General features: G+C 42.9%; 1 protein-coding gene and 2 long non-coding RNA genes across 5 annotated transcripts; 2 read left to right on the top strand and 1 right to left on the bottom strand.

The window, feature by feature from the left end:
- Nucleotides 1-24,066: 24,066 nt before the first annotated feature.
- TGFBI (transforming growth factor beta induced) lies at nt 24,067-61,019 on the top strand. The gene is made up of 17 exons (XM_037907039.2): nt 24,067-24,413; nt 29,939-30,037; nt 42,409-42,473; nt 44,107-44,264; nt 45,361-45,525; nt 46,616-46,762; nt 47,576-47,717; nt 49,442-49,654; nt 50,392-50,529; nt 50,866-51,011; nt 51,439-51,575; nt 52,383-52,513; nt 55,930-56,054; nt 56,386-56,488; nt 57,367-57,446; nt 58,596-58,620; nt 59,943-61,019. The coding sequence occupies exons 1-17, from the start codon at nt 24,292-24,294 to the stop codon at nt 59,981-59,983; spliced, it is 2,037 nt and encodes a 678-aa protein (XP_037762967.1). The 5' UTR covers nt 24,067-24,291; the 3' UTR covers nt 59,984-61,019.
- Nucleotides 60,783-92,927, bottom strand: LOC122466819. Of its 3 annotated transcripts, none has more exons than XR_006292672.1 (3): nt 92,689-92,927; nt 63,116-63,239; nt 60,783-62,503 (listed from the first exon to the last, which is right to left on the bottom strand). It is a non-coding gene; the product is annotated as an uncharacterized LOC122466819 (long non-coding RNA). The 3 variants fall into 3 exon arrangements; XR_006292671.1 differs by having other exon boundaries at nt 60,783-62,250; XR_006292673.1 differs by lacking the exon at nt 92,689-92,927 and adding an exon at nt 85,776-86,017 and having other exon boundaries at nt 60,783-62,250.
- On the top strand, nt 65,564-84,887 carry LOC122466820. The gene is made up of 4 exons (XR_006292674.1): nt 65,564-65,733; nt 77,063-77,158; nt 78,217-78,485; nt 81,720-84,887. It is a non-coding gene; the product is annotated as an uncharacterized LOC122466820 (long non-coding RNA).
- Nucleotides 92,928-132,885: the final 39,958 nt, after the last annotated feature.

Below are 132,885 nucleotides of genomic sequence, written 5' to 3'. Positions count from 1 at the left end.
AGAGTTATTTCTGAGGCTGTGGATGGCATTTGTGTTCTGCATGGCTGAGGTTATGGGGCAAGTGATCCACAATTTCAGCCTGTGCACGTCAGTGGAAGCACTCTATGTAGAAGTCCAGTCTCTTGTTTCGACCTTCAGGAGCAGTCCACCTAGAATCCTTCTTTTTGTAGTCTTGGTAGAAAGGTCTCTGTGGGTTAGTATGTTGTTCAGAGGTGTGTTGGAAATATTCCTTGAGTTGGAGATGTTGAAAATAGGATTCTAGGTCACCACAGAACTGTATCTGTTATAGACCTAAAAGTGGCAATTCTTCAACAAAAAAACTTCAGAAACAGACTCCAACGAGAGACTGCTGAATTGGAATTAATTTGCAAACTGGATACAATTAACTTAGGCTTGAATAAAGACTGGGAGTGGATGGGTCATTACACAAAGTAAAACTATTTCCCCATGTTTATTCCCCCCACCCCCACTGTTCCTTAGATGTTCTTTTCTACAGCTGGAAATGGCCCACCTTGATTATCACTACAAAAGGTTTCCCCCCTCCCCCCGTTTTCCTGCTGATAATAGCTCACCTTACCTGATCACTCTCGTTACAGTGTGTGTGGTAACATCCATTGTTTCATGTTCTCTGTGTATATAAATCTCCCCACTGTATTTTCCACTGAATGCATCCGATGAAGTGAGTTGTAGCTCACGAAAGCTTATGCTCAAATAAATGTGTTAGTCTCCAAGGTGCCACAAGTACTTCTCATCTTATATGGAAGTACTCATCCAGGCTTAAGGTGGTGCCAGGAATGCCCACTTCTCTGAGCCGCAGAATATGTAGTTTCCTCCCTTTTGGGGGCATCGGAGGTGCTGAGGCTGGGCGTGCTCTGGGATTTAAGCATCCATGTAGAAAATGAGCCTTCTGGGGCTGCAAAGCAGCAAGTTACTGCAAGAGCTGTGTAAGGTTGTGAGAAGAGAGAGGTGCAAAAGTGCATGGATGGGAAGAGAGTAGAGAAGGACAGTTATGCAATGACGATGCACTCAGTTGGAAGATTTCATTTCTTGTGTAACAGCACATGTACCCTCAAGGGATTAATGCAGTTGGATGCAAATTACATTTTCTTATAAATTCATTAGGATTTGCAGTAAATTTCTTATTCTTTTTGTTTTAAAAAAAAGGACACAGAAGAAAAGCTAATACATGGCCGTATCCTGATCCTTGTTGAGAGCCATTTGCACTTCTCCGGTGGCACAAAAGGGTCTTTAAAAAGTCTGCCCTAAATAGTCAGTTGAAGATTCATGGGGAAATGCTCTGATGGGGTAGCGGGCTCTGTGCCACCCCTTTCTGCTTCTCCCAGTGGACTGGGAGAGGATGGTGTATGTTGGAGGTGTGGACTGGCATGGCTGGAGTATACCATGCTCTGATGAGAGAGCTTTAAGACGATGTCATCATTTAGACTGCTCGAAATTACGCTGAGGGCAGAACTGGCACCTGTCTGGCCCCAGCCACCTTCAACCCCTTCATGCACTCGTCCCTTCATGGGTATTGAGCCCACAGTTCCCATATGCAGATATCTTAGTGCTTCTCAGGAATTTTACATCAGAATATTTGTTCGTCTGAAAATGGTGATTTGTCGAAACTGAAACTGGTTGTGGGAAAAAGTTGGCTTCAGTGAATTTTCTGATTCAAATTTTTTGACTGAAGTAATTGAAATTTTCAAAATGTCTCCTTTTGATTTTCAAAATGCAAAGGTTGGGGCTTTATTTTTGCTTCTAAGCACATTTTTGTTTCAAAATATTAGTTACCGTAATTTATAGTAAAAGAAGGTTAAACATTTTTAAAGGTCTAAATTGAGACAAAATGTTTTGGTTAACCCATCAAATTTTTTTTTCTGCTTAGCAATGTGTAACCATTGTCAAGACTTGACTTTTCATCCCAATTTGGGACAGGAGAATTTTTTGAAACCTCACAAACTCTCACAGGATGGAAACTCTCACATTTCCCTCCTAGCTCTAATTTTACTCCTAAATATCTCTATTGTTACATAATGAATTGAGCGATTTACCCCTTTACAATTATACTATTGTGGAGGTGGGCACTCTTGCGTATGCTAAAAACAAAACAGAAACCCCAAATCAAAACAAACCCTAAGAAATACAGGAAACATTAGATTTGTGTGTCTTCCAGAAATTACTCTGCAGTGAATTTCCTCTTTGTCACTTTTTCAATATGAGTCTGCTTCCAAGTTCTGTGCATAGTACTGACAGAGTTAGGATTGGAGGATATTACGAGGCTTCTTAATTATTGTAATTTATATTGTAGAGGAATATAATTCCCTGCTTTTAACACCAATCTACAGTCAAGCTTTGGATTAGTCAGCAACTGCAATATCATCCAGGAATATGGAAAAACAAACCAATTACAATTTAAGCTATTTGTGCAGAGTTATGGTCCTAATCAACCTCCTTCTTGCTGCTTTTGCAGGATCTGGATATACATGTCTCTGTGAAGTAGCATGTGTTGTAACAAATAGGAAATGTGAGAAGATATAAAGGTAGGGGGACCAGATGTCCCGATTTTATAGGGACATTCCCGATATTTGGGGCTTTTTCTTATATAGGTGCCTATTACCCCTCACCCCCGTCCCGATTTTTCACACTTTCCATCTGGTCACCCTATATAAAGAACTCATCCAGTATTTCATCCCAGAGACATTGGTATTAACCCCCTATTATATTCTGCCTCTATATTTCTGACTCTGATCTTAAATCAGTCCTTTTTCACTTGCTTTACCAAAACCTTGGATCCAATCATGCAAACCCTTTGTATGTGGAAATCCCCGTTGGCACCAACAAGAGTACTGCGCATAGTGGCTTTCTTGTCAAAGATCTGAACTTGGGCTATCATTCAGAAGTCTTCAGTACGTGCTGCAAAATGTTTCACTGGAAACGATCCGAGATTCTAAACAAGCTGTGATTGATTACTTCCCCATGAAAGGGAACTTCCAGGGATGTGCACTGGAAGAGTACAGTAATTCTGTGTAAACTGGTTGGGAGTCTGTGAACCATGAAGAAGGCTGAGAAAACTTAAGATCCCGGTTTTGCAGACCAATTACCGGTAATCAGTAACTGGAAAATATTCCTCCAACCAAACTGTCTGCGTATTGAGTCTGACTCATCTAAAACCAGACTACTAAGACAAGTCACCTCTCATATTAAAAAACCTGGCTAGCCCAACACATAAATAGTCTTTTCAAGTAGCCACATTACTATATCCATAAAGCATGTTCTTCTAAGCTTGCTGTGGGTCATTTTCCATGAAAGCACAACCAAGGCATGATAATCCCAGCTACTATATAGCGTCTGCTCTACATTTTCACATGGTTTATGTTAACTTATTGCAAACTATATATATATGGATGCTAGCCATAGTTAAAATGCCAGCCTCACATAAAACAACACAGAAAAAATAAAAATTTTGCTTATTACTATAATGCAATCAAATTTGATGTATTAATTTAAAAAGAAAAGGAGTACTTGTGGCACCTTAGAGACTAACCAATTTATTTGAGCATGAGCTTTCGTGAGCTACAGCTCACTTCATCCGAAGTGAGCTGTAGCTCACGAAAGCTCATGCTCAAATAAATTGGTTAGTCTCTAAGGTGCCACAAGTACTCCTTTTCTTTTTGCGAATACAGACTAACACGGCTGTTACTCTGAAACCTGTAATTTAAAAAGCTATTTTGTGTCCCAAATTCATGCCAGGTATGTCTAACATTAAAAAAAAATCCACATCAAATTTTTTGCCATAAAAGCCTGGGGGGCCAGATGAGTAGTATTTTATTCCCTCAGTTAGCCATAGATTTCAGTGGGACTGAAGTACTACTCAGTGTGAGTAAAGATATCCGAGTATTTGACTACTCCATTAAGTTACCTTATTTGTGTGAACACTCTGGAACCTCTCCAGTTATTTTGTGGCTTGTAGGGGTTACGGCATCAGTTCGAATTTATCACGTCTCCACTCACTCCCCTCTTTTTAATTTTATTCTTTCAAGGGCAAATCCTTTTTTATTTTTCCCCTTAAGAGAAAGTGTTTTTCTGGCCGAAGGGAAGCCTGAGTTCTATATTAGGGGGAAGTTAAACTCCCACTGAATGCCAGGCTACCACAAAGGGGGCATTATGGACTGGATTTGTGTTTTCATTAGAATTTTTCTCTCTCCCTGTCTAGTCCTGTCACTCAGGTGGTCTCCTTTTTTGCTGTACTTTGTCGTGCTCTACTTTTCACCCTGACTTTTCCAGCTTGAAGTTTTTTCTCTGGTGCTTTATTTCAGTCTCTCTCTGAAGCAGAATGCCAACCAAATAGCATTGGAGTTAGAGTCCAGTTTTGAATGGTACCCAACCAGCGTGTAAAAGGCAAACTGGGCACTCTTCTAACATTACAAAATTAAAAATCATCATTAAAAAAACCATACAGAGGAATTAAGTCAGACCTTGGGCCAGATCCTCAGCTGGTGTAAATCAATATAGCTCCATTAACTTCAACAGAGCAAGGTCATTTCACGCCTGCTCAGAATTATGATGATGATGATGATGGTGATGATTTTATTTGTGTTTTGGTAGTACCTAGATATCACCACTGAGATTGGGGCCCCATTGTGCTAGGTGATGCACAAACAGAGTTGGGAGAGTGGTCCTTCAAGCCCGTATGTAACCATTTGATATAATATACTGATCCAATATCTTGCACAGATGCTGTAACAAACTGTCATGGCAATGCTCCTTGATGACTGGTTTGTGGAGAGCCACAATCCATTTGGTGACCAGCTGCCAGTCTGGGCTTCCAACACTGAATGCAACTGATTGATAACGGCCTGATCCTGCACACTTTAAGTTGTGTGAGGGAGTACGGTTCATGCGAGGGTTCAGTTCTGCTTCCATTGGATGAAAGTCACCCCAGAGCACAGGTTGAGCACAAGGCCTGTGCACCCAGTAAGTCCCACTCAAGCATTCAAAACTGGTGGCTAGGCCTTGTGTTGGCCAGCACAGGGGTGAATTTTACACAAGTGAGCTATCTGATTGCCTTCTAGGGGACTAATCACATGAATACAATTACTCATATGACTAAAGGTTAGAAGGGCTGGACCTCAGAAGATCGAGGCTGAAAGCCTGGCCCCACTGAATTCAGTAGGAGTTTTGCCATTGACTTCAGTGGAACTGGGATTTTACCTTGGTTTCTACTTCAAGTTCTGCTGAAGATTTACCTTGTAACTGTAGACAAGTTGCTTAACTTGTCTGTGTGCATCCCCTGCATAAAATTGGGATATTACTTATTTTCCTCAAGAGGACATTGTAATGACATTCCTTAATATTTGTTAGACCTTTGAGGTCCTGGAATGGGAGGTGCTGTATAACTGCAAAGCATGATTAAGTTTATATAGTAATTAAACTGCTGTGATATTTTTCTCCTCCTTTCTCCTGCTCTGTTTTCCATACTGTTAATGTTAACTAGTCTTTTTCTGGTACGATAACATGCTCTTAAGCATAATGCAGAAAGCAGCACAGTGGGAGCTTGCATCACAGTCTCGTGTTCCCTTCTAAATGACTCTACTTTGGGATGAAAATTAAAAGCAGCCCTTGCCAAACAGACTTCAATAGCAGCAAGAAGTCAGCTGTAGGTGCTCAAATGGATTTGACTCACAGCCTGCAATTATGATATGTGCTACAATATGTTTCTCATTTTCTTAAGCAAGGCATTTATTCGACACTAGCATAGTGTGCTTTATGCTGAAAGACAAGAAAATCGAAGGGAAGCTTAGAAGGTGGAATAACGAGAGGAAAGAGTGTCCTTGTTTAGTAAGGGACCTTTTTTACAATTCAGTCTCCTTACTGTTTTTCCTGGTAGGATCAATTTTATGTAACTGGTTTTTGTTTTTCCTCCCTTTAAGCTGACGGGGGCCTTCCATTGTAAAAATGTTCTGTTATTTAACTATTTTTTTCCTTTAAAAATCTTCAGCTATGAATGGCAATTATGTAATTGGATTTTAATTATTATACGCAGGTACTTGCCTGCTAAGGATGAGGGATCACAAATGTTTATTTGGAACATGTTAGCAGCTCTTGCTATGAGCTAATCTCCTAGCAAATGCTCACCATTGATGCAAATCTTTGTGCCATGCTTTGGATCCTATAATGCTGCTGGGAGACAGGTATACCTCCACGTTAAAGCAGAGCCAACATTTTGCAGTTGAACAATGTATTCAACATATCATTCTTTACTTGTATTACAATAGTGTCTGGATGCTGCAACCAAGACCAGGCCCTCATTATACTAGTCATTTAATTGCCTATAATACACGGCATTCCTTACCCTGAAGAGTTTACAATATAAATTGGGAAGCCAGACAAAATCTGGGGAAAAGGAAGTGTTGTTATATCTATTTTACAGGTGGGGGAAGCTGAGGCACAAAGATTCAGTGACTTGTCCAAGGTCACTTAACAAGCCTGTGACGCCGCCAGAAATTGGCTCCGGATCTCCTGATTCCCAGTTCAGTGCCTTAAGCACAAGACTAACCTTCCGATTGATGAATCATAGAATCGTAGGATTGGAGGGGACCTCGAGAGGTCATCTAGTCCAGACCCCTGCACTTGTGACGGGACTAAGTATTATGCCTGACAGGTGTTTGTCTAACTTGCTCTTAAAAATCTCCAGTGTGCCCCATTTTTTGTTTGCAAATTATCCATGACTAGACAGACTTTTACAAATCTGTATGTTGTTCTAAGTTACTCAAATAGTGGCTTATCAGAACATATTCTGCCTCCGGGTTATATATCAACTATTATTCACCATGACTATTACGGTGAATATTTTCTATTTCTAATTTGTGCTGTCATGTGGAATTGTTTCTGCTCCCTGGATAACTCACATAACCCAGATTGCTTTGTAAATGGCTGTGCAAAAACTTCCATCATGAATGCAAATACATGATAATTCATAACACTGTCACTTTTTCTGGACCTTCTGGCTAACGACAGCATAAGATTCATGGAAAGTGAATCACGGGGTTACGAATGCTGTCAAAGCAAAGGTTCACAAAGAATTACCTCCACTCTACTCCATTCTTTAATTGCTCAGATGTTATTCATTGATGGTTTATATCTTTTGTCCAAACTTGCTCCTAAAAATGGGATTTATACCCAGAGTTAGAGTGAAATTATGTCTTAGATCTTCTGGGTCAGAAGTCAAATTATCTGGGTAAGTCAGAAAGGAGAAAAGTATGATGTCTTTCCATAACTATTGCAGCGGCACAAGAGGCTGCTAGTGGGATCTTGCTCTCTGGCCTCACTTCCCTGCATGACCATGTAGAATGGAGTCACAATCAAGCTCTGATTTATTTTCTCTCAATCATTTGTCCAAGAGCTTTATTCAGATTTCCAACCCCACTCCAAATCCTGTATTATTCCCTTCAGTCCTGCGGATTGGGGTTACTCATAACTCACATAATTAGTGGTAAACTGAGCAGTTACCTTCTTTGTATTCTTGTGGTGTTATTTTTTACCTGATTATTTCTCCAGCTTCCAATCCAAAGCACCAGTCACCTCAGAATCTCTGCATCCCCAAGAGATACAGACTACTCTGAAGCATGAAAGTTGAGCTGAAATGCCACACATACCATATAATGTAAGTGTGAAACAGTTGACAGCACTATTCAGCGTTGGTCCCAATTCACCAGACCATCCCTATTTAGTCAAGTATCTAAGAATGTGCTTGAAGTTAAGCACATGTTTAAGTGCTTTGCTGAATAGGGATGGACTTAGGCACAGCTCTGCATAATTGGCCTTTCTGATGAAAAGGTGATAGAAAAATTGTGTAGTAGACATTAACATTGTCCTAAGATTATACACATAAATCCTGATTTATGTACTTATAAAAAAGAAAAAATAATTCACATTGATAGTAGACATGTTTGCTGACGAGTGACTCTAATCTTCTGATCTTCACATTTGTGCAGAAGATCTGGGAACAATGTTAATGAACTAAAGCTAGTTGACTGCTACAAAACAGTTTGCGCAAACACTGATTTGAATTTTGAACCATTCTGCAACTTGATAAAAGCTTGCAAACGGGTCTTTGTTCCCACTGATGTTCACCCCACTCTGTTAATCGTACACAAGCCTGAATTAACATATGGACAATGGTACTTGGGCATGAACAAGAGTGCTCATTATTTGCTATTCTCCTGTTTAAATGTTCAATTAGTCAGGAAGAAGAAACACAGCCACGTGGCTAAGGGTTTATCTACAATGGATACGTTTGCTCACCAATATATCAGCACCAGTCCAATCAGTCAGCTGGGTAGGGGTGCTGCAAATGTTTTCTTCCCGGAGTGGCAAAATACCTAGGGGCTGGCCCTGAGTCCAACCCCCTACTGAAGATGTGTTGTACCGCCATAAAAAGTGACTTCCATTAGAACAGCTTCTCCTGGTTTCAGAGAGGTGTGAGCTGAACCAGTCATTTGTATAAAGGCTTTGGATTGGGCTAGTATGGGGTAATATGGCATACTGACTCCTCTCTCAAACTATATTCTTGGCCTGTAGAATCCCAGCTGTGCTATAAAAAGCCCCATTAAATCACTAGTTGTTATAGTTGTGAAGAAAACCTCTCAAATGTGAACACAGTGTAACGAGTGCAGTAATATATTTGTAAAGAGCTTGGAAAAATAGCTCTGAGTGATGTGATCTGCCCTATTCATTTCAGCAAGGTGCCCAGTAATGACAATTTAAATGTAAATATTATTCACTCTTTCATTCCTCATGTAAGAAAGGAGAGAGAGGATCACAGATCCGCAAAATTTACTGTAAATGATGTGGCATTTGCGTGAGTTGATACCACTTACTTTTTTCTCATCAGGAAAGAGCCAAGCCCAAGATGCCCAACAGAGCCCATGTGCTTATTCAAGTCCCACCAAGGGGGAACCAAGGCCAAAGAACCCAGTGGAGCTTAGGGAACATGCACAATCATTTTGGGCACAATTTGTGGGGAGAGGTGTCTCACTTTTTATCAAAATGTCTTTAGCCTTTCAGATCTTGCAGAGTTTTCTGACTGCAGTAGTGGCTAGTCTGACTCTTCTATTTATCTCGTCTTCACAATTCCCATTCTTCAGTACTAGTCCTCCAAGGTACACAAATGTTTCCACTTGTTCTAGTTTTTTTATCTCTACCTCTTGTCTTCTGGTTGCTACACTTTTTATCTTCTCTGTGCTGATGAGCTTCAATCTGAATTTTTTGCTTTCCTGCTCTACCGCATCAGTTATTCTCTTTAAATCCTCCTTGGTCAATGCTATGAAGTCAATATTAGTCTGTAAATCTAAGTTTAGTCACTGTCCTACCACCGGAGATGTCCCCTTCCATTTCGTGTCTCAGTGCTATAGACATTACTGCTTCCATTACCGAGTTGAACAAATCTGGTAATAACATGCATCCATGTTTTACTCCTACAGTTGTCCTGAGCCGTTCCATCAGCTTCTTGTCTAGTCTCACTGCACTCACCAACTTGCAGTAGATTTTTTCTGCCAGCTTGATCAATTTTTTGCGGATGCCATACAGTCTCATAACTTGCCATAGGTGATCTTTTCTGTCAAATGTTACCAAAAACCTATTTGAACTCTATAAAGTTGTTGTAACAGGTTCAGTTGTATTCTGTGTACTTCACAAATACACTGATCTGTTGGACTTCATCCTAGTCCAGATTTTACCTGTTCCTCTGCAAGTGCCAGTTCCACATACATCTTCATTCTCCTTTGCCACATCTTGACTTATGCTTTTCCTGGCACACTCAGTTAGGTGATTTTTCTGTAGTTCAGTAGGCTGACTGGAGAAATAAAACAGAAAGCAAAGGAGACAAATGACTAGATGAGTGAACAATGTGAAGAAGCAGACGACTATGTGAAGAGAAATGTGACACGGGTTGTCTCTCAGGATAAAAGAACTGAGTGGGACATACGAGTTGAAGATGTTGGCGGTGAAAGACAAACGCAGGCAAATAACTGAGGGCTAACAAGCAGAGAATAAGCCATGCAAAGGATATTTTGAAGACCTGTACAATGTGCAGAACACAGGAGATGAAACAATCCTGAAGATTGCAGGCAGGTTGAGAAATGCCTGATAAATGTGATGCACAAGCTAGTCCACAAGATTTACAAACAAGAGCAAGTGCTGAGTAAACGGGGGGGAGCAATCTGTGAAAAAGGAGATAAGAGTATGTGCAAGAACTACAAAGGAGGATTCATGAAAGCCACAATTTCCAGAAGTGTTCACTAAGGTTTTGGAGTAGCAGCAGTGCTAGTCTGTATTCGCAAAAAGAAAAGGAGTACTTGCGGCACCTTAGAGACTAACTAAGTTTTTGTGCCTCAGTTTTTGCATACCTATGTGAGACACCTTGTGCCTGACTGCTGAGAAACCATAGCTCCCATTGACTAGAAGTCAGTGTGGCACAACTTCAGCTGGTGTTAACTGTCATAGCTCTATAATGGAATTATGACAGTTTACACCAGCTGGCCCCTATGTTTGCAAGTGTCCAACCCAGAAATTTAGGAATAAGGCTAAACAAATTAGCGATAAGACAGCCTATTGCCCCACCAACTCAGATGATTTACATTAATGCTAGTGGAACTTGTGTGTTGAAGCCACGTGACTAAATCAAGGAGATTGAGGCTATGTCTACACTACCACTGCAAATCACCCTACGCTATGCAACTCCAGCTATGTGAATAACATATCTGGAGTTGACGTGCCTTAGGTCGAGTTACTGCGGGGTCTACACCGAGGGGCGGGGGGGTCGACCGGAGAAAATCTCCCATCGATTTACCTTACTCTTCTCGTCGGGGGTAGAGTACAGGGGTCAACTGGAGAGTGGTCTGCAGTCAATTTGGCGGGTCTTTACTAGACCCACTAAATCCACCGCCAGTGGATCGATCTCAGAGTGTTGATCCCTGCTGTAGTGTAGACAGGCCCTAAGTCAAAAGAGCAGATTTTACATTCTTAAGCCCATCAAGCATAGAATCTGAAGGTGGTTATAGTAAAAGCATACTGCAAGCAATCCACTGCTATTTTCTACTCCTATAAAGCTGCCACAATGCCCATACATGATGGGGACAAAGTTTGAAATGGCTTTCATAAGTCAAAGGACAAGGGAAAAAAAATCTTTCCAACCAGAACACTAGCTTCATGTTAACAAGCAAACACGACCATTAAAAGAACATTTCTGAAAGACTTGAGCACAAGCCTTGGCTTGGCAGGTCAGGCCAAAATCTGTGCCAACATCTGATGAGCTACTGAATATCATTTTTTTTCATCTAATGTGGTGGTGGCAGTCATGGTTGGGGAGTGAGCCAAATGGATTTTACATCAGTCCCTCGTGCCACCTGGCCAAGGAACAAGATTGGAACTCTCTGTGGAAGAAACCATTTATCCTTACTGGCAAGACAAATGGTTCTTAATTATACCTGTTAACTAAGATTGAAGGAAAAAATATAAATGTAAGCCATTTTCATATTGGCTGGCATTTATTTTGATCCAGAAGTGCTAGAAGGTGCCTCACACTGTCTCTTGTGATATTGGGAAGAGTTGAATGGATAATGCAAAACCTAAATGGTGACATGCTGTGGGTAAGCAGTGCAGCTCAGATTTCAAATAACACTAGATTGATCAAAATTCACTAAACATTTTGTCTGATAATTTTTTGAATAATGAAACCATTTGAGAAAATGGTGATGCATTTGCAGGCCTTCCGCAAACAGCAAAAGAGGGGAAATTTAATCACATCAATTATGTCTCATGAATAACTCATTCACCTCTAATATAGTCAATTCCATGACAGTGAGTATGCCTTACAATTCAATCAAAAGAGTATCATACCAATGGTATGCCGGGTTCACTAAATATAGGAAATAAATGAACCTCTGGAGACATGGTTCACATAAACAACCTATTGCCTGGATGCTTATTGAAATCAGTCCCACACCATACCCCATCTGTTGTAATCCAGGTTTTCCTGGGAGTAAAACCGTTTTGGCAACAATGCTGACTCTCCCTGTATAACAGATTGTCTAATGCCACTGAATGTTGTACACATGGAGCTAAATCCCATAGTCCATACAGTGGGCCATAACTCCCTCAAATTAGTGTTTACAACACCAATAGGAATTTATGAAAGTTGTACCTGGCAGAATATTTTTTGGGGAAAATCCTGTTGTCTTTATTCAGGCAAAATTCCCACTGAAACTTCTGGCAGCCTTACCTGGGTAAGGATAGTAGAATTTGTCTCATACAAAAGAATATTCTGCACTCTGTTAATGTGTGTGGTAGCTAACTAATCTGCATGGAGTTAAAAAATCTGTTGTTTTAAAAATGATGTTAAAATCTTAAAATTCTCCACAACAAAATAATTTATTTATCCAGCACATCTAGGTCTTTTGGGTCAGCACCCTTCCTCCTGGAGCTGAGATCTTTGAACTTAACGGTAGAGACTAAATTTTTCACTCACTGTAGCATTATCCTGCTGTCCTTTTGGTGAAGTTTGATTGATAAGGAAGAAATGCTTCCTGCAATATTACTTTAGTGACCTTACTGGGGTGGGAAAAAAAACACAAACACTGTTCTGCCAGGAAACAGCAGCTGTCATTAAGGAACAGGGAGCAACTTGTCAGTAGTTATGGCAACATGTGATGTGTTTGCTGCTGCAAACACCTGGAAATGGTTTAGCAGAAAGGAGTCATTAAGGTCTGCTCCTCATGATAGTGCTTCTCTTTTATTTATTTTTTCTTTTGGAATAAGAAGATAAGAATGGCCATACTGGGTCAGACCAAAGGTCCATGTAGCCCAGTATCCTGTCTTCTGACAGTGGCCAATGCCAGGTGCCCCAGAGGGAATGAACAGAACAGGTAGTCATCACATGATCCATCCCCTGTCACCCATTCCCAGGTTCTGGCAAACAGAGGCTAGGGACACCATCCCTGCCCATCCGGGCTAATAGCCATTGATGGACCTATCCTCCATGAACTTATCTAGTTCTTTTTTTAACCCTGTTATAGTTTTGGCCTTCACAACATCCTCTAGCAAGGAGTTCCACAGGTTGACTGTGCACTGCATGAAAAAATACTTCCTTTTGTTTGCTTTAAACCTGATGCCTATTAACTTCATTTGGTGGCCCCTGTTTCTTGTGTTATGAGAAGTAAATAACACTTCCTTATTTACTTTCTCCACACCAGTCATGATTTTATAGACCTTGATCATATCCCCCCTTGGTCGTCTCTTTTCCAAGCCGAAAAGTCCCAGTTTTATTAATCTCTCCTCATATGGCAGCAGTTCCATACACCTAATAATTTTTGTTGCCCTTTTCTGAACCTTTTCCAAATCCAATATATCTTTTTTGAGATGGGATGACCACATCTGCACACAGTATTCAAGATGTGGGTGTACCATGGATTTATATAGAGGCAATATGATATTTTCTGTTTTATTATCCATCCCTTTCTTAATGATTCCCAACATTCTATTTGCTTTATTGACTGCTGCTGCACACTGAGTGGATATTTTCAGAGAACTATCCACAGTGACTCCAAGATCTCTTCCTTGAATGATAACCGCTACTTTAGACCCCATCATTTTATATGTATAGTTGGGATTTCGTTTTCCAATGTGCATTACTTTGCATTTACCACCGTTGAATTTCATCTGCCATTTTGTTGCCCAGTCACACAGTTTTAAGAGAGCCTTTTGTAGCTCTTCGCAGTCAGCCTGGGACTTAACTATCTTGAGTAGTTTTGTATCATCTGCAAATTTTGCCACCTCACTGTTTACCCCTTTTCCCAGATCATTTATGAATATGTTGAAAAGTACTGGTCCCGTTACAGACCCCTGGGGACACCACTATTTACCTCTCTCCATTCTGAAAACTGATAATTTATTCATACCCTTTGTTTCCTATCTTTTAACCAGTTACCAATCCATGAGAAAACCTTCTGTCTTATCCCATGACTGCTTATTTGCTTAAGAGCCTTTGATGAGGGACCTTATCAAAGGCTTTATGAAAATCTAAGTACACTGTATCCACTGGATCCCACTTGTCCACATGCTTCTTGATCCCCTCAAAAAATTCTAGATTGTAGATTGTCCAGTAGACTGTTGGGGCATGATTTCCCTTTACAAAAACCATGTTGACTATTCCCCAACAAATTATGTTCATCTATGTGTCTGACAATTTTGTTCTTTACTATAGTTTCAACCAATTTGCCCGGTACTGAAGTCAGGCTTACCGGCCTGTAATTGCCGGGGTCACCTCTGGAGCCCTTTTTAAAAATTGGTGTCACATTAGCTATCCTCCAGTCATTTGGTACAGAAACTGATTTAAGTGATAGGTTACAAACTACAGTTAATAGCCCTGCAATTTCACATTTGAACACTCTGGTGAATACCATCTGGTCCTGGTAACTTACTGTTTAGTTTATTAATTTGTTCCAAAATCTCCTCTAATGACACCTCAATCTGGGACAGTTCCTCAGATCTGTCACCCAAAAAGAATGGCTCAGGTTTGGGAATCTCCCTCACATCCTCAACTGTGAAGACTGATGCAAAGAATTAATTTAGTTTCTCCGCAATAGCCTCATCGTCCTTGAGTGTTCCTTTAGCATCTTGATTGTCCAGTGGCCCCACTGGTTGTTTAGAAGGCTTTCTGCTTCTGACGTACATAAAAAAAAAATTTTTTTGCTATTACTTTTTGAGTCTTTGGCTAGCTGTTTTTCAAATTCTTTTTTGGCCTTCCTAATTATATTTTTACACTTCATTTGCCCGAGCTTATGCTCCTTTCTATTTTCTTCACTAGGATTTAACTTTCACTTTTTAAAGCATGTCTTTTTGCCTGTTACTGCTTCTTTTACTTTGTTGTTTAGCCATGATGGCTCTTTTTTGGTTCTCTTACTATGTTTATTAATTTGGGGATACATTTAAGTTGAGCGTCTATTATGGAGTCTTTAAAAAGTTTTCATGCAGCTTGCAGGGATTTTATTTTTGGTGCTGAACCTTTTAATTTCTGTTTAACTAACTTCCTCATTTTTGTGTCGTTCCCCTTTCTGAAATTAAATGCTACAGTGTTGGGCTGCTGTGGTGTTTTCCACCCCACAGGGATGTTAAATTTAATTATATTATGGTCACTATTACCAAGCTGTCCAGCTATATTCACCTCTTGGACCTGATCCTGTGACCACTTAGGACTAAATCAAGAACTGCCTCTCCTCTTGTGGGTTCCAGGACTAGCTGCTCCAAGAAGCAGTCATTTAAGGTGTGAAGAAACTTTATCTCTGCATCCCGTCCTGAGGTGACATATACCCAGTCAATATGGGGATAGTTGAAATCCCCTATTATTATTGAGTTTTTTATTTTAATAGTCTCTCTAATCTCTCTGAGCATTTCACAGTCACTATCACCATCCTGGTCAGGTGGTCAGTAATTTATCCCTACTGCTATATTCTTATTATTAGAGCATGGAATTAGCATCCATAGAGATTCTATGGTACAGTTTGGTTCATTTAAGATTTTTACTTCATTTGATTCTATGCTTTCTTTCACATATAGTGCCACTCTCCCACTAGCACGACTTGTTCTGTCCTTCCGATATATTTTTTACCCTGGTATTACTGTGTCCCATTGATTGTCCTCATTCCACCAAGTTTCTGTGATGCCTATTATATTTGCAGAAGAGCCTCTATGAGACGTACATTTATCTACTGTGCGTGAAGATAAAAGTCAGGATGGAAGATCTGGAGAAAATCAAAGCCAGCCTTTTCATGGTGGAAGCTGACAACATCTCCGTGCAGAAGACACATTCAAGCCCTTCCCTGAGCCAAGGACACTTGTCTGTACACACAGCAAGGTGGAAAAAGACATTATAGAACAGAACACTTAACAGGTAATGCTAGTGCCGGTGAAACCAACCAGTGAGGCTTAGTACTCCTTGACTAGATTGATGAGCACAATTATACCTAGGAAACCATATGAACAAAACCAGTAGATGTACATGACGTGGGTTCTGATGCAGCGAAAGAAATCAAAGAAGCTTTAGTTTACACTTTGCTGTTTTTTCCCAGTGCCCTGACGTTTCAGTGTCATTGACCCTCTATTTTCTCTTCACATCTGTTACCCCCTTCAGTGTTTCTTTTACTGCTGCTCCTTGTGTGCATGCAATAAAGGCAAACGCTCACAGGTGCAAGTCAATCGGACTACTCGTGGTAATAAAGTTAAAAATGTGCATAAATATTTGCAATATGAGGTTCTTAGAAATTAAGTTCCAGGAATACTGCAAAGTATTTACCAATTCAAGGTTCTTTGTTGTTTTGAAAAGTAACTTTTCCTCTCTTACTGTGGAGTAAATTGAACAAAACACGCCAGTCTTTAATGCTGTCTTATGTAATGCTATACCAGTCTCCAAACAGTTTCTTGACTTAACATTACTCTGTAACTCAGAATATTTTAGTATGGTCCTCAATACGACCATATGGTTTATATAAAACTTTTGGATTACCTCATAAATGTAATCGTAAACTCTGGATAATACATTGGAGAATGTACAGTAGGGAACACTCTTGCTCTGGCAAAAGTATAGACTGGATGATCTAATAGATCTTTTCCATCTCTAATTTCAATAATTCCATGTGAAATATATCCAAAAGGAAAAGAAACAGGTGATTGTGAAGATGTCTTGTGGCCACTAAGTAATTATGGACCAAATCAAGCCCTCTGGGTTTTGTGGGGCGGGGAGCAGGGTATGCAGTTATGGGGTGGAGATGGGGAAAAGCTTTTATACGTGGCACTGTATCCCTAAAAATCCACATGGAAATTCTTATGCTGAGCTGTGGAGTCCTATCTCTGGAATTTGACTCTGGAGTCCTAGCCAGGCCACATAGGGTGAAATCCTGGCCCCACTGAATTCAGTGGGTGTTTTGCCATGGATTCAATGGGGCCAGGATTTCACTCACAGTTAGCAAGAGTGCAGAAGCAGTGTTCTGGCTAAAACCCATTTCTGGGTTTCTGTGGTTATTGACACAGCATGGTTTGTGCATCTTTTTGGCAGGAAATAGTTATCTTCCTTGCATTTCAGAAGAATTTTCAGCCTCTTGTAGTTTAATTAAAGCTAATAAATCTCTTTTTTTCAGGCAATAGCACTAGATCATAATAAAGTAAAAGAAATCAGATGTCAAAGTTTATCCTCCCAAAATAACAGTCTATAATAGTTTGGCTCAGGACACCTGAAAATTTACTCTATTGCTACATTAAAAAATGGCCTACAGCCAACCACAGCAGATTACTGCATTAACATTGGGCATCTATCAAACATTTAAATCAGTTGCAATGGGCCAGAAAAAACAACAACTTTCTTTTATCCATTGTAAAGTCTGAAGACTCCACTCTCAAAGTGATATGTTCTCCCATGGTGCTGGGGGAGTTTTCCATCACTTATGCTGCTAGGCCTAAATGCAAATAAATACAATGATTCAGAGTACATGGTTGTATATTTTCCTTAGGTTCTTGATAGTCTGTTTATTGAAATATGTGGAGGAATTGAAAAATAAGAAAGAGAAGAGAACAAATGAGCCCTAGAAATGCTTTGTAGGAACTGTTTTCATTCTCTCTCTCTGTCTTTCCCCCGTAATTCTATATGAGGTTGAGTGGGTAAGAGGCCCTGTAGCCTCTGAATAGAGCTTGAGTACCCTTACATTATGACATTGCTAAATAATTGTAATGTATCACCTATCTCAGATACTGGGGAAAAATAGAAAACCGATAAAGGACCAGATTTTTAAAGGGACATCAGCCCGGCGTCTCTACTTGTGCCTGCAAGTTTTTATCTATTTTCCATGTGTGTGTGATATTGGAGATATCAAAGCAGGCACAATAATACACGAAAGAGAAGCAGAATACTGGATAATAATTACCACTGAGGCTGAATATCGCAATGCATGGCTAATGGCCTGTCTAGTCTAGGAAAATAGGTCATGATTAAAAACTTAATTGCAACATTTTAGCTAACACTTTCTAAGCACTTGTCTGGATAGGGCTTAGCACCTTTAAAAATGTGTTGTGGTCATAGTCAACCCTAAATAGTCCTTAAGGCCTCTTCTGTACGAGAAACGTGTACTGCTTTAATCATACTGATATAGCTGAAGCAGTACAACCTCCCCGCGGTGTATGCAGTTCAGCTGGTATAAAGATGCTGTATCTCGGTATAGCTATTTCTACACAAGAGGAGGATTAACTCTACCTGTAAAAGTCACCCTTATACTGGTTTAACTGTGTCCACACTAGGGTGACCAGATGTCCCAATTTTATAGGGACAGTCCCGATTTTGGGGGCTTTTTCTTATATAGGCACCTATTAGCCCCCACCCCCATCCCGATTTTTTTACACTTGCTATCTGGTCACCCTAGTCCACACTAGAGTTTTTACTGGTGTGATGAGGTGTACCGACCCCACACCAGGTCTGAAAGGGTTAACTGTGCTTTACAGGCCGTCCCTCCGACTCTGCTGCGCATGCTCAGCCTGGAGGCGGAGTATAAAAGGAAGCAGCCCAACACGGTCTGGGCAGGCTGTTGAAGGGGGAGGATGCAGACTGCAGGCTCTCTCCAGGGAGTGGCTACAGGCCCCGATTACAGAACCACGGCACACACGGCTCCAGACGGACTCCAGGCTGCCTGATGAGCCCAGATAAGAGACCGCGCCGGCAGGAGCTAGGCCACTTGACGACCCCAGAGACCTGAGGGAACCATGGAGTCTCACCGAGAGAGAAAGGGTAGGAAGCAGCCCAGGAGACTTAGACTTTTCTCCGGTGAGTGAACCGAGGAATCAGTCAGGGTGTTTCGGGAGGATCTCCGCTGACTCGGTGGTGAGCACCCCCACCCCCGCTAGGGCCCTGGGCTGGGACTCGGAGGAGCAGGGAGGGCCCGAGTCCCTTTACCCTGTGCGCCACACACCCCTAAGTGGCACCCCACTTCTCCAGTCGGCCATACAATCCCACAGAGGTGAGTTACTTTATTGCTTCTGGCCAGGACTCTGCCTGGAATGCAAGAGACTCCCTTATTGACTCCGGCCATTAGGCCGCGCTGCCCTGGGAGGAAGGGCCGCTGTACTGACTCCGACCATTAGGCCCCGCCGCCTGGAGAGGAAAGACTGCTTTACTAACTCCAGCCACTAGGCTGTACTGCCAAATTTTATAATCAGGGTTATGAACACAGGACCTAACTGGCTGCTATGCAGTTTTTTTCCTTCTTCTCACCATACGTGAGCCGGCACACGGAACAGAGTGTGCCTACCCCACGACAACCGGAATAATTATTTTTGTAAAAAATCACACCTCTAACTGACATAGTTGTAGTACTAAAATTTTTAAGTATAGACGAAGCCTAAGAGAATAATTTTTCCCTCAGTGATTGGAAAGAAAATTAAAAAGGGAAAATAATATCATCTAACTTATTTTGAGTTGCTTTGAAAAGGATGTATTTAACAATGAGGGTTTATATTGCCTTTGTAATGGATCAGCTCTACTAAAGTCAATGAGACTACTTGTGAGAGTAGAGCAAGCAGGATTTGGCCTTGGTTATATATTTAAATCCATCATAAGGGGATTGGTGCAGTTCATAATGAAGACACTGATAGGAGAGGCTGCTTCTTCGTCTCAGGAAGAAGGGGGGACTTGGACTGGAGGGTCTCCTGAAGCCTCCGCCGCCTCCTATTTTATGGAGATCGGTGGTCTCTGAGCACGCCTACTGGGTCGGGCCCCACCAAGCATCTACCTTCCTCCAATTCATGGATTGCAAGTAGAGCTAGGTGCCCCCGTGCATCCTAGACTTAGGTGCCTATCTCCCTGAGGGGAAGGCGACTTAACACACACCACTCTGGTTGGTGTCTCCCACTGGTTAGCTTAGGTGGCTCTCCAGTCTAAGGCACCTAACTCTCTCCATTCATTCTAGGTGCCTAACGCAGGCTTGATGGATGGTGGTGGGGTTCATGTGATTTTTCTAGTTGCCGCGACGCTCAGCATCACAGTGCCTCAGTCCCGTCGTGGAGCTGGGCCCTGGGAAGTGCTAGCAGTCTTTAGTGCCTCTGCTCATGATGTTCCTGTTCTGTTAGAGGGTTTAACTTCTCAGGGTTTTACACAGGCATCTTTCACTGGCATTAAATTAACTAAACAAAATGTGTTTCAATTTGGTTTGTGTTCTGGGTTTGGTTTTATTCCCCATTTTTCATTCGACTATTACATACTTATCTGACCAAAACTGTGAATGGCTTTATTCATTAGTCTGTTACCTTTTTTTAATGGCACTAACTATAAATGTATACTTCAAATACTTCCTAAGAACAGGTTGCATTTTTTATAAAAGACTATTCTGCAGACTTTTAAGAGTTTGTAGAGACTACAAATTATATTGCTACATCCATACTGAACAGATATCTGATCTCGGCATTACTCTATGTAATAATAGTACTTTACATTTACACAATGCTTTATAGCCATGGATCTGACAGGCATGGGGGCATAAATCAAGTCAATTCCCCTTTTGCAGCAGGCTGTATGTGTCAGGCGCTTGCAGAAGGAAATTAGGATTAGCTAGTTTCCTCCTTCAGCAAACTCTGGATACATCATAGGGAGCTGTCTGGAAAGGGAAATTTACTAGGATTATGTGATCCTAATCAGTTTCCTTTTATAGCCAGATCCACTTGTGAAGGCAAAAGTTTGCTGCAGAAGGGCATCTGCAATATCTTTAATACATGGAGCCAGAAAAGCAGGCACAAAGGGGGTGGGTGTGTGCGCACATGTTTATGCTTTCGAGATGGAGAGTTTAAAAAGACATGAAAAGGAAAGGAAACACAAAGGAAAAGTGGTGAGAGGCCAAAAAGGGGAATATTAATAAGGAAAACAGGAGAGAGAGAAAGGAGCAGGGAGAGTAAGAGGATAAGACATTAAACATAAAATACTGAAAATAAAAATTAACGATGTGAATATTTTGCTTAAGTTTCTTCAGTGTAATAATATCTGTGGTCTGGAATTTTAAAGAGAGGGCCAAATATGATCCATCTTATTCATGTAAGTGGTCTTATTGATGTCTGTGGCCCACATGCTCAAATATATTTAAATATTTCAATGGCAGTTAGGCACCAAAATACCTTTGAGGATATGGGTCTCAAAACCCTCTGAAGTCAATGGGGAGTCTTCCCAATGACTTTAAAGGGCTTTGAATCAGGCCCCATTATACCCATCAAGTAAGTAGGGGAGTAGGTGTGTGTATGGTGTGTGCGCTAGAAAGCAGAGTGCCAGCCCTTTTTGTCCACTTCACCCTGCTTGATGCGATATCACATTATATGAGTCTTCGAACAGTAAAGTGGTTTAGAGCCCAATCCAGCAAACACTTAGTACCTAGCAAGCCTACTGCCATGAGTTGTCCCATTGACTTGCAACTAACTATTTGCAGGATCAGGCCCACGGCACATTGCTCAGCTAGCTGTGCATACTGTTCACAGTGATCTTCTGCCATCCACAAGACTTTGACTTGTTAAGGGAACATGCCCAGGAACTAGAATTTAAACAGCTGCTTTGTGTTTCCTGAAATAACAAAATAACTAAGCCTTGACTTGTGGCTGGCATCACCTCTCTCCAGCTCATGCATTCTGCCGGCATGATGACTTACACAGTCAGTTCCCTGTGGAATGGTGAATATGAGAAATGGTCTCCTGTATCACCATCTGTAAGGGGACCATGTGCAGACACAAAAGCTGAAAACTAAGAGACAAGTGTGGAGAGGATGAGGAATTGGCAGGGGACAAACTTAGCCCCAAATTCCATTTGTTTGTCATCTGTGGAGCTTCCCAAGTGAGTAAAGTGAGCAAGATTTGGTCCACATGACCTTGTCAGTTTTATTATTAAACTGGGGGCCAGATCTCAGCTTGTGTAAATCAGAATTGCTCCACTGAAGTGAAATGGAGTTATGTTGATTTAAAATCAGCTGCTTTTTTCTCTAACAGTTTGACTTGATCCTGTCAGGTGCTGAGTTACCTCAACTCCAGCGTTTCACTGGTTGAGTCCCTTTATTCCTATGTTATCTATCTACCAATTAAATTGGACATTTTCAGAGTCCTGCTTTCCAGAAGCGGCTTTGTCTCACTGTCTAGGAAATGCAGTACAAAAATAGCAAACAACTAAAAAGTAAATCCCTATGGTTTCATTTGGCTGGTTCAATTTTTGGTTTTAGCTTGTTTGTTTAGTCTGCAAAGGTACTATCGTGTTTTCTAATTTCCATTGTCACCTGTTGATGGTGATGGGAATTTTCCATGATCTTACAAATGTCCAAAGAATAAAATAAACGAATGTCTATTTAATGGCCTTCCACATCAATTTGTTCATTTGTTAGAATGTAGTCCACTGAAATTAAAACAAGCAGAGGCTGAAAAGTCCTCAAAAATTCTTCAGTGCTACTATATGTAATGAGCTCTGTATCAATGAAAGTTGAAGGTAATCTGGGAAAACGTAGCACTTGATGTCAGCACAACTCCCAATGAAGATTAAAGTTAGAGGGAGATTAAATACTTTCTGGAAATGAATGTGGCTGTATTGACTGTATATACTTTATAATTACCGGATTACTAGAACATGATTGTGGCCAACCATGTATTACTTGTTAATGCTATGCTGTTGATCCAAATTTAGTGTTTTCCATGTCAATTTCTCCAGAAATTGGTTGGAATAGTTTTTCAGAAACTCTCCAGAAGTGGCCACCAACCTCCTGCTCTTCCTATGCAGCTCACGCAAAAATGTCAACAATATTTATGATCTAAACAGTTCAATCCTTCCAGCCATCAGATTTGTTTACCACAGAAAAAGCTTGCCAAAGAATGTCTTTATTATTGCTAAAGGCTTCTTCTGTTTGGCTTGGTGATACCTCTTAAGATGCATTAGATTCCTCTCTTCTGTTTAAGCAGCTGCCATTTCTAGCCATGGCTTAGTCTAAAAATGTGTATCTGTACCTTTGTGTGAGTGCTGGGTCATATATGACTGTTTCTAGAGTATTCATATCTGAGTGCATGGAAAGTCAATTGGGAACGTATTTCCATTCAACCTTAACATCTATCTGCATGCTTAAAAGCAACGGGTAAAAGGAGCGCAAGAGAGAATGATGGTAATTTAAAAATAACCCCCCAGGGGTGGTTCCAGCAGCTGGGGCTCCCTGGGGCTTGGGGGAGTGCTGGCCATTCCTTCGTTCCCCGTACTGAGGGCCCAGGTGTGGACTGTCCTAGGAGCTTCTCTACACTGATCTGAACATCCCTCTTATGCATGGGGAGCCACAAAGGGCTGCTATGCTGGCTTTGCACAGATAAGAGTTAGTAATCAGAAAGTGAGAGGCGACGTCTACACTAAACAATTATGTCGACCTAACTTACGCTGGCATACAGCCACTGGTGTTATTAAAGCGCTTGTGTGCGTGCGCACTTGACTCTTTGTGTCAGCAGTGCACATCCTCCCTAGGAGCGCATGTATCAATCGGATTGTCAGCGTGGGGCATTGTGGGTCAGCTCCCGGAGGCCAGTAGCAGTCGACCAAGCTACACTCATGCTGTGTTGACCTAATTACATTGACCACGACTCTACGTTGCCCAGGGAGGTGATGTTACAGAGGCACTTGTGTCGGCAGGAGCCAAACTTAAGTGAAGACACTTCCACACTAAGGTTGATGCCAGGCAGCTTATGTCAACATAACCATGTAGTGTAGACCAGGCTAGAGAGAGAGAAAGACTTCAAACCCCACTTGCCATAAGTAAAAACACAAACCTGGAAATGTATTTAAGGGGGAAAAAATCCACATGCCAATCTGACCTGAAAGTCAGTGGAAAATGAGGGCCTTTATTGTATGTTACACAGATTCATGCTCAACCTGGCCCTATGTAATGGGCAAGGGAAGATGCCCTGACATCACGCTCAGTGGTGGGATGTAATCGGCGTGTGTGTTTTTTGGCTCTCTTATCACTTCAGTTCTTTCTCTCCCTTGATCGCCAAGCCGGAGCAGGATGCTAACACCTGGCCACATGTTTATATGGCTTGGGATCCGCGGCGGGGGTGGGAGCTGCGCCCCCCGGCCCGGGGGCAGCGCGATCCCATTCCCCGGCCCCGCCCCCTGCCCGGCCCCGCTCCGTCCCGTATTTAACCGCGGCTGGCCGCCCCGCCGGGGTCTCACTTGCCCCGCCTGCTCCCATCCAGTCCCCGCGGCGCGCCATGGAGCGCGGCGTGCTGCTGCTGGCGCTGGCCTGGGCCCTGGGGGTGACCCTGTCCGGGGCAGCCAAGAGCCCCTACCAGCAGGTCCTGCAACACAGCCGGCTGCGCGGCCGGCAGCACGGGTAAGGCGGCCCCCCCCGCTCCGCTGGCCGCGCGTCTGCAGCCCGCCCCGGCCGCGGCCCTCTGCCGGCGGGGGACGGTCCGCCCCGAGCGGCGGGGCCGGGTGGAGGATGCCCGGGCGCCAGGCTCGGCCGGACGGTAGATGGGTGGGCTTGAGGCTGGAGTTCAGTGATTCATTCCTGCAGGGCCGGCCGGCCTCCCAGGTGCAGTGAGCTGCCTCCCTCGCTGCTGCAAGGCGAGAGAGACTGACCCGCCGCAAGACCGGTCAACTCCAAGGGAAACTATCCGCCCGGGATAGCTAAGGGGTCAGGGCTTAGTTATCCATCCCCCTGTGTTTGCAAGTACTGGGGTAGATGCTGCTTAGACTGTTTAATCATTTGTATTGGTACAATCAGACTTAGAAGCATACAATGAAATATACTCGAATGAGATGCTGCCTATATCAATCAGGACTCTCAAAAGTGAGTGTATGCATGCCCATATATAACATTTTATTTATATAGAGAGAGAGGTGTGTGTACACACCTTTTGAAACTTAGAGTGCGCTAGGATGAACACATCGGCTACAACCTGGAATAATGGTAGAGACGCCAACAATCAGCTTATCTCCAGTAGTGTTAATCACTAAAATACTGCAGGATGTACTGTGGTCACCTGTAGACAAGCTTAATCTTTCTGTGCCCCCAAAGTAGGAAAGAATTTGTTGAAAAATATTGACCATAACGACATTTCGATGGGACAACAGGCAATTCCAAAGTTTGTAAGCTGCCTCTATTTTCTATAATGTATCTCAGAGGGGTTTCAATAGTTTTATTAATGGTTGTAAGACGCCCTGAGCTGCTAAGAGGAAAGGTACTTACATACAAGCAAAGTTACATAGATGCTGTTATGTTGAACAAATGTTTGCAAAACTAATAATATGATACTGTATATTATTTAAATATAAACCGTAGTGAGAATGTGTCACAAAATAATAATAACAGATTTTACGTGTGTCTTATTTTTCCCTTTAGTGCCTTGGTATTGCACGGGCCATTTTAGACCAGTTTACAGTGTTATATTTCTGTACTACTCATAAAAGAATTTCTGTTTAGAATGGCCCTTCATGGCCAGGACTTTATTGTCTGCTTTTGTCTATGAAGACTTTGGCACAGTTCTGATGCTAGACTAGTGGCTCCTTGGGGCAGGGACAATCTTTTATATTTGTGCCTGCAGACCACCATGAATGTTATCCACATCATGCAAAATCAAGACTACAGCATCTAAACAAAGCATGAGAAAGAGAAGGTGTTTGCATGATGTTTTAATTTGTCTTACATTTTGTTGATTTGCGGAGTTGAAATTTTCCATGTCTATTTCTGGTTTAATTTTATTTTTACATATTCTGAAGTAATGTCAGACAGATTTTAAAGGGCTTTTTTCCCCTGAGCAACTGTAGCATTTCATGAAATCTTTTCAATAGATCTTAAAAGCATTCTTGACAAAAGTAATCCGTTCCTTAGTTGTATGCTTCTCAAAGAACATCTAAAAATGTGTATAGACGTCTTCTCCTGGATTGGTAACATACTTGGTACTGATGCTGGTTCTGTTGGCACAGATGCATTGTTAGCTATAACATTAACTGTGAAATCTGTAGTTTGTGACGCTGAGTCACATCTGTCTTGAGATCTGACTGGGAATCTCATAGAATCTTGAAATGGGTACAAAATTCACATGACTCACTATTGCAACATGATGTTGATTAAAGAGAAGCTACAGGTCAGATGGGTAGTTTGAGACAAGGCCACAAAAGGTGTTTTTTTTTTGTTTTGCTTTGTTTTAAAGGAAAAAATGTTGAAATATTGCAATCAACATATCACCTGGAAACTAGATCAGCTGTTGTAAAAACAGTATATTAGTTTGTGTTTTAATGAGATATAGAACCTTAACGATGAGTTCTAAGGCTATTGCTTGCAATGTTGCCCTCCATGTACATATGCCTTGAAACTAAACAATGGCCAAATTCTGCCAATAACTTTAAGATGAAAGTGTGCAAATAGGGCTTTAGTAACTTACCAGTCTTACATTCATTTAATGTATTTTCCCTATGACTCTTCATTTCTGGAGACAGAGGAGAATGTTGTTGCCAGTACAATCATTAGAAGTAGAGGCAGACTTCTTCCACTGCTTTCCTAGCAGCACTGGCATCTCTGAGGGAGAACAAGAAGCGAGTGTTTATGGATGAAGTGAATCACATGCTGATGTAAATCCTGCATAACTGAAAGCAGAATTTGGCCCACTAGTCCCTTTCTGATGGACAGAGCTTTACAAAAGCAGTTCAGTTTTATCAGCATCAAGTAAGAGCAAACTGAGTATTTGGATGCCAACGTATGGATGTGTCAAACATGTAGCAATAGAGAAACAACTAAAGAATTCTTGGACATAAAGTACATCCATGTATCATTAGCAGAGAACTTAAAAGGGCCAGATTCTGTTACCCTTACTCATGTTGTATATCACCTTGTTCCATGAGTAGTTCTATTGAAGCCAATAGTACTAATTGCATAGGAAGATCCTACTCAATAGGAGTAAGGGAGACAGAATCTGGAGCTACAGAAATAAGTGACAACTTTTGCACATTTTTTTGAAAAAGTGAACAGGGCGCAGATCTGTGAGTGGGGCTGCAGTTAAGAATTGTGGAAGGTAAATTAACACCAACATAGAAATATTTGCTTGGAAAAAGTATTGAGGGGTGGGAGGGATAGCTCAGTGGTTTGAGCATTGGCCTGCTAAACCCAAGGTTGTGAGTTCAATCCCTGAGGGGGCCATTTAGGGATCTGGGGCAAAAATTGGGGATTGGCCCTGCTTTGAGCAGGGGGTTGGACTAGATGACCTCCTGAGGTCCCTTCCAACCCTGAGATTCTATGATTCTATGACAATAATGCATCTCTACTGTCATAAAATAGGTAGTGACTTATTCCATTGAAGGCAGGTAGGTAAATCATTATGATGGAACTGCATATTATTTTTGGAAGCATCCACGATGTGCTAGGCTGTTTCCAAACTTTCAAGGCCAGTCCCTACTCCAAGGATATCTGTTAAGGACCAACTGGCGAGAAGCACGTGATAGACGAAAGGAAGCAATTTATATATGTCAACTTGTTTCACTGTAAATTGTTGCACAGCTAAAGTAAGGGACTTAAGTGCAGACAGTGTAGAGTACTGGCAGATTCATTTAAATCTAAACTGGGCAGAACACTAGAATATACATTGCAACTACTCCAGCTTTGTTATGGGGGTCACGGAAAACACAAAGCAGTGTTTTTTTGTTTTTGTTTTGTTTTTCTTTCCTGGGGCTTGATCTGAGCCTGCATGGCATTGTACTGATAAATCAAAACCTGAACAGCAGCAGCGTGTAGCTTCAGTATTTTAGCTTTACGAAAGGTAACTGGGTAATATGAAAACAGTACTCAGAGTACAAAGTATTTCTTCACCAGCCTCTTAACAAGTAGGAGACCATTCCAAAGGATGCAGAAGAAATGATAAAACTAGTTCTCCAGTAGCTAGACACGTAAAGGATGAATCCTGGAGGGGATTGACCAATCAAATGGACACTGAAATCTAGGAGCTCTTTGGTTGTCATGTATTAGTAACCAGACTTGCTCACTGCAATATGGGAGTAGCCAAGGTAGGCTGAGTCAGAAGGTGCAGGAATGTCTGTGGGTTGTATTTCTGGGGCGGGATCCTCCACTGGTGTCCATTGGCATAGCTGCACTGATGTCAATGGGGCTAGGCCAAGCTACACCAACTGAAGAGCCGGCAGTGTGATTTATTTTTAGTAGTGTTTAATATTTTTTTCCCCTGCATTCCTAACATTTGGCACGCAAAGTGCAATGAACGCTTTCAAGCAGAAATGCGTTTTTTATTGGAAATGGCAGAAGTTATGGAAGCTGTGAGTGAGGCACTGAGAGCCCTCAACTTCCATTGGCTTCAGTGGGTGGCGAAAGTGCCCGGCACCTAGCAGGACTGGGCTCTGTCTCTATAGATGAAAGCTGTGGCGAGATTAAAAAAGACTTACTGAAGAGAAGCCACGCTCCCACTGAGACTGGCAGTAGATTTAGCAAACATATAGTAGAACCTCTCCAATGGTTGGTCTCCCAGTCATTAGTATGAATTTGAGAACTGAGCTTTTGTGCAACAGTGAGAACACGAATCACGCAGGTGGGGGAGGACGAATCAATACTACACCACAACCTCTCCTGTGTTCATTTGGACAAGTAAGCATTGTTCGTAATACCTCCAGAGCATATGTACAAACAGGCTGGAGTAGTATATTTTGCCAGAGTAAGCCTAAGTAACAGGAGACCACTGTGATTTATTTCTCCCCACCCCCCACTCCAGGTTTATGGCTCAGTGAATTACAGCTCAGCTGACTCCTGTCAGGTGCAGAGCACCTCTTGGGTGCTGGCACTCAGTGCTCTGCAGGAGTAGGCCATTAGTAACCCGCTGCTGGAATTATTGGGAACTGACTGACGAAAGCAAACAATGTATTTGAGCCGAGTTACATTCAGAGCTTGACCCTGAATGGTGCTGAGCATCCACAGCTCCTGTTAACTTAGCTCTGAGTTGTGGGTGTTCACCACATCTAGGGATCAGGACCCAGGGGCGGTAGTTTGTGGGGAAACATCCCATCGCTAAAGGCAACGAACTCTACTGCCAGAATTCACCGTCCTTTTGTCCATATCTTGGTACTCCTGAAATCCTCATAGGTTAGTGTACAAACCTATATATGGACCCTATTCATCAGTTAGCAGGGACTCTTTGGAATATGCTCTATCCTATGAGATGCTGAGCACTTTGGCCCTGATCCATTGACTTCCGTGGTACTAGTCATGTGCTTAAAGTTAAGCATGTGCTTAAGTGATTTGCAGGATTGGAGCCAGAGTGCACAGACCCTTGCGGGATAACTGATGGATGCTATCAACATGCTCATATTAATCCATACTGTGAAAAAGTTACTGTGTTGAAACAGTAGCGCACGTTAACTGTTAGTAACACAACAATTCTAATTTCATGTACAAAATAGTTCTAGTTTAATCTTCAGCTAAGGATCCTGATATTTTTAATTTAAAAATTATTTTTTTGGTTACGTTTATTTAAATATCTTCACACTGTTATCTACTCTGTCAAGTCTTTATCTGAAGCTTATTTTCCTTTGCAAGTTGGTGTCCATAGTGGAAACACTGATGCAAGTGTAATTTTAGCTGTCATTTTTTACTATTGAGGGGATGGAAAAGGTCACGTTTTTGCATTCCGGAAAGAAAAAAGTCCTGGCTTGATGAAGGGAGAGCTCTTTCTCAGTTTAATTTATAGTCCTCCTTATACATTCTGATCTCTTAGAAAGGTAAATTGCAGCTATAAAATATTCCTCCTTCATAAAAATCAAAGTGCTGCTTTCAGGCCTACTGTCAATGGGGTGTCTCTTAATGTTACATGTCTGAATGAGGGAGAAACTTACAGTATCTTTTCTGTCTTTCTTTATCTATAGCCCTAATGTGTGTGCTGTGCAGAAGCTTCTTGGAACAAACAGGAAATACTACACAAACTGCAAACAGTGGTACCAGAGAAAAGTCTGTGGAAAATCAACGTAAGTACTTGAGAGTATCTAGAATCTCACTAGAAAGCTTCAGTATGGATACACGCATTAGGCTTTTTTGGCTCAAAACAAAGTGTTCTGAAAAAGAAACAGCTGTTAAACATGCTGGACATGGAATTACAATGTAGGGCTTCTTGTTTATATGTACTTCAGATCAGTTTAATTAAATGCTGTTATCAGCATCCTAATTGATTTTTTTTAAACAGTGCATTTTGGGGAAAGGCACTCATACTTATCAGACCTTGTATCATGTGCTAATTGGAATGAATGGTCATACACAAACTACTGCTTGACTCTCGAGTTGAGAAGTCATTGGAAAGGTAAGGAAGGGCCACTTGCGCTGAGGCCTTAAATGCAATTTAAGTAGTGTCCTATCCTTGGCACTAATGTGTTAATTTTGCTCTTGGTGAATTAAAAACATGTGGAGCCTTCTTATTTCTTATGCATTATACATTGAGTCTTCAGCATTCATTCCCAAACAAATCTTTCTGACTCATGATTTCTCATCTGTAAAATTTTGATAGTGATCCTCAAGCACTTTGATATGTTAAGGATGGGAAAGGGCTACATAAATCTAAAGCCCAATTATTTATTATAAATTGGGATGTATTTTTCTACATTTACAGAGCTCTGTGCTGTAACGAAGTATGTACAGGTGTTACCTGGTACCTAACTGTTCATCTCCCAGATCTAGAGATGCTTCTATCTAAAGAAGTGGCTCAAAGCTGATGGATGTTGGGAACAACATAAAATGCATCTACATATGTAGATTTTTGGGTGAAGGAGAAAAAATGAAGTGAGAGGGTGCGGTCAGATTAAGACATAGTTTCCTGATGACTCTTTCAGGAAAAAATAATTAGGCTTTCAGACCAGTTCTGTGCCCCAACCTGCAAATATTAATCTTCAACTAGCCGTTGCATACAGTAATCTATTTAACCAGCCTCAGCACATTCTTTTGAAAGGTGCAGTCTTCACATATTTAATAACGTGTATGCCCTGCTTCCTGCCGGACTTGAGATGAAGTCTGTCTCTCTTCCAAGAGACACAAACCTTTGCAAGGTCACACAAGCCCCAGAAAATCATAATTTGGGTCTGAGGTAGCTTCACAAGCTTCTGAAAGACAAATGCTAGTCAAGGGCTTTATGTGTTCTAGTTCTGGGTTTTCTAGCACCAATGTTAAACAAAGGTTTCCATGCAAATTTAGAATAAATGCAAGAGTTGAAATGAAAGGATTAGCAATTTCTATTGGACTGAGCTCATGTGTCGAAAATCATTTTATCAAGAGAACTGACATCAAATCACCCAGATGTTTGTGAGAACATTTGGGAAAGTATTTTACTGCCCAGTCCAGTATGGAACCAAGTCTTTTGGGATGTCTTAACTGTCTCTCAAGTTCAAATGAAATAAACTCTTTCTTTGCTAAACAGCAAACTCCAAGATCTTTCACAGTGTCTACCTGAATGGACAAACTGGAGTTTAAGTTGGCTTCTAAAGAAAACAGTAGATTGGCTCAGCTGGATGTACTGAGCCTCAGTTCGGTTCCCTGTGATAATTGTATAGTGAAGAGGTCAGAAAACCAGAAATTGCCACTTAACACAGTTTCTGGACTTTCAGCATATTTCCATCTGATTCATCTAAAGGAGGGGATTCCTTAGTCTTTACGTGGAGGTACTGTAACTCATTAAAACTGGAGGAGGACTATCCTATCACACTGAAAATATAAATGGTTTCACTCATCTGTACCAAAATGTTTACTACAGCAAGAGTATACAATAATGCAAAAAAACCCCAGGAAGAGCAAATCTAGATGTCTCTCAGGATTAGCAGTGCTACAACACCTCATGCCTGTAGCATGCCAGCTGAAAAAAGGGGTCAATAACCATGACCATCTGACAGCTACATGGTGGCCTTTGTGAAATGAGTTTGACTTGAATCACGTTCCAAATAGATGAGTCTTCACGTCACCTACCCACAATCCTATTCGATGCTATTGGCAGTTTTAGCGGAGAAAACCAAATCTCTGAGGGCAGGATTGTGCCGCACATGTATCTGTTGGTGAGCCCTTATTTCTGTGAGTAGTCCCATTTGAAGTAAATGAAACTGCTCCTGGAGATATGGGGTCACCAATGTAAGCATCAACATATCATCACAAGAGGTCTCCAAGTTAACACATAATGTCTGTTAGGGATACAGAGGTCTGATAGCTTTGCTATTAAAGTTTGAGTGTGAATTCAGACAAGTCACCAGCACCGCTGGGAGGTGAAGACCGACATGGATGTCTTCAACTTTTGAATGAACAGGAAATTTACATCCCAGAAATATTAGCAAAGAAAAACTCTATTTGGGTTTGCTAGATCTCCCCAAAAAGGAGAGAACATACCAATGGTTTCATTCATAGCTCAGATAAGACCAGATGATTCTTCTTAAGATCAGTCTTTTTGGCTTCACCCAAACTCCTAATACAAAGATATTTTAGCCTGGAAGATGTGGGGGTGCCAGTACTAACTGAGGAAGCAATGAGTCTATTGTACAAGAAGTATTTCCAGTAGCAGGATTTGGCTCCCCAGACCCCCTCCTCCCCAAGAATAATAATTAAAAAAACAAACACAGGGGTGGGGCAATGAGAAACCTGCATGTGTAAACAGGGCTGAATAGCAGAGTCAAGGTCAGCTATATGAAATGGAGAGGAGAACTAATAATGTCCATTTTCTATTTTAGCACTGCATACTGCTCCCAGCCCCCATCATTCTCTGAGAGGTGCAGGGTTTGCTTCCTCCCCAAGTGGACAAAAGGTGTAGGGTCTGTCCCTTGCCTGGCAGATTCTGGGGTGTCTTCGTGAGGCTTGTGCCTCCATGCTGGCTCTGATAGCGCCCCTCCCTGGCTGAGGCTCCCAGTGGTTCTACATATCAAAGGCGATGCAGGCTAGGGCTAGATTACACTTCCCTGGTAAAGTCCATGGGAGGCTAAGAGCCCATCCCCAGCTTGCTCACTCCCACTGACCCATCCCATCTCCTCCCTTCTTCCTCCCACCCTCGCTGTGGATGCTGGATGAATGAAGAGTGTTCCACCAGCTTTGCTGAAGTGGCTGAGACCCCCCAATGCGTGGCGTGGGGTGGGGGCGGGCAAGTTTGATGTGGCCCATTATTAGGAGATATAGAATTATACATTTAAAAAGGAATACTTGTTTTGATGTCCCCACCCCTTTTTTTCCACATAGTAGATGTGACCTCCACAGGAAAGTGTCTCCAGCAAACGTCTCTGATTAGCACTGTAGTGCTGGACCCAGGTGGGAGAGTGTATCAGGGAAGTAGGCCCATGCTCTAAGCAAGTTGCACTAGGTGCTTGGATTTTTACCAAACATTGAAATAAGATCCCTGTACCCATCTTGCCAAGCATGTACTTTGGAGAGATGTCAGTTGAAGACCATGTTTCCCGGAGAAAGCCGAGTCAAGATCCTCCGTGTGGATCAGAGAGGAGATTGTCATCAGAATGAGACAGGTAGACAAGTTGTTTCAGCCCTGAAGTAATAGTAACTTCCACTCCCGGTAGGATAAGTAGGTTTACTTGCTTAGGTCCAGTGGAATGCAGTAGTAAAGGACCTGATTCTGCCACCCTTGCCTGCATTCAGTAATACCTGAATTCATGAGCTGTTTCACTGATTTCAATGGGCCTACTTAAGGAGTTGGGCCTGGCGCACGCGTGCGCGCACACACAGAGAGAGCGAGCGAGCATCTGTAAGAATGCTATAGCAACTGGACAGGAAACATGGCTCTTAGTAAACTAACATTACTTGGCACTTAAGTTATCTTTGATTTCTATCGGGGGTAGCCGTGTTAGTCTGTATCCACAAAAACAACAAGGAGTCCGGTGGCACCTTAAAGATGAACAGATTTATTGGAGCATAAGCTTTTGTGGGTAAAAACCCCACTTCCTCAGATGCATGGAGTAAAAATTACAGATGCAGACATAAATATACTGACACATGAAGAGAAGGGAGTTACCTTACAAGTGGAGAACCAGTGTTGACAGGGCCAATTTGATCAGGGTGGATGTAGTCCACTCCCAATAATAGATGAGGAGGTGTCAATTAGTATATTTATGTCTGCATCTGTAACTTTCACTTCATGCATCTGAAGAAGTGGGGTTTTTACCCACGAAAGTTTATGCCCAAATAAATCTGTTAGTCTTTAAGGTGCCACCGGACTCCTTGTTGGTTTTTGATTTCTCTGTAACTTATTTGTGATCTCAGTCATTGGGAGATGAGTGGCTGGTTTATATGGCCAAGTTTCCTGTTTTTTACATTTACAACCTGTATGTATTTTTGTAGCTGCAATTCCCAGTGGGTAGACTTTAGCATTTACACATGATATGGTGGAATAGTTACATCCCTGAATGATCTACATTATTCCTGCACATAACTGCAGGCACAAAAGGGGAATCCAAGTTTTAAAAAATCTGGCCTATAAATTTTTTGATATATGTATGTTGCCCCCGTCCTTCATTTTAGAAATCACATTATTCTTCTACATTAATGGTTTAAAACACAGCAGTAGTACTATGTTAGGGACCACTCATGCAAATGTTACTGTGGGTTGTCTCATAGATATCAACAGACTACTTATGGTAGTAAGCACCTGCCTGGTGGCAAGTTTTTTGCAGGCTTTCATTCTTAAGTCATATCGTGTGGACCATTGCTGTAAAATACTTGAGCATCTATGCAATACACTGTATCTGATTGATAATGGAAATTTCAACACATGTATCAAATGTGACTCCAACCATCTTGTCTGCTTCTTTGGTGTTCTACTCTTTGCTAAAGAATTGAATTGTCTTCATTGGAAGAAATGAGATGATGTGGGATAAGACGGTGGGCAAGATCTTCGTGCTGGCAATTAAGCAATTTTCCCCTTTTGGTTATGTAGTTAATCCAAAGACAAAGGGGTATTTTATTTATCTGTCTGTATTTATATTTTCCTAAATCCAATGGCAGCACTATTAGAGCCTTATGCTTTTTGAATCATGGACATAATTAGTCTCCTTACTTTTTCTGTTAAGAACAGAGAGAGAGCCTGGATAACTTTGCTTTTTAAATCCTTCAAAAAATCATTGATCATATGAAGCTGCCGCTGACTGCTTTCCCGTGTTCCCATGCTGGTTTAACATTCTTCTTTTGGCTGACGTGATTTCTCCAGCTCAGGAAAAGACCAAGTCTCTGGTTCTCGTTATAAAACACAACATATGAGTTTAATTACAGAAAATTATTACAAATGGATCTTTATTTGATAGTGTATGCTTGAGCTTATTTTTATTACCTTGAAAAATGCACTTATTTTAATTTTGGACCCTAAGAACACAACAGCATGAAACAATGACTAATAAAAATGGGGAAGCTCAGCGTAAGTTTTACTGCATATTGAATTTTACAGTGTAGCCTTTTGAAACTAAAATCTGATTTAATAAATATAAAGATTTTACTTGAAACTACTTGACTGGGAGGGCAGGAAATTGTGGTCAGAAGGCATTAGAGAACGTATGACAAACGCTCTTTGTAGGCATTCTGAGGGGGTTGCTTATTTAACCCACATAGCTGGCACCAGCCTTGCTGAGATGTAATGAGCTGTAACCAACGCTCAGACATCATAAATCTGTACTGTATTTGACACATTCAAGTGCTGTCAAGTAGCGTACCACCGGCTTGTTCTGTAAGTTGTGAAGTGTATTTCATGATTTTTGTTGTAAACTATGTAACGTGTAGCCATAGAAGAACAAAACTTAACTGAATGCTTACACTGACTGTAAACACTCCTACAGGCTCATATGGGACTATGTACATTATGGGCAAAATTCTGCCTAACTGGCACATGTGGGCTTGGATGTGGGTTGCATGGATATAACAGAGGGCAGAATTTGGTCCTGTATTTGGAACATTCCATTTGCTAGAAATATCATTAAAACCCCTTGCGTCACACTTAACTTTCTGCAGTTTCATCTGCCTTGACATTAACAGTACAGCTGCCAACAACTGTTGCATCAATTAGCATGGGCACTTTTTTCCACTCTTAGCCAATGTCTCTCCTTGTGTTGTGTATTGTGATATACGGCAGTCTTCTTCCTTGCCTGCCCGGCATGCTGTAGTTTCATTCCCAGTGGCATCATACAAGTGTGACATTTTGCTCCATGATAGACCTCTAGCAGGGTTAGGAGTGATGCAGCTCCCATCCAGTGTATGGCACTGAATGGGTTAAAACCCTATCCCTGATTAGGAGGTAGTTTCATCAAGTAATATGCTCTACCTGGGTCACAGCTGACTGTGGGAGAACATGGATGACTTAAGTGAGTTAGCAGGTCCTAGCTGGGAGATTGCCCAGGCATTTGAAAATGCATCTGAGCTGAGGTGGAAGCGAATGACCTCATTGTGCTGAGCAGCAGGGAGGTTTTTGGGAAGCCCTTACCCTCTGAGCACTCATCGGTGTTGTGCGTAGGCAGAGCATGTTTTGTGTGTTTGTTTTTGTTTTTTGTTTTGTGAACAGCCCAGGAGGGTGTCGGGTTATTTTCAGGTCCAGCCACAAAAGACCAAAGATCTCTCAGTCTAATTCATCCCTGGGGTAACTCCACTGAGGCCAGTCGTGTTACTCCAGGGATGGACTGAGCCCACGGTTCTTCACTGCCTTTTAAAATGTGCATATGTGGCACGCTCTAAGCAGAGGCACAAAAATTTAGACTGAAGATCTCATGAGCAAGCGAACCAAGCGGACTCCCTCCCTTGAACAGCTCCACATGCTCCCTGCCCTTTCCACTCCTCACCCCAAAGGCAAAAGCTGGAGGAGGCAGGCGAGTCTTATTCCATGCCCTGAAGCACAGAATCTGGCTCTGGTGGACAAAGAGCCAATTTCACAGCCAGAGCCTTCCTCCTAATACCTTCCCTGCTTGTGTAACCCCCACACCTCCTGGGTGTGGTGTTCTGTCCCATCTAGTGGCACCAAGACCACGTAGTGAGAGAGATTAATGAGTTTGCTCTACAGCCTTAGCTAAGAGGCAGTTGGCTTTTAGCTCATGCGGTAGAGGTTCATGCACTAAGCTTCAGAGGTCCCCACTTCAATCCCGCCTGCCGACATCTGGGGTCTGTCGGCGTTATACTTGCAGCACCTAGATGTTTAAAACCAAGGCCCATTAGTTGATCTCAACTGCTACAGTGATGATCTACCCCAGTTGACCTCCCCATGTGGTCTAGAGGCATCTGCTCAGATAGCCAGGATTTAAACCATTCAGGGCTTTTACAGATGAAAACCAACACCTTAGGTTGCTCCGCCCCTGAGAAGCTAACAGGAAGTTAGGGGAGGCTCTGGAGAAGAAGTGCCACAGCTTTTACTCCAGTCAGTACAGAAGGTGGGCTGTTCAGAAGTATCTAAGAAGGTATTGCGGCAACCCATTTGAGAGGTCACCACGGCATAGATACCAAAGATATGAGCACCATATAAAGACCTAGATTGACAGATATGGCTTCAGCAAATTCCGTGTTGGAGAGGAGGAATGTACAGCGTTTTTGCTTTTCCGGTTGATATGGAGCTGGTCACTCTGCAACAGAAGGTCAAAACTCTGCCCCTGATGGTTGGATATCGATCACATGTTCTAGTCTGTCACCAGTTTCATTGGCCAGTGAAAGTATTTGGTGTCCTCTTGTTGGCTGCTGATGTCCCAACCCTGCCTCCCCAGGGATGTTGTAAGGGTAGCAAGTTTAAAAGTCAATATTTTACACAGCCCTGTAACTTTGCATGGTGCTTTACAGATGTGTCAAAAGAGGGATGACACTTGCATGGGGGAGGAAGAGAGAGTCTCTCTCTCTCTGAGCTGCCCCAGCACCATTACCACATTGAGCCCCTCAACAGAGGGAGATGCTAACGGTCCTCTCCCTTGTGGGAAAGAGGCTGCAGCCTTTTCCTCTGAAACAATTTCCCCACCCTCAGCAGCCGTTCCATTGCTGGGGGCAGCCTCCAGTGGGGTTTCCCTGGAATGAGTTCAGACCACATTCTGTGATGTGTATCAGCAGTTTCCTGCTCTGTTAGTCATAGCTCATTAATCTCCAGTCAATCTGTAAATAAACCTTTTAACAACTACATCAGAGCTCAAGAATTAGTTATGCTGAGCTTTGGAATGATTTCTGTTTAATCCGCTCCCTGTCTTTGATTATGGTTCTGAACTGAGGAACTGTCTAGACTTGAGTTAGTGTGTTTGGTGGAAAAAGGGAAATCAGAGTTACAGGGGTGGGAAAGAGGAAAGACAAAAGTGTGTGTTACTTTCCATGGTCATTAGTAGGAGAACTGAGAGAAGTGGAACAGCAGGGTGTTAAGATCCCAAGTCGTCAAAGGAAGGAATTGCTTTAGGCAAATTCTTTCCCACATGGAATATATAATGTCTAGACAATCAGTCTGGATTTGCTTTGTAATTTTGCTAAGAAACCATGACACAAAATTTATTTGCTGCCGTCACAGAAGTGTGGGTATTTGTTTCACTTACTGACTCCTAATTACCCAGAGGAATTCTGTTTAAATTCAAGGCATTTCACTGTTTTTGTTGGGTTTTTTAACAGTGGTCAAATGATGACGAATATCTGAGGGCTTTGGGGTTTTTGGGGTGGCTTGTTTGTTTGTTTTAACCCAGCTCCTTGAAAGTCAGCTCTTGAGGGTCTGATGTTAGACTTGCCTCCAATCCAGTTATACTCTGAAATTCTGCAGAGGGGAAAAGAGTATCTTGTAAGAGGAGTGTCTGCTCTTCTTCTTTATGGTGACACTAAGATCAAATTGTTTGTTTTGTCCCCTTCTAACAGCTGTAAAGGTGACCATTAAAACAAACTTCAGAGAAAAATAAATTGGTAAATTCTGTGGGTTTTTTGTTTTTTATTCCCCTGCCCTCCCCCTGCCCCCCTTAACATAGACACATTTTCTTAAGGGGGCAGATCTGAAAACAACGCTTCTGCCTGCACTTATTTCTTAAACTGTAAAGTGGTACATGCAATGGGCTAGTTCCTCAGTTGATATAAATGGCTATAAGTCAATGTAACTACATTGATTGACCCCACGTAAGGATCTGGCCCATTGGTGGATTATTTTGTTATAACAGATCAGGCAGGTTAAATGAAACCGACGGTTCTGTAATCAATCAGTGGTTCAGTCCTTGCTATAAATCCTTGGGACTTACTAATTGCTATCGGTGACTAGTTCACAAGTTGCAGTAATTTACACAGCTGCTGTAGATGTAAGTTTGCCACTTCCAGTGATTTTTCTGGCCCCGCATGTCAGTGTGTGTGTGTGTGTATAAGAGATTGCAGACTCCATTCCCACTCATTGTAAATAACTGCAGTTGGTGAACTAATCTGCTCTAGCAATTAATAAAGTTGCAAAGCTTTGGGTGTAAATGAGCTAATGGCTTTTCTAAAGGGAAGAGTTGGGCTGACAACAGGGCTGAAAGAAAACACGAGGCTGCTTTGTTAAGGGAAACATGATGGAATTAAAATGTGTTATCCAAACAGTGATTAAGTGTGGTTTACAAGCCCAGGAGATACCAGAATAGCTTGTTTTAATGTGCTAAAGTGAACTGGCGTTTGCAGTTTCATTCCTTACCAAGTAGACACAAGGGACTGTTACTGAGTGCTCCAGATATTATTTAAGATACATTAAAACAAGGAGTCCAGTGGCACCTTAAAGACTAAGATTTATCTGAGCATAAGCTTTCGTGGGTAAAAACCTCACTTCTTCAGATGCCCCTTTAAGAGACATTGTAACTCAAAGCCAAACAAAGTAATTAAAACTACTAAAATTTAGGAGTTTTCTTCTGCCTCAGATGTGCCATAATATTAGTGTACAGTGTCAATCGACTTATACTTTTCCTCCCCACCCATAGAATTCAGTTCTTGGCTTTATAAAAGAGAAATACAGTCTGAGTGATTATTACTAGTTCTAGATCATATGGCTGCACCTTCTGTGAGGAAGCAACATTGTGTGGAGTCCATACTTGAATCCTGTATGTAGACTTTTGGTACCCTAGTGTAGTATAGTTGTAACTATCTTGGGGTTCATTTTAAATAACAAACCAGTGAATGGGAAAGGAATAAAACTTTAATTAAGCAAACTGGCAGGCACCACTGGTGAACTGCTGCATGCAGCCATGTGCAGTGTTCCCAATCCCTGTCTTCAGGGTACATCTCCAAATTGCTATGTTCATAATGCTGTCCCTTATGAGGGAGTGTCTCCTAAACTATAATCTTCTACAAACCTATCTCTACAATAATTAGCATTGCATGTATCAACTGCCATTGCACTATTCTCTAGGTGGTTGTTTAGGATGTGATATTTTGATCGAAAATGGGGTGTCATGTATACTGCACAGTGATTGATTATATGGGATTGTATGAGTAAGGAGTGAAGGACTCACTTCCCTCCTCCTCCAGTGAATATGTAAGGGCTACAGAGGTGTGATCTGTTTGTATAAAGGGACATTGACCCCCCCCACCACAGTAAATGAAATACACAGTGAACCCTTTTAGAGTAGCAGCTGTGTTAGTCTGTATCTGCAAAAAGAAAAGGAGGACTTGTTAGTCTCTAAGGTGCCACAAATTTATTTGAGCATAAGCTTTCGTGAGCTACAGCTCACTTCATCGGATGCATTCCGATGAACACCATGGCCTCAATGAATATGAGAGGAGCAACTGGCTATTAAGGTGTAAGTTAAAGATCAATCAGTGCCTGTTTACCATCCTTCCTTTTTTTCCCATTGTTATGACCCAGCATTAAGCTACAGAAACTGATGAGACTTCTTAACAATGGGCAACTAAAAGAAGGCATTTTGTCAATTTCAGTCCCTGGTGTGGGCCCGGGGAGCCCAGTAGTGGAGCTGGCAGGGAGACCAGATAGAGTATACAGTGTGAACGCATGTGCTTCCAACTTGTGGGCACACACCTACTGTAATGCAGAGTAAGCAAAATCCAGTTGGCTAGTAGACTGGGATAGACCAAACCCAGGTGTGGTCAAGTGAAATATAATTACTTGGTCCCAGCCAGACAAGCGGCTTACCTCTGTTATTAGGGATGATGACCTGCCCTAAGGCCAGAAAAAAAAAATTGGTTTCCCGCTTCTATTTTGTGTTTCACCAATTGTCTACTTGGCTAGAATTCTCCTTTAGGGATAAAGTGCACTTGGCTGATTAGGTGAAATGGATTCACCAGTATATTTCGTGTGTCCCTCTCCTCTCTCAAGGACAAACTGATATGACCAGCACTTAAAAAGTCTGGGTGCACTGTCAGCATGGATGTGCTGAACATGTAAGACTGAATCTGTCTCCATTTTCTTGCAAATACCATTGAATTGCACGTGTGCTCTGTAGCACGCTTCAAGGAATGCATAACCAAGGCCAAATTTAGGCAGGTCTCTTATTGCTATCTCTCTTTGAAAACTCATGTCTAAATTGCCATCCACTGTCACTCATAGATCTCTTGTAGGGTAGGTCCCTACATACATAGAATCATAGAATATCAGGGTTGGAAGGGACCTCAGGAGGTCATCTAGTCCAACCCCCTGCTCAAAGCAGGACCAATCCCCAATCAAATCATCCCAGCCAGGGCTTTGTCAGTAGAAGTATGATTTGCATCCAACACACTTTAATTTTTTTTTTTAAATGAATCCATGTGACTTTTGAGTTCCAGGCTGTTTTTCGGTAAGTCACCTTATTTGTATTTTAAATAAATAAAATAAAAATCTTCATCTTGCTGTAATGGTCGTTGTGAATCAGTCACCTTCTTACTCTACCAACTGGCATTATCAGATTGTTTTCAGCCCTCCCCGTTTGGCTTTACAGTGAACAAACCCTCAAGGGAAATGTTGTTTCCTTTATGCCAAGATGGAAGTTTGCAATCTTGAAAGAGATAATGGTCAGGTCTACACTATATAGATTTATATCGGGGGGGGAATCCACCCCCCTGAACCACATAGTGCTGCCTACACTGGGGGTTAGGTCGGTATAACTATGTCGGCAGGAGAGCTTCTCCCATCAATATAGCTACCGCCTCTCACGCTGGCGGGAGAAGCTCTCCCACCAGAGTAGGAACAGCTTCACTTAAGTGCTACAGCAGCCCAGCCGCAACCATGAGCTGCACTGGTGCAGTATTTTAAGTGTAGACCTGCCCAAAGAATAGCTAGTTACATAGCCAGGAAGGATTTGCTTTAGGCCCTCAGCACAACACACATAGGAACTGTAGTCAAATGTAGAGAACAGCAGTTGTCCCTCCATGATTATCTTGGGCTGCCTGGCTAGAAGTGGTATGGATTGAAAAGCTGTTTGTCATTATCTGCGGTGTCTGTGTCCTATTACAGAATGATCAGCTACGAGTGCTGCCCTGGATATGAAAAGGTACCTGGAGAAAAAGGCTGCCCAGCTGGTAAAAATGTGTTCTATTTATATAGATGCTTTATAATTCTACAGCTCTAGCAGAGACAGTTATTCAAAGTGAATTTGATTCTTGGGCATTGTGTGATTTTTGTACACTCCCCTCCGTGGAAAGGGCAGACCCACCAAGCGGAGCACTAAGTTATGGGACCCATCAGCTCCAGTACATGCCAAGTTTTGACAGAAATGTTCTATCCACTTAAAACGATCAAACGCAATTTATTCTAAGTTAAGGTAGCTTGGCTGTTAGAAAATGCTCATTCCGGTGGGTAATATAACTCTACTGGAAATTTAATATGAAATGATCTACTGTAACACACAGTTCTTCCAGACCATGCTTATTGTTTCAGTGAGTATGAATTTAGCAAGGTCTATTTTGATTAGAAGATACAGTTTAGTGATCTCAAAAAAGGTGGGAAATCCCCTGAATACGGTAACAAATGGTTTCTGCTTTGTCTTTGTCTTTTAATCATTCCCGTGGGCGTGACATCCCTACCCTACCTTTTTGCTACTATGGGAGTTGCAATATTTCGTTTTAAATGCTGCAGACCAAATTCTCGGCTGGCGTACATTGGTGAAGCTCCACTGAGATCAAGGTACGGTGCCAATTTATACCAGCCGAGGATCTGGCCCTGTGGAATCTGGGGCTTGTGAGAGGGAGAGGCTGCTCGTATTGGATTCAGTCAGGCATATTCATTGATGTGCCCTGCTCGAGGCAAGTTTACCTGGTGGGATGTTGCAGCAGAACAAGGTTCTGCAGTCTCCATACTAGTGGGGTGCCTGCAGTTAGTCAGCTCTGGAAATGGACAGTCTTGGTTAGAGTAGCAGGGGATGCACTGGTTAAGTATATCCTGTAGGCAGCTTCTGTGAGAGTGAAGGACCCTAAGGGAGTCCAAGGGAGATTAGACCGGCCCTAAGGGAAGGTGGTACCACCGCTGTCCAGGGAGATTCCACCTGAGACACAGTGTACCTGGCAGTTGCAGGGAAGTACAGTTTACATCTCCTAGGACCAAAATGTACAAGATCTAAGCCCCAAAATGTGAACGCACATCTCTAAATGTGAACAATCAAGGGAAAATGTGAAACCTCAGGTCTAATGACAGACCATGTGAAATTGATAAACCTCCTTGTTTCTTGAGTTTCTAACCCCAATTACATGGGGCCCAATTTGGACTGTCGTTTTACACCAGTATAAATCCAAAGTAACTCCATTTAAGGTTGTCAATTATACTGCTGTAATTGTGGTCAGAATCTCACCCAGTTTTAGGACAGCAGCGAAGGATAAACGAGTATTCCAATACCAACAAATATATGTTTGATGGGGACCATTTCAGAAGAATTCAGGGATGGAGGATGAAGTTGTGTCAGCGTACAGAACGTTGCATGATTTTTATAGTCTACCCTGCTATGTCTTGAGGGAGGTGGGACAAAACATGGGAAATCGAGTGGCACACCTAGACCTATATCAAACGATTCCTTTGACGCCTGAGTTCGCTGACATGTTTCATTTCCAGATACATTTTTGCCAGCAGCTCTGTTTTCATTCAGCAATGTGCAGGGAGATAGGAATGGCTGCGTGCTGGAACTGCTACCGTGTTATCAAATTTGATATTTTCTTCTTTCAGCATTGCCACTTTCAAACCTCTACGATACCCTGGGGATTGTTGGAGCCTCCACCACACAACTGTACTCTGACAGCTCTAACCTGAGACCAGAAATTGAAGGACCTGGAAGTTTTACAATCTTTGCCCCAAACAATGAGGCCTGGGCTGCTTTGCCTGCTGTAAGATTAAAATCCACCTTCCTTCTTGTTCTCTCCCCGACTCTTCTAGATTCGCAGCACTGAGTCCTCTGTCCGCATAATAGGTACAACCCTGACCAAGGCAGTGTAAGCTTCCAGCATAGGAATTGCCCTGCTTGATCAGAGCTAGGTCCATCTTGTCCAGCATCATATCTCTGACAGCCCCAGATGCTTCAGAGGAAGGTGCAAGAACCCTGGAGTAACCGATCCTGCCCCGTGTTAGGTCTCATGATGATTTCTAACACGTAGAGGATGTCTGAAGCCCTGAAGCATGAGTGTTAGTATCCCTCCCACAATTCTCTGTGGATCTTTAATTAAGATCACTCTGGATGTTCTTGTTAGCCATATAAATGTCCAGTCTCTTTTTGAGTTCTTGACCTCAATGATGTCGTGTAACAGTGAGTTCCATAGTTCAATTACACATTATGGGAAAAAGCATTCACCACAAGTCACACCAGAGTGCCTGAGCCAGAGAGACCATTCCTAGGAATGGGAGAGAATTCAGACTCGTTCGCCTAGTCTGCTAAGACTACGCCAAATGTGTACATTTTAACAGTAAATAAATAGATATTGGGCCAGGGACCATCTTTTCATTACGTGCACCGGCTGTGCCTAGCACAATGGTGCTCCAGTCCTTATTTGTAGACTTCCTAGGAGCTACCACAATACAAATGATGATCCTAAATGAAAGCTTATGGTGAGACACATACAAACTTATGTCTAGTTCTACATGAAAGTTATGGTTTTAAAGTCCAAGACAAACATGTCCTTTAGGTTTGCCCAGCTTTCATTTTAAAACAGACATTTGAAGTATTCATTCACTGGCTTCTATTTAGATCAATAGCTTTCCTCAACAAAATTTCAATAGACCGATTACTGAAGGATGTTGCCAGGGAACTTTACAGTGGCATGGAATGCTGTGGAAATCCATTTGGGAGTCAAGATCCATGCTGGAAGATCCCTGTGCAATATCAGGGCTCCTGCTATTGAAGAAATTCTGTTTACACTAGATTTAATGACACTTAAAAATTTGCCTGAAAATTACTTTTTTTTTTGCTTATTTTTTGCTTATTTTCAGGAAATGTTGGATTCATTGGTCAGTAACGTTAACATTGAACTGCTAAATGCTCTTCGCTACCATATGGTGAACAGACGGGTCCTAACAGATGAGCTGAAACATGGAACGTCCCTTCCTTCAATGTACCAGAATATTGATCTCCAGATCCACCACTATCCTAACGGAGTAAGTGAATTACTTGTACTACTGTAACAATGGGGGCCAGATCCCCAAATGGAGTAAACTCATCCAAGTCAATGCCAGTGGCCCCAGAATTCTTATACTGTATCTTTTTTTTGGTAAAATATTAATGATAAAGAGACCAAAAACTCTGAGGAAGAGGGTCCGATACAGGAAGGTGATCGGTGTCCATTGACCTCCATGAGAATTGAAGGCACTCTGCATGTCACACGATTGACCCTCAAATTTATCTGAGCAGATATTGGTGTATAGGTGCACAAGGTGCTTGTATAGAATTTTTATACACAGATCGATCCATAGATGATGATGATGCAGTAAATGTTACACTCGGGTAAGCATGCTGATATGTATTTGCTCTTACTTCATACTATAGTGAGAATAGTTTTGCTGCAGTATAATTATGTCAAATGTGTTTTAAGCTTCTGATGACAGAACTATATACTAGGAGCATTTATTGAAAAGTATAACTTCAGAGTCATTACAGTATTAAATATGAAACTAAAAGGCAATTAGATTTATTCTGTAGCTAGCCTTCTAGCATATATGAATTAGTGGTAATTACAGGTATTATAAAGCATAATCACACTGCAGTTTGTCACTATTATAAAGGGTAACCACTTATTTAAAATATAAATGAATGGCATCTTTCTAGATATAGGGCCTGGGCCTGCAACCCTTATTTACCTGCGTAATTCTTATTTACAAGTAAACTGAAGTCACTGGATTACTCATTCGAGTAAGGGTGGGGCCTATAGTACAGTACAATTTTAGCTTGGCTGGTAATGTGTTTTTTATTTCCTGTATATTGGGACTGGTTAACCATACTGCATGCCGTTGAGTTTCAGATGCAGTAAACCGTAGAGTTACCTAGAGAGGAATGGTTTGTAAAAGAGCTCCGGAGAGCAGTTGCACAGACAGACACTGTTGCTTCCTGATGATTAATAGCATGGCACCCTCTCTACATATGTTTCTTTAACTTCTCCTAGTACTAATGCAGTTTGTGGATTGTGGGGTTTTTTTGATTTTGTTTTTTAATTAATTGAACTCTGTCCCCTCTGGATCGTTTCCTCTGCAGATTGTGACCGTGAACTGTGCCAGACTTTTGAAAGCAGACCATCATGCCACCAATGGAGTGGTCCATCTGATAGATAAAGTCATCGCCACCACAACAAACACTATTCAGCAAATCGTTGAGACCAACGAAAATCTTGAAACTCTTCGGGTGAGTTCATCTCAAGGGTTTACAGCATGTTTGTTCATGCTTTCATTCATGATTTTCAAAGGTGTCCAACTCCCACTGAATTTCAATAGGATGTACGTAACCAAGGACTTGTCTGCACTTCAAAGTTTTGCTGTTTTATCTTTGCCAGCAAACTGCTTATGCTGATATAGCTTATTCTGATTTGGAATCTATACCAGTATAAAGCATCATGTACTGGTATAACTGTGTCTACACAGAGGCTTTTACTGGTTTAACTATGTCAATAAAAAAATCACACCACTTACTGACAGTTATTTTGGTAAAACTTTTTAAATGTACACCAGGCCTAACTCCCTTATTTCCTTTTGAAAATCCTGGCATTAGATGTTACTGTTCAGAAACATTGACCCAACTGATTTAATAAATGCCAACTTAAAATATTAATTGTTAATGCACATCTTATACATTGAACTTTAACATTTAAACATAAATTGGCATTTCCCAGTTAACCAGGTTAAGGAGCTGAGCCAGTGCCGTTTGAAGTCACTGGGATCCTTTCCATAGACTTCAATAGGTATTGGAGCAAGCCCTAAGTCCACCCCCGCCACCCGATGTGTTCCAAAGATTGCCTGCCTGAAGGGTAAGATGCTGCTAAGTACATAGGGCCAGATTTTTAAGAAAAGGTATTTAGGTGCCTATGGATGCAGATAGGCACCAGATGCTTTTAAAAGTCTGCTCCTTAGCCCTTGTCTGGATGGCGGGGGGGGGAACGTTTTTCCTTCTTTGTGTTCTTGTTGAGCATATTCTAGCCTCTCTCTTCCCGTTTCTTTAAAGGCTGCTGTGGCTGCGTCTGATCTTAATACCTTGTTAGAAAGTGATGACCAATTCACACTCTTGGCTCCAACTAATGAAGCCTTTGAGAAGATCCCACAAGAAACACTGAACAGGATCCTTGGGGACCCAGAAGCTCTCAAAGGTAAATGACCGTTTACCAAGTGTGTTGAAAGGTAGAAAAGTAAGAGAACTGACCCTTGATACATCCTGAGATAGGCTGGAATAATCCACTTGACATTATTATTATTATTTTTTTTTTTTTTTTTTTTACTCTAGATGGTGCAGCCTTTTCTTTAGGACAAAACACAGGAAACTTAAGGTCCACATGCTACACCAAGCTGTGTGTGTTAGCTGGGCATAGGAGAACTCCATGGGGGAAAGAGAGGAAGCCATGCACTCCCCAGAGCACACAGCTGGTTCACAGGGGAATTGAGGCTGAGATTTCCAAAGGTGTTTGGGACTTGGACTACAAACTCCTTTAGAAATCTCTGCCCGAGTGGGGGGGAAAAATCAGACACACAAAGGAACCAGTCCTCCAGCTCTACCTTACTGCTACAGAGCCAGTGTGTGTGATTGTACTGGGAACTCTGCTCTGTGGCTTTAAGAGGGCAAAGGTGCCCCGCACAAACAGCCATCCATCTATGCCCACACCATGTAGTGGAACTATGGCTCTTCTGCTGCGTAGGACAGCTTTGCACCCAGACAGGGATGGGGCAGGATTTGGGCCATAAAAGAATTACGATCTTCAGATCAAAACGAATGCACTCGTTGGGTTGCTGTGTAGAGAGAAAATCGGGTTTCTCCTGCTATAAACATCCAGGCAGCTTAATGATTTTTAGAACATAAAATTGTGGGCCACGCTGCCTTGCTCATGTGATCAGTTCCACAGCTACCAGTCCATCGGAATGGCCATCTGGACACGGATCCTTGTATCTAGCCAAGCCCTGCTTAGTGTAGGACCTGGGGAGTGGGCTAAGATCCACCTTTGCACTCCCTCCAGCCAGCGGCTGCTTCAGTCCCAGGTATAAGTTACAACAGTCTCCGAGCTGCTCGCGGTGGCCCCCTAGGAGCTGTTATGCAGCCTGGGATTCATGCCATCCCGCCCCAAGTTCTGAGATTGAGAGGAAGTAACACTGAGCCTACTTGCGGGGGGGATCCCTAGTTGCATCCCTTTGGGTTAATGGAGTAGCTCAAAGGGGAGTTAGTTGAGGCTGGTATCTGGCCTTTATCTATCACCAGCAGAAGGTTATTAATTTTTACTAGAGAAGTTAAATATCTCAGGCCAAATCCTACCCTCAACTATAGCACAGTAAATCTGGAGCAACTCACTGAAGTCAATATAGCTCCCTCAGGTTTCCATTGATGTAACTCTCTGGATAGTGTTTAGACCCATATCTTGGACAAGAATGGAGCCTCTATTACATTTCGCTACTTCCTTGGCAGCTTGGAGTTAAGAGTGGCCTCCAAATGAGAATGGTTACTGTTACATTTAATTATAGTCTTCTGCATCTTGCAGAGTGAAGATTCCACTACTAAAACACATAATAATGTCTGCCTGTTTCCATGAGTGTAGAGAGAGAATTCAATTCTAAATCTTTGCTAATGTAGCAAAAGCTAGATGGTATCCTTCATAAAAACTCGAGTACAGTGACTTACTCCTTTTGTGCAGGTTTTGTCACTTGCAGGGGTCTTAGTCCATAGGCTGTAAAATATTATCAATCATTGTAAGCTCTTTTGGGACTGGTCTTTGTACGGTGCCTAGCACAGTGGGGTTGTAGTCCTTGACTAGGGCTCCTAGGCACTACAAATAATTTCCAAGCTGGCTTTCCACACTTCTATTTACCATGTGCATTTTCTCTCTTCTAGACCTGTTAAACCATCACATATTGAAATCAGCCATGTGTGCTGAGGCCATTATTGCTGGCTTGTCAATGGAGACTCTGGAAGGTACCATGTTGGAAGTAGGCTGTACTGGTGATGAACTCACCCTGAATGGAAGGCCTATCATTGCTGAAAAGGATGTCCTAGCTGTTAATGGTGTAGTACATTTTGTTAATGAGCTGCTGATTCCAGACTCAGGTAAAACCATTGATCTGTATCCTGGATTTCTTTTGTTTTTGTTTGGAGCAGTACATGTAGTGGGGTTTTAAAATATTTTGTGATAGAATTTTCACTGGGCAATGTAACAAGCATGCCTGTGCACACGCTAATATGTCTGCCCACCTAAGCCGGTATTTGCACATACAAATTCGGTAACTATATATGTCATTAAGTTCCCAATTACCTGACCTGCATGCGTAAATACAGGGTTTTTCATGATCCTTGAGGGAGGTTGACATGCACCTTTACATGGGTGATGTCCTTATGTTCCTCCTCTCCAACCCTGCTTTGGAAATCTTTTTTCAGTAGAATTTTGTATCATTACAGTTTAACAGGGTGTCTAATTTAAAGTTCTAAGCTTCTTTAATGAAGGACTCATTGGAAATAACTCAACAGATGGCAAAAGAGAAGATAGGTATTATATTCAGTCAAAAAAATCAAGGCTGGGACTTTCAAAGAAGCCTAAGAGAGTTGGGACATCCAACTCCCTTTGAAATTCAGTGTCTGTTTTGAAAATCCCAGTATGACTGCTTTGGAAATAAGTAGTGCTCTTGCTTGATCCTTTTTTTGCATCCATTTGCTTTCCAGCAATATGCATTGCTCATTAGTATGTACTTCTAATTACAAATAGATGGTAGTCCATGCTGAAACAAATTTGTTGAAGCATTTAATATAGTTTTAACAAGTGATTTCTGTTTTTGCTTTTTTTTCTTTAGCTAAAACTTTGTTTGAGTTAGGAAAAGAATCTGATGTTTCAACGTCTATTGACCTTTTTAGACAAGCTGGTCTCAGCTCTCATCTCACTGGAAATGAGCGTGTGACGCTTCTTGCCCCAGTAAACATTGTGTTCAAAGGTAAACTTTGGAAATCTTCTATACGTTCCATTGGTTCTTATCACAGACCCGCTTCCGGGAGGAACCAGAGTTATATGCCAGATTTTTAGGAACCAGAGTTATATGCCAGATTTTTACTATTGTTAATGATTGCTTTCTTCATTGAGGGGTGTGTGTGTTTGTGTGCGCGTGCGTACACACACACACGTCCCCTCTCTCTCACTTAAGCTGGTTTTGCTAGAGTGGCTTTGAAACTGAAAGGTGATACAGATACCATATTTATTGTTTAGATCCTTGTAGAGTCTTAATGATCGTGTTAAAATGAATCACTATGTGTTGAAATGCTTTTTGCTGCAGATGGGACTCCTCCTATGAACCAGAACACGAAGAGTTTGCTTCTAGATCACATTCTTAAAGAACAGCTTTCTTCTAAATATCTTTACCATGGACAGAAGCTAGAAACTTTGGGTGGCAAAGAACTGAGAGTTTTTGTATACCGCAATGTGAGTGTCTGTCTAACTCTCTTTCTTAGTCTGATACAGTATTATTGCTCTAGAAGGGCTGTTGCTGTGTTATCAGAGAGACACTAATAACAGATCAGGGGTGAAATTCTGGTCCCTGAAGTCAATGGGATTTCTTCCATTGAATTCAATGGGGCTAGGATCTCAACGCAGATCTGCAAACTCAGTTTGGGATCTGAGAGTCAGGCTGTATTCTTTCTCATCCGTCATCTGTAGCAAAGGTTCTGGAGGCCAAATGGTGCCCTCAGTTATACATATGCAAGCCTGCTAAGGGCTAATTTATATGATATAAAAAAGTTAACTTGAATGAAGTATCAAAGTGAAAAATACAAACAAACAATGTAACAATTAAAATATTCTATCCCTTGAAATGTATTTTAATTTATTTTGTCTGTGTTTATACTTGCAGAACCTCTGCATTGAAAACGTCTGTATTGCTGCCCATGACAGGAGAGGAAGGTTTGGCACCTTGTTTACAGTGGATAAAATGCTGACTCCACCAGTAGGAACAGTCATGGATGTTCTAAAGGCAGACCAACGTTTCACGTGTGTAGTCACATTGCTTAATGCGCCTTATGGAAAGTGCTCTGATAGTGTGATGATGAGCACAATATCAGAACCCATATAGAATAGACTAGGTGACATTTTGTTCTTGCTGTTCGTCTCGCAGGAGCGGCAGAGCTGTCAAATCAATTCCAGTTAACTATGGATTGAAGTCATTACTATATAATTTGTTAATGAAAAAGCATCTAAATGCATGTCTTGCTAAATTATAAGCAGCAAAACTTTTAAAATAAAAATGGGGTTTAAAATTCTTTTCGGTACCAAGTGAGTCCAGAATATTTCTGTTTTGTCCCCCAATTTGTTCCTTGTTTCAAATTATCAAAGAGCCCTAGACCAACTCAGTGGGAGCTGGATTGGGATCTAAAAGAAGAGTCATCTGTAGATTAATACAGTAAGAATGTGATGGAAAGACTGCCATTGACTTCAGTGGACTTTGGATTAGGCCTTAAGTTTTCAATTACATTATTTGCCAGAACCTATTGTATTTTGTATCTTTTAACATTATAATTCTTCTTGAAAATAACCTACAGCAGTTACTCTTTAGCTGAATCTGTCTGCCATTAGAATAACGATAAATGTAGGTTTAAACAAGCGAAGCCTACAACCAGTGTGTTGTGCCATGGCTTGCTCAGGCTGAGCCCCGTCACCCCTGTGCTTGGCAGCTTCTAGCCATGGCACCTCTGGGCTTGCTGCATCAGTTATGAATGTAGAAAAATTGCTTAAGCCCTGGCACCTCTTTCATTACAAATTAAGCACTGCCTACAACTGTGTTTTGTGTGTGTCTTGCAGTACGTTGGTGGCTGCCATCCAATCTGCAGGTCTAATGGAGACATTAAATAGGCCAGGTACCTTCATGGTGTTTGCTCCAACAAACGAAGCTTTCCAAGCTATGCCACAAGGGGAACTGAACAAACTTATGGGTAAATATCCATAGATATGATTTTTAATGTTGTGTAATGTTGAAGGGCTGACCAGGATAAATATGCCTTCAATATCACATTCTTTGATCCTTAAAATTTGTGTGTCTCCCTATCCATTGAAAGCTCTCGTCCTACATAACCAACTCATATGCCATGCACCAACAGAAAGCTTGTGATCTGTACAGCAGGCATCAAAAAGTGGCCTTAAATTTTCTAGTGAGGCAGATACAAGGCCTCTGGGAACGTTTGGGATACAATGGCATCTGTTATGATTGTTCAGAGCATGCAGGGAACACTCCCCTGCCTGGGCTTAGCTCTCCTGGCCAGTGTAGACTGGTTGGAACCATGGAATCACAATTGCTTCCCCTGTCCATGGTGTTTCTAGCAATGCTGTTGGCACTTGAGGTCTCTGGTCCTCACATGCCGGCTGTGCAAGAACTATGAGCCTGCCTGAAGTCTGCATGCCTGTCTGCTGCACAGTAAACGTATATGGCAGAAGGATCATTGCGCCCTCTTCTCATGACGCTTTAACAACCAGGGTTTGCATGGGTGTGGAAAGAAGTGTTTAATATTGCAGATGGAAAATGATTCCTATCCAAGCATTTATCAGGCAGAGTCCTACCCCAAACTGAGTGGTTTTTTTTTATATTTATATATAAAATAGCAGGGAAAGAAGAAAACAAATCTGGTGATAAGAGACCGATATTTTGGACTAGGAAAAGATAAAGACCAGGAGGAGACTGATGTCCTGTAAAGCAGGGGTTCTCAACCTCTTTCTTTCTGAGGCCTCCCTCAACATATTCTAAAAACTCCATGGCCCACGAGTGCCACAACTGGTTTTTTTTTCTGCATATAAAAGCAGGGACAGCATTAGGGGGTAGCAAACAGGGCAATTGCCTGGGGCCCCACGCAACAGGGTGCCCCCACGAAGCTACATTCATAGTCATAGAATCTCAGGGTTGGAAGGGACCTCAGGAGGTCATCTAGTCCAACCCCCTGCTCAAAGCAGGACCAATCCCCGATTTTTGCCCCAGATCCCTAAATGGCCCCCTCAAGGATTGAACTCACAACCCTGGGTTTAGCAGGCCAATGCTCAAACCACTGAGCTATCCCAGAGGCTCAGTCTTCGACTTCAAGCCCAGGTTATGGGGCTTAGGACCTCGGGCTTCAGACCCTTGCGGTGGGGCTTTGGCTTTCCACTCCGGGCCCCAGCGAGTCTAACACTGGCCCTGCTTGGTGGGCTTCTTGAAGCCTGCTTGTGGCCCCCCGGACCCCTGGTTGAGAACCGCAGCTGTAAAGCACAGGCTTGCAGACATGACATGGAAAAAGTATGGGAACTTTTACAGCCATCTTCTGTGTAAGCAACAGAATGTTGTCCCTTTTTGAGTTAAAAAATGGCTGTGGTTTGGAAAGAATGCTGGCTGTTCATTTAAAACCCAACCAAACACTGACGACATAATCTGTAAAGCATCTGTGTATGGTAGCTGGCTATCCTTTTAAGTGCATGGAGCAGTAATCTATTACATCAGCCTGTGCAGTCATTCTAGTGTTTATGTATAAATATTTCACATCTGTTTTTGCAACCACTGTAACCAGCTCTACGGGTGAAATATCCCAGACGTGAGTGCTTGAAATGTTCTTGGTCTTTCAAAGCAAATATTTAGCTTATGGTTCTGAAGGTGAAGTGAATCGTGCTGGTGAGGATATGAGTGTGAACTGACTCACATGGACCACGGAGGAAAAGATTTGCTGCTTATTGAGATGAAGCTGCTGAAATAAAATATACATCTTGCTAGATGGGCTGCTTTCATTTTGGACCAAGGCCCAGATTTTTAAATGGATTTAGGTGCCTAACTCTCATTAAAATCAGTAGAAGTTAGGTGCCTGAATACCTTTACAAATCTGGCCCTTAGCATCACATGTTCTGTCTGACCTAGAGTTTAGTTGTTGGCACTGCATCTCTAAGGAGAAAATGAGAGAGATTGATGTCCACTATTGCTCCACCCTCTGGCTAACCAGGAAACAGACTGCGAGGAATACACCAACTTAGTTCTTCAGGGCCTGATCCAAAGCCTAGTGAATTCAATAGAGAGACTCCTGTTTGATGTCAGTGGGGTTTGGATCAGACTCTGTGATACCAAGGTCTGTAAACTCTGTTGGTTCCGTGAAAATAGTGACTCTCCAGTGCTACAATTTAGCTCATTACGAGCAAGCTTTGCATCTATTTTAAAGTAATATTAGTATCGGCAACTCCGTTGATATGTGAACTAGCAGACAAGATTCTCTGAGTTCCTCCTTTTTTTTTTTTTTTTTTTTTTTTTTTTAAACCCAGTCAATACCAGGAAATAAAGCAAACAATATAAAGAAACACTTTAATTTTGGAGAGTTTTTCAGTATGCCCCTCATCTTCTAAGTGACTGGGAGTGGCTCCGGGTTGTCATCGTGTTAGATTTCATAAATTAAGCACGGTCGGGACAGATCTGTACTGGAAGCAGTAGGAAATATCGACGAGTGACCATTGACCCAATACCTCTACATGGGGTTTGAGGGCACTGCACTACTGATATATTTTTTGGACCATAAACTGGTCTTGACTAAAGTTCGGTGGTGTTTTCCAGCTAAAACTTTTTTTTAACCCTTTCCCAAAAGTTGCAGTTTTGGGTCAACTGAAACGTTTTGCGAATTTGTGTCGATTCACCAAATTGTTTAGGTTGAAATGGCTTTTTTTTTACCTTTTAAAAAATAAAACCTCAATTTTTCAACCGAAAACAAAAAGTTTTTTGCTTAGAATTTTGCTTCAATTTTATTTTAAAAAGTTTTAGAAAAACTCAAAATTACACACTTGGTTTTGGATCAAGTAAAACGTTTTGATCTGGAATTAATCTCTTTTAATTAAAAAAAAAATTTGTTTAAATTGCTTTGAATTTTTTGTATTGGCTCAATTCGAAACACACTTATTTTTTTCCCCCCCCGCTCCACCTCCAGCTTTGGTCACCAGACAGAAAAAATCCGTTTTTTGCACAGCCCTAGGCCTGCTTGTGGTTAAAGATCCCAGGGGCCTTTCTGTACAGCTGAGTGTTAACCCTGAAGTTCTAACCAGTTCCAGCTAGGATATTTACATTTTACCTCCCCAGATTACCTCTGTACTTTGAATAATCGATGATATTTTCCATTTGATGTCAGAGGTGACTGGATTTCAGTAGAGGGTGAAGTGATTTTATATGCATATGCAGTGGTGGTGTAGCCATGCTGGCCCTGGGATATTAGAGAGACCAGGTGGTGAGATGTCTTTTAATAAAAGATGAGAAAATATTATCTCACCCACCTGTGTATGCATATGGCATTTACCTCTTAAAACTATGACCGTGTATACGGAAAAAGCTGTAACATTGTTCTGTAAACGTTTCTTCTGCCAGGTAATGCTAAAGAACTTGCTACCATTCTGAAGTACCATATTGGGGATGAAATCTTGGTCAGTGGAGCAGTTGGAGCTCTTGTGAGATTGAAGTCTCTGCAGGGTGATAAAATTGAAGTTACCGCTGTAAGTTTGTGTGTGTGTGTGGTTTTTTTCGGGATTTCCTTGTGGGTTTTTTGTTTTCTGGTTTGTTTTTCAACAGTATGGTTATGCTCACTTGCACGATGTCAAAACAGCTTCCAAATGGACATATGCTCTCACTAAATGGTATCACTGGTTCCTAGCAGAGAGATGTGTAACCTCAGGAAGCAGACAGTCTTGAAATAATAACCTCTGTTTTGAGATCTCAGGAAAAGCCTTCTAGGGAGAATACAGGCTAACTTTATTGTAGAAGTTTGGGGGGAGGGGGTGTTGTCCCATCCATTAAATGGTGGTTTCACTTTTTTCCCCCCTCCAGAAAAACAATGTAGTAAATGTCAACAAGGAACCTGTTGCCGAAACTGATATCATGGCCACTAATGGTGTGATTTATGCTGTGAATGCTGTCTTACAACCTCCAGGTAGGTCAACATTTCTAAATATATAAAGCTGCGGGCTAGGAATTTCACTGATGTTTTGCACAGTTTATAAAAGGAAATACATTTTCTCTGCAGAAGCTAAGAGAAGGGGTATTCTGTGCAGGTTTATTAGGAAGCAAAATTTGTATAGCTGTATTTGCTATAGCAAATATACTAGTTCTTTAAATTCTGCTAGCAGAATAGGTACAATTTTTGATATTTTGTGAGCATCTGTGCAATATACCATCGGTCATATAGTCTGTTCATTTTACACAATGCAGTTACACTATAAAATATCCATATCCAGTGGTTTTTAATATATTTTAACCACATATGGTGTCACAGTTGAAATCTGTTCATCTGGGTTCTATTAAGTTTGGTCCCAGTTCAGAAAGCTACATAAGCATGTGCCTAGCTTTAAACATGTAAGCAGCCCTGCTGAAGTCAGTGGAATTTAAGCATATGCTTCTCTTTAACGTCTCAAGAGTGGTCCTGACCAGGGACGAATCAGGACCTTCGTATATTGTGCTCCTGCTCTGAAGGAGCTAATGGTAGTGTAGTGACTGTACAGCTATCGGCTACAGTGAACAATTTGTAAAGTGGGACTATCTGGCTATTGTTATGTATGCATCAATTAAAGTACAGTAGAGAATGGGCTCTCACAGGAATAGTTCAAATCAACCCAAGTTAGTCAGAACAAGCTGCGGGACCATTGCTTGCTTGGCTATCTGAAGAAGGGGGATGACCTAGTAAGTATTATAATTCAGTGGGTGCTGTTGTATTGATGTGTGATTTCATGCCTAGATATACAGAACACTAGTAGAGGGAAGCAGGAAATATTCTTAGTCTCTATATTAATGATGATTTAATTACACCCACAGCTTTTAGGCCTCAAGAAAGAGGAGATGAGCCTGCAGATCCTGCACTAGAAATCTTCAAACAGGCATCTGCATTATCCAAGGTAAACAACATTTAGCCCACGTATTGGGACACTCCTGAAATTACAGACCTATTAACAATTTTTAAGGATCATTATATTTATTCAGTTTTTGATTTAAGAAAATACTAATCACATAACACTCTGGACCGTGAGCAGTCTTCTCTTTCTTGCTTACAATTTAAAAAAAAAAAAACATTTTATAACATATTGCAGATAAAATCCTGGTGCTGTAAGACACGTGCCAAACCTCAATAGCATATGTTGTATACAAATGTAATTATTACACCACTTCCCCTGCTCCTTTGTTCAGATCCAGTAAGTTCTCTACTGCAGGGAGCTTCCCCTCTGCATTTGTTTGTAATGTGCCAGGCACTCCTAGAGAATTGTAGTTGTAGAAGTAATCACCAGAAAGAAACATGTTTAACTTGTTAGCCAATGGGAGATTCTTATCCAGCATTAAACTATGTATCATACCCCATAACTACCTCAGACCTCCCCTCAGAAAAATGCCTTGGAGAGGAAATGCCACTTACAGATCGAGGGGTCTTTTAGCGAACTGGGGCAAGGAATTCCATAACTGTGGGACCTTCTGCTGAGAATGCCTTTCCACCAGCCACTTGATGGCACACTCTAAAAATCTCTAACTCCCCAGCTGATCTCTGTGGCCCTGGTGGTAGACAGTGGGAGAGGTCTCTCAGGTAACCAGGACCCCAGTCATGTAGGACTTTAGAGCTTGATCCTATAAAGGCAGGTGCTTAACAATTGTGAACAATCATCCATTGAAGTCTCAGTGTATAAAGTTTAGGTACTTGCAGAAGCCTGTTCAGGATTGCTACCTTAGCCATCATAGTCAATACCTTCCCTTGTACCCAAACAAAGCTAGGAAGTCCGCATTTGTCTTTGAAGAACTAGTGTAACATGCTTCTTGCAGCTCACATCACTGAACGCAGGATGCAGTTGTATTCTGCTCAAGCTGTTGCTGCTGAGTCTTTGATATTAAAGCCAATTTAAAAAATGGCTTTTATTTTTCAACAAATCCTTTTTGCTGATAGTTTCAAACATTTTGACCAGCTCTGTTCAGTATACTTGGAAAATATTGATTGATTAGTTGCTATCCAATATAGATGAGATTCAGAATTTATTTTATTTTTAAATATTCTTTTCTTACAGGTTTCCCAGAGGAGCGCTCGGCTAGGTAAATAACACATCTTCCTTTCTCTCTTGTATTCTCTGGGATATTTCCAATTTTACTAGCCCTCTGTTTTTTAAACCAATGGAATAACTTTCCCTTTTAGGAGTCAAATTCAAATAGGTCTCAGTTTGCTACTGTGCTCATGGAACTCTACGTGTCACCAGCTTCCACTTATCACTTTAAATCAATCCCTCCCCCAATAAACATGCACTTTTAGGCTGCCTTTGACCTATTTCATAAGTGCTGAAAAAAAAAATCCATGTGGAACCTGCAGTAAGAGTTGCACTAGCATCCTCTAAAGCAGGTATCGGCAACCTTTGGCATGCGGCCTGTCAGGGAAAGCCGCTGGCGTGCCGGGACGGCTTGTTTACCTGCAGCATCCACAGGTATGGCTGATTGCAGCTCCCACTAGCCGCGGTTCGCCGCTCCAGGCCAATGGGAGCTGCAGGAAGCGGCGCGGGCCAGGCCACCTCTTCCCACAGCCCCCATTGGCCTGGAACAGTGAACCACAGCTAGTGGGAACTGCGATCAGCTGAACCTGCGGACGCGGCAGGTAAACAAACCGACTTGGCCTGCCAGTTGCTTTCCCTAATGGGCCGCGTGACAAAGGTTGCTGATCCCTGCTCTAAAGGGATCCTTAATATTTTCCTACCCACCCTGATGCTGGTGTGTAGTCACATACTGTAGGTGTTACAAGGCCAGACCATCTGCTATCGAAGTTTTATTTCATAGAGTTTAAGGTCAGATGGAACCACTAGATCATCTTATCTGACTTCTGTATATCACAGGCCATTTAAATTTCACCCAGTTGCCATTATATTGAGCCTAATAACTTGGGTTAGACTAAAGCATTCCAGGCCTCTGGAGACTAAACTATTTGTGTGCCACAGGAGAGACCAAGGTGCCACCATACAATTGCAAGCTTAGTATTAATGATGTTCCAATAAATGGGAAATGCAGATCAGAAATAGCGCGGTTACCTCCTTTTATTGGACTTAAAGGACCAGATCCTTGAGAGGCTTTGAACACCTGCAACTCCCTGTGCAATCAGTGGAAGTTGTAAGTGCTCACTGCCTCTCAGGAACAAGCCCAAAACATGCACTGTGAGCATAACCAAGAGCCCATTAAAATCAGTGGGAATCCTTCTATTGACTTGACTAGAACCATATGAGCACAGAGCAAAAGCAATAGCAAATGTATATGGCTGGCTACTGATTTCTGTCCAAGTGAGATTTATTATATTGTGTGAATCCAGGGGAAGATGGAATTTAAATGTTTCTGTGCATTGTATTTTTCACATCTGTCTTCTTCCTTTCCCTTTTCAGCGCCTGTATATTCCAGGTTATTAGCAAGGATGAAACAATAAAGTGAAGAACATTCAGCAGAACAGTCAGCTTTTGCTGTCATTTTAAGGGAAGGACAGAATTGGTTTTTAAAAACCAAATATCACACTTAAGATTATTTTGTTTCCACTCAAATGGATAGGAGAAAAAAGCCATATATTTTTAAACCATTTTTGCTTCTTTTTGACCTTTAGGGGCTGTACATTAAGGTGAATGCTTTTCAGAAGTAATCCCTGATTCTGGATGCTTCAAGTTTAGGTACTTACTTTTCAGAAATGCAAGAACAAGGCCCACAACTGCCACAGAGCAAGTGCTGATTACAGCTCTGGTTGAGGAAAGCACTTAAGCAAGTACTTGGGTCCGTCCCTGTTCAGGACAGCACTAGTTAAGGGCTAGCCTGAACAGGGACACTTTCCTGAATCAAGACTGATCTTCAGCTCTGACTTCAAAGGCAGTTGTGGATTTTAAGCACCTCTGAAAAATCAAGATCTAAAGTTAATGGTCTCAATTTGTGCAAAAAATAAAAAAGCATCCAAAGTCTGTGTCACCTCTTCAAAAACATTCACCTAATGACCGGACCATAATTGTATGTGATCGCCTTTCAAGTAAATAGATCACATAGGTGCCAACCTTACAGTTGGTTACACAGTGATTATTTTAAAGATCATCCTTTTGTTGAACTCGTTAAGTGTTTTCCAAGCAATACTGTGTTTTAAACCAAAGAATACGTCTTTTCTTTCTCTTCACCCCTCCTTCCCCCCGTCTGTGTTTTGAAAGTCTTCCGTGGAAGTCTGAGTTTGAGGTTTGTTTTTGTTTTAAAAGCCTTCTGTTGATATTAGGGAATTTGCATGATATAAACCTGCGGTCTGAACTGTTCTAGTTTTGTTTGGTTTTGTTTATGCATATGGATTTGACTTTGCTGTCTCGGTTCACAAGAAGACTGAAAATACATCATATCTGTAATGAGACTTCTCCCTCTCAGAAGCCTTCAAATGATTCATTTGTAATAACTGTTGGTTTTTAAAAAAACAAACAATAAAATCAAAAACATATGACTAATGACAGCAGAATGATTTTTATTGCTCGAGGGTACAGTTTGACTTCAGACTTGCTGGGGACCTAGGTTATATTTGGCCTGGTAAATACTGTGGGCCAAATCATGGCTGCATTAGAGTGGGGAGAAAGAACAAGAGACCCTTCCCCTTTTTTGTTTTCTCTCACGGCAGTTCTCTCCCCAAATCCTGAGCAGCCATAATTTGGCTGGTTGCACTGCAGAATGGACTGGAAGATGGGAGTAGTCCTGGCTGCTTGTAGCAGTAATGGTCCCTCTGAATGAGGCTGGAGGCTTGATTCCCCCTGACCATCAACTGGCAGGGCAATACTATTCAGCTCTGAATATAAAAAGAAAGGAGGAAAAACAATCTGTTTGGAAACTCCCACTTGTTTCTATTTTGCAATCTTGTTCCTCTTTACAAGTGACTTGTTGAAAGGGATCATCTGTATCCTTGCACTTGTGCTTCTCCTGAAGAGGTCATCTTGCAGGATTCTCACTCCAGGGTTTCAAGCCTCCACCATGCAACTGGCTCCATTTCCCAAAGCGACAGGATTTTGAAGGGCTGCAGTCCCACGGACAGGAGGTGGGACATTCAGCCCCTGCAGTCTGAGTAGTACAGCCCACCTCCACACCGAGATTTTTGTAGCTGTTTATGCACTGAGGCTGGCCTTACATGGGACTAGGACAGCTGGCTTGAGCCTCTGTGAGTGGCTTCAGGTGCTAGTATAACCCACACACTTCCTGGGTGGGGGTGTTCTGTCCCATCTAGTAGCATGGAGACCACTTAATGCAGAATCATTAATCTCTCTCTACAGCCTTAGCTAAGGGCCATATGGCTTTTAGCTCATGCACTAAGCTCCAGAGGCCCCAGGTTTGATCCCACCTGCCGATTACCAGGGTCTGTTGGTCTTCTACAGTGCCACCAGGTGTCAGCGCTGAGGGTTATACTCTCTCTCCACAAGCCTCAGAGGATTGTGAGACCCCCTACGAGCTCTGGCAGGGACACACCAGTGGCCATCACCTTGCATTGAGGTTAAAGTCTCTGGAGTCGCCTCAACAGGTTTGGTGGGTGGAGGCTTTAAATCACTAATTCCTGCTGCCAAGTGTTGAAGCCTGTCCAAAGGCCATCTAAAAGGCAAAACTCTCTGGTCTCTCTGTATACCAGCCAGAAAACAGCCCCTGGACCTCTCCACTGATTTGTGGTAGCCCCAGTGTCTTCACACGCCAACCAATAGCCTATCAGAAGAAATATGAAAAACAAGTATAATTAGCATTAACTTTAACGCCTCAAGGCTTCTAGGAGCTTAATGAGCATCAAATCAGTCTCCTTCTACTCTGCAGACTTGGGAAGCGGACATAAGGCTGCCTTCCCTCCTGGAGTTCTGCATTTTCTAAACATCTGGAGTTCAGCTTTCTGAAATCAGGATGCCAGGAACGTTTCTTCGCTGAGTTATAGCCTTTATAGTCACTGTTGGGCCCATCTGTTAGCCTGTATAAAATGAATAAGCCAAATGTATAAACATCTCACTTCAGAAATATTAAATCTAGGATTCTCTTGTTTTCCAAGCTCAGAAAAATGCCAGTTTATTTTTCTTCCATTAAATGCAAAAACAGTTTCCCCACGCTGTATCTGAACCATGTGTATAATAGGAAGCTGAAAAACAGCCTCTCTCTTTTTGTCTGGGTTCTCGCACTTCTTATTTTTCTGCATGATGAACTTGGTTTTGGGATCTGAGTCTTCTGAAAACAGAGCGGTGACATGGAGCTTTTCAACCCTATAGTCACAGGGGCCTAAGACAAAGGTACATGGCGGGGGGGGCCCTGAGCCTGCCACATTCTGTGCACCCCATGCAGTTTTACCTCAGTGAGACTGGAGGGATCACAGGAGCAGGCCCAAATTTTACTGGGGGTGGCATTTTTAAATCAAAGTTTTTGTTGCAGGAAGAAGGCTTGAAAATCAGCCAGTGATAGGCAAGGATAGTGGAGGCTCCTGACCTCTCTGAAGTGGGTAGGCCAGCCTGGCCCACAACTTGAGAATGAGTTTTTTAATCTAAACACAGTTCGACCATGGTAATACCAGCATTCCATTAGAAATACTCACCTTTTATGATTTATATCGCAGTAGTGCCTAGGTCAGATCCACAGTTGTGGTCCTGGTCCCACCGTATACCACATCCTGTACAAACACTGAACAAAAATGATCCATCCTCCAAAGAGAGGTCTGCCTAAGATAAGAGGTAGTGACAGGTTTCAGAGTAACAGCCGTGTTAGTCTGTATTTGCAAAAAGAAAAGGAGTACTTCTGGCACCTTAGAGACTAACCAATTTATTTGAGCATAATCTTTCGTGAGCTACAGCTCACTTCATCGGATGCATACTGTGGAAAGTACAGAAGACGTTTTTATACACTCAAACCATGAAAAAATGGGTGATTATCACTACAAAAGGTTTTCTCTCCCCCAACCCCACTCTCCTGCTGGTAGTGACAGATACAGATGTGGGCACACAAGGAAACGGTACGACAATACTGGGTGGCAGGAGAGGGAGTGATCTCAGCACACAGAGGGTCTAGCCATTGAGCGAGTGTTTGGTAGGCATTGTGGCAAAGGAGAAATCTAAGGGGCTGATTTGAAGGACAACAGTGAGGTGCTTTTGTGGATGTTTGTGCTTTCTTCCATTTTGCTTCGCGTGCATGGGAGAAGTGCCTCAAAGGGACTTGTTTGAAAATGTAACAAGTGGGCAATGAAGGCCAGCAATGTTGGTTGGCTGGAGGTGGGCGTTAGCAGCTTGATAGTGCACAGGAAATGATCGGTAGGGTGGGACAGGGTGTGAAGGACGTTGAAAGTGAAGATACGTCATTGGTGTTTGATGTGCTGGAGAAGGGGAGCCAGCAGAATGATGCAAAGACGGGTGTGATGAGATCAAAGCAACAAGTCCCTTTTCTACAGAATCAAAAATATTAAAGTTAATTTTCAGTCTTTCCATTTCAGATCTTGCCTTTCCCATCACTGACCTGTTCTGCTTTTGTGATTGCTTTATAACAGAGGGCATCTTTGAAAACTCCTGTGCTCCTAAATGACCTATATTCCATTCAAAATCAAGGGTGTGTGCGCTTCTAGGTTTATGTAGGCCCTTTGGGAAATCCCTCCCATTCATTCTTATTCATTCACTTTGGTTTTCTTTTTCTTGTCCCTTAACCATGGATGCCTCCTCCTCCTTTCACATTTTTTTGGGGGTCATCTTTCCCTTCTCTTTCTCCCTCCCTCCTGCCACTCAATCTTTTATTCTGCTCTCCAACTATTCTTCCTCCTCTCCATCCCTTCTGAGCCTTGTAACCCCATATTTCCATACTCCTGCTAAGCCTCTTTACCCCTTCCACTGCCTAGCCATAAAGCACCCCTTGGCCGCGCCATTGTGCCCTGTGCTACTAGGGCTGAAGGTGGCCAGAAGAAAATAAAGACACTGCTCCAATCAGCACTGGCATTAGAGAGACAGGCACGCTCCTTCCTTCTTCTTTCTCCTGTAGTCTCAGCTGTGAGCAGGCATATTCTTAGCTAAGAAGAGTTGAGAGGCTGCAACTAAGAATGGGAAATATTTTCTCTGGTAGCACTTTTGGAAGCACCAAAGTGCTGTTGTGTGCTTGTGTGTCTTTGGAAATTTTAGAGGGGAACTGCTCTCTTGCTTCCTTGGCCAATGCTATCTTGCTTGTTCTCTCTCTACAGCTGGAGAGAGCTTACACAGGTAGCTCAGGTTAGAGAGAGAGCTAAAGCATTGGCTGATCCAAGTCTTACCTGTATTCCATTAACCCTATTTCTGATTATTACTTTGTAAATCTGTTCCATTTTGCATGTGTATGAGTGTGTTGCTTAGGTTTTTGAGGAGGTTAAGAGGGAGGGAGTGGGAGAGCGTAGCAGCTGGAGACACAGGGGGAGCTGAGATGAGAATGTTGAACTTCGTTTGCTAGAGGGAAATCATTACATAATCTGGCTAAATAAGGAAGGGAAAGAAAGACCCTTAAAAAAAGGAACTGACTCTTGCTGAGAAAAAACATAACTCTCCTAGGGAAGTACAATTTTAAGAACGGAGGACTCCCACAGAGACAAAGTCAAGTGACTGACTCTAATAAGTTACACTGGAAAAACAAATTACCAACTGAGAAATATAGTGGAAAATAAAAATGAGGCCTGTCCAATGTAAACATTCCATACTGCCATCAGCTAAGCTCTAGGAAACCAATTTGGTAGCCTACGTATTAGCTAGAGGGGTTTCCAGATACTAGCTGTTTTATAGAAGTTCAGCTAATTTATACTACTACTACAGCATAACAAAGTATGTTCACTAGGTGATGGGACAATGAGTCTGCAAAGTTAACCACAGACTCTTACCCAGGTGTTGCCCTAAACAGCCTCTCATCCACACACCCAAACCTCTCACCTGAGTTTGGTGGTGCTTTCAGCCTAGGCTAGTTCCACCTGGCTGGGGGTGTGAGTTAGAGCCCAGATCCACATTCACTCTGGCTGATAACTCACCCACTTTGTAGTGAGGATGCAGGCTAAATCACTCAAGTGCTGCTGGTCATCCAATGCCTTCCTTCCCGTGTGCCCGGAAGGACAGACAAGTTCTCCCACAATTCACTGGGGAAGAATCATAGAGCAGCTCAACTTACTGCAGCCCAAAGAGCCATGGGCTGAGCCATCCGAAGGCCTAGCACCACACACAGGTGAGTGCAGCACCAGTGAGGACACGGTAACTCAGGTGTATCTGTGCAGTGTGGCTATTGACACCTGGGCTAGGTTAATCCAGATGATCTGACAGCCAAATAACAGGGTGGGGGAGGGGAACAGCTAAAAAAGAGGAACCAGCACAACTGTATAACATTTCATACACTTCAAAAGCAAAAAAACTTGCTGCGTGAGTCAACCAAACAAAAGTGAACAACAGTAAAGAAAGAAGGGTGAGCATCTGGCCCCTGCTACGTCAATGGGACTGGAATTTTGTGATTGATGTCAATGAGATTAGGATTTCACCCCTAGTTTTGAAATACGTATTTTGCTCTCATTTGGCTCTAAACTAGTCTCAGCTAAATGAGTCTCAAACAGTGGATTCCTTCAAGGGATGAGGTAGTTTAACCCACATCCAGTTGTATATAAGTCTTTTGTCTTTTAGATTGCTGGTTCAAAGCCAGGCCAGAGCTGGAGTGAGTAAAAACTATCCACTAATGGCTGTTGAGTAGCCTATGTGGAATGGAATGATGGCTTCAGTCCAGTTTCCAGAGAAAAGTTCCATCAAAAAAAATCCCTGCTCTGACATCAATATTTGCTCCTGTGATGGGCAGTGTTAGGAGAAAGCCAAAGGGAAATTCACCCAAACCCTTAATTCTAGAGTTGGTCACTCCAGTCAAGGTTAATTGTCTACTGCAGGTTTTTGTGCACCGCCTCTGAAGCAGCTGATGCTGGCCCCTGTTGAAGACAGGACACTGAATTAGGTGGACTATAGGTCTCATGCAGTGTGATATTTCCTAAGGTTGAGACGCATTGGCAGGGCAATGTGGAGAAATTGGTTTGGCTGCTGCGTATGTTCTGCCCTTTGTGTGGATAAACTGAAGACTTTGCTCTTCATGCCAACAACAAACTAAACCAATATGATCTCAAGAGTTATTAGTCACTCTAGCCAAAAGGGTATTTCAGGATAATCGGAAAACAGGCTAAAACTTCAAATTTGAGCCCCGTTGGTTTCAGGGTGATACTTTGTAGACCAGGAATCTTTGAATGACACTTTAACGCATACCCCGGCAGCAATGATTGTGACCTCTACAGAGGCTCCAAGTTTCACCACTGAGAGAAGCTCTAAATCCACTTTCACCTTAGTGTATGGGGTGAGCTCTCTACCATTATCCCTGTGTCATAGTCCTTGTCTAAATTTCCATTGGCATGAGTGGGAGTTACATACGCATCAAGGCTTAACCAATTGGGAAAAAATGCAATTTGCTCAGACAGCCTCTGCTATTCTCTTCTCCATGAAAGGAGTTCAGCTATTTCACAGGGATCTCTCCGTGCCAAGTTCAGCACTACCCCAGGCTCCATGCTTGTGAAATATTTCTCTCCTGGCACGGTTACCTGTGACTGCTGTCCATCAGAACACTGTGCTGGAATCTGTTTTAATCTCCAGAAAAGCAATTAACTTCCACAGTCGTCATATTGGCCTCAGTTGCGGCAATATATTGCATATTGCCTTGCATGTGTTCTTTTAAGATGATTGTTTGGATCTTAACCTTAACATGGTGAGCTTTGGCATCTGAGCTAGATAGCAAATACCCAGCTTAACTCTTCGGGGCTTAATTGGTGAGGCTCTGCATGAGAGGAGTTAGAAGGTAGCATAACTCAGTGGTGTTAAGCTTGTGATTTGTTGCACACTTAAGCAAGGTGTATTGATACAGTGCGTTGATTTTCAGCAACTGTATTTAGACATCTTTATTATCTCTGATGCAATAATAGCAATTGCACATGTTTAAAATGTCCTTGGATGATGTCATTTATCAATGATCATGGATGCATCCACAGAGGGAAAAGTGAAAATCATCAGCTAGAATTTGCATTCCCCTCCAGAACCTGATATGTTGTACCAATAAGCAGTCTGAGGTTTTTCATTTCTCTGGTGTGAAATATTTTTAACAAAATAAAAGATCACTCCAAATTCAAGGTTTCCCTCTCACCAGTTCATTATGTGCTCTAAAATGGGCTAGTTTCAGCTGAAAAAAAATCTCAATCAGTTGAAATACCTCGGTGAAGATAGGCCAACTGATGAGCAAAGATGGACCTTCTAGGGAGCCCACTTTTTTTATTTTAGGGAAAGTATTTTCACACTGAAAACATGCAAAAATTGCAGTTTCACTTTCCACGTCTTCTCTGTAATAACAGCCTTACAGTTCAGAAAAACACCTAGGTGGGGGCATGTGCTTATCTGTATTCAAGGACAGCTCTTTGGCTTAACTCTAAGCATGTTAACTCCCCTGAACTGCCATGAGATTTAAGTGTGCGTCTATGTGCTGTCCAGAACATGGATGATTTCCTGCATCAGGACCATGGAAAATAAAGGAAAATATGCAAAGGGCTGGAAATTATACAAAACAACAAACATTTTTATGTGAAATGATTCATACAGGGAAGGCAAAAGGGGTGTTTTTTCCCATTTGGATTTTGAAACGAGGTCATAAACATAGCAGCTTCAGAGACACTATTTCCCTCTCAAAATCTTTTTCCTTTAAGCCCAGTCTTCTGCAAATATATTTTATATAAGGGAAAAAACAACACTGCTTTACTCCGAGAAAAATTGTGTATGTGCTGGAAAATGTGTGCTCGCTCAACAGCACAGAAACCTTGGAGCAGTGTTTCTCTAGTTTACAAGGAAAACTTGGAGTTGATTTGACCCATCTGCTGATATTTGGGTCATGAGTCTAACAAAACCACGCATCGGACAAATGCGGAAGCGCTCGTGACCTGTACATGCATCTCTTGAAGGACTTTCACAGATACACGACAGAAGGGTGACGCGTGAGGCCTTTTGATAGCCATAGAAAAAGGCAGAAATGAAACCACCCATGTGCCATCACTGGGAAGAATTATATTCCACAGTTTAACTAGATATGTATTTTTAATTGCTACAAATGGCCTATATAAAATGGTTCCACCTGTTAAATTTTTCTCGAAGGGAGTAAGAAAAAGGTCAGAGTTAGTTACTGAAAAAGAGCAATAAGCTCCTCTTGTGCTGTTTAGCTATAGTGCAGGCAACACCTTGGTGTGTTTTAGTTCTTTTTTAGTGACAAAATGGAAAGGTTTGCAGAAAGTTATAAATTCCCAGGGAAAGGTACTTAAGCGGAAGTTTCTTTCAACTTGGGTCAAAGATGTATTAATTTTGTGGAATTTCATATAAGCAAGTATTTTTCAAAGACTCAGAGTTTTTTGTTTTGTTTTGTTTTTTAACATAAGAACGGCCATACTGGGTCAGACCAAAGGTCCATCTAGCCCAGTATCCTGTCTTCCAACAGGGGCCAATGTCAGCTGCCCCAGAGGGAATGAACATCACAGGTAATCATCAAATGATCCATCCCCTGTCACCCAGTCCCAGCAGCCACCATCCCTGCCCGTCCTGGCTAATAGCCATTGATGGACTTTTCCTCCAGGAACTTATCTAGTTCTTTTTGAACCCAAGTTAGAAACATAAAGACGTGATTTGTCAAAGGAAGAAGACCCCATGAAGTGGATCACAAAAGGTGGCTTTAAGCCTGAAGTCTGCTGCAACATGCATCCAGCTGCTCATGGATCTCCAGGGCTGATAAAGCAGCTGGGGACTGATATCCATGCCTCCTCCCTCCCTCCCCCAATTCTTTCCAGGAGTACATGACTGACCCTCAAGCAAGGTACTATAACTTAAGAGGATAGACAGCCTGCTTTACTCCTTGCTACATGATTTTCTAAATGTCTAATACCTTCTTCTTCCTTTGACATTTGCTCTTTGTGCTCCCAGGCAGCAGCCAAGAAGCAGGGCCATGGACTCTCAATCTTAGCTTGAGCTGAATGGTGTTTTGTATCTGTACAAGTTTGTCATAAGGCTGTATAAGAATGTTCCTGTTTGTATTCAGTCCCTGGTGGAAATCACTTGAGTTAGGGGAGGGAGGGGAAAAAAGAAATTGACCCGTAATACAGCCAAATGATTTCTTTTTTTTAACCAAGAGCCCGTAGACTTTTTCTGGATGAATTCTCCCCAGTAAATATACAGGCTGTCCGCCTGCTTTGCAACTGAGAACGAGAAAGACTGATAAGGGCCAGGATTTATTGCCTTATTTATGATATAAACTGCAGAGTGCTAAGAGAGAAACCTTTCCAAACTCACCCCTTAAAATCCTCCAATAAGGCAAATTAAGCGTTTGATCCTGCATGCTTAACTCACATGAATAATTGCTACTCCCGCTATTTGTCCATTGATTCCAATGGATGTCGTGGGGGCTACTCAGAAGAGTGACGGTTACTTATGGGCATATGAGTTGCAGGATTGTGCCCTTATAGTGTTACTGATGATCAGAAACAGCAAAATAAATACATCGAAGCAGTGCGTTACTCATGCAGGGCAAAGGGCACCTCACTGTTGGGCAACATTCACTAGTATTGATGCAAAAGCTTCCTTTGAAACCATCTAAAAAAACAGAAGGTGGTCAGGGTAAGACCAGCTGTTAGCATTTTAAGTACAGGAAATCCAATCGGAGTTTCTCATGAGCTGAGTACGGCAGGAAACAGATGCCTGCCCAATTATTAGGGGTTGCTAGTTATTCACTCAGCAATTTCTTTTTCTACCACATGAAAACTTCAAATCAGGAACTTGTAAGATAGTCATTTTAAAACGGAGTTTTTTTCCAATGCAAAATTGGTTGGATGTTTCTTTCCTCTGTCCTGCTTCGCTAAAGCATATAGGACAGCAGGAGAATAACCTTTCCCCTGCCTTTTCTGAATCCATAATGAAAACTTGGCTCAGTGTTATTAAGTTTTTTGAATTGTGCGAGATAGTATAACAGTAACATTGTGAGCTGGACTTGCACCTAAAAAATGAGGATACACAAAGTTGCTGCGTGGGGCGCTCGGCATGGGGTGTATCTGTCTGACTACAGAAGCCCATGTGGGTGGGTCTATATGGGGTTCTATAGTCCCTTGGCAATGGTGGGATGACTGGGCTTGATCTCTGAGTGATCCTTAGCATTGTACTGGATTTTATTTATATTAGTGATTTTTAAAATTATTTTTGAGGTGTTTCTAATATTAGTAACACAATGGCCTAGGTAGCCCACTTATTCAGGGGGGCGGGAAAAACAGTAGGAGAGCATCAAATGGGGAGGTTTCCCTGGCTGGCACACCCCAAACCTTGCTGCTGCCCTTAGCAAGGGGTGTGGATTTCTGAGCCAAAACTGCCTCTCCTCCCTGCAGCCCTTAAGGGCAGGAAGTGTCAGGAAGCAGAAACTACAGCACAGCCAGTCCCTGGGCAATCGACTGCCCACCGCTGGCCTGGAGGAGGTTGCCTTATTGGCTACCCTGCCTGATTGGTTGAACGAGTCAACAGATGGGCTCTTAAGTCCAGCAGCAGCAGTAGTCAGGGCCATCCCTAGGGGGCTGCGGGGCCCGGGACCTAGGCGTCGAGTTTCTAATCTGCCAGGGGGGTGCTCCCCTTGGCTCTGCCCAGGCCCCTCCCCCACTGCACCCCTTCCTCCCTCACCCCCACCCCACCTCTTCCCCGCCCAATTCTGCCCCCTCCCCTGAGCACACTGCACCCTCGCTCCACTCCCCTCTCCCCCCCCCCCCATTCCCCCCCAGCGCCTCCTGATGCCACAAAACATCTGATCCGCGACAGGTGCTGAAGAGGGAGGAGGAGGCGCTGGGGGAGGGGGAGGTTCTGGTGGCGGGGCTCCTCCTCACTGCCCCCCCCCCGCCCACTTGCCGCTCGCCTCCCCCTTCACCTGCTTGACAACTCGCCTCACCTCCCCATCTCGCCTGCGGGGTTCCACAAAGTGTGGGGCCCAGGGCGGTTGTCCCGATTCGCCGTACTCCAGGGACGGCTCTGGCAGCAGTTCACTGATGGCTCAAAGTATTCCCCCAGGGCTGCAATAGTGCCTGGGCCTGCTTGTTCTCAGCAGTGCCCCTGCCATGCCTCAGCAAAGATAAGCTGGCTCTGACCCTGGCATTCGGCCTCAGACTCTGACTTGGAGCTCCAATTTCTGTCTATTGATGCTGGTGCTAACTGCTAGGCATGACTACCCCATCCCAGTTGCTGACGTTAGGCCCCTGCCTGTGTGGATCTAAAAGTGTTATCCTCGGCCCCCATCTCCCAGGCACTTGCCATCACCTGGGTCTGCAGGCAGCTGCTCAGTAACATCTGCACAGGATACCCCCAAAACCAAGGTACAGACCATAGGATGGTGCCATGGAGGTCAGACCCTCTCCTGATTCAACCTGAGTGATTCCTTCCCCTCCTCCTGAATCCACAAAGCAACCTCTGGAGGGAGCCCCCGTGTAGCGACATCTCTGGGGATGGAGAGGGGCACAGTGCCATAGATGGCTCTCCCCTCTTCCCCACAGAAAAGGGGAGCTCCACTTTCAGCTATCACCCTCAGTGTGTGGGTCTCCCTGGCCCACTCCTGCATCCGAATTCAACAACCAAGTGCATATGAAATATACTGCCCAGAAAAGAGTGGGGAGAGGAAAGGAAAGGGAAACAGATTTTTTTTCTTATTTCAGGAGAAGTTCATAACTGGTCCTGAGCAGATTCAAACAGCTCCTTGGGGCCCAGTCCTGGATAGAAGAGGTGGGGCTAGAATGGCTCATGTGATCCCTTTGTACTCCCCTCTGTAAGGAGGAGAGCGGGTGTCACCAGAAGTGCCACATAACTGTGGCAGAAGTCTCTCTCTGAGGAGGTCAGCACAGAACTGGCTCCACCACAGGCAGGGGTTGGAGTTGTCTTGTTTGTGAATTCCACAGCTTGCCACCCACCTCTCCCATATAAAACCTGAACCACTATAGCTCAATGTGCCCTTCTATAGCCCCCACATCCATACGTCAATAAAACCCTTAACACATTCCGCTCAGCTCTTCCCTTGCTGCAATGAACGTCCGCTAGCTTGCATTTTACAGCTGTTCCCCTAGCTTTATTAACACCACTCCCTCTTTGTGTGCTGCAGAGTTCTGAATGGTTCAGTGAGGTCCCATTAGTTTCCTCTGTATCGAAGAGCACACCTCATTACTCAGGCATGTCTGAGTAAGACCCTCTGATCACTGGTGTCACAGTTTCAGGGTAACTGAACCTTTATCCTACCATCTCCCCAGCCCCCTCAAGGTCCACTCAATGAGTGCCCAGTCAGATCTCAAGCCTTCACCTGTCTCTGGGCAGGGACCCTTATCCCACTCTCCTCTGACCAGAGGTTTTCAAGCCTGCACAGCTCCTTGCTTTACGGTGTGATCTCCCCAACAAACCAGTCTGCCTAACAGCCAGAGCCAGCACTTTGCTTTCTCTCGGACGGTTATGAACCGTGTATTGCCCGCAGTTACAAGTTACAAGCCCACAGCTCTTGCTAAGCAAACATGTTTATTCTTAAGGTAAAAGCATTACAGAGATAACATGAAAAACAATAAACAGACTTAAACACACAAAACATACCAGGAATCACCCATCAGTCTTATGAGGCCCTAGCAAGCCAAAGTCTTTCCAACACTTCCATACGGGATGAAGGTCCTGCTTTGCTGCTTCAGAAAGATAGCTTCAAGTCCGTTTAAATCCAGCCTCTTTATATCAAATGCCCTTTCTTTTTCTGTTGGTCTCTGGAAAACTGAGTTTGAATCAGTATATGCAAGCCTCCCCACCTCTTTGGAGGTGTTTACAACCTAAGTGATTTACCTTAATCACTCCCCACTGTTTTTGGAGGAGGTGTGATAACCTTCACTCCTCAAGGTGCATACAACCCTGGCCCACAGTGATACATACACTTAAGAAATATGGCCCCCGAAGATACGGCATGTGGTTACAATATCTGTCCCTGCTGTGTCAATTCCCAAGCCCACTGATAAGCATTTTTCATTCCATTAATATCCCAGACAAAACCACACAAGTGTTTCTAGGAGGCTACACCAGTCCATTTTACAGCATGCATGTCATCTCCCTGTCAAAGGGTAGAATGCAGCAATGGGCAGTTAAAAATCAGACTGTCTGGGGGAAGCTAGCTTAGCAGCAAGTGTTTCCTCTCTACCTGACTTTCCCATTCTTCAATCAGTCTCTTGCTCAGTCGCTTAGTGTAAAAAGAGTAACCCCTGTCTCACATTAGCTGACTCCGAGGCCATATCATAAACTGTATTATTTGATTGTTCCACAGCTCCTCTAGAGAAAGCATGCACACCTGGAACTTTAATTTGTTCGCTTCTCCCCTGTCCCTCATTTAGATGTTAGTGCAGAGAGTCCTAAGGGTATCTGAGCACAACAGAAATGGTCTGAAGTATCATAGAATATCAGGGTTGGAAGGGACCTCAGGAGGTCATCTAGAGTAAAGTAAATAGGATGAAATTCAATAAGGACAAATACAAAGTACTCCACTTAGGCAGGAACAATCAGTTGCACACATTCAAAATGGGAAATGACTGCCTAGGAAGGAATAGTGTGGAAAGGGATCTGGGGGTCATAAGTTAAGACCACAAGTTAAATATGAGTCAACGGACTAACACCGTTGCAAAAAAAGCAAACATCATTCTGGGGTGTATTAGCAGGAGTGTTGTAAGCAAGACACGAGAAGTTATTCTTCCGCTCTATTCCGCCCTGGTTCGGCCACAACTGGAGTATTGTGTTCAGTTCTGGGTGCCACATTTCAGGAAAAATGTGGACAAATTGGAGAAAGTCCAGAGAAGAGCAACAAAAATGATTAAAGGTCTAGAAAACATGATCTATGAAGGAAGATTGAAAATATTGGGTTTGTTTAGTCTGGAAAAGGGAAGTCTGAGAGGGGACATGAAAACAGTTTTCAAGTACATAAAAGGTTGTTACAAGGAGGAGGGAGAAAAATTGTTCTTCTTAACCTCTGAGGATAGGAGAAGAAGCAATGGGCTTACATTGCAGCAAGGGTGGTTTAGGTTGGACATTAGGAAAAACTTCCTAACTATCTGGGTGGTTAAGCACTGGAATAAATTGCCTAGGGAGGTTGTGGAATCTCCATCATTGGAGATTTTTAAGAGCAGGTTAGACAAACACCTGTCAGGGATGGTCTAGATAATACTTAGTCCTGCCATGAGTGCAGGGGACTGGACTAGATGACCTCTTGAGGTCCCCCCTCAGTCTTCTCTTTTCTGGACTAATATAATAATAAGTTGTCAACAGGGGACCTCAGCCTTGAACGGTTTCATATCTCAGCACTGAGCTGTGCATGGTTCTCCTACCCCCTGGATCATGTGGCTGAGAGAGCTGATAATTGAGAGCAGGTAGTCCACTCTCAGCAAGGAAGCTGAGCTGTGCTAGGAGGCTCTGCGGGAATGGGGAAGGACCTGTGGCAGTGGCTCCTTGCTGAGAGGGAGCCTGAGAAGGGCTGTGTGTAGAAGGAGCTGGACACTAAGGACTGTAGGAAGTGACCCTGGTTAACAGTACGGCAGGGCAGTCTGCTGCCCACCGTTCAGGGCTCAAGGTCTGGGGCCTGTAGTAGAGGGCTACCTGTGACACCATGTAGAGAGGTGCTGGAGGCTGGGACTGTTGAGCATGGGGAAATGCTCAAGGGTTGTGTTTGTTTGGGATCTTACTTTGCCCTGAAGGGTTTTCTTTTTTGTCCTTTGGTTGGAGGCCAAATCCCCAACAAACTCCAAATCCGCTGTCTATCTAGTGCGGAAACTGAAGCAGTAGGTGCATCCGAACACCAGATCAGGTAAGCTGCTGTCTCAGTAGTGAATGAGGCCTAGTCTGAAGCCAGGCAGTCCAGAGTTCTGACACTGACTTCCCAGGGTGCTTTGGGCAAAGCACTTAACCTCTGTGCTAGGTTTCCATATTTGTCAAATGGGCATACCTGTCCCCACCTCCTAGGCTGCAATAGCAGTCACGGAGGGGGGCTTCCGTTTCTTAGTGTTTCCCTGTATAAATCCCAGTTTCTCAGGCTTTCAGCAAGGAGCAGTGGATTTCACTGGCAGGGCCAGCAGTATATCAGGATCAAAGTCTGCTCTGTAGCTCTGAGGACAGCTCTGCCACTGAATAAAAACTATGTATCTCCTATTGAATAAATACTAAATTGTTTGCACATCTGGGCTATAATGAGGGAGAGGGACACACAGAGGCACAAAGGATGCAGGGAACAAAGGGGAGGGAAAGGAGTAGCCAGCACTAAGAAGGAAGCTTCGAAAACACAAAACATGTAGATGCTGTAATGCCCTGGAAGGGGAGTGGAATGACTAACACACAGAGTAGGTGGTCCTTTCCATGCCCGCCAAATGTTCTTCCACAACTACTGTCTCTGGATACTACACAAGAGCACTGTAACTTTCCTGGTTAAAATGGGCCTTTTAAACCACTGACTGTTAAAGCATATTTTCCAACTGTAATGAATGCAGTGCACTAAACGATGAGCCCCTTTGTTCCCTTGAGCAATCCTTTCTCATGGGACTGCTCCCAGATGAGGATTATTCCTGGGCATGAGGGTTTTCAGGCTCAAACCCATCTCCCTTTTATTTTTTGGTAATTGCAACCAGATTTCCTTCAGAGAGTCTGTTGAAATATTTATAAATATCACTGCGAACAGCTGTTCATGCCAAACAGGAAATTTTAAAATGAGCAAACTTTTCTGTCTAAGTGGTGAACGTAAACTGTCTAAGTGGTGAACGTAAACTGTAGTATGGAATCAGTAAATAAAAATAACAAAGCGTATCAGTTCAGATATTACATGTTACGACATCACACAGTGCGTAGCTTTTCGATATGAACAGCATGTCTGGACAGTGATAAGAAAAGGGCTCGTATTGTAAATGGGATGTATTCTGAATTTAGGAGGATTTGAGAGGTCAGTGGGCTGCTACAGGGAATGTGCAGCAGATTTTAAATTAGGGCATGTTAGCAGAGAAGCACAGGGAAGCTTTCATTGCCAGTGCTCATGCTGTACCAGGTCGATGCCTAGAGTCCAAGCTGTGTGTCTCAGGAAGTCTGCACTTTGGACTGTTTGCTATATTAAACAGGCAAAAAACAGAACGAAATCCAGTGAAAACTACGGCCCAAATTCAGCCTTCACATAAGCAGAGTGGAGCTGCATCCATTGCACCAGGAATGAATTTGCCCCAGCATGTCTGGAATTCCATGCAACATTTTGTTAAAAGTTTTTTCCCTAGAATTCCTTGCTTCTGTTGACACGGTATTCTTGGAGAAGAGGGTGACTGAAATATGACAGAAACGTCAAAATTATCATTTTAAACTGTTGTGGAATTATCTGTGATTATTTTAAAGGACCTGTGTTAAAACAAAAAGACAAAATTGAATGAATCCAGGATATTTTTTCCCTTTTCTAGGAGGCTACATAGGGCAAAAACCAATAGTATTTCTCAAAAACTGATTGTAAAAGCAGATGAATGTCGGTGGTGCTGTCAAAGTGGCAAAGGGACGAGGTAAGGCAAATTCATAGATTATAAAGCCAAAAGGGACCATGGTGACCATTTACTCTGATCTCCTGCATAACACAGCCCTAGGAGTTCCCTGAATTAATTCCTGTTGGAGTGAGAGCAGATCTTTTCGAGAAACATCCAGTCTTGTTTTTAAAATTGCCAGTGATGGGGAGTCCACCACAACCCCTGGTTGAACCAATGGGTAATTACCCACACTGTTAAAACCGTGCACCTTTTTTCTAGTCTGAATTTGTCTAGCTTCATCTTCCAGCCACTGGTTCTTGTTATACTGTTGTCGGCTAGATTGTTCCCTGGGCAGGTACTTATCAACTGTGACCAGTCAACCCCTTGTTAAGCTAAATAGATGGAGCTCCTTGAGTCTACCGCTCAGAAGGCATGTTTTCCAGTCCCTTAATCATTCTCCTGCTCTTCTCTGAACTCTCCCCCCTCTCTCACTGATTTTAATCTGTAAGAGTTCAGACTTGCAGATTCTTCAGATCCAACTAAGACGTGCAGATCTGTAGCCTGCGGGCTTTTGAGAAAGGTCATTTGTAAATCCTTCTATGTACCGTGGGCCATATAACCAAAAGAGCACCCTGATTCCAGCAGCTCCTATTGTGGCGCTTACCACCAGTTTTTCTAAAGGGCTCCACACCCAAAATGCTGAACTCTTGAATATCTGTCTATTTATTATGGTGCCTTAATGGGTGGGAGAAGCGCTCTTGAAAATCAGGTCCCAACTGTGGGTGCTGAGCTTATTTGGAGTCTGGTCCTAGGTGCCAAATCCCTACTCACTATGAACTGCATGAAAGGTCCCCTTGACTTCAGTGGGACACCTTGCATGAGAGAGGTGACAAGGATTTGGTTCTAGATATACATGTACTGACTTGTTGTCGGTGTGTTGAGCTGGCAGCCCATATATTAAGATGTGAGGGAGGTTATTTAAGGTAATGACTTGTAAAGCTTCTTGTAAACTTACTGTTCTTCTCCACATTTTATACTGCAATAATAAACTTTGTGAGGTCCCAAAAGCTTGAAGCTTTTATGTTTTTTTTTCATAGCAGTTGCTGCTTACTTGAATGGGAGTCTGCTTGGATTATCTGTGGTCAGAAAATAAGGTGGATCAGCTGACCTGTGGCCTCTTGATTTATTACTGGAGAGCACATGAGAAACGGAGGACAGGTTTTATACAGTGAACAGGAGTAACAAGCAATATTTATGGCAGGACACAGGGACACCACCTGTGCATCAGAATGCATCCTGACAACTTCTCTGCATTGTCCTGAATCGCTGTGAACTGAGTGTGCTGAAATTTACAACACCAAAAAATGTAAGTAGCTTTTATTTCAGAAATCCATCTTTCTAGCCCATTGACGGATCTCTTCCCGGGCTGCTGCTGAATGTTCCTTGTGGCTTTTGGCTTCAGTCTTTCTTGGAGCCATAACAATTGAACAGCTACTGTGAGTGAGTGAGCACTGGACTGTCTAGGCTGCTGGGCAGTATGCCACTGGCCAGCACCATACGCAAAAGTGGGTGATGCTGACCAGGGTGGGGACAGGGCTTTCAGTGCGTCCTTGGGCTGCTACCATGTCTGGGCTTTTAGGGTGCAACAATATGTTGATGGCTGAGCATGGATGCCTTTCCAATGGTGGTGAATCTTACCCTGAGCACAGAGAAACCTGTGCCTTTGCAATTTGATCTTCCTTGCACCAACGATGGACACTAAGCCTAGTATCTTTAAAGCAATTTTATCCTCCTCATTTTGCTGTCTGTGCATCTACTGTATTGAAAATAAGGCACCAGGGCAGCACAGAAATATTTCAAGATATAGAGGTTTCCACTATAGAGGTCATGCCACTGCGATACCATGGCACCTGGAGTCCAAAAGTGAGGTCCTTCAATAGTGTCCACATAACTTTTTCTTAAAGAAAAATAGTTCTAAACAGAATAGCACACTAGTCACTTATCACCACATATTCCAAGGGTAATATTAAATGCCCGTCAACTCAAATGTTCATTAATATAGTAACTCTTCATGCAAACTGGCCCTAGTTGAGTTGTGTGTTCCCCTCCCACCCCACACACTTTTAGAATCAACCAGGTGTTTGAATGCATCAATTCCATGGCTGGATGAGAAAACAATCCAATCTAGCTCTTGAGCCAGCTTTACTAGAGGCCTGACTTTGCTTTCAGGCCTTCATTGCAGATCTCCATACTGTAGCAGTTCTGCATTTGAGGGGCTGGTGGCAGTCTCCTTCACAATACAATATCGATGCGCCAATTGTTCTGCCATCCGCCAAAAAGTGAGGCTTCCCATATGCCTTCCCCACTTAGATCCGGGTTCCCCAAAAGGGTTTGACTTGGCCAAAACAAGAATGATTTAGCGTGATACACAAGGTCTCTGTGTTCTGTTATTTGAAACAGGTGCATCAAGAGCGAATTTACAGAGATTAATTAACACCAAACACTTAATTGGAATAAACAATGCCCCTGTGCCTCCTCAGATGTGTAACCAGCTGGGACTTTTACATCCCAGCAGAGAAAAATACTGTTGTTTAATTTATTCCTAACCACATACTAAAGGTCGCTAAGTGTCTTAGGCTGGGGTTTTCAAAGGAGCCCAAGGGCATTAGGTACCTATCACCTGAATAGGATTTGGGTAACTAAATCCCATAGGCACGTTGCAAGAAATAAAATAAAAAGCTTCAGCAGCCCAAGTCTGGGATTTTCAAATGGCTCTAGGAGGTTATATAACAGCTGGAAATACTCACTGCAATGTCTGATTTTGCTGTTTTGGCTATGTAATCAGGAACATCTTAAAGAGGCAAGCACAAGAGAAAAAGGAACTGAGGTAAACATTCAAAATCAAGTCTTAGTCCTGTATGAGGGAGCAGGTCTAGTAACAAGGCTAAGATGTGAGTTGAAAGACCTCGCAGGGCAACAATATGCTCTGTCCGAAAGTCTCTTTCCTCTGTAAATAGAGATAAAGAACTGGTATCCCAGGATCAAGATCTAATTTAAGACTCTTGCTATCATATTCTGGTTTCCCCCTTTATCCTTGGTGTTGAGGGATTCTATGTCACAGATTATTTTAAATCCTGCACACGCAACTCAGATTGCCACTCTATGACTCTTAAACAGTGGAAAAATATTTAAGGCCTGATTATGCACTTTCCCCGCAGTGTAAATAAGGAGTAAGGCCCCATTCCAGCGTCTTTCCTCTGACTTCCATTGGGTTAGCCATGTGAGCAAGGGGAAGGCTCTGGCCATGCTATGCTCAGCCATTTTTGCAGGGTTTTTTGAGTTAATGACTCCATCCTGAAAGGCAAAGTTGAGGTACAGCAAAACAGCTGGAAGAACCAGTGACTCATGAGGGGATTGTAGCACTCTGCTAACTGCCAAATACAAGCTCACAGATGGCTTTGAGTGAGAGTGTATTCAATCTGCTAATCAAAGTAATATGCAAGAGAGGAACGAGCTACAGATCTGATTTTACAAATGCCCATTACAGCTTACGTTATTTGTGGTAGAAGCAAAATGGAACGTTTGGAAACAGTTGGAGAAACTTAGCTGGCCAAAAGTCTGAGAACCAAATCCTCAGCTGTAGTCAAAGGCCTGACTGAAATCAAGATATATAATGTCTGCTGCTTCCCTCCATTCCACTAGGCCAGTAACCCTGTCAAAGAAGGAAATTAGGTTGGTTTGGTATGATTTATTCTTGATTAAACCCACGATGATGATTACATATCACCCTGTTACCCTTTAGGTCAGGGATCGGCAACCTTTGGCATGCAGTCCGTCAGGGAAAGCCACTGGCGGGCCGGGACGGTTTGTTTTTCTGCCGCGTCCACAGGTTCGGCCGATCGCAGCTCCCACTGGCTGCGGTTCGCCACTCCAGGCCAACGGGGGCTGTGGGAAGCGGCGGCCAGCCCAGCCCATAACCAACGATCCTATAAATATCTAACAGCTCTAGTCCTGTGCAGTCTGTAAATGCATGTCCAATTTAATGTAAATTTTAAAACCACCATGGAAGCTAGAAATAATATTATAATTTTATAATATTAAACCCAGGAGCCTTTTTGGCCTGAGCTGGTTTTGGAGAGCACTTTTATACAACTGCTTATCTGGACTAATCATAAAGGGTATTTTCCATTGTCTTTGTATTAATCATTCCCAGCGTGCTGCATGGAAGGCAGGAGGGAATGTCAGAAGCAAACAGAAGGTTTTGATAAGTTTAGGGGATACTTAGGTATCTTCCTCCTCCTTCTGTATACTTGAAATATTGGGCAAAAAGAGATAAAGAATGTTTAAATATAAAGCGTATTAAGAAAGGAAAACGATACTTGCACTACAAACTAGGGCACCCAGTGGCTATGTAAAGAGTACACGTACCTTTTGTTAAAAGTCATGGAGGGGAACATTCTGCCTGCCCTAACATCCTAGAATCCCAGCTCCCTTCTACCCTGTTAGTTTCTCTCCTGTTTGTGTAGCAGATGGATGCTGGAAAAAGTCCAAGTCACCTCTGACTTTTTGCACTCTCCATATTGACATATCTTAACCACAGAGCCTTTCCCGTGGAGCAATCCTACGGTGGATGAACCCCAGTTATCCTAAGGTCTGTGGGATACCTGGAACTTTTGGGAAACTGCGGGAGTCAGGCCAGCAGGATCCCCTGGCCACAGACGTCAAAGCCTGCTGGCAGCGTCTTAGATGATAGAGTCATCTGGCTTCCTCAGCAGAATTCCAGGGAAAGAACTAGACCTGAGATCCAGCACTGAAGCTGAGGCCCTTCTGAATCGTGCCAAGTCAGCTATGCCAGTAATCAAAGCTTCACACATGTGAAATCACCTTATAATGAAAATCGGCTCATGTCCCTAACAGTACTAGGGGATGGTCCTGTTTTGGATAAGAGTTTCCTTTATGGTCAGTGATGTTAGGCTAATTGAGATTGCCCTGTACCAACTTAATTAACTCTACAACTAGCGAATTTTGCCTCTCGCTTTGATTCACTTCTCCATCCTCTCTCTCCTTCCCCTGGCTTTCTCTTTAGATGATCTTGCTTCACTTGTTAATTCTATAGTAACTATTATTAATGCCTTGATTTCTAGTCCTTCACTTGGCTATGCCCTTCCCTGTCAGCACCTCTTCCTAGTGCTTCATTGTCTACCTTTTTCCTTCCTTTTCCATTGGACGCCATTAGGTTTCCAACTTCTTCAGTCCTTCGCATGTGCACCCATTGTCCCCTTACTTGTTTCTTGCGCCGATCCAGGGTTTCAAATGTGATCTCTATATGCACAACTTCTGCATGTGAAACACCTGAGTGTGCTGTTTTGGGGGACTGTCACACTTGTGCACGAGATACAGAATTCACACATCTGTTTGAGCAAGGAGGTGTCACATGCGGAGGCTGAGATTTTCAGAGGGGAATGTGCTCCCAATATCCGTTAAAATGGATGGGAATTGGGAAGCCAAATCACCTATGTCATTTTGAAAAGCTCAGCCATACATGCTGGTTTCACGGGAGGTGCAGGCGATAGCATTTAAGATTTGCAGAAACAAAGCTGTCCACCTACAGAGGCTGAGGGTAGCCTTTTTAAAAAAATTTCACTTCCATATGTCAAGTTTCAAGTCGCAATCTGGGGTTCCATCCTTCTGTAGCCAGTCTAAGATGGCATCTACTCTGGGTGACCCTTGGCTATTAGCAAAACCATATTCCTTTCCAAATGCCAGTTTCCGCTAGCAAATGTTCTTTCCTGACCCTAGATATTCATAGAAAATATGTCCTTTTTAAGATGTAAGTGGCTTTCCCCTCCCCTTACACTAATGTCCTTGAACATCATCTTTATAATGGGTCTTCAACATGTTAATGGTTCCTTCCAGATAAATGTCTCCTGCTAATAGCAAGAAATTATTTGGACAAAGTATATCCAGTCAAAATTCTTTTGAGAAGAGATTGGGTATATTTTGGAATCGGACAGGCTCATAGATTTAACACACAACTATAAATCAGACATCCAGATACACAAGGTAAAATTAATATTGAACAGGATGGACACCTTTCTATGATACAGGCGTGTCATGCTTCTGGACAACATGGGCAACTCGTATCTGGCTTTGACTGTAGTTTTCACCTTTGATATTGAAACTCAGACTTTTTTTTCTTTTCTAGCCCATATTCCTTCCATAATCTCTCTGTCTGCTATTTCACTAGGGGGCCAAACACTTTCTTAAAATTAACCTAGAAAAAACAGACTTTCTTTATATTTTCCTCCTCCTCCTCTCTCTCTCCCCATCTTTCTCTGGCTTCTGCCTGTCAATATCAAAACAGATTCCTTTAAACTGATTCCTGTAACTTCTACCTGCAATCTTTGGCCTCTCACTATATTTACTACCTGTGCATCTCATCTTGTCAGTTTCAACTTCTTCATATTTGCAGAATTCACCCTTCTTCTTTTTCTCCAATAAGGTACTTGTCATCTCCCATCTCTGACTGTCTCCTGTCTGGACTTCTATAATTCTCCTGGTTGTTCTGTTTGCTTCTTCTCTTAAATTATCCCAGCACGTTCACAATAAGGATGGAGTACTTATTTATCAAACTGCTTGTCTCTGCAACGTGTTCCCTCCACCCCCATCCCACACACACTCCTTCGTCAGCCCCACTGGCTCCCAGGTGATCTTTGAATTGTTTAAGATCCTACTTCTGTCCTCCACATCACTGGGCTGATATGGTTTCCTATCACAAATGTATTTATCTGTTTTCCTCTCATGCTCTCCGTTCTTAAACTAGTGTCGCCTTTGGTACATTCCTATTCCCTTTGTGCTCTTTGTGCCTTTTCTACTCTTTTGCTCATCAGTAGACCTGGGGCTTCTAAGCCACCTTCATACAACTATCTTCCTTCAAATCTCTCCTAAAAACTCTTTAACAAACATTTTCTATCCATTCCTTATTTCTCATGCTTCTCTCCCCTGTGCAAATCCAGTGCTGAGCACTCTTATCAGATGTGTAGTTTCCCCAGCCCCCCAAAACTCCCACTGGAGTCAGAATCCCTGAATCTCTTACTTTATAGTGTCTCTTCTTACCTAATCCCTTTCTTTTCCCATCCTCCTCCCCCTTTTTTTTTTTTTTTTTTTACAAAGGACTATTTATTGTAACACTATTTAATTGTAAAAATGCCCTAATGAAAGGCATTCTTGTTAAATAAAACATAAGCAATAAAATAAATTCTGCTATGTAACATTTCTTCAGGCTTGTCCATTATTTCAAGCGAGCTCTTTCCACAACTGTTTTAAGAGGTTCAGACTGGATTCAGACAGTCTAGGGATTTCAGAAATCATTTCCTTGCATTTAGTGCCTTTCTAAGCTTCCAGTCTGTCTGTAGGTTTCTGTCCTGGGTTTTCCTTTGCAGTCTACTCCCATCTGTAGGGTTATTTAAATGTGGCTACTATGCCTTATCCCATTTCCTCAATAAGGAATGTTTTGTATTAAGTAGAAAAAGTGCCTTGACCAAGCCCTATAGAACCAGAAATGATTTCCACTGGGCCTTGATCCAAGAGCTTTCAATCCTAAACCACCCTGCCCTTTAGAGAGCTCTGGCTGTCGTTTTAAATATTTTCACCTTACGTGAAGGAAGTAGCCAGACCAGCTCTTATGATTGCGCTGAATGACACCCGGCCAGTTTCTACAGGAGTCTTCTCAGATGCAACACGTACATGATGGGCCAGTGGCTGAATAGCTGGTTTGCTTTATTATTAAAGGGAAGTTAGGGTAGCTTGTGGACTGGTTGTCCTGACTCAACCATAGTTTGTGTGGTTTGGGGCAAGTCCTTTAACGTCTCTGCACATGGGGATAATTGTAGTTCTACGAAATACTTCTCTTCTGGGGGGTGGGATGTTTTGAGGATTAATTAGCTAATGTTTGTACTTGTCTTTGAAGAAGTGATTGTGCATGGTGCTGTACAGTAAGTGCCAAACAAACTATTCCCTTTCTTCAAGCATCTATGACCTAAGGCTTTGAACCTGCAAAGCCTTCAGCAATCTTGCTCTTCCCTATCCTCTCATGGGGTCACCAGCTCTGCTAGCCAGCATATAAGAGGGCATGAAGCCATGACTCCACTTATTTTCTGTCTCCTCATCTTCTTTGGGATGCTACGTGCCCTTTGGGAATCAGCTTGGTAACATCCCTGTACTCCCCTGTAAGGAATTCCTTACTCCTTCCTCTGACCACTGTGAGGCCCCATGAGGTGCAAGCTTGTGGGATTGGATCCTCTGAGCACACTTAGGTACAATACAGAAATCAATCAAAACGTTATAATTTCCTCCATCATATCACAAACTACAGTAGAGTGCAGTGTCAACGGGGAAAAAAAATCTTGAATGGCTTTTGCAATGTTTATAACTTTATTTTCCAGTTTAATTGAAAAAAAATCTAAAACTTTATTCTGAGACCAAAAGTGATTGTTGAATAATCAAGTACAAAAGTCAGTAAAATCCCAACATTTAAGGGCCTAAACTATAGATATTCCTTCCATCTGATGAAGACCAACTCTCTTGGTGATAGTCAAAACGTTACATTCTTCTGCGAACTAGGTCAGGTCTTAAATCTACCTGTCTCTGTTTTTACCTGGATGACTTTCTGTTTTTGTTGCCTGTTGGGTCTCTCTTTAGGAACTGCAGTGGCCCCAGACAGTAGAATGCTGCTCCATATTAGTACCAGAGACTCAATTCCCGCTTCAGATGTGCCGCAAAGAATGTTAATATATACGAAACATCCATGACTGTGTGTGTATGCAGAGCCACGTGAGTGTCTATTTCAACATTTCTAGACATGCGTGCCCTTGAGTGTAAGGTTTGAATCGCAACTCACATATGCTACAGCATACGCATGTTTGAACCTGCAGTCTTCATCCTTGAAACTTCTCTTCCCTATGGTCAGGAGCTATGTCTTGGTTATGAACTTTTCTTAAATGACTCCAAATAACCTTCTACCCATTCTTAAACATCACTGTTAATATGCTTGTCCTTTACCATGTCGTTAGCTTGACTTGTTTATTTAATGCTGTCAGGAAGTGGTAGATATCCTGCTAACTAGCTGAAAAGTGGAAGAAAGTGGCCTTTTCCCCCCCCCCCCCATTGTCAACAAATCTAAAAAGAAAAAATTATTTTATTTCCTCTGGGAGAAGCCAATTCTATAGCACTTCATAAACAAACACCAAGGGACAAACTGAGTTCTGGTATGAATAGATATAGCACCACTGACTTCCATGGAGTTCTTCCTATTTACACCAAGGCTGACTTGGACCCCTGGAGATCACATCTGAGGTGGGCCTCTCAGGTTGTCTTGTACGTATGGCTGAGAAAATGGCTCCTGAGAAGTGTATATTGGCAAAAACGAATGGCTGAATAAAAATTCACAGTTGTGTTACACACCGCAGATAACATGCAGTAATGATGCTACACCGCTACCTCGATATAACACGGTCCTCGGGAGCCAAAAAATCTTACCACGTTATAGGTCAAACTGTGTTATATCGAACTTGCTTTGGCCTCGAGCATTTCCGTTATTAATAGTCACTTCCCGCCCCCTGACTGACCCCTCAGAACGCCCGACCCATCCAACCCCTCCCCCCTGCTCCCTGTCCCCTGACTGCCCCGACCCCTATCCACACGCCCGCCCCCTGTCAGGCCCCCCGGGACTCCCACGCCCTATGCAACGCCCCCGTTCCCCATCCCCTGACCACCTCGCCCCCAGAAACTCTGAACTGTCCAACCCCCCCTGCTCCCTGTCCCCTGACCGCCCCCCGAGACCCTCTGCCCCTTATCCAACCCCTCAGCCCCGGCCCGGCACCCTTAACACGCTGCTCAGAGCAGCGTGTCGGAGCCAGACATGCTGACGCGCTGATCCGCCCCCAGAGCGCTGCTTTACTGCATAAAACCAAATTCATGTTATATCGGGTCGTGTTATATCAAAGTAGAGGCGTACTTAGTTTCACACATCTGGCCTGACTCTGTACGGTAATTGTAAAGGTGAGATAAATGATTTTTGCTAGGTCATTGCAGACTACAGTGTGTTCCCCACAGAACCTGCCCCCCACTTCTCCCCCACCCCCCGAGACTCAATAGGCTCGCTAGAGTTGACAATTTTGCAGATGCTGCACAAAAGTGCTGGAGTATACCAGCAAATCTGGCTCTCTGTCATTAAGGCTGTTTTTCTGTTGCTTAGGTCTTTAATAGCTGCTTCATCAGCATGGCAGGCCTCCTTGTGGAACTGCTTTGCACAGTAAAGGCCTGCTTCTTCTGAAATACAGGCATGGTTTGGCACTGATTTCAGTGGGAGCTGAATGAGGCTTGAAATCCTGGCTTATTTCTGCATGTTGGGCCTGATCCAAAGCTAACAGACGTCAGTGGAAAGATGCCCTTTGACTTAAGTGGACTTGGAGACACTGTGGGCCTGGTTCAAACTTTCTGCAGTTTACTCCTATGTTTGTTTACTCCTATGCCTTGTTTCATGACTTCTAAGTGCATGGGAGACCAAGACACCCTCCTCCCCCCTACCCTTTCTTTCCTAGTAACCTGATTCCAGATTTTATAATGTGCTTGAATTGTCCAAATTCTTTCAAAACTTCTCTCTATGATGTGAAAAACACACTGACAGCAATGAAATCTGCTTAGTTTCTAGAGGAGTTATTACTTCAGATTTGGTGCCATAGTACATTCTGGCATGCTCCTGAGGTGAAGGTGTCTGGAGTTTGGTTTATAGAACAAAAATAACACTGACTATAAGTGACTGATAAGAAAGGCTCTGCTTTCTTCAGATCCAAACAAATGGAAGGGGAAAAAATCCTCCTAAATGAAAGGAAATTTCCCTAGTCACCCAGAATCTATTTTATAGCATTATAAAACCAACCTATTTGATTAGAAAGAAGCAATAAGAGAGGATTAAAATATAACTCTAAATCAGGTATTTTTACAAAATCCACCACTGTTGGCCAAGTAGATTATTTTTAGATAGAATGCTGCATAAGTGTTTAGATTTTAATCTCTATTCCTACAAACTTCGGGGGCCAGAAATCTGCTTTCCCTCCCCCTGCTCCCTCCTTCTATACCCTTATCCATAAACATTCCCTAGTGGGATTTTCAAAAGCACCTATTTGCAACTTTAGGCACCTAAATACCTTTAAAAATCTGGCTCTCGGTTCTTATCAACTTCATTGAGTTGTATTGATGGTTTTATGCTGGGCCTATCAGTGTAGTATCTGAGCACCTTTCTGGGCTCTGAGCTTTCTGGGTGCTAAGCATCTTCCAGAATTAGGCCCTGAAGTTCTGACCCAAAGCCTCCTGAAGACAATATGAGTCTACGTGTTTCGGTGGGCTTTGGCTCAGGGCCTAATATATTATGTCTAGAGTTTATCTATCTCTGTTTAACACAATAGCGACCTCTTTCCCACTCTACTGAATGTTCATTTTTCTTTCACGCTTAATTTATCCTTGATTAAAACACAACTTTCAGAGCAGTTTTCACAAGTGCTGTGGTAAACGCACCTCTTTCCGGTAACAACAATCCAGCTTTGAAAGTTCACTGGTGAAGGGCTAAGGTTGCTATGGCAAGAGGAGGGGAGTTACCCTCTCAGTAGACAAGTAGATACCCTCTACAAGACAAGTAGATAGCCCGTGAAGACTCAGATGCTAGGACCTGAACTAACGAGAGTGAGGTTCACTTCTCAGGCCAGCCCTGGATGGTACAGAATGCAGGTTACTTAAGTTCTCTGGGTAATGGTTCCATCTCGGGAACCAGTTGGGGTCTTGAGCCCCTCGAGCCAGTGTAGAAAGTCTGTGAGGACTGAAAAGCAGTGGTCTGGGCTAGTAGGGTGGGCTGATCTTCAGCCAGAAGGTAAGTTCATTAATCACATATCTCCAGGCACCTCTGCCATCCATGTAGCCACCTCAGGCCCTGAAGCTGTCATGCCCTCAAGGAAACCTCCCAGGAAGCTCAGGAAATCTGTGGGGAAAATGTAGTTACTGGGACAGGCATCTCCTTACTGAGGGAGACGTGACCCTGTGGATGCAGCTGCTCTGAAGGCTATTTCTGAGAGAAGATCTCTTCCTGGGACAGATTCATAGGGCTTTGGGTCCACTGCTGGAAGCGAGCTCCTTAAAGGTGGCGGGGAGGGGAGTTCAAAATGTTGGCACCAAAGATCCTTTGTCTGTAAAGGTACAAAGGAGTTATCCATGCCTAGGTAAATAACATGGCATTATTTCCTAACGCATTGAAAATATCAGCACAGGCTTTCAGCCTAGAAGAGTCCCTAAAAACAGGGATTCCTCAGGAAAAATCTGAAAGAGCCTTGCTTCTAACAGAACATCTCCATTTATTTATACATAAAGCCAGCTTATTGGGGCACCAAGTGGTTGCTTGTGCCTAACCGCTCAGTACATTTATTTTGACTGGATAATTGTTGGCTTTGGAAATGTCTCCTTCCTCGCCCTAGTAATTACAGCTTTTCTCTCACGCACGTTTTGAATTGTATTATGTCTAGAGTCAGAAAGAGGGGAGGTTTCCTGCTACTCAAAGTCCTTTCCTCAATATCATCTTGCTACTTTTCTTCTAGATGTCCGTATTTCTAGCCACCCCCTTTAAAATAAATAAATAAAATACCCATAAATGCTGTGTAGAACTACGCCCTACTGCCCATGCCTTGCTTGTAAAATCTCAAATATAGGGTTCCCATTTTAAAAAGAATCACTTAGGAGGTCATGTGACCAAATGAATACGTGCCAGGACTGGACTTGAGAGACCTGGGCTGGCTTCCCAGCTTTGCCACTGTCCTGCTGGGTGACTTTGGGCAACTGGCTTTGCCTCTCTGCCTATGTTTTCCCCATCTGTACAATGGGGGGGATAACAATAACTAGTACTTCCTTCGTAAGGTACTTTGAGGCCTGTGGATGGAAAGTACGATATGAGTTTCATGTGATAACGAGGACTCTTATGTCCAGTTCTGTCTAAGGAGATGTTGCCGAGTAACATCATTGTGCGGGCGTGGGTGGTACACGCTGATTTTTTTGTTTAATGGCAGCCACTGTGTTATTAAAAAAGCATCTTTAATGTGCCATGAGTTCTGCATTCCCCTTCCCATCTTCCCTGTCCTCTTTGTTACATATCGAACATAAACTGAGCCGTGAGTTAGGGCGACCAATGGGCAGGTTGGAGCTGGGGCAGGGAAAAGAAGCAGGTATTTGCCAGGAAGCGTTTCGACATTCCCCTTCAGAAATGATGGTTAGGATTGCATCTTGAACAAGGTGTCTGGTGTAGTGGGAAACACAGTGATGCACAAGCTTCTCCACTGCAGATCATGAAGCGCAAGTGCCACTCAAGCTCTTCAGATAGTAGCTGCCCTCTGTGAGGAATATATTGATTTAGCCATAAGATCATAAGACTGAGACACGCTGACTAAACGTGAGAAGTCTCGAGTTTCTCAGATGAATTCCAGTGCCGGTAACATGGACACTCAAAGCAGCTGAGCAGAGCGGCATCCTGGATCACCAGACAGGTGAACAAGAAGAAGGCCACATGCTGTTCTTGCTTATACTGCTCCAGTCCCATTGATGTCAATGAGAGTGGACCACTGTAATGACACACTCATACTGATTATTTTGGGAATTCATTTGCTCACTATGGAAGCCATTGCCTCTCCCCATGATGAACTTAGGTACTGTTATGGCTAAAAGGTGTTGCATCGCGTGCATACATAGTGAGTATATACGAGTGAATATCACACCTTTAAGGATGTACCATACTTGGCCCTTATGGGTAATGTGATGGCATGATTATTTTCTCAGGTATCTTTTAACTCATCTACCTATTTACAGGGATTTAACAATGTGCCTATGCAAATTGATATAATTTAGGCACTGCCTCCCGTACTGGATTCTATTCATTTCTGTACATTGCGGAGTCACTTCCCAAACGATCAGATGACTTTATTGTTGGAAGCAATATTATGCACATGAATGAAAAAGAGACAGAAATTAAGAGGAAGAGAGGGATGCAGATCCAATAACTTAAACATGGTTGGCATGATTCCAGTTGCTTAGTGGTGAGGCCACAGAGAGGTGGAGTTCTTTACATAAATATCAATGGTAAGATAAAAGACTTGCAGGAAAGAAGAAATTAAACCTGGCTACATGCGAAAATGACTCAGGCAGAAATTATATTCATTCATCGTCGTCTGGATAGCATAGCCTTGTCTTTCTTGAGGGTCTGATACAGTTCCCACTGGAATCAATGGAAAGATGTTCACTGATTTCAGTGGGAATTGGGTTTGGCACTAAGGGAATAATATTTTTCACTTCTATAATTTAGACTTCTATATATTCCTTTCATCCAAGGCCACTGAGCATTAATCAGTGAAGGCTCATGGGTGACACCATTGTGAGGAAGACAAATATTATTGTTTATATCATCTTTGTCCTTAATAAGGATTGATGATTCATGAGAAAATCCTAGTTATGAGAAAATCATGGAAATGCGAATGCAGGGTTCTGAAGCAGATGTGCACAGCCTGCTGTGTCTAGGCCTCATTTCAATGTCCCATTGCTTAATAGCCCATCGACACAGCATCAGCATGTTGCATGGCTATGTGAAAACTCTGGCGTTTGAGAGGACCTGGAGACTTTAATCTGCCTGATCAGCAGCAGGGGAAAAGGGGTCAGGAAGAAAATAAGCAACAAGTGGCAGATCAAGAAGGGAGAGGTTAACACATCTGACTTTGAGGTCTGTGAGGAAGTGGGGAGGGGGCGTCTCCTTTGCCAGAAAGTGGAAAAACTTAAATAAACAGTTTAGTACCCGGGCTGCTAATTAGTGGGGAGGCAGGCTGGCCTTGTGTCCCTTCCAGAAGAACGGTGGAGTGACTCCTTACAGTTTTGTACTGGGCTATATACTCAACACTGTATGAGCAATGACCATTCTGGAACCAGGATGAACTGAGTTCAGGAAAATCTTTGGGGGTGCTCATTGTTTTTCAGATTGTGCAGTGTGGAGAGGAGAAGGTGGCCTACTTCTTCCCATAAATGACTCGTGCTACTAATGTATTCCATTATCGAGTTACACGTGCCTTGCCCACTTATAGCTTAGAGACAGAATCAGTTTTTAGAACAAGGAGGAAAGTCAGGAATTGCACATGCAGCTGTCTGTAAACATGAACATATAAACAGTAAATGCAAGCACTGATTGCACACGGCCACAATGGCAAAGGGTAAGGCTCACTTCCAAGTTCAGCAGTTAAAGGAAATGATCATATCTCCAAAGGAAAACTCCCAGCATCAATATAAAAATTCATCTGCACATAATTTAGAACATTCATGATTCTTAACTCTTACATTGTTTCCTGTTAATGCAAAAGCTACTCGTTTTGTACTTGGTCTGATTACACCAGGGTACTAACGCCATCTGCAAAGCACATAAGATGATTTTAATCACTGGATTCTATGACACGATTAATTGCCATCACAACCAGTTAGAAAGAATTGCATTGACTCACCTATGTGGGTGACTCAGATTTTTGGATTTTAACTTGAACGTGAAGCATCCAGATGTCACAGCAATGGGCTCCATATGGTCACTGACTAAAATACCAGTGATCCATGTTCAACCACAGGAGTGCTTTACCATACTAGCACATAGCATATTCAGGGCACAAAGCAAAGCCCATATCTCAGGGAAGGTGTCCCCCAAAATAATGGAGTAGGCACGAGAGGTAGCTGTCCTCTGGAAAATGAACAAGGGAAAGGTTGAGGACTTTGGTCCTACTTTGAACAGCATTCACTGTGATTCTGAGTCCTGTACAAGGGTGAACTTTGCCCCTATGCAAAAGGCCAGCATGTGGCCGATGCATTACTTCAGTCCACCTTAAGCACTAAGTGGGACATAGGTCTGGTGTTGGCCCTATACAATGAGGTTGTCTTCACCCACAGAGCACAGAGCCAGATCCTGCAAGGTGCTGAGCACCCCACTGAAGTCAATGGGAGTTGAGGGCACTCAGCACTTTGCAGAATCAGACCCCTAGATATTATAATAATGAGTGCTTTAGAAAAACTGGTTAGACTGATACTGATGGAAATTAAATCTTCATCATACGAGACCTCAGGCTCAACACAAACCTGTTTCAGCTACAGGTTTGGTTTGGTTTCCTGCTGCAATTTTCAGAGTAACAGCCGTGTTAGTCTGTATTCGTAAAAAGAAAAGGAGTACTTGTGGCACCTTAGAGACTAACCAGTTTATTTGAGCATGAGCTTTCGTGAGCTACAGCTCACTTCATCGGATGCATAGCATATCGTGGAAACTGCAGAAGACATTATATACACACAGAGACCATGAAACAAAACTTCCTGGTGGGAGGAAGTTTTGTTTCATGGTCTCTGTGTGTATATAATGTCTTCTGCAGTTTCCACGATATGCTATGCATCCGATGAAGTGAGCTGTAGCTCACGAAAGCTCATGCTCAAATAAACTGGTTAGTCTCTAAGGTGCCACAAGTACTCCTTTTCTTTCTGCTGCAATTTGTCATTTGATGCCGTTAGCAGACAGGTGGGAAGGAATAATTTCCCCAAATACAACAGTATCATCTGATTAAATATTTCTAAAGCTACTATTATGGATGTATTAATAATAGAGAGGAAACAAGTGCAGAAATGTATTGGATAATGAATAAAGTAAGTGTGTGTGTGTGTGTGTGTGTGTGTGTGTGAGAGAGAGAGAGAGAGAGAGCGCAAAATAGTACAGCATATTGTCAGGGCTGTAGTGCTGGAGAGAATCAGAGTCACAGTTCCAGGGTTTGTATCTTGTCATGTTCACTTGTGTTCTTGGTGAGAACTCAGAAGTGCAAAGTCCCTTATGAAATGGGGGCAGGGAATACTTGAAGTATGTCGAACCTCAAACCAAAGTTCACTTTGAGCCTCTGGCAAAGGTCCCAGTGTGGGGGGTAGAGTTTACAGAGCCAGTCCGCCCCTCTCGAGTTGTTTGGTGTAGTAATGCAGTGCTGTCCCCGATTGTTCTGGTGCTCTCCTCAGGCTGCCCCTCCATCGCACGTACGTGCAGCACCCTGAAACTTATCTGCTTCTGATCTCCTTTGCACAGAGTACCTGAAGTATGTCAACTTTCACTTTGTCACCTATAGAGCTGGCCAAAAAATGGGAGGAACTTTTCATAAAAGTGTCTTCATTTTTTCCTGCCCCCCCCCTCCCCAAATTTGAATTTCTACATATTTTCAACCAGCTAATGATCTCCCTACAGAGCAAACTGTCCTGCAGGAAAGCTGCGAAAGAAGGACAGCAAGGGTTGTGGAAGACCATATATATAAACACAGAAAGACAGCCTTCACAGAGCAGGTAGTGAAAAGGAAAGAATCAACACAGAAGTGGAGGAGGAAGAGGAGGAAAAAGCACAGAAGAGAGTGATAATTTGGAGGCATTTGCAGTAGCGCTGTTCCATTTCTTTCTTAATAGTTTCAATGGTCCTCTGCTTCTGACATCATCATCAGGATAGAAGAAGCAGCTGAGAAGCCAACGGGGAGGAAAAGTAAAACCAAGACACAGGAGGGATTTAACTCCTGATAACAATGTCAGGGGCAAATTCCAGCTCAGGTTTGTGCAGGTGCCACCATCCGCAATAAAATAGTTGTTTCCAAACGTCAGCAAAGGCACCCACAATATTTTGAAGTTCCCTAAAGCGAGGTGACAAAGATCTCGGCAACACGAAGAGATTTTTCTCACAATTCCAAAACTGGCATTGCCGTAAAAATATCAAAAAGTACTCAAGAAATCAGTCCTGCTGTTATCGATTCCGCCTTTAGGGGAAAAGTGCTTGCCTCTTGCTCGTTTTTTCCTCGTCCTTTTTTATGGTTGATTCTTGTAGAAGACCCCAAAAATTTTAAAACAAATCCTTAGGCCCACACTGCCCTGTTAAGTACTGTAGTAATATTGTTGAACTACAAATCAGTATCAGACCTGGAATGCCATCTATTTTGTGCCAAATAAGCTGACTTTTAACCAAGCCAGTTATTCCCCAATGGAGGAAATGCCTCAAGAAACACCAGGGAATGGGCTTCCTGGCATAAACTAAAAGTTACTAATGCTCTAAGGCAGTGGTTCTCAAACTAGGGCCACCGCTTGCTCAGGGAAAGTCCCTGGCGGACCGGGCCGGTTTGTTTACCTGCCGTGTCCGCAGGTTCGGCAGGATGCATTCAGTGGAATGAAGTGAGCTGTAGCTCACGAAAGCTTATGCTTAAATACATTTGTTAGTCTCTAAGGTGCCACAAGTCCTCCTTTTCTTTTAGTTAAAACAGTGTTAGCACTGCCACCTGCAGGTGAAGTGAGTGTGAGAGAGAGATTTAATTGGATATGTTACAAAGAGGAGACGATAATGAATACTTTCTGTTCTGCTGATCTCGATAAATACTATTTCTAGTTGAAATTCAGTCCACTTTTCAAATCATTCTTTATATTTGCCATTCTGTAAGGGAGATTTTATTGTATTCTTCTTATTGGTAAAGGGATTGTAAAGGTTACTTGGCAGCAGTTCTCATTGTGGCCTGGAGTTCAGATGCAGATTGAAGGTGATGCCTGGCCCTGAGAACCAATGCTGAAAGCTGAGGAGACATTTCAGCCTCAATTTTGGGGAGCTCCATCAAAAGGCACAGGATGAGAGAGTTAAAGTTGGAGTCTCAAAATCACATGAGCCCATGACTTTCGTGCCATGAAAGAAATGACATATTGCTACCGTAATGATTGCAAAATAAGGGCCTGAATCCAGCAGCGAAACTACTCAAGTGAGTAACCCTCAGAAGGGCTTCTGTGAGGATTGGGGGAGCGTGCTACAGAAGAGCTCCTCCCTCCCGTCCCCCGGTCTAGTTCTATTAGCTTTTGCTCCCCTCTGGCACATGCTGGGGCAGGCCTTAGGCTGATTATCGAAGGTAGGAGGATGGTTCTGAACATTTGCTGATTTGTACACAGCCCTACCTGTGGCCCTGATCCTGCAAGCCCTTACACCCTCGAGTGGACCTTGCTTGTGCCATCAGCCTATTTGAATTCAGGGGGTCTGCTGATCAGAGTGAGGGGTTGTGAGCCCTGTTGCAACAGTTAGGTCTCCAATGTTTTGACTGGGGAATTAACCATGAAAAGTAGGTCAAGTTATTTTAAATAAAAAATGTCAGAAACAGGTACAAGTAGGGTGACCAGATAGAAAGTGTGAAAAATCGGGACGGGGGTCGGGGGTAATAGGTGCTAATATAAGAAAAAGCCCTGAATATCAGGACTGTCCCTATAAAATCGGGTCATGTGGTCACCCTAAGTACAAGAAAACCCAACAAAACAACTGAATTAGCCTGAAAAAAAGGCCTATTAATATAACTCAATGACTGTGTTAAAATGCTTGGAGAACAAGAAATGTTGTTAACCTGAAAACCTTACTTAATACGTTTCAAATGCTTTAATTGTTTTCCCTTCTTTCCTGTATCTTTAATAAAAGGCCAGAATGGTTTGTAATGGTGTGTTTGCCATTACAGGCTGAGGTCTCTATATACCTAACCTGGACCTTGTTTAACACTGTTCAAAGTTGGACAGGACAGTGACTGGGTTATGTTAACACCTTTTGACTCATTTATTTAATCTAAATGAATACAAGAGCCTGTCTGAGTTACTCAGTGAAATCCACTTCATCAACTTCCTGGAATGCCTTTGCCATCGGGCTGGAATGAATGCCAGGCAAAGGCTGAGTGCGCTGCATTGCAGTGGCTCTAAAGAATAAGCACATGGTGCGCCAGGCTGTGATGTGAGACATGATTAATGTTGTTTACAAGCCTTTTCAAAGTGGCTTGCAGGTGTGTGCTGGCATAAATTGCCCACCGGGCAATTCTCTATCCACTTCCTGCTGCTTCACTGCTCTAGAGGAGGCAATTTAACCTCTAATACAGTTGTTCTAATGGCTTGTACAATCCTTATTTATACAGCAGTGCACAGGATAGAAATAATTGTTTCCCTGCACATGCTCCACAAATCAGAATAACAACTCCCTTGGCAGGTTTCCTCTTCGCCGGGGTCTGTGCCGGTTAAGATTCTATTAGATGTGCGATTAGGAAATTGCTCAGACCTAGATAACAAACTGCTGCGATAAAGCCCCCTTGCTCTGTACAGCTCAGTCCTGCTGATGGAGGGCCTGATGGTGGCCAGCCTGTGCACAGGCCAGCCCCAAGTTCATTCCTGAGCACAAAGAACGGCTAGCCGGGCACTAGTCAGCCCAAAGAGGTTGGAAGGGACATGGCCCCACCAATCGCCACTGGCTGATGACACAGAGGAGCATATATTCTTTCCCCTCAGAAGGGAGTGTAATGCATCTGCCCCACCTAGCTCCCCTGGAAACTCCAGGAGGCATTGTGCTTCCTGGGGGTGTGATTTCACCCAGCTCCCAAAGTGAACCAATGACTTGTATCAGATAATGAACTGCAAGCAGGCCAACCAGAGAAGCAGGTGAAATTCATGGAGCAAGCAAGCAGTGAGAATGCCTCAGTTGCACCTGTGGGAAGCTGGGATCAGCTGAGAGAGAAGGGTATGTCCCCAAAGGTGTGTCTGTATTGAATGCATGCATGAAGTGAGCTGTAGCTCACGAAAGCTTATGCTCAAATAAATTTGTTAGTCTCTAAGGTGCCACAAGTCCTCCTTTTCTTTTTGCGAATACAGACTAACAGGGCTGCTACTCTGAAATCTGATAGCCTCCTGACTTTCCAAAGCTCTAAACAAGAGGTCCATCTAGTGGTGAATCGTTTTAGAGCATTCCTGTAATGGTCAACTTCATTGGATTGCTACTCATTTGTATGCACCACTTACCCTGCGCGATCCAAGAAGAAATAAACCCTCCCTATGGGCTGTATGTTACCGGTTCCTTCTTCAAAACATCCTTTAAACCCTGCTCTCGGGGATGGGGGAGTGGGAAAGGCTGGGCACACCAGTGCTTTATTTCTGATACTGCTGCACAGTTGTTTCTCAGCCTTCTACCTCTGACTTACTGCCTTGGGAGATCATATTCTTGATGTTGGATGACCCTTTATTCCTTGGAGGTTAAACTTTGTGGTTCAGCTGTTTCATGGAGCTTAAGCCTTTGGAAAGGAAATTGCAGAACAAGCAGTCCCTCTGTACTGCACTGCTACCACCACCAAACCCTGCCTTTCTAAGCATGACAACCAGTGCTTAATTTGTGCCAGGGCTGAGCTCCGGCACCTCTAGGCTTGGCAGTTCATAGCCCCGACACCTCTGGGCTTGTTGCATCCATTATGAATGTAAAAAAATTTCTTGAGCCCCGGCACCTCTTTCATTACAAATTGAGCACTGATGACCACAGTAAAGCCAAACATTAGGCAGCAACCTTCACTTTATCACACTGTTGCACCCTGCATTTGCAAACACAATGGGAACCCAACAAAGAAGCTTTCAAAGAGGTAACCAAGCAGTTCTCTCTGATAGAGCCAGCGATCAGTGAAGAGATAAGAAAGCACGCAACCGAATACGGGCAGGATTTTCAAAAGCAAGCTGCACTGGACTGACTTGACTCCCACTGAACCCCAGGGTAATGAGCAGATCCTCAGCTGGTATAAGTTGTCATGGCTCTGTTGACTATGGAAGTGATGGCAATTTGCACCGCCAGAGGAATACTGCCCAGAGACTTTGAAGAGAGCAGAATTAAGCCACTACTGGAATGCTCCCACTTGATGTGTCTTTCAGTCCACTTGCCTTTGGTGGCTGAAAATATAAAATGCAATGCTTGCTACCGGGGAAGGGACAAAACCAGCAGGGAAAGGTCATTTGCTTTTGTGCTTCTTAGAAGCAATTACCGTCCGCAGAAAAATCGATAAGCAAAATATTAATTTGCAGTAATAGACGATGGTGAAGTTTTCTTTACACTTTGTGCTGGGGGAAAAACCTATCTCTGCTTGTCTTAGAAACACAGCATCTTGTAAGCCTTCACTGACTTTATTTATATTTTTCTGTGCTGTCCCCACCCTTGATTCAGTGGCTTGGCAGCACTGGCAGGGGAAGGCAGCCCTGTATGTTTGGGTGGGAATACTCAAGGACAATGAAAACACAGGGGTATCCAAATGTTCATAGTAGTCCAAGGTCAGCTATTGTTTCAAGTGTATATAAATAGCCACACCCTAGTGGTAAAGAAAACTAAGACTTACTTTTTAATTAGAGCTCCTTTTCCTTTTCAGGTCTGAGGTAAGGCGAGCGAAATAAACTGTAATATGGTACAAAAGATACCAAAACCTTGGCTCCAGGCAAACCTGGATTTATCTATTTTAAAAAAATAAGTTCTGTACTTTGTGTCTCGTTCTGTACTTTGTGTCTCGTGCCCAATAGGCAGCACCCAAATGGCTAGACCTGACCTGAGAAACCTGTCAAAAGTACAAATGTAAATGTTGCATATCTTGAATGATTTATATGCTTTTTTAAGCATACAAGTGAGATGGAGAATTATTCTCCAAAGTGTAATGACTTTGTAAATTCAGATTTAAAAAATTCAATGAGAGATCCAAGTAACTGAATTTAGAAGAGTTTCAAGGGACAGTAGAATCTCAGAGTTATGAACACCTCGGGAATGGAGGATGTGCCGAGCTCTGAAATGTTCGTAACTCTGAACAAAACGTTATGGGTGTTCTTTCAAAAGTTTACAACTGAACATGGACTTAATACAGCTTTGAAACTTTACCATGCAGAAGAATAAAGCTGCTTTCCCTTTATTTTTTTTTTTAGTAGTTTACGTTTAACACAGTACTGTACTGTATTTGCTTTATATTTTTTTTTGTCTCTGCTGCTGCCTGATTACATACTTCTGGTTCCAAGTGAGGTGTGTGATTGACTGGTCAGTTTGTAACGCTCGTAACTCTGAGGCTCTACTGTATAACAATAGGTGGTGACTGTCTTGATGATATATTCAAAATCTTAAAGGACAGTCAACAGTGTATTCATACCTTTTTGTTAGTTTTTGAAACGTTCCTGTTGTGTCTGTTCCAAGACACCTGTGATCAGGGCTGGATGACTCAGGGTTTTAGTAATACGATATGGAGCTACTGCCTTCTAGCATACGAGTTCAAATCCAGCTGAGGTTGTTAGTAATAACTGTTTCCGCTACTATCCGGTGGCTTTTTGGTGATGCTTTACTGCATATGCATTACTGCAAATGGCTTGTGGTTGCAACCCAGTTCCTGCTGACCAAACCACTACTTTCACTGACTGGGTATCTTTCTTGACCGCCTAGGCCTAGATAGCATCAAACAGGGTTAATCCTTCACTGCCTCGCCTTATGAAACCCTACAGTAATAATCACTCATACCATTGCAGTGCAGTAAGCTTACTATTGAGTAAGATCTGGTGGCTCAGGACCATTACTCTCACACCTCTTTTACGAAGGTAGACTGTGCCTGCCAGACACATAGGGCAGTGTGAAGACGCTTTCAGTTCCACTAGCTATGCCATTCCCCTTCTGTGGCAAGTGAGGAGAACTGCATGAAAGCTTGTGTGGGGCTCAGATACTGTAATAACGGGGCCAGATAAGTACCTAAGAGACTTCAAAGGGAACAGGATTTTGCCCATTTAAATTCACATACGGCATCCACACACTAAGGCTATGGGCACCGTGGCCCACATCCTCAAAGATATTTAGGCCCCTAAATACCTTTGGGGCTCTGGGCCCATGTATTAATCGGTACATATTTAGGTAAATTAAATAAATCAGGCACCTTGCCTCAGCCTTCTTTTGGCTAAGAAAAAACATATTTCAGAAAAATGGCCTCCAAATGCTGTGTAAAACTAATATCCCAGCTGTAATGTTGTTATGCAAAGAGGCTACTCCTCACTAGCACATCTTCTCCATATCTGACCTTCAGAACCTTTATCCACATCCAGGACAAATTTTATTCCTTTCCTACTAAAATATTTGTTTCCGGAAATTGGTTTGTGGAACCAGGTTTGCATCCTAATTTCTTTTGTTTTAATGAACTAGAAACTGAGCTGAATATTTAATTGCCCTTGTCTATGTGAAACGACTGTGGGGACGGTATATGCCATTTGATGACTACACTGCTGTGATCATGTGTTACAAAATATAACAGTGTGTATTTAGCTTTCAGACTTCAAACTACAGTGAAAATGCCTTAAAAATGCTGATGGCATTCATTAGACCATTATCTGCCATTATATCTTCAGTGTACACTTTAGCTTACGTCTTGCCTTTCACAATCCTATAAACTCAAAAGAGATATAATTACTGCACATCTGTCCTTTTTAAGCTTCCCGACGAGATCTTTTCTGCTCAAAATCAATGCCTGCAGCGTGGCCTATGAAATTTCCTGGGGAAGTAGTTAAACAGTGCTGTAAAAATGGGACAGATTTAGCAAGTAAGCGAAGTTCAACATTGTTTCCAGAGATGCCTGACATCAAAAGAAATGGAGGGTTGGGAAGTTCATGCAAATAGGCTTCTACCCCTCCCCCCCCCCCACCCCCCTTTGGCAGATCTGGGCTCCAGCATCTCCACTCAGCATCATTGGCGAGGCTCTGGCAGCATTGCTGAGCAGCAACCCACATGGAGAACACCACAGGGTGGAGACAGAAGGACCTGGGTGTCAAGTGCCAAGCTAGAATCTCGCTCTTCGAACACTAACCAAGGAATTCCATTGGGATAAAGGGAACAGTACTGTCCCCTAACGCCACCCTGCTTCTGTGTCACTGTAGCACCTCTACTTTGAACCCTGGTCGGCCACCAGTCCTGCCTGACCACAGGCTACATGCTCTGTGACAGAAGCCACTGGAGGCAGTGAATCCTGACCCTTGCTATGTGACCAAGAGCCCTCTCCCCAGGCCGGATGTGAGGCCAGGCAATAAAGCTCAGTCTCTTCTTGGCATACCTGTGTGTTGCCCTTGTCCTCCGTTTCTGGGATGCATCTAGGACCGGCTCCATGGAGGTTAGGGGTCTTAGTGTCTGCATGGAGATCCTGTCAGAGGACAGTACCTACTGGGATGATTTGCAGAACTCAGGGCTGCTGGGACTGCCTCATAGCAGCAGGGTGAGGGATGTTGTCTTTGGACGTGTCTCTGCTTCTAGGGAAATGGGGGAGTGCTGCAACCGCCTCCGGTTCCCAACCGGCTTCCCTTCCACACAGAGGGAGTCGGTTAGCTTCACTTGCTCCCCATTTGTGACTTTTTAGGGAGAAAGGTACCGCGGAGGCAGCACGCCTTCCCTTCCACGGGGGGAGAGAGCGTCCCATCCACGGAGTGCAAGTTTGAGCCTAGGGAGCCAAATCCTGCAGTCCTGATTTAGACCAAGCTCCCATTAATATCAATCAGACGGGAAAGTCAGACTTGGTCATTTGTAATGTGTGCGATGCTACAGAGGCAGGAGTAGATGTAAGGGGCCAGATAGGTCACACTTCCTTTCCAGTTATACCAGCTAAGGATCTGACTCCCCATCTTGTACTTGGAGTGTTAAACTGCTCCTTTCTCTGTCCTTTCATTTCCACAGGCAAACGCTGTAAATGTTCCTCGGAAACTTTCCCTTTCACACCCCTCTTTTCAGTTCCCTATGCCGCTCTGCTACAGGAGGCCACATTATGGACTAATCAGTTATTTAAAGTAGATTTTAACTGTGTTCTGGCAACTCTCTCATTTTATGAATATTTACTGAAAACGCAGTACATCAATAAGCATCTGTATTTAGGAAGTGGTGCATGAGAGGAAGTGTTCTGTATTGAATGGGACATTTGAATTGCAATGAAGCATGAAGCGATTGGAGAATAAACATTGGTGTAAGGGGTGGAAAAGAATAAGAACACTGGAACTTACCGAGTGACAGGCTGTTGTGTCTTTGCCCACAGAGAACTCTAGGAGAGAAGAAAAGGCATTTTTCTCTTCAAACTGTTTCAATCCAGTTCTAGAAAGGAACAGGCTGACGGATCGCAGGCAATCTTACAGTAGTCTCTTGTGCATTTCTCTTAACACACATGCCGATTCCTCAGAATAATATAAATTAAATAAGGTACTTAGAAACTTGCATTTCGTTGTCATGAATTTCTGGGAGCTCCGTAATTCTGTTTTGGCAGATTAATTTGGCAGTACCACATAATGATTTCTCGAGACGATCATTAGAGACTATTCATTACCCTTTTTTACTTAAGAAGAAGAAGCCTAAAGAAAATAAAATGATTTCTCAGAATAAAAAATTAAGACTTAATAAAAGCTCTTTTATTAAATCGTGAGGTGCCTGCTTCAGGAATCGTCCATGGGAATCTGTCAATTTCTCTCCCCGCACCACAATACAATCTTTGCAAAGGCTCGATGAGTGACTGAGGCAAGGAATTTGGCATTTAGTTGTCTCCTGCTTCCTCTGCTTGAAGTAATCTATTCCCAGAAGCTCCATTCTTCAAGGCTTTTTTTTTTTAATCCATTGGAAGTAAGTTCATATTTTTAATATTTGATTTTAATTTGCCTAACATTGAAAACGTAATGTCATGGGCCAAACCCTGCCCAGCTCACATGGAATGGCTCATTGAAGTCATTGGCACTTTCAAAGGTGAGCGGGATTTGGGTCCTTATTTCTTGTCCTATGAGTTGTATACTATTTAACATACTACGCTATCGGGGGAGAGGGGAGAAAAGAAGCAGAGATGGGGCCCATACAAAAACCCAGATACAATTTGAAGCTTGTGACCTCCGACCCATCTCTGCAATAGAGAGGCTGATTTTCAACAAATTTTATTATGAGCTTTTCAAAACAATACTAAGCCAATAACTTCAGTGCTAGCACACTGCCGTTATAATCTAGCCTCCTGATATTTACCCAGCCGAATTGCTAGTATTGTAAATATCTCTTCATAAGAGATTTGTTAGCCAGCCTCTTCCACTACTTACTAAATAACTCAACAGTCCCTTTTGTTTCTAGCAATAGGGAATGCTTAGTGAGGGCCAGGTTTTGAATCACATCTTTGGGGAAGTCAATGGGATTACATGCGTAAGTAACTGTTCACCATGCTGAGTAATGACAGGTTTCAGAGTAGCAGCCGTGTGAGTCTGTATTCGCAAAAAGAAAAGGAGTACTTGTGGCACCTTAGAGACTAACCAATTTATTTGAGCATGAGCTTTCGTGAGCTACAGCTCACTTCATCGGATGCATACTGTGGAAACTGCAGAAGACATTATATACACAGACACCATGAAACAATACCTCCTCCCACCCCACTCTCCTGCTGGTAATAGCTTATCTAAAGTAATCACTCTCCTTACAATGTGTAAATCTGGATTTGTGCTGGAAATGGCCCAACTTGATTATCATACACATTGTAAAGAGAGTGGCCACTTTGGATGGGCTATTACCAGCAGGAGAGTGAGTTTGTGTGTGTGTGGGGGGGGGGCGGGGGGGCGGAGGGTGAGAAAACCTGGATTTGTGCTGGAAATGGCCCAACTTGATTATCATACACATTGTAAGGAGAGTGATCACTTTAGATAAGCTATTACCAGCAGGAGAGTGGGATGGGAGGAGGTATTGTTTCATGGTCTCTGTGTATATAATGTCTTCTGCAGTTTCCACAGTATGCATCCGATGAAGTGAGCTGTAGCTCACGAAAGCTTATGCTCAAATGAATTGGTTAGTCTCTAAGGTGCCACAAGTCCTCCTTTTCTTCATGCTGAGTAAGGGCTCCATGATCTGGCCTGGAATGACTTGGAAGCTTTTTGAATGGTGAAGTATTTAGTAGTGGTAAAGGTCTCTTCTGGTTCATGAACTGCGGATACCTGTAGGTAGGTGAAGATGAAATAAGTACATTGCAAAGGTGCCACAGAGGGAGAGAGTTGCATGATGTGGGGGAAAGTGCAAGATGGTCAGAGGCTGTTGCGTGTATGATAATTGGTTAATTTTCTAACAGCTTTGTTGCTATTTTATCAACTTTTTAAAAAGAGACCAATAGATCTGAGAGCAGCGTCTTTCCCAGATAAATTATGCTCATTCCAAACACACACATTTGAAAGTGAAAAAAAATCTTTTTTTAAAAAGTGGCTGCCTTGCATCTCTATTAACCCTGCCGAGTTTGTGCCTGAGGCCAGGCTCTGTACTTAACGTCTTCCCTGAGCGACGCTTTGTCACTGTGATGGCACCACCTTGTTGAGGAGTAGAGTGACTTGCGCTGTGCATGGCGAAGTAACAATTTGTTAAGGAAAAGTCATTTCCACTGCAAAGACCATAGCCCCAATTTTTTTTTCCATTTATGATCCAATCCAGGGTGGTCCAAATGTAGCCCACTGAGACTTGGTTGTGTCTGATCAGCTTCCCTGAACTTTATTACAAAGGGGAGGTTCCAGCAGACTACATGTCCCCGCATGCATTTGGCCCACCTTAATGCAAGCAGGTTGCACCTCTGTGTAGAAATGTGTCCATTGCCGTCTGCTCCTTTTCTGCATATTACACGCAACCTTTGAACTCCTGACAAGCTACCAGTGCTACCTTGGCTGGGCAGTTTCCACCCTTTAGCAATATTACCTTCGGTCAGTGGCCTTTCTTGTCTAATGGATGACTGTCCCTTAAGCACAGGTATTGTCACTTCTGCTTCATGAAGGTAAACTACAGACCTGACCCTGTTCAAATACAGTAATTTGGACTACTAGTGCAATTGCAACTAGAGTCCACCAGAGGGAGCAAGGTAAACGATTCGTTACACCTGTGGTGCAATTGCTTACCTATGTGTAATCTATTGGTGTCAAGTAACGATGGAGCATGGAGGGCTCAAATAGTTTCATTTTCAGTGTGTTAAGGCATGATTTACAAGCTGTCTGGAATTGGGGGCCTGATATACCCTTAGAGGCGCTACCTGATGTCTTCACTGCACAGTTTGCCTGGGCGATTGACACCTGGGTGTGAGTGTCCCCACTGTAAAGCTCTATTCACGTTACCGTGTCCTCGCTATTTCTGCTCTTGTCTGTGCCCGTCTTGGGGCATATCCCATGGTGCTTTGTGCTGAGACAGTCAATTGTGTCAATTACAGTAGAACTTGTCTCTCCTGTGTGGGGCGGAGAGAGGATTGTGGGAAAGGCATTGGAGGATTGGCTTCACTTGAGTGATTTTTTTTGTTAGTTTTTTCCCCTGTGTTCTAGCAGTAAAGTGGGTGGGTTCCAGCCCAGATTAAATCATCTGCCTGGTTTAAAGCTGTACTCCTAAACCAGCTATGTTAAATATATTGGTTGTAATTCTGAGGAAGTGAAGGAAGCTCTAACAATTCATTTTTACACGGGGTCTCATGGACACCTTATGCATTGTGTGAGCCTCTCTAATATTTCAAGGAATGAAGGTGACAATTGAGGCTTTTAGTCCTTGCTGTGAATAATGGTGATTGTTAAGAACAGCATTGTAGCATTTCTTCTTATGTTTTCAGTAGACCGTGATCTTGAGACAAATCCAAGTTTTGTAGCTGGCTTCTGCCTCTGTGAAATAGTTGAATCAAAGAACCAGATCCAAGGTGAAGAGTGTGAACTTACTGATCCTGTTCTGAACTTTGCATCTTGAGCCCATCTCTCATTTATATTCACTTGTCTTGCCACAAATGAGCTTGAAATAAGGATGGCTTGAGCTTTTCCCAACTCATGCCAAACACTACGATTTCCTGAAGGCTGCAGTGCATGTTAAACTTCTCTAGCATATTTATTCTTCTTTGGAAGGAATCTGTTTTTTTCCCCAGCCTTGGTCATGATGCAGTCTTGGTATTGTTTTAAAGGAATTGAAAGGCCATGTGTATTTGTCCTTTCTGTGGATCCTGTCATTTCTGTTAAGAAGCATAGTCTGTTTGTTTTGATCATTTTTCCATGTGTCTGGGGTCATCCTCGCTGCAAGCTGTGGATCACATACAGTGCACTAAAAAATTATTTTCCTGATTTTATAGGGAACATGTAGCCTTTAGCGGTGTTTCTAAATAATAACTTCCGGGGGGGGGGGGGGGTGAAGATAGACAAACTTCTAGCCCAAATTAACATTTTGTAACACAACTTTATTATTATGGGCGTGCATGAACCCTCATCCTTCACCGTTAAAATCAATGGGACCTCTGCAATTGGTTTCAAATGGCATGGGACCAGGCCTTTGGTGGACAATGGACTTCCAATATATGTTGCAGTTAAAGGGGCAAATTCTTGCTCACCTTACACATCTCCCTGATGTCATTGGGACTCCTGCTGTGGATAGGTGAGCAGGATTTGGCCCTAACGCTGTATTCATATTCCTGAAGATTCACCATTGTGGGTAATAATTGTGCAGTAATGGTTGCAATCTCCCACTAGTTGCTCCCAAGAGTTTACTAGCTTTTTTCCTTTTATCTTTTGGTGTGACTTCATCTCCCAGTACACGCGAGGAACTAGTGACTGCCAAAGCAGCTCTATCTGACTGAGCTCACCGGGTCTGAATCAGGGCAGAACTGAGTCCCATAAATACAACTCCCCTTCTCCATGGTCCCACTCTCTCTGGTTAGACTCTAAGCGGGTCTGAGCGGATATCTGGGAAACAGGTTGGCTGGCATCCCAGAGAAATTATGAAGCGTGTAGAATGGAAACATTAGTGTATTCCACAGAGGAACCAGGCTTCTGACCCAAGCACTCTGAACTTTGGAGACATTTGGATTCATTTATTGTCTCAAGCGCATCTTAGTGTTTTCTTGTCTGCGCATAGTGCAGTGATCTCTCAAACCCAGGCAGCAGTTATATACTCCTAACTTCATATGCTAGAGAACGTTTTAGAACTGTTGAAGACTGCCTGCGTGGATTTGATCTGTACTCTTGTGTGTCTTTAATACACGTAGGGCTTGCAAATAATTCATCAGCTCCAGTACTGTTTCTTGCATAATGACAGGTTTCAGAGTAACAGCCGTGTTAGTCTGTATTCGCAAAAAGAAAAGGAGTACTTGTGGCACCTTAGAGACTAACCAATTTATTTGAGCATAAGCTTTCGTGAGCTACAGCTGTAGCTCGCGAAAGCTTATGCTCAAATAAATTGGTTAGTCTCTAAGGTGCCACAAGTACTCCTTTTCTTTTTGCAAGTACTGTTTCTGACAGTCTCAAAATCCATTTGAGAGTCTATGAAATTTGGACTCCTAGGTTCCTAAACTCCATTTGAAAACAATATAGGCTCCTAAATCAGTTAGGCCTTGCAACGCTGAATGCAGCAACGCCTAAATACCATTAAAAATCTGAGTCTAGGCACCTATGTCACTTGAAAACTGGCTCCTGTCTCTCTGAGGCACTTTTTGAAAATTTTACCCATTATCTTTCTGTGTGTCTGTGCGTCAGACCTTTGTTTTTGCATTCCTTATGTTTAATTTATAGACGTTTCTATGGACTCATCTCCCAGGTATCTGCTTGGAGTTGCAGTGACTTTCCTTTACTATACAAACTTTCAAAGATTTGGGCTTTTGGTGAGCATCCCCCAGCACTGAGACCACATGTGACAGCATAGGGAAAGAACTCCTGGTGACCATCTGTTTAGAGTCAGATCTTTAGCTGGTGTCAATTCGCATAGCTCTATAGATGTCAATAGAGGTGCGCCAATTTACACCAGCTGAGGCTTTGTCCTTTAATTTGGAAAATGTATGAACTTTCCATTTGACTAATATCATCTTCATCAGGGAGTTTCCTGAGGAAACCGCTTGTGGTGACTTCATTTGAACGTTGAACAAAATCTGTGGGGTGGGGATCCCGTGGCTTGGATTTTCAAAAGCACCTAAGGGAGCTAGGCCAAGATTTTTAAAGGTATTTAGGCACCTACAGATGCAGATGGGCAGTTCTGAAAATCCCCCTCGGCTCTTAAGTGCCTTTAAAATCTGGTCCTTGGAGCCTAGCTCCCACTGACATTCAAACGCCCTTGGAGGCCTTAGAAAATCTACCCCTGTGTCTTTCAGTCAAACACTCCAGCTAAGTACTCCTCAGTTAAGGATTATGTCAGTGGAGCTGGAAAGAATTTCAGGTATTGCTGAACAGACAACACTACGGTGTAGCTGCTATTCTGTGGCTCCGACAGCTCCCACTTTATACACTGCCCATGGCCATGGTTTAATACCAAGGATGGCATGTTAGTAACTCGAAGCACTTTCTGAGTCACCTCTATATTGCTCTCTCTTGAAGGGTAATCCAGCAAGATGTCTTGGAGAATTTCACTAGATATGATGAAGTTCTCCAAACAAGGCAACGAAAGAGTAGCTAAAGCAACTAAGTATTCATTGCATGCCTTAATTTAAGCATGTACTAAGCGTCCTAGCTTGGTTACCACAACAACCATCTCCAAATTTCAAGAACAATCCCTTTAGCCATTTAAACTACCAAGTATGTACTCATCATAAGAACAGCCATACTGGATCAGACCAAAGGTCCATCTAGCCCAATATCCTGTCTTCCTTCAGAACTCTTGGGTGAATACCATCTGGTCCTGGTGACTTATTACTGTTTAGTTTATCAATTTGTTCTAAAACCTTCTCTAATGACACCTCAATCTGGGTCAGTTCCTCAGATTTGTCATCTAAAAAGAATGGCTCAGGTTTGGGACTCTCCCTCACATCCTCAACTCTGAAGACTGATGCAAAGAATTCATTTAGTTTCTCTGCAATGGCCTTATTGTCCTGGAGTGCTCCTTTAGCATCTTGATCGTCCAGTGGCCCCACTGGTTGTTTAGAAGGCTTCCCGCTTCTGATGTACATAAAATATTTTTTTTGCTTTTACTTTCTGAATCTTTGGCTACCTGTTCTTCAAATTCTTTTTTGGCCTTCTTAATTATATTTTTACACTTCATTTGCGAGAGTTTATGCTCCTTTCTATATTCCTCACTAGGATTTAACTTCCATTTTTAAAGGCTGCCTTTTTGTCTCTCACTGCTTCTTTTACTTTGTTGTTTAGCCATGGTGGCCCTTTTTTGGTTCTCTTACTATGTTTATTAATTTGGGGTATACATTTAAGTTGAGCATCTATTATGGAGTCTTTAAAAAGTTTCCATGCAGCTTCCAGGGATTTCACTTTTGGTACTGTACCTTTTAATTTCTGTTTAACTAACTTCCTCATTTTTGTGTTGTTCCCCTTTCTGAAATTAAATGCTACAGTGTTGGGCTGCTGTGGTGTTTTCCCTGTCACAAGGATGTGAAATTTAATTATATTATGGTCCCTATTATCAAGCTGTCCAGCTATATTCACCTCTTGGACCTGATCCTGTGCTCCACTTAGGACTAAATCAAGAATTGCCTCTCCTCTTGTGGGTTCCAGGACTAGCTGCTCCAAGAAGCAGTCATTTAAGGTGCCAAGAAACTTTATCTCTGCATCCCGTCCTGAGGTGACATATACCCGGTCAATATGGGGATAGTTGAAATCCCCCATTAATATTGAGATTTTTATTTTTATAACCTCTCTAATTTTCCGGAGCATTTCACAGTCACTATCACCATCCAGGGTAGAAGGTCAGTAATAGATCCCTACTGCTATATTCTTATTATCAGAGCATGGAATTACTATCCATAGAGATTCTATGGTACAGTTTGGTTCATTTAAGATTTTTACTTCATTTGATTCTACGCTTTCTTTCACATATAGTGCCACTCCCCCACTAACATGACCTATTCTGTCCTTCCGAAATATTTTTTACCCTGGTATTACTGTGTCCCATTGATTATCCTCATTCCACCAAGTTTCTGTGATGCCTATTATATCAATATCCTCATTTAATATGAGGCACTCTAGTTCACCCATCCTATTATTTAGACTTCTAGCATTTGTATATGCACGTGGACCTTGAAACATTTCAGAGAATACTACCATGGAGGTCCTGGACTTCGATCTCTTACCTAGCAGCCTAAATTTGGCATCCAGGACCTCTCTCCTATCCTTCCCTATGTCATTAGTACCTACATGTATCATAACAAAATAATTCATAATCCAATGGACCAAGTGCCAGAAAAAAATGTAATCAAGCAGTCTTATGATCCTTAAAAGAAATATTTTGCTGATTTAATATGCATTTGAATTTATTTTGGTTTAAAAGTGGATGGATATGGATGTGAAGAATGTTTTGTTTGAGAAAACAGTTACAGTTAATGTTTGGATGTTGCTGAAATGTGGCATGAAAGAAAAAAAGCTATGTGGGATCCTGCTGGATTTGATGGTATGATAAAACTCATGTGCCTCTGTAGCGAGGCGGCGACTCACCCCTGTGGCGCCTCCTGCTGGTCGTCCAGGGAATTAGAGTTTCCAGCCTCTGGAGCACCCTCTTCAGGCTGGTGTCCCACTTGCCGCTGGGCCCCAAGTCCCTCCCAGACCCGGGTGCCCCTTTCATGCCGGGGTGCTGCCCCCTGGCAGTACCCCTACAGATCTGGGTCTTCCCCCCAGGGAACCCCCACCCTCTATCCCTACCTCACCTCAGTCTTTGGCTACTGCCAGTCACCATCTAGCTCCCATTCCCTGGAGCGGACTGCAGTATAATTGCCACTCATCATCAGCAAGGAGAGTCTGGACCTGCTGCTTCTGCCTACCCTTGGGCTGCCCTCTGCAACCCCAGTACCCTTTTCCTAGGCCTTCATCAAGGCCTGCAGCCTGGGGGTTTCTCAGGCCAGAGCTCCGCAGCTCCTCTGGCCTTTCCCCAGCCCTGCTCCACTCAGGTACCCTGCTCTGTCCCATGCAGCCAGGTCCTTCTCTCTCTACAGCTAGAAAGAGACTCCTCCTGGCCCCCTGCCCTTGTATAAAGGCCAGCTGGGCCCTGACTGGGGCATAGCAACAGCTGTGGCTGGTTCCCCAATCAGCCAAGGCTTGCTGCTTTCCCTAGCAGCAGCCCTCTCACAGCCTCAGCCCTCTCCCAGGGCTGATTTCAAGCCCTTCAGGGCAAGAGCAGGTGACCACCCCACTACACGCTCCAACCTTCCTATCAATTGCTGAGAATTCAAAAGATGCTCAGCCATTGGGCTGGGTCTAGGGAAGTGTGGGATTTATTCCCCTGTAACTGGTACCACCTCCTCTAGCTTTCTGTATTTCATTGACCTTGGGCCAGGCAGCAAATGGCAAAACAACAATCCTATCACTATCACAGCAAGAAGAAGCAAAAGCAGTGCCTGTGAATTTACATTTGCAAACTCCATTGGCAAATGCAAATCGAGTTCACAAAGGCTTTGTGCATTTAAATTCCAACACTACTTGCATGGCTGATAAGCAAAAACCCTCATGTGTACAGAGGTCAAGTCGAGGCCCCACTGGAAAAGTTACCCTGTAATTTTTTCATGCCCCATGTGCCAAACAATGATCCACTTAAAATTTCAGGTTCCTCTGACCCACAACAAATACTTTGAAACAAGGTGGTGGCAAAAACCACTGAGAACCCAGAATGTTGTGATGATTAAGAATTTAGGGCCAGATTTGCCACCACAGCAATGGGAAATCAGCCATAACACTAGCTTAACTGGTACACTGGGGTTACAGCTGTTTTGCATTGCTAAAATAGAGCAAAGCAGCTAGACCACACCAGTGAATCTGGCCTTTACTTTTTAAATATTTAACAAGAATTAATCTGACATGACAGATTTTTTGAGATATTTCCCGATCATTTTATTTATAGTCTTATACCAAACCTAAAATCCCCATAATTTTGCTTGTAAAAGTATGGACAAATTCCTCTCCTCCCCAATTAATAATAAAAACAGATGCAAAATACCCTCTCTCTGATTTTGTTTACTTGCTGGGAGTTTGATTAGGTAAAGTTTGCCAATTCTGGGCTGTCACTACTGCAGCCTCCTTGAAGAAAGATTTCATGCTGTCAGGCATGCTCTCGAGTCCACAAGGACCGTCAATCATGCCTGCCATTGAGATGACATAATGATGAGTCCAAGCCCCACCTCCCTCTGCAACCTCTCACTTTGGACTGCAATGAGGAATCTCATGAACAACCAGATGCCTGACCATTTCCCCCTATTGACAACGCTAAGTGTTCTTTCCTCTAAAGCCCTGTTGCTTTTTGTTCCCAGTCTGTCTATCTGCTCCTCGTTATCATTTGTTAACTTTAAGTCCCTTTCACACTCACCATGGCAAATATGAATCTCCTGGAATCATGGAATATCAGGGTTGGAAGGGACCTCAGGAGGTCATCTAGTCCAACCCCCTGCTCAAAGCAGGACCAATCCCCAATTTTTGCCCCAGTTCCCTAAATGGCCCCTTCAAGGATTGAGCTCACAACCCTGGGTTTAGCAGGCCAATGCTCAAACCACTGAGCTATCCCTCCCCCCTCTTCACCGGAATGAGATGTAACAACTGTGAAACAGTTGCACGGTCGCATTATCGCATGTTATAGCTCTGTGCACTAAAGGCAAACTGAATGCAAAATGTTATTTCCATTTCCATTAGGGGATGAAAATAACTGCATGTGATTGCAGATTACTGTTACAGGCAAGTACGTATTGAAAAGCCTCAAAGAGCATCCTGTTACAGTTAATGGGCTGCATTCAGACCACTTCATGCTGTGATGCCATCATATCTCACAAATTAAGCAGGGTTGAGACAGACCGTTATTTGGAAAGGAGAGCTCAGAAAAATGCACAGGTGTTTGTAATACTCTTTGCTTGGAATTGGTATTAAACCAGTACCCCAGCGAAGTGTTAGGGGACCGGTTAGTGTTTGTAAACTGCTGTGAGACCCTCCGGTAAAAAGAAGAACACGGTATTATAAATAAAAAATGGAGGATAGGTCTGCTAACTCTACAGGATTGTCCTGGAGTCTCCAGGAATTAAAGATTAATCTTTAATTAAAGAAAATGTCATGTGATGAAACCTCCAGGAATTTGTCCAACCAAAGTTGGGAACCCTAATGGAGGAGTGCATTTTTGAAGAGGCTGCCGTTTGGGAAAGTACATCCCATGGTTCTGAAGGAATTAAAAAATATAGTAATTGAACGAAGGGAGACCAAACAAAGACCCCAGATCTGAATGCCTCTGAACATTGACCAAGTTCAGATCCAGAATTCGTGACTCAGGACTGCCATTGTAAGTGTGCATACAACTTTGGTGGCCTGCCTAAATTTGCTGAAAATCAGAGTACCAGTGTGTATTTTCCCACTTCAATAGCACTCTGCAGAAGTATATACTGAAACTCTCTGGCCACGTTTAATACTTTTAAAATGTTTGAACATTACAGCTATTAAACAAGATTTCCCCCCTTCCTTCTGTTGAATTTAAAATGAAAGCTAGATAGATTCTTGTTTATAGTCTCTTAGACTCGGCTCTTTTACTGCCAGTGCCACAAATGATGTCATTTGTTTAGCGAGAGACTGACTCTCAGAAATGCCAAATGTAATTAGAATCTTTATTTTCAGTTGCATGTCACAAACACTCATGGTGAGAAATGTTTTTTTATCTTTTGAACTTTTAGACTGTAGGGCTGAGCAAATTGGAGTTTTCCCTTACAGGGACGTTGTCAGAAGTTTCAACCTGCCATGACAGAAATACTTCACACTTTATTAGTAATTGTTCTCTGGATTCTGAAAGTTTATAAACTGTGAGAAAGGAAAGTGGTGACATAATTAAACATAACTTCTCTGTTGGGTAAGAACAAAAAAAAAAATCCCCTCAAACTGCAGAGGTTGAGCCAGATTCTTTAGCCTGCTCCAGAATGTTTATGCCACACTGGTGGAACAAAGGGGGCAGGTCAAATCCTGCCAACTGAGAATGCCTCAGCTGGTTTAGAGCTGTCATAGCTGGCTCCTATGCTATCCATGACATTTAGGCTGTTTCTACCCTAAAGGTGTAATTTCCAGCTTGGGTAGACATACCCAAGCTAGCTCTGATTAATCTGGTCTGCTCAAAATAGCAGTGTAGCCGCAGCTGCGTGGGTGGTGGGGTGGGCTAGCTGCCCATGTACAATCACATTTGAAACCCTAGGTATGTACTCAGCAGGGCTCACCCTCCCACAGTGACTACACTGCAACTTTTAGCATGCTGGCTTGATCAAACTGGGTGTGGCATCCATCTCATTGCAGACACCCCTTCACCCCTCCTGCTCTGCTCGCTGCATCAAATGGAAATTGGACACCACAGAAAATCTGGACCTCTGAACCCAGTGCTGAAATCCATATTCTGACAAAACTCCCAGTCACAACAGTAGGAATCTTGTCAGAATAAGGACAAATTTGAGGACTTTGGGCCTGATCCAAAGCTCTCTGACGTAAATACAAACACTCCCATTGCAATTGCAAGGGAACATCTCTTCTCAAAAGAAGGGAAAAGAACAGACAATGTGCCAGAGCGTACAAGATACCAGCTCTCCATAAGAACTGCATATTCCAACACCCTGCTTGATTTTGAGAATGGAGTATGTAATCAATACCAATTAGACTTACGCTACCAGTTTCAGTTCTGTTAATTTTCAGCCTATCTGACTTAACGAATTCTCAGGAAACCTCTTCTCAAGCATCCCAGAATAAGGAGACCTCTCTTGCTCTCTCTGCCACTTTCCTGACAATGACACCCTGCCTTTCAGTTATTAAGTGTGAATTCTTGACCCATGTTATCCCTAGGACTGCCTTTCCTTACACTTCATTTATTAATTAATAAAGTGCCAGCAGTGTGCAAGGTCCCAACTTTATGCTACCAGTCTTTGTCTCTGGACATTTCCATGTGATTATTTTTTCCATGCTGGTCCCTTCACATTGAGCATGTGAATGCAGATCATTCTGTTACAAGACTGATGTTATGTTAATTGCCCTTCCAGCTGATAAAAGTGCCTGCCAGTCATTAGGCAGCACTAACTCTTCCATGTGTTTTCCACCATCTCCTTTTGAGTTGAAGTTTTGTGCAGCTGCTTAGTTTAGGACACAATTTACAACTCTCCCTATAATAAATAGTTTCTCAGTACAACTCTGGTTCTACTACAAAAAATATTTTTGAAAATGCCAAGAAAATTAAGACCTCAAAAGCACCTAAATGATTAACGAGTACAAATCCCATTAACTTTCAGTGGGACTTGAGTTCCTAAATTACCTAGCTGCTTTTGAAAATCCCACCTAGTCTGTAATATTCATTAACAGTGCAGGAAGAACAGCTTTGCAAAATTGTGTCTAAGTGTGTGTGGATTTATCACCATTTTGTAAAAACCCCGTTTCGACTAGTTACAGGCCAACCTCCTAAATGAGGCATTAGCTCCCGTTCAATTCGTCTCACTGTGATACGTCTGTGAAGATTTAGTGCAGAAAACCATCCAAAATAGGCGGTTGCTTATTTAAAATGTCTTGGTTCTATTTTGGCACAGTTTCTGTAATTCACCTTCTCCAGTTCCACTGCTGAATCCATCGGGAGCCTCACTGCAGTCAGTCTGGCCAAGATGAAAATACTGTAGTGGTGGTCTGCCTCTTTAACGGCAGGGGGCCTTGGGGCCAGCCAAGCCTGTTCAATTATCAGACCCATCTGGGAAGGGGTCAGGTCATTCCTATAAAGGGCTGAGAGAAGTCAGCTGAAGAGGGGGAGCTGTGGTTGGCCCTTGCATGAGGGGAGGGAGGAGGTGTAAGGTCTCTGGGTCCCTGCTTTGGTCAGGAGAATAGCATAGCTTTTGTTCAGGTGTTATCCTGGGGGTTTTATGTTTGAAGAATAAAATCATGCCCCGAAGGAGGGGCCGGAAATGATTTTGGGTGTAATGTTGGCCTTGCCTGGGCTGGGGGAGACAGGCCAGCAGCCCTACTAATGCCATGATATGTACCTTTCTTAGGGTATTTGTCTCATTCCAGTCAAAACCAGCTAGGGCAAAGTTGCACCACAGACAGCTCAGAAATAAGCAGCTAGAACCTCCAGTGAAGCAATGGGAGGGGTGTGAGTGGTTAGATTTGGCTCAGTATTTCTTAAAACTTACCCCACGTTTTCAGACTTCATAAAAAAGGCTCCAATTTTATTCACGTTCATTTTTGTCCCTACTAAGTATTACCTATGCACAGGCCCAAGGAGATAAATGTGGGGCCCTGGTACACCATATTGGCTGGGGCCCCACCCCCTCCTATTTCACCTTATGTACGCAGATTTTAAAGATGTTTGGGGGGCCTCTCTGAGCTTGGGGATGGGGCACAGTTGTCCCGCATCTTGCCCACCCTGTGTGTGCAGAAGTGAAAGTGAATGGAATACAGGCGGATGCAGTGACTTGTTTAATGTTCTTCCCTGCCATGGGTGTCTCTCATCTGGACTGGCCAGGACTACTGAGGAGGTAGGATTAAGCCCATGAAGAGCCAAAGGACAATGAAAAAATGAGGCAGAATTTTGACACACAGAGAACATTTACTTTATGGACAACAAGAGTAGCAGCTGTAATAACAGTGACTAGCTGTAAAGATTTGCAAATGTGGTGTGACATGGTGGCAGCATAAAATATTGTGGGGTACAAAATGCTAAACTCAAGTGATCAGATTTATGTAAACCTCCTGACCCCTACATGAGTGTATATTTAAAAAAAATTAAAAAAAAAAAGTGAGCAAAACCAGATTTTTAAGCTGAAACAAAAATCTTCTTCTATTGAACCCCTTTAAGATACAATTTAGGAGGTCAAATACTTTTTAATTCTAGCTGCTAATGCAGTAAAACAAAGATGGCTGCTTCCCCTGCTTTAGCCATCCCATATTTGACCTTCCTGAGGTGAGCATGTAAGCTTTGGTTCCTTTAGCAATAGCTACTTCAGGTACATTGAGGCCTGCTTTCCTAAATCACCATGGCCACTGCCCCAGCCATGGTGTCCATACATGGTGACACTATAGGGTGACCAGACAGCAAATGTGAAAATTCGGGACAGAGGGTGCGGGGTAATAGGAACCTATATAAGAAAAAGACCCCCAAACTGGGATTGTCCCTATAAAATTGGGACAGCTGGTCACCCTATGACACTACCTGGGAGAAGAACACATTCAGAGGGAATCATAGAATATGTAGGAAAGTAAGATGGTGCTTGAACAATGTGCTCTGAGTAATACCATTGCTAACCTGGAATGAAAAAAACCCTTTTATTTATTTTGCCCATTCCCCAGATTAATGCTGAGCAAAATAGTGTTTGAAATGGTCTCTGGTGGTTTTTTGTTGTGTCCTTTCCCTGCTTCATAGAATACCCTGACTGAAGAGAAGGGAGGGAGCCTGTCTATATCTGCTAGCACTGAGCTGTCTTGGCATGACTGATTTTCTTGAACTGTGCCACAAGAGAAAAATCTCTATGCCCTTAAGCCATGATTCAGGAAAGTACTTAAGCCCAGGCCTAAAGGTAAATGTGGTCTAAGTGCTTTCTTGAATGGAAATGCTTACCTGAATTGGGGCCTTAATCAGCAGGTGAAGAAGTTTTGGGCCCAAGCTAGTAAGCTGTTGAAATGACAGTCTTTCTCTTCATAGCTAGAGGATAGGCAGTATTACCCAATAGGATAGGGCACTAGGCTGGGACTCAGGAGACTTGGGTTCTATTCCTAGCTCTGGAACTGGCCTGCTGAGTGACTTGGGAAAGATCACCTCTTTGTGTGTCTTCCCTTCTCTGTAAAATAGAGATATCTGCCTCCTTTGTGAAGCTCTTTGACAGCTCTGGGTGAGAAGTGCTATATACAAGCAAAGTATTATGCTATGGCCACTACTAAAAATTGCCAAATGGGTCATTAAATACTTCATTTAAATCACTCCTTTGAGGATGGAAAAGCCATTGTCTAAAGAGAGAAATTAGAACCATGCGCTAAAATCAGAGAGAACATATCTGAAGTTCTGTAAGTCCATTAAAATGCCTGAGGGAGAGGAAGCCTGAATCATTACAGAGGTTGATGAATGCATATGCCATAGAGTCTAAGGATATGTCTACGCTATGAAATTAGGTCAATTTTATAGAAGTCGATTTTTCGGAAGTGGTTTTATACAGTCGATTGCGTGCGTCCCCACTAAACGCAGTAAGTCGCTGGAGTGCATCCACAGTACCATGGCTAGCGTCGACTTTCAGAGTGGTGCACTGTGGGTAGCTATCCCACAGTTCCCACAGTCTCTGCCACCCATTGGAATTCTGGGTTGAGCTCCCAATGCCTGATGGGGCAAAAACATTGTCGTGGGTGGTTTTGGGTACTTGTCATCAGTCGCCGCTCCCTCCCTCCCTCCGTGAAAGCAACGGCAGACAATCGTTTCGCAGCTTTTTTCCTGGGTTAACCACGCAGACTTTCAGGGTGGTGCACTGTGGGTAGCTATCCCACAGTTCCCACAGTCTCTGCCACCCATTGGAATTCTGGGTTGAGCTCCCAATGCTTGATGGGGCAAAAACATTGTCGTGGGTGGTTTTGGGTACTTGTCATCAGTCGCCGCTCCCTCCCTCCCTCCGTGAAAGCAACGGCAGACAATCGTTTCGCTGCTTTTTTCCTGGGTTAACCATGCAGACGCCATAGCACTGCAAGCGGGAGCCTGCTCAGCTCACCATCACCACTTCTGTTGCAGGCAAGTCTACTGCAGGGGCTGCTGTGATCCAAGTAGCCAATGCAATCATTGATGTTCTGTTATCAAGGGTAGTGACTCTGGGAAATGTGCGGGCCCTTTTAGATTTTAGGTGCATCATATTCCTGTCCTTTGTCGCTGGTGAAGAAATCTTGCATTCCATATGTAACAGCTCCAGGGTTCCTGCTCTTTTGCCTTGGCCACACAGCAGCAGCTCCTCGGTGCCTTCGCATCAATGGTGGACGGCTCCACCGCTTCCGCTGCAACTCTGCTATCCTGATCTGCTGCAACTCTGCAGCAGACGGTGCAGTAGGACTGCTAGCTGTCCTCATCAATGGTCTTTTGCTCTCTCCACCGCTTCCCTTGCAACTCTGCTATCCTGATCTCCTGCGAGCTGGAGGCTTCTGTCTCTGGCTGGTCTCCCAGCCGGCAGCACCACACGGTCGCACCTACCCCATCCTACCCCTTGCTCCCATGGCTCATGAAGCCTGGACAGTAGTAAGGTGCAGTTCAACTATGGGCTGAGCAAGTGCAGAATGGTGGTAGAATGTGCCTTTGCACATTTAAAAGCTCGCTGGCGCTGTTGGTCAGACCTCAGCGCAACCAACATTCCCATTGTTATTGCTGCTTGCTGTGTGCTCCATAATATCTGTGAGAGTAAGGGAGAGACGTTTATGGAGGGGTGGGAGGTTGAAGCAAATTGCCTGGTGGCCGATTTTGAGCAGCCAGACACCGATTAAAGAGCACAGCAAGGCGCGCTGCGCATCACTGAGACTTTGAAAACCAGTTTCAGGACTGGCCAGGCTACGGTGTGAGAGCTGTGTGTGTTTCTACTTGATGCAAACCCACCCCCTTTGTTGCTTTTAATTCCCTGTAAGCCAACCACCCTCCCCCCTTCGAAATAAAGTAACTATTGTTTTGAAACCATGCATTCTTTCTTTATTAATTAAAAAAAATTGAGATAATGGACAAGATAGCCGCGGGTGGTTTTGGGTACATGTTGTCAGTGACCATTCCCTCCCTCCCTCCGTGAAAGCAATGGCAGACAATCATTTCTTGCCCTTTTTCCTGGATTGCCCACGCATACACCATAGCATTGCAAGCCCGCTCCGATCACCGCTGCAGTTCTGAGCATTGTAAAAACCTCGCATTTGCCCTTGGAGATTTTGGCATATATATTGGCATTATGTCTTTTGGAATGGAATTCTAATAGCATGGATTCTTCTCCCCATACAGCGATCAGATCCAGTTCCTCCTGTTCGGTCCATGCTGGAGCTCTTTTGCGATTCTGGGACTGTATGGTCACCTGTGCTGATGAGCTCGCCACACTGGCCAAACAGGAAATGAAATTCAAAAGCTCCCGGGACTTTTCCTGTGTACCTGACTAGTGCATCTAAGTTGAAAGTGCTATCCAGAGCTGTCACAATGGAGCACCCTGGGATAGCTCCCGGAGGCCAATACCATCGAATTGCATCCACACTACCCCAAATTTGACCCAGCAATGTTGATTTTAGCACTAATCCCCTTGTCGGGGAGGAGTACAAAAATCAATTTTAAGAGCCCTGTAAGCCGACAAAAATGGCTTTGTCATGTGGACAGGTGCAGGGTTAAATCGACCTAGTGCTGCCAAATTCGACCTAAACTCATAATGTAGACCAGGGCTAAAAAAAAATAAATGTGGAGAATGCAGTTAAATCGAGGAACCTGAGAATCCTGTGATCCCACAAAGATAATAAAGAGCCTCTGATGACTTTAGAGAAGCACTGTGTGGAAAGTCCTGGCTTTCTCAGACAAAAATGTCCCCCGATAGATTGGGCTTATTTTTCTGAATAAATTTAAAGCAGCACTTTCTATAACACATGGTGAAAGCAGCTATGAGATTGTTTCAAACTCTGGCCAAGTCACACGGTTAATAACTTTTGTCTTTATGGCTCACAGCTACTGAATTTTAATACATTCATATCAAACAGGAATAAACAGTTTTGCAGCAAAATACTCCCTATGTTCCCAGTTATTGTGAGGCCTAGACAAACCCAACATCATTGCCTTCCTCTTTATGGCAGGAATTGCTTGATTTCAATGTAAATTTTCTCTGCTTTTACCTTGCAAATTGAGGGAGCATTAGACGCAAATACCTACATCATCTTTGATTCTGATCAGCTTCCTGCCCTCTTTCATGTAAAATCTAATCTGATGCAATTTGTTGGGGACCTTACTTCTCAGGCTATTTAATATATTTTGGGGGGGAAATGAGAAAGCAAAACTGGATTATTGGTGGTGATTTGGTCTGCATAGAATCCTAAATTGAATTATTTTGTACTTTTAAAAAAGGTGGCTTTTGGGTTTTTTTTTTTTTTTTTATTCTTCAGCAAGGATTGCATCCACACTTTCAGCTCCTAGTTGTACATCTTTTTATTTGGGCAGAGTTCAGACTAATGCTCATAATTAGGGCCCTACCAAATTCACGGCTATGAAAAACACACCACAGACTGTGAAATCTGGTCTTATGTGCTTTTACCCTATACTATACCAATTTCATAGGGGAGACCAGCGTTTTTCAAATTGGGGGTCCTGACCCAAAAGGGAGTTGCTGGGGGGTCACAAGGTTATTTTAGGGGGGATCGTGGTATTGCCACTCTTACTTCTGTGCTGCCTTCAGGGCTGGGTGGCCGGAGAATGGCGGCTGCTGACTCAGGGCCCAGCTCTGCAGGCAGCAGCGCAGAAGTAAGGGTGGCAATACCATCCCATGCCATCCTTCTGCGCTGCTGCTGGCCGTGGCTCTGCCTTCAGAGCTGGGCTCCCAGCCAGCAGCCGCCGCTCTCCAGCTACCCAGCAGCAGCACAGAAGTAAGGGTAGCAGTACTGCAAAACCCCCTACAATAACCTTGCAACCCCCCCACAACTTCCTTTTGGGTCAGGACCCCTACAGTTACAACACCGTGAAGTTTCATATTTAAATGGCTGAAATAATTAAATTTACTATTTTAAAAATCCTATGCCTGTGAAATTGACCAGAATGGACCGTGAATTTGGTAGGGCCCTACTTGTAATCAATCTTACACTATTGGAGTAAAGTTACACTGAGGCTAGGTCTGTGCCTCCAAATAATTTTGAAATATGGCCTGCCTATATTTTAGATCCAAAGCCTTTGTTCTTTCTTCATTCTAAAAGCCCCCCTGAAACTGAGATCTGACCCTTTAAGTTGTAAGTTACTTAAAGGAAAAATGAGGTCTATAGAAAGCTTTTGTACACATTTCCTGGTCAAATTAACCTACAAAGGGAACGAGGGCACCTCCTTACTTCCCGGTGCAAGCTACCTGTACCAGATATAGCAGCAAGGAGAAGGGAGCAACCTTGGCAGGTTCCCAGCGTCTGTCTCTCCCCACCCTCCCAGGAGTAGGCAGGAAGTGCCAGGGACAGGGTGGAGCCTTGACTCTGTTCCCTTACTGCACTCCAGCCAGTGCTCTTTAGCTGGCAGGATGGGGCCATACAGTATTCCAGTCATGGGGCTGGTGCACGGTACAGGCCCCCGCAGCCCAGAGCAGGGGAAAACCAAGAGGAAGAGAGTGACTCAGGCTGAGTCACAATGTGATTCCCAGTCTGCTCCTGGGACAGCATGTTGTTGTGGAAGAGGCCTCACAGGGTTTGTGGCAAAGCCGCAACATACACCTACGGTGGGAGGAGCCTCAGCCCCTCGATTAGAATGGAAAGGGGTCCTGTTCTTTGGAGCAGAACTGAGGAATATTGGAAAAGAAATGTGGGGAAGCTACTGTAGCACTCATAACTTCCATGGGCTTTGCTCTGTGGATACAAAGAAGCCTCCAATCAGTGAAGCAATCACATTAAAATGCTGAGGAGGAACCCCAAGTGAAAAAAATATGAGTGCTGGAATTGCACTGAGGGCAACCCTGAGCTAGAAAAATGTTGTCCCCTCTTAGTCCCCCTGCGGTGATTGCACCTTTGATTTCAATCACTGATGCCTTCAAACCAGCTCCACTCATCAAGACTAAATTATCTTTGCTTCTTTAAAAGACAACTTAGGGGCAAACGCATATGTAAATGGAATCCCTCTGACCGGCGACTTGGTACTGTTATTCATCTCAATGTGGTAATGAGACATATTGAACAGTAAACAAATGGGCGAACAATTTTATATTCTCGAAACAATGGGATATGGCAGCGTGTGTTAACAAGATAGACTTCTGACAACACAAATGGTCCAGAAAAGGAAAAATAATGTGCCTTTTGACACTGAGGTGCACAGTGCTCCACCCCTGAAATTCACAGCAGATATGACTTCACAGAGAGATCAGCCATAGCTAGCATGGAATCCGATTGCTTAGTTTCAAGTAGGAATCAACATCCATGTGAAAACAATGCCAACTTCTTAAGATAAGGGCAGCTATGCACTGAATGAAGGCAAATGCTGTTCTCTGCTTACATTTCCCACTTGAGTTGAGGCCATTATGTGCATAATGAGGCTGAAAAACCATGAGGGTTAATCAGCTTTTGATAACTTAATACAGAGGGTTTTTTCCCTGCAATCATTCATGGCCATTTGTAGATAAAAACATCTTCCTTTTTTAATCAGTGTTGTACAATGAGAACAGTTTATTGTAAAAGGTGAACAACTTCCAGTAAATAAAGATATGTAGAATAAAAGAGGAGCTATTCATGCTGCATCACTGCTCTGACAAGCTATGAAGCTATTTCATCCTTGAGCACAAGAGCTAAAACATAATGGAATCCCTACTGTGTGTTTTCATGCCTGCCAGGACATAAAGGAACATAACAAAATGCCCAGTGTGCCCCTAACTATTAACTTGGATGATTGAGGAGGCCAATAGAAAACAAAGGCAGCATGGGAAATATTTGTGATGGGGGAGGAAAAAAAATAAATGAAAAGGATAAGAGAGAAAAACTGAAGATTCTCCCGCAGACATGCCACTGCCAGTGAAATAACATTGTGCCCTTTATAATGGCAGGCAATCTGCAAACAGCGCATCAGCACAGAGGAGTTTCCTTTTCTCTGCGACACGAAAGAACTTAAAGGCAGGGTTCACAAAGAGACTAATGATTTCTTGTCAGAGGAATAGATACAGTAGTTTAAACAAATAACTGGTGAAACTACTTTAAGTCATGTTACTGGCCCTTTTGCATGAAGTTAATGTTGACTTGGAGCCAAATTCTGATCTTACAGGCACAACTCCCTCTGAAATCAGTGCCAGCAACCATGGGCAGTATTTTACCCTATGTCAACATGATCTTGCACAAAATCTGTGGGGGTTAATGATACAGAGAGTGGCCATCTCCCCCCTGCGCATGGATAAGAATCCCAATGAAGGGCCTGCAAAGAGACTTCTGTGGGATCAGGAGATGGGGACAGTATGCAGCAGAGAACTCAGGTAGCTCTCCACGCATCCTCCAGTCGTGATCTATGAGAAGGAATCCACAGCCCACTTACATGAATATGGATGTTAACACTCCCTAGAGCTATCTTTTCCAAGCTGTTCACAGATTCAGACAGATGAACATTGCATCATTTTACATTCTGTTCACAAGAGGAAGGTTCTCTTTGCAACCATCAAGGCCAGAGACCCGAAATTAGTTCTTAAATGAATACTTAGATTTTGGAGCACAACGTGGCAGCTTGCTGAGCCATGCTGAGCTGACTCAGTTTGCACCCCTGTATGGTGGTATGCTTCCACTTGTCGGGATAATAAAGTTCTACAGAGAGGTACCAAGAGGATAAGATGTTATATTGCCCAGCACCTGGGTGAGGAGACAGTTTTCAGAGGAAATAGTCTTAGAGCCAGATTGTGTGGTTTTAAGCCAGGGTATGCATTGTGGGCAATGTAGAGGGGCTGTGCCGCAGTGGGAGTCTCTGGAGGAATTCGTGTTGATTCAGCTGGAACTCCTCAAGGGCCTCACTGGGCACGCTGTCACCTTTGGAAAGAATGCAACATGCTTTCCCAGCTTTGCTGGCTGGGCTCCACTTGTGGGCGGTGTGGGTGTGGCTCAGTCCTCTCACCCCAATTCCTTTGTGGTGGTTAGTGATGCTAGCCTAAACCAATCCTTGCTCTCAGGGAGCATCAGGAGTGCATTGTAACTTGCCCCCATTTAGGGAAGCAAATGCCTTGTGGCCTCTTCCCCAGATTCCAATGCATGTGTGCACAGCCAGCTACGTAGCAAGAAGTTATTTAATAGTTTCAGCCTACATCAAATAGAATAACTTTTCCAAAGAAGATAATTCCCTCCTTTCCTCTGGGATGATGAATTCTATTAGGAAGGCTCAAATGCCTGATAACACTGTCTTTTGAAAGAGGTACCCTGTGTCTCCAAACGCTCTTGCTTCTCTAATGCATGTCTTTATGTGGTGGTATTCTGCCATGATGGCACAGCAAAGTTCACTGTCCTGAAGCTTTCCTTTTGCTATAAAAGAATGCCCCCAGACCCCAAACATTAGCACTCTTGCATTATGCAACATGGCATCAGACCAAATGGCAAGCATGTCATTCAAAAATACGTGTGCCAAAGCTATGTCTAAAGATGTTTGGAATACAGTGGACTCCCTGTAATCCACTCCACCAAATCTGAACTCCACTTTATGCAGTATTTTAACATACTTCTTCACTGCTAACTTATTCTGACCTTGTTAAGTAGACACAGATTTAGTACTGCAGTGTACAAATGTTGTGCATTAAAATGCTGTATTAACATCAGGCTAAATCCTGCAGCCATTAATCAACCCTTATTCAGGAAGAAGCCAAGAGGACCTTTGCCTGCATACAAATGGTATGACTTGGCCTATAATATATAATCATCTCAATTACACCACATAACCCTATTGAACTCATTGAATTTTATGGATACATTTATGATAGAATTGGTTGTCAATATTCAACATATTCCTTTGGAGCAAATTTATCAATGAAATCAAGCCATCATCCCTTATTGGCTTTTCAGTTCTGATCTGTGGGAGGGGGCAGAAGGCACTGCTGAGGAATTAGCCCTATGTTCATAGTGTAAATAATAGTAATAAAAAACCCTAAGAAATCTGAGTCTACAGCCACCCCTAACAAGGAAATAGCCCATTGCAGAAGTCCAAACTCTTTCTGTACTCAGAAGCTGGGACGATACTTCTGGATTTGCAAAACAACAGAAAAAAGCAACAGTTTTTAATGCCCAATATGCACATTGGCCCTGACTTCCCTCTCACTTTATACCAGTGTAAATTAAGAATAATTCAGTGGGAGGCAATACTGTTGCAAAACTGACACAAGTGAAAGGTGAATCGGACCCATTATTTTCAAAGTACTAACCCTCATCTAAATGATCAGCATTCAGCTCCTGCGGGATTCAAGAAAAAACAAGACCACATGTGTGCACAGCCTGGCATGTCAGAAACAGCCACACTCAGGAAGTGCTAAAATAGTTATAGTTTACAGTGATTCTGGATGTAAAGTTGGCATCTTTGACTTAAAGTCGTGGTTTTGAAATGCAATATCACTCCAGGGTGTTTGAAAATGACTTATCTACCCTGAATGTACACTTGCTTCAAACTATCTTTTGTTTCATAACACAGGGCCAAATAATGCAGCCCTTACTGAAAGCCCTATGCTCCCTTTGATACAAGGCACAGAGGAAACACGGGACGATATCTCTGCACGTGGCAGATTCAGAATGTGTGTGTTTGGCGGTGGAAGGGAGCAGTCACTCCACAGCATTACCTACCCTGTATGGGCCAAAGGACGACTTTCTGCAGATCTTTGCATGATCATTTTCTTCAGGTAAGGACAAAAGTATGTGTTAGGCAGGTAGTGGGGATAGGACCAGGCAAAAGCCACCCTACTCAACATTTTTCACTGTCTAATAAATGATATTTCCAATAGATTTTGAGGCAGAAGTGCCTAATGCCAGCGGGAATATTTTGTGCTTATGAGTCTGTAGTAGTGTCAGTATAAATGAAAATAGTTGTGCAGAGAATGGGCATTCCACTTTGCAGAGGATTTCAAAAATTGTCCATGTTCCAGTTTCACACATTTTGAAATTTTCCAAAGGAAAATTTGAATACCATTTTTTTTTTGGTTCAGAGTGATTAAAATCTTTTCTTTCGGCATAACGGAAATATTCTCTTTTTGACTTTAAAAAAAACAACAATTGAAGTAAGCCACTTCAACAGGAAAAATCAAAATGTTTTGTTCCGATAATGTCAAAAAGTCCATTTTTTTAAATTCAAAATGAAATTTTGGCAAAATTGACATGATTTTGCAAAATGTTTCAATTTCAACAGAACTGCATTTTCCAGTAGAAAATTGTTCCATCAAAGTTTTTCCTAACAGCTCTATAAAGGAATTTGTATTCAGTGACTTCTGATGACTGTTTCAGCTCTGATCACTGCACTGGTGAATCAATCTAAGTGTATTAATGGTTTTAAATGTATCATTTTAAATGAAAAAAATGGTTTGCAAGTCATTTATCTGAGTAACACAATCTTGCATACAACATTTTATAACAATGTTTAATTTCTTTCTTTCCTTTTTGTTTTGTTTGTTTTAATTAAAAACTTAAGGATGACTGGAACTTGTATTGGCTAACCTTCAGACTTACTTCATTCATTCATTCTTCTTGAGATAAACAACTGGTCCCACTAAATTACCTGATCCAACTGTATTTAGAAAAACAGGTGCAACCAAACATTCCCAGACATCAGTGTTTTATGTCAGAACGTGAAACACTTGCAAATAATGATTTCACCCCTGGATGTAGAACCAATTCATTTGAGTTCACACATGACGTGGGAATTCATAAAGACAGATTCTCAGCTGGTGTAAATTGGTGTAACTCCTTTGAAGTCAGCGGAGCCAATTTAAGCCAGCTGCAGCTCTGGCTAAGTCTCTTACCAACACAAGCTTTTGTCTATGTTTGAAGTAAAAGCAATTGAACATAAAAAGCCAGAACATGCTCTAGTTTAATAAAAAATGATGACCACTAAGACTAGTGTATAGAACTAGAGAAAAGATAGGGATACACGCTCCTTCATTGATTCATTCTCTGCTTATAAGGCAGCCTCTCACTAGCAGATAATAACAGTGTGATAGCATCAAGGGAATGCACAACACATTCTGTGGATGGCTGTTTTCCCTAAGGGACTGTATGATTATTTGGTTTATCATTTTCTTCAGAGAGGCAAAAACTTTATTCTGATTTGCTTACTTGTCAGTTTGTTGGTCTTGAAAGTAAAAGACATTTTGCCAAAACAAGCTCACTGAGACAGAAGCGATGCCATCAGCCTTAGGAGCCTGATACAGCAAAGTACTTAATGTCAATGGGACTTAAGCATGTACTTAAAATAAAGCATGGACAGAAGCATTTTGCTGAATAGAAATGAGATTACTCACATCTAAGAACATTAAATATTTTGCTGAATTAGGGTTTCCGAACCTATCATCTCTGAAAAGAAGACTATCCCACTAATGAAAGCTGGGCTTTTCTAATTAAATTTGTCTGACAAAGGGTGCAGGTCAATGTACAGCTTACTTGTTTAAGTAAATATGTTGGAATAAGAAAACATTACTAATATTAAAGTCTGTGTGTGATGTGCTGTGCTTTAAGAAATACATCTGCTAGGCTTATTGCATTACAATTCCTGCTAGTTCCTTTTTTTCTTTAACAAAATGCAAGATCTATAGATAATAGCTCTGAAGGTTGGAGGGGCACTCAACACTGGGCAGGCTAGGCACAGGACATATATTACATGGGCTTCCACACACTGTTCCTGCAACGAGCTTTAGCTCAGACTTTGCAGGGCCAAGGAAGTAATTCACTCTACACGCCTGCTGATCTCAGACCACGCTGCTGAGATTGGTAACAAATTAGTGCCAGTAGTAGTGATAGCTTCTGTGGTGAGAACCTAGATTTAAACCTCCAAGGCATTTCACATTGAATAGATTATGAGAGAACCTTCCTGTTCTATATATCCACACCAGATCTCCATAAGGGACTTAGAGGTAAACACCTTCAGAGTCTCTGAGCCATCCAGTCCCCCCTAGCCTGAACATTCTGCTTTCTTAATGGACCCTAAACCAGTGGAGGATTGACGTAGGAAATCTCTGCTCCACCACCGCTTCTCCCACAACATGCCTTTTACACAGGGGGAGTGCGGAGAATGAGAAGGGGACAGAGGCACAGGCCTGCCTACAACTCAGTTATTCCCAACAGGGAATTTCTCCATGCTGGGGGTATTCTCTGCTCGGAATTTGTTGCTAGATTGCATTCCCTTTATATTACTTGAGTGTTGTAAAGGACCCATAATGCGCTGGACAACCTGGCCCCTTATTCTTACAAAGAGTGGAACAAATTTAGGCCTGAGCTGCATATATGTACTGCAGAGGCCTCAAACACCACAGAGCGAAGGGGAGCAGGGGGAGAGGATCTGATTCTAGCTCCCCACTGAAACAATGGAGATGCTGCTATCCTACAGTCCCACATCACTGGAGCCGTGGAAAGGCATTCTGGGATGGGGCACAGAAGTCATCCGCACGTTTTAGCACACAACAACATGCACGCTGATACAGCTTCATCTTCCTCCATCCTGCGCAAATTAATCTCCCTCCTTCAAGATTAATCTGAATGAAAGATTTGGGAGGGGGGAAAAAGTTCAATTTAACACTGTTTTTGCACGATTAATGTGTCCTATTTACAGGACGAGAGGGGTAACTATAGTACTTGGTCTAGACCCAGAATTTGACCCAAACTGTTTAAATACCAAAAACTGTTTACACTGATGAATTTAAATAATCTGTGCTGCTTGCAGACAAGAGTGTCTGAGGAGTGACACCAGGTAGAAGTTGTCTTCAAATGTGTCTGCCTAATTAGTATTGTACAAACCAATATATATTATTAATTATAATTTTAGTCTCCTTTATTCACTGATAATCTTCAAAATATGGCAATCAGAGAGTACAGAATTGGAATAATAATACTACCTTTACTTACATAGTAGATAGGTGACAATAGTATGTAGTTATGTTTGCTGCACCATATTATTAAACACTGAGGACCAAAATGTCTGGTTATGCTCATGCAACCCCCATTGACTTAAAGCCTTTGTGCAGGATGTTTGAATATAAATCTAAATATGTATCTTGCATATCATACTGTGCCTGTTTATAAATGCACAATCAAACCTGGGCTGCAGAAAGGATTGATTTTAAGTTGTTTTATTGTGGCCTTTTCAGGAATGTCACTTTGGGTTACCAAGGCTGTAATACCTAGTTCCTTCTACTGATTCTAGAAAAAGAAAAAAGGCAGAGTTCATGATGTGACTGGAACACTTCAATGGAGCTACATCTGCTTTATGCACATGTAACCCACACACCTCCTGGGTGTGGTGCTCTGTCCCGTCTAGTGGCATCAAGACCACTTAGAGAGAGATATAAAATGAGTCTGCTCTACACCCTTAGCTGTGGTAGAGGTTCATGCACTAAGCTCCAGAGGCCCCAGGTTCAATCCCGACAACCGGCGTCTGTTGGCATTACAAGTGGGGGCTCATCTGGATTTCAACTGGGAAGTCTCTGAAGCTCAAGACACACTTCCTCAGCAAGGGGAAGTATGTAACCCACACATCTTCTGGGTGTGGTGTTCTGTCCCATCTAGTGGCACTGAGACCACTTAGAGAGAGTTAAATGAGTCTGCTCCACAGCCTTAGCTGAGAGCCAGTTGGCTTTTAGCTCATACTGAGTGTAGAGGCTCATGCACTAAACTCCAGAGGTCACTGGTTCAATCCCACCCACCGACAATAGCATTACACATACATAAAAGTACATTGTTAGAGAAGCAATGCAATCCAGTGGTTAGAGTTCAGAACTGGGAGTATGGGACAAGATTATCGTTTCTACTATCTCCAGCTCTGCCGCAGACTTGCTGCATGACCCTTGGGCAGGTCACCTTCTCCATCTGTGCTTCATTTTCCCTATCTTTAAAATGCAGATAATAATACCTTTCTCACCAGAGGAATGAATTAGTAAATGTTTGTCAAGGGGTTTAATATCCTTGGAGGAAAGATGTGTTGGAAGTGTCCATTTCAAAGCATGCTATTCTCCATTGTATAAAATGAAATTTGAAGTGCTGAAGGAAGAAAATCTAGTATGCTTAGCAGTATTAATATTATTTGCACAGAAACATTACACAACGTGACTGGTTTAACATAATGAAGATTAATTAAACTGAGGTATCTCTTCAAATCACCTTTAATGTGCCACTGTTAGTAGTAGTTTCGTCGTGTAGATTATAATAATTAATGAATATTTGTATAACAGTGTAAACTCATTATAGACTTGTGGAATCTCTCGCACCTGAAGCTCATTGTTCTTATCTGACAGTGAAAGCCCTGCTGGTGTAAACGAAAATCATTTCACATCCTCCTGGCTCTGAACAGTCTTATCCCTGTTAATCACTTTGGTTGTTTGTTATTTGTGTAATTTACAAGTTTATACTGATTTTGTAGAGTAACACATATCAGAGGGGGTAGCCATGTTAGTCTGTATCCACAAAAACAACGAGGAGTCCGGTGGCACCTTAAAGATGAACAAATTTATTTGGGCATGAGCTTTCGTGGGTAAAAACCCCACTTCTCCATGCATCTGAAGAAGTGGGTTTTTTACCCACAAAAGCTTATGTCCAAATAAATCTGTTAGTCTTTAAGGTGCCACCGGACTCCTCGCTGTTTTTTAGAGTAACAGAGATGCTCCGGTTGCTGCACTAACAATTTAAACAACAGACAGTTAGAAACATACAAGATATTGTATAATAAAATATAAATACAGTAAAATAGTCGCAAATAAGGTCAGTCACAGCAGTCCTAATTACCTAGTGAGCATGGAGGACCAATACGTGTGTTAAGTGCTTAAGCACTAGACCAGGGGCAGGCAACCTATGGCACGCGTGCCAAAGGCAGCACGCGAGCTGATTTTCAGTGTCACTCACGCTGCTCGGGTCCCGGCCACCAGTCCGGGGGAGCTCTGCATTTTAATTGAATTTTAAAGGAAGCTTCTTAAACATTTTAAAAACCTTATTTGCTTTACGTACAACCATAGTTTAGTTATATATTATAGACTTATAGAAAGAGACCTTCTAAAAACATTGAAATGTATTACTGGCACACGAAACCTTAAATTAGAGAGAATAAATGAAGAGTCGGCACACCACTTCTGAAAGGTTGCCGACCCCCGCAGGAGACTGAAAAGAGC

Source organism: Chelonia mydas, chromosome 8 (genome assembly GCF_015237465.2).
Source record: "Chelonia mydas isolate rCheMyd1 chromosome 8, rCheMyd1.pri.v2, whole genome shotgun sequence".
NCBI lineage: Eukaryota > Metazoa > Chordata > Testudines > Cheloniidae > Chelonia > Chelonia mydas.
The sequence above is the reverse complement of the archived record's forward strand: the minus strand, read 5'-3'. Positions and strand labels throughout refer to the sequence as shown.

Bases quoted from the DNA above. Each gene is read 5' to 3' on its own strand.
- TGFBI (XM_037907039.2), top strand. From the start codon at position 24,292: ATGGAGCGCGGCGTGCTGCTGCTGGCGCTGGCCTGGGCCCTGGGGGTG. The intron at 47,718-49,441 runs GTAAATGACCGT...TCTCTCTTCTAG, and splicing joins GGACCCAGAAGCTCTCAAAG to ACCTGTTAAACCATCACATA. The intron at 51,012-51,438 runs GTGAGTGTCTGT...TTATACTTGCAG, and splicing joins GAGTTTTTGTATACCGCAAT to AACCTCTGCATTGAAAACGT.